At 35.8% G+C, this 144,179-nt stretch overlaps 4 protein-coding genes and 5 long non-coding RNA genes across 9 annotated transcripts; 6 read left to right on the top strand and 3 right to left on the bottom strand.

Moving 5' to 3' along the window:
• The first annotated feature begins 4,412 nt into the window (after positions 1-4,412).
• LOC141913856 (uncharacterized protein F54H12.2-like) lies at positions 4,413-5,225 on the top strand. The gene has a single exon (XM_074805021.1). It carries the CDS (start codon positions 4,413-4,415, stop codon positions 5,223-5,225), a length of 813 nt encoding a protein of 270 aa, XP_074661122.1.
• A 29,590-nt stretch (positions 5,226-34,815) lies between these two features.
• On the bottom strand, positions 34,816-35,275 carry LOC141913831 (uncharacterized). The gene is made up of 3 exons (XR_012620657.1): positions 35,257-35,275; positions 35,069-35,167; positions 34,816-34,992 (listed from the first exon to the last, which is right to left on the bottom strand). It is a non-coding gene; the product is annotated as an uncharacterized LOC141913831 (long non-coding RNA).
• A 5,892-nt stretch (positions 35,276-41,167) lies between these two features.
• LOC141914098 (uncharacterized) lies at positions 41,168-49,235 on the top strand. The gene is made up of 3 exons (XR_012620698.1): positions 41,168-41,190; positions 41,548-41,584; positions 49,095-49,235. It is a non-coding gene; the product is annotated as an uncharacterized LOC141914098 (long non-coding RNA).
• Positions 41,865-43,084, top strand: LOC141914133 (uncharacterized). Its single transcript, XR_012620729.1, has 3 exons — positions 41,865-42,186; positions 42,440-42,518; positions 42,619-43,084. It is a non-coding gene; the product is annotated as an uncharacterized LOC141914133 (long non-coding RNA).
• LOC141914097 (uncharacterized) lies at positions 43,541-47,555 on the bottom strand. The gene is made up of 4 exons (XR_012620697.1): positions 47,348-47,555; positions 46,925-47,032; positions 46,533-46,614; positions 43,541-46,399 (listed from the first exon to the last, which is right to left on the bottom strand). It is a non-coding gene; the product is annotated as an uncharacterized LOC141914097 (long non-coding RNA).
• Positions 49,236-53,344: 4,109 nt separating the features above from the next.
• Positions 53,345-54,751, top strand: LOC141913870 (uncharacterized). Its single transcript, XR_012620659.1, has 3 exons — positions 53,345-53,378; positions 54,265-54,341; positions 54,688-54,751. It is a non-coding gene; the product is annotated as an uncharacterized LOC141913870 (long non-coding RNA).
• Positions 54,752-74,705: 19,954 nt separating this feature from the next.
• On the bottom strand, positions 74,706-75,604 carry LOC141913855 (uncharacterized). Its single transcript, XM_074805019.1, has 4 exons — positions 75,466-75,604; positions 75,314-75,374; positions 74,826-75,168; positions 74,706-74,759 (listed from the first exon to the last, which is right to left on the bottom strand). The coding sequence occupies exons 1-4, from the start codon at positions 75,602-75,604 to the stop codon at positions 74,706-74,708; spliced, it is 597 nt and encodes a 198-aa protein (XP_074661120.1).
• A 1,652-nt stretch (positions 75,605-77,256) lies between these two features.
• LOC141913854 (uncharacterized) lies at positions 77,257-77,870 on the top strand. Its single transcript, XM_074805018.1, has 3 exons — positions 77,257-77,395; positions 77,487-77,547; positions 77,693-77,870. The coding sequence occupies exons 1-3, from the start codon at positions 77,257-77,259 to the stop codon at positions 77,868-77,870; spliced, it is 378 nt and encodes a 125-aa protein (XP_074661119.1).
• A 17,425-nt stretch (positions 77,871-95,295) lies between these two features.
• On the top strand, positions 95,296-132,157 carry LOC141913853 (uncharacterized). Its single transcript, XM_074805017.1, has 32 exons — positions 95,296-95,742; positions 104,214-104,369; positions 104,974-105,219; positions 105,684-105,923; positions 107,174-107,314; positions 109,416-109,522; positions 110,476-110,710; positions 116,581-116,687; positions 117,678-117,873; positions 118,191-118,281; positions 119,461-119,731; positions 120,352-120,491; positions 121,216-121,358; positions 121,893-122,131; positions 122,228-122,315; positions 122,814-123,049; positions 123,147-123,234; positions 123,732-123,970; positions 124,067-124,154; positions 124,486-124,565; positions 124,682-124,718; positions 125,116-125,222; positions 125,500-125,628; positions 125,993-126,144; positions 126,722-126,857; positions 127,262-127,429; positions 127,967-128,158; positions 128,450-128,584; positions 128,756-128,890; positions 129,094-129,230; positions 129,445-129,580; positions 130,155-132,157. The coding sequence occupies exons 1-32, from the start codon at positions 95,673-95,675 to the stop codon at positions 130,227-130,229; spliced, it is 4,740 nt and encodes a 1,579-aa protein (XP_074661118.1). The 5' UTR covers positions 95,296-95,672; the 3' UTR covers positions 130,230-132,157.
• The last annotated feature ends 12,022 nt before the right edge of the window (positions 132,158-144,179 follow it).

The following is a 144,179-nucleotide window of genomic DNA, read 5'->3' as shown; positions in this document are numbered from 1 at the left end:
GTCAAATTATTAAGACAGTATTTTTTTTATTTCTTAATTGGGTGTTTATTAGTAATAACCTTTAATCTAAACTTAACAAAAATGAAAGAATGAGGCAATAATGTACTTACAGTCTTTGCGTTGCTCCGTTGTATATAGTGAAATGTTGTAAATTTTTAGGGCAAAATAAATATTATCATACATGTATACACTATCTATGGCTTGGTTATTCTGATTTTGTATTTTCACTCCAGGCTAGTCTTTGGTCCTCTTGGATTGGTGAAACAGTAGATCCTGCTTACTGGGGGCATTTGTCCTATGAAATTGTTCCAGTTTGTGTTCAGCAAATCATGATCGAATGAATCGAAACATGCCGCAGTAAATTTTGGTCCCGTCAAAAATTGAGTAGGTAACCCGATTTCCTGGATGTGAATGCCGACACGTTCGTTGTACAGTCAAATTTGCATCAATCGGATAGTATATCCCTAATTATTCCGACTGAACCAGGTTTACACACATATTTTGGCCTAATTCTGGAATAAACTCATCCGGGTTGAGCAAGCTTTTGACTATCAAACGATGACGAAAGAAAAACAAAATAACAAGAAAAAGAATGCAGAAGAGTTACAATTTAAATGATAATTATACTCCACTTTATTCCACAAAAAAAGAAACATTTTCATACAAAATATGGTCTCGAACAATGAAACAGCATCAAGATCAGAGGTTAACACTGGGATACGGAAATTGAAATCTCTTTCTGAACAAGTCTTAATGTATTTCTGCAGCGAAAACCTCTTTACTCTTTAACAAAGTATCTGCAATTACATGACATACCTCGGGAATGGAATGAAATTGGGTCCTTGGCTATATTGCTGTAGCCAAATGGTTGCAACTGAAGGTTCAGGTCGGTAAGGTCATGTAACCGCAGACTTATTTTGTGAATTAACAATAGTAATCATACATTTTATGGGCCAAAAGTTGTAATTCATGCAGTCTGTATAGGGCCTAGCCGCCTATTACTCACTCATGCTCTTCATTTTATCAGCAAACTTTTTCTTTTTCCTGCCGTGGCCAAAGTTGAAACCTTTTTTGCGCTTATTATTTGATTCTTCCATCTAAAAATCAAAGAAAACCGTTTGAATTTCAGCCTTTTCTTATACAAAGAGAAATGAAAAGGCAATAAAAAATGATTGAATTTATTTTTCTTAAATTTACCTTCATCTCATCAAAATCGACGGGCATCTCATCAAAATCGACAGGCATTGTCAACAGATCAATGTTATAGAATCATCAGCTGAAAAATAATAGTCATTGACAAGCTTATATTCACTTGATATACAGAAAAGAACATATCAATTACGATAGGCCACGAGCGCTGAAATTTTTTTTCAGAATTGCAAACTTTTGAACTCTAAATTCGTCCTGCCTTCACTATTGAAGCAAAAATACCTCATAAATTGGGTATCACTGGACAGCTTATCCAATTTTTCAGAGAACTAAAGTCTTAGATTTTGAATAAAAGGCACATTAGGGTCAAAAATACGTACTTTGAAGAGCAAAAATCGGACAAAATTGATCTGTTGACTTCCGGGTTCTTTGAGCGCGCCGTACTCGGATTTGGTGGAAGTTACGCGAAATCGGCTCTTTAGTTCCCTAGATTTGAATGTTGTCTACAAGTTGAGACACGTTCGGTTCGAATCCCATAATTAATAGCTGAGCTACCGAAGTTTTCCGGACGCAGCTCCGGCCATATCTTTAAGCATTAGCGAGACGGCCCGGCCAATCAGCGCACGCCATCGATTTTAAGATATCGATTGTTCCAATTTCTAAAATTCGTATCTCGCCTACGGTCGTGAATCATCGATTCATTTTGGTAACGATAGACGTACTAAGTCGTTACGCATGCGCAGAACCGATTAAAAACAAGTTTCCATCATCGGTTATCGAAGGTTTTAAGAAGATTTTCAGAAAAAGGAAGCCGAAAATATTACAAAGTGACGCGGGTAAGGAGTTTACGGCTAGTGTAACGCAAAGCTATTTCAAAGATGTCGGAATTCATTTTTTCACGACTAACAACGAAACCAAGTGCGCTATAGTAGAGCGATTTATACGGACTTTAAAGTCAAAATTGTATAAAGTTTTTTCGCATCGAAATTCTTACAAATATCTGGATGTACTTCAAGACGTAATAACGTCGTACAACAAATCATACCATCGCAGTATTAAAACGCGACCTGCTGATGTCGACATGTTTTCGGAATATAAAGTGTTTAAAACCTTGTATGTACCCCGATGTAAAGAAAAGAAAAAAGCAGAAATTCAAATTCAAAATCGGCGATATCGTCCGTATCAGCGAAACAAAAGGAAAATTCCAAAAGGGCTATCTACCGTCCTATAGCACAGAATTGTTCAAGGTTGTAAAATGTATTGATCGCGTTCCACAAGTATATCGTATCGCTGATATAGATAATGAGGAAATAAAAGGTACGTTTTACGAATACGAATTGATTAAATTCAATAAAAGGATCGACCGTAGCTCAGTATTCAAGATTGATAAGATTCTAAAGGCTCGTGGTAAAGGAAGTCGAAAACAATACTTTGTGAGTTGGTACAACTATCCGGAGAAATTCAACAGCGCGAAATCTACAGGAATTATAAAAAAATCAATCGATATGAGCGACTTTTACATATACCTTCAAAGTGGCGCGAACGTTGACATTTATCCCGACAATACGCCGCACAGTTTCAAAGTAAAACTACGAGCACCCGTCTCACTCGATGGGAGATGGGAGTGCGCTTTGCAACAAGTCAATTTCGTATTTGATTTCTATAACGTTAGCACTGGTAAATTTAAATGCGTGACACCCAAAACTGGCGAAAAAGAACTAAGAATTCCAGAGGGTCGATATTCGAGCATTGAAAAATTAATCGCGGCGATTCAAGAAAAAATAGACGAGGTTTTTAAAGATAAGATTAAAATTACATTCAACGAAATAGAACAAAAAGTAAAGATGAGATTTTACGACAACTGCGCGTTGGTTTTTACCGAAGATATTGCATGGATTTTGGGGTTCAAAGAACATATACCGATCACGAACGCGTTACTGGATGTAAGGCAAGGGGACAAGGAGCCTGGACCCAAGTTGACCGTCAGAAGAGCTGATTTTGATTCGTACGAGTATATAGACGTGAGCGCCTCGCGCTGTGTCGATATCGAAACTGATTATCACAATTTAATGATTTATACCGACATAATAAAACATCAGATGGTCGGTGGTCAAAGCGCGAATTTGTTAAGAATGGTAGCTTTGAAATCTGGACATGTCGGAAAAATAGTCGGTATCGAATTTACTAAGGCTCAGTATTTTCCTGTACAGAAGAATAATTTTCAAACGATAGAAATCTTTATAAGGCGTGAATCCGGTAAAATACCTTATTTCCGTAGAGGGAAATTTAACTGCGTTTTACATTTCAAACGAAAACATCTACTGTTATAGTGAGGACTGTTTGCCAAATAGATCACGCCGCGTGTTGTAAATATTACTCGAGTCAAGGTGGATCAGGGATAGATATATACACCTCACACCCCGTACAGGGTGGCCGCGGACTAGGATCCGCGGTGAGTGGTTTGACTCGTAAGGCGATACCGTTTTTGAAGAATATCGCGTCCACAGTTACACCTTACGTAATAAAAACAGGCGTCAAGGTTTTCGGTGATTATTTAAGAGGACGGCCGTTAGGGGTCTCTATTAAAAACCGTGCATCGGAGACCGCGAGCGAAGCTCTGAATTCAACTTTCAACGTTAGAAAGGAACAGGTTTTAAAAGGCAAGAAACGGCGTCGCATCAGCCGCGGACGTTTAGTAGCACGTGGTAGGAGACACAACGATTCTTTAACAGAATCAGAAGCCTACTAGAAAAATTAACTCATTGGAAATGTCGCTGTTAGTGGACCCCGATTCGCCTTTGTGCGCGAGCAATGAACTGGATTTGTTTACAGTGCCTGGATCAGTGTTTAGCTACAAACACCGCGATTATGTCGCTTACGAATCATCAACTTCAATTAGCGACAACGGGCCGATAGTATTTAGAATTCCAAAAACTGATAAATACATAGATTTGAATTTAACTTATTTGAAATTGAAATTCCGAGTTGTAAGGGCCGACGGAAATAATCTCGATGAAGGAAACGCAATTTCTATGATCAACAGTTGCAACAGTTCTTTCAGCGACGTCCAAGTATCGTTTAACGATAAAATAGTAACGCACGACAATGGACTTTACCCGCTCAGGTGTGAAATTGAAAATTAAATAAATTATAGCCACGAAACGAAAAACTATTCTTGGTTAAACTGCGACATTTACGCAAAAGATGAAAGCGGAAAAAAATCTGATTTCGATGTGAAGAAGGAAGGTGTGAATAGCGGATTAATGAAACGACATGATTATGTGACAAACAGCAAGTTAGTGACCGCGTACACTAGATTACACGCCGACGTGTTTAGAAAGGACAAAGTGCTATTGAATAACGTTGATATACAAGTGAAACTACTCAGATCAAAAGATAGTTTTGTTTTGATGTCTGGTGACCAGCACGCGGACTATAGATTGAAAATAGAGAGCGCTCAGCTGCATGTCAGAACGTGTGAATTGGATAGTTCTATTTTAATGGCTCACGCTAATACTTTGGGAAAGAAAATGGCGAAATATTTCTTTACACGATCTGAAATGCATACGATTAATATCCCTAAAGGACATAGAACTATTACTAAAGATTCGTTGTTTTTAGGTGAAATTCCAAGAGCTATAATAGCTTGTTTTGTAGAAGACGAAGCAATGTCTGGTAATTATAGAAAATGCCCTTACAATTTTTTAGATTACAATTTAGCAGAAATGTCTGTTACGGTAAATAATGTTCACATCCAAAATAGCCCATTGGTTTTAGATTCCGAGGGGGATGGGGTGGAGGCATATTTCAACGCTTTACTTTCGAGAGGTATGTTATACAAAAACGAGAATTTCGGTATTAAAAGAGACGAATTTAAAGCGGGAAATTTCATGTGTATTTTCAATATATCTCCTGTATTGGGCGACGACCATTTGTCTCTTATTCAACGCGGATCGTTAAAAATTCAGTTACGATTTGATAAAGATTTACCGACCAATGTAAATTTAGTTTTACTCGCCGTGTTTGACGAAGTTTTGCAAGTCGCTGAAAACAGAGACATTACCATTGATTTTTAAAAATAATGTTATACACTAATCAGATTATAGAATTAATGAAACATGACGAATGTATAAAACCTCGATTTAAAGGTGTTTTTCCGTGTGATATGATGCCGACAGTAAATATTTTGAAACCTTATGGTTTTATTGTAAATACTGATAATTCGTATGAGCCTGGTACGCATTGGTTAAGCATATTTATAAACGGATCTAAAATCGGATTTTTCTTTGACTCTTTCGGCAAAGCACCGAATTTTTACGGTGAAATATTAACTGATTATATGCACGAAAATTGTAAGGAATGGTATTATAACTCTGTTCAATATCAAAATGTCATGTCTAGTACTTGTGGTTATTACGCGATGTTTGTACAAATATTATTATGTCACGGACTGGATATGAATGAAATTGAAAAGTATTTTTCGAATAATAGCAAGGAAAATGATGAGATTGTTACAGACTATATTGTAAATTATTTCAATTTGATATAATGGAATAAAACATATCATATACTTTAAAGAGTTTTTTTTACACTTACCCCGGACTTGATTGTAGCCTTGGTTGGATATGGTCTAAATGAAGCGTCTCGGTCGGAACTTGTTTTCTGCTCTCGGAAATATCGACGACAAAACGACTATCTATTTCGAGGACTAAATTTGAAGTGAAATTAACGGTATTCGTACCTAGTTAAATACTTACGTAGGATAGCTTCAAACTCAACGGTGGGGTAAGGGGAGGATTTCACGGCGATAGTATTATTATATAGATATTATATAATATTGGGGAAAAATATGGATTACGGTTGTCCCCTAGTGTTATTTGGTTGGTCACACATGGTACCCCCCACGAATACCGGGTTAATGATTCATGATATTAATTATAAACTTGGAAATAGAAATGAAAAATAATATTTTCATATAATGTTTTAAAGCAAAAGCAAAGCGAGGAGAGGCAAACGTAACCAGCTCTTTTTGGAATTTTAGGTTGGTCTTGAAAAAGACCGTTTTTTTTTTTTTTTCGTATACATCAGATACGCGTATATTAAAATATATACGCGTTCTGAATGTCATACATCGGAATTGACCGACATTGTTCCGATGGCAGTGGATCGCTGTCATCTCTTCGGCAGTATGGACATTCGTAATGTCGTATATTCTTTAAGCGTTTAATACACTTAACGTGGATCTGCTTTCCGCAGCACGTTGTCGGTGTATCCATACACACTTCCAAACACACACAGCACGTTAGGTCCAGAGTCGTGCTGCAAAATTCACATCGGTGGTGTTGTGAGTGATCGATTTTGTCGCAGCAATCATAACATATCGGCGTACGACAACACGGTATCTGATTGGTTGTGAAGTGGAGAGCACACCCTCTGCATACTTCATCATTCCTTAGGGCAGGAACCGAACCAGTACACCCATTGCGGAAAATGGGGTCTAGATGTTCTTCGAACCCAATGATTCGCATCATTGGTCACATAATCCTTGACTGGTTCCCTTGGTCCTCAGCCGCGTTGTCGAAGCAGGTATCGCAAATTATTTTATTGCAACATCTAGTTACAAACTCGTATGGGTTTACGCCATAGCGTAAAATCTCCATACAGGAGTGACATTTTATGTCGCCCCGCTCTGAACAAAATACCGGAACGGTATGAATTTCCACTTCTTCTTCATTTTTCCAAAATACTGGAGAATACGCCATTTTTCGTAGAGAGTGTTGAGTAAGAATTTCGTAGAGAGTGTCGAGTAAGAATGAATAATATCGTCAGGATGTATAAAAGTATTTATATAATGCAAGTCGAAAATATATGACTGAACATGAATATTATCATAGTAGAAAACATATAAACATATATAGTACAATACAAGTCGATAATTCAATACGATGTAAATAAACAATGGCATGTCACCGATGACACGTCAATAGTAAATATATCATTCTCTTTGAATCGAACACTAATGAATATCACAACGGGGAGTACTTTTAAACCCCCTCATATTTTGGTTACCATATGTCATCATAAACTTTACTAACTCGTAACTAACAACAATCAAATATCCTGACGTGATTGTGCTTGATTTGTTTCATAACATCATTTTAATACTTGCGAAAAGAACAAAAAAAAAAAATGGATTCCTTGATCACCGTAGAAAAGGCATTTTTCGAGTGCAGCGAAATTGAATTAAGCGAAATAATGATGATTAGTTTCGACTGTGAACCAGGTTATGGATAATGTCACGGTTATTGTAGAATGATCGTACATATTTCGGACTTAAAACTGACGAAATGCTGTAAGTAAGGTATTTGTTCGGTATGTTGGGAGATAACGGTGAACGTAACTCAAAGAATTTCAACTGCCCGATGGAAGATTGTTCAGCTATTCATAACTTGACGCGTAGGATCCGAACAACAATGTGTCGCCGCTGTAAAGATTGGAAGTCACCTGACGTTTATCAGTCCTGTATTGCCGGAACATTTTGTAGAAAATGCAAAGATGACCTCGAAACATCATCTGATTTACAGATGTGTTTTAAGTGTTTATCGCGTGTTTGCAACATTAAATTGTGCGCGATATGTATGGAACATTGCAAAACTGAGAGATATTGTGGATGCGTTATTCACGGTGTGTGTGCCAAGGCGTTCAGCAATAATCGTGAAAAATGTATAAAATGTAAAAAATAGAACGCTATTCCTATATTACATATATATATCTTGGTTTGAAATAAATAACATTGTTTGAAATATATAACTGTCGTTATTTGGTATTGTTTAATCTATTCGAACGCGGATTATCGCATGAGTAATCGGGTAACAGCTGGTGTGAGCATCCATCGAAATTTCAAAATCCGCCATCTTTGATCACGTGACCACAACCGCCATCTTGGATCGGGGCGCCATCTTTGATCACGTGACCGCAGTCGCCATCTTGGATCGGGGCGCCATTTTTGATCACGTGACCACAGCCGCCATCTTGGACGGACGCCATCTTGGATCACATGACAGCCGCCATCTTGGATTTAACCACAACCACAATTTAACCACGGGCCTATAGTAACCCACCATCACTACTTGTATGTATGTATGTATGTATGTATGTATGCCCACTTTGCTGCTTATCATGCACTTCATGCTGCGTTGCTTTTGATTCTTTGCGCAGCTTTTGAGCATATGTTGCTAGGCGCGTTTCCACCCGATCCAACATGTGGCGTCTAATACCCGATTCCTTGTGTCCACGCTGGAAATCAAAAGTTTCATCAATATGTAGCATGTTATGTCGGGTATGCCGGATTTCTTACTTGACGGTGTACATGGAAAGGGAAGTATACGGTGCACAAGGGAAGGGCTAGGGTGAAAAGTTTTCCAAGTAGATGGTGCACAAGGGAAGGGAAGTACGCGGTGCACAAGGGAAGGGCTAGGGTGAAAATTTTTCCAAGTAGATGGTGCACAAGGGAAGGGAAGTACGCGGTGCACAAGGGAAGGGAAGTACGCGGTGCACAAGGGAAGGGAAGTAGACGGTGCACAAGGGAAGGGAAGTAGACGGTGCACAAGGGAAGGGTTTAAGGTACAACATCCACCGAGTGGAGGGAGGTCCATGCATTTATACTCACGTCGCGAATGAACCTGATTAATCGATTCTTTATTGAATGTACATAGGACTTTAGCGACCCAGGCGTTTTGCCACTCTCTTTCTCCACCTCCAACCACTCGACTACGTTTGTAGGTGTTATCTTGCCATTACAAAAATCAAGCAAGTGTCGACTGTCGCGCACATACGCCTCCGACGTTTTCTCCTCTTCAGCCATTGGCCGAAGCCATGACATGAATTCCTCATCAAATTCTATCGGAAAAATAAGAATTAGGTCATCACGAACAAACACATGAGTTAAATATGTAGGACTTACCCTTCTTCATCATGGGATGGACTTTCTTCACTCTTTTAACTTCCTTTCTCTCCTCTTCCTACTCTTCATCACTTTCCCCAGTCACCTCCTCCACATCACTTTCATCCGCATTCTCTTCTTCACTGCTATCTCTGTCTTCGGGGCTGGTTTCTTCGACTTCAGAATCTGAACTTTTATCCGAATCACTGCTCTGATCTAAAGATAAAAATGAAAGACATGGTCATTCATTAACTATTTCATTCGCAAAGTCACTAGCACCTGATGTTACCTCGTGATAGGCATTTAGTGTGGCTTGATAGCCGTCTGAAGTAAAAACCACATTTACTACATTTAACCATTGATCTGCGCTTATTGTACGGGGCTAGCGTCTTGTATTGAGATTTTCCGATGTCTTCCTCCGTCCTGCGATTCCAATTTCTCGATCGCACGCGCCCCCACTTATGGACGACTCTTAGGTGTTGCGGCATATGAGTCTTCGGCCGCGAGCAAATTGGGCAATCCACGTACGTACAGACAATGCTAAGAATAAGAGACCTTGAAGTTTCGCGTAATTGTTGTGACCTTTAAGGAAATCAATATTATTCGGTGGCCGCGAACAAATCTATTGCGCGCGATCACGATCTTCAGCAAGACGTGGAGTCATCCTCGCTAGACACGATAGTTAAAATATCGGAGTGTATCATGAATTGGTTGCCTTTGAAACGATTCCAGTTGCTTTAATGGGTGTCATTTGTTAATGTAAGTAAAGAATTACGTTTGTGGCCGTTAATGGTGTATGTTTGCTGCATGTTGACCCAATAAATGTAAAAATACGACTGAATTTGTTTACTTACTTCCGGGTTCGCTGAAACCCGGAAATATTTCCACTTCAAATTCTTAACTCAGACCGCGGCCTATATTGAAGTAATTCTGTTAAGATGTCAACCCATAATGAAAAAAAGATTCGTATCAACAGTTAACCGCATTCACCTTCAGGCCTAGCTCATCGATGGGCCTATTTCATGTATTGAAGTGCAAACTGTCAGATAATTTGACCCGTCCCAGGCTAGTAAATTCCCTCAGTTATTTGTTTTTTCGGGGCAGTCGAAGCAGGGATGGGTTGTGACCACAATGAATTGTAGTAAGAGTTGTAATATTGTCAGGTAGGCCTAGAGAGTGGGCGATAATCTGATAATCTGTGGCAATCGACGCCGTGCGATTATAGTCAATCTAGGCCTAAAGCCTCCAGTACATTTCGTAAGCCCTATCATATTATATATTACAGGTTTTTTTAAGACAGCAAATGTTTTTCAAAGGGGACAGACAAAGCTATTCAAGTAAGTTTAATCGATCGAACATCTCTAGAGCAATACTAAGAATAAGCTTCGCGCACTCATCGTGACCTTTTAGGAAATCGATATTTTTTGGTATCGAAGAAGGGGTTGCGGTTAAAAGTGTTTCATTGCTTTCATCTGCCAACTGCATGTCACTTTTCGCTGATTTTCTCCTAGAGCCTGTTATATTGATTGAAAGAACATTCAACTCATTAGATAAAAACTTAAGGTACAACCCAGTAATTATTGTAAATAAAATTTATATGGTGCAGCTTGCACGAGTGTACCTTAAAAACTGTTAATGCAACTAACATTTTGTAATATTACAATTTAAAACATAAAGGTATCAGCATTTTTTGCTTTTAATTAATTATATATAAGGTAATACATGTATTTAGTTCGACGCAATTTGTCTATTGTGAAACAATGATTTCAATAAATTCTATGTCTACCACTTGCTGAAAATGGAATAGTTTTAAATTTGTTGGTATGTTGCATGCAGAGGAAATTAAATGATTAATTAGGCAAAAGAAAAATTAACCAGTCTGTCATCAGATAGAAATTGTTAGTGATAATTCGATATTTCACCATGTCAAATGCTACCACTTTTGGAACACTATTTTGACTAACAATTGTCCTGTAACAAACTTCAATTTCACTCAAGGACAGACTCAAGTTAGTTTGAAAATGAACTTTGAAATAGTCAAGAAACTCACCTTTATAATACAGCTGTCAGAACCACACTTCTTTTACAAAAACTTTATCCTGAGACTCATTTCCTTTCACTTATTGTAAATAATTTATACACAGGGTACCCATAATATACGATATGTTAGAGGAATATTTCGATCCAGATACATTCTTTATGAATAAAATTACCATCCTGCTATAAATTTGATCCAAGAACCCCAAGTAACCTTTCTTGAATTAGATGGCTAAGAAAGACAAACACAGTCATATATAATTTTTGAAAGGTTTTTATTGAAACAACAATATGAATTGAAAATGATGGATGTATAAAAGAAAAAAACAGTCAACATATGTAAAATTAGAGAATTGATCAACTTGAATTTTTATCAACTAGTCTTTAACAAACATTCAATGGACATTGTCAAAATAAACTTCACAGCAATTAACAAAATTGATCGGTAAATTGACTGTCTGCTATAACGAGCAGTATTCCTATTATTGCGAATTATATTTTTCACAAACTATTATATACCGGAGTTTGTTAGAACAACAGTTCCATTGAATTTACAATCTTTCAAATACAATTGACTTGATTTTTGGCATTATTTCACAAGGTTACCACCAATTGCGGAATTAAGAAATCATTGCCAATCTTTGCCATAAGTCATTTTAATTATCAGAGCAACTTTCCAAAATAATAATCAGGGTAGAGTCATAATGTAATGAACAATAGAAATAAATAATAAACATCTAATACAAAATGCTGCATAATCACTTACTATGAAGCTTAGCCATTTTTTCTTTAAATGATATCTTTTTCCTCGCTGTACCATAGTAGATCTTTCTTGCAGAACCCAACATGCTGGTAACCTTCCCAGCTACCCTGCCCCAGGGCTCGCGGTCTACTGCTTTCTGACCTACAAAAATCAATTAAACAATATATCAATGTATGTTCTAACTATAGGCCTAAAAATTTCTTTAAATCCATTGACTTACCCCTGTGTTCAACAATTACTGAATCCCTTCAATGATTACGACTAGGTTTGACAATTACAACTTCGTTAAACGATTACGACTCCATTCAGCGACTACGACTCCGTTCAACGATTACGACTCCGTTCAGCGACTACGACTCCGTTCAACGATTATGACTCCGTTCAGCGACTACGACTCCGTTCAACGATTACGACTCCGTTCAACGATTACGACTCCGTTCAGCGATTACGACTCCGTTCAGCGACTACGTTAAACGATTACGACTCCGTTCAGCGACTACGACTCCGTTCAACGATTATGACTCCGTTCAGCGACTGCGACTCTGTTCAGCGACTACGACTCCGTTCAACGATTACGACTCCGTTCAGCGACTATGACTCCGTTCAGCGACTACGTTAAACGATTACGACTCCGTTCAGCGACTACGACTCTGTTCAACGATTACGACTCCGTTCAGCGACTACGACTCGTTTAACGATTACGACTCCGTTCAACGATTACGACTCCGTTCAGCGACTCCGACTAGTTTAACGATTACGACTCCGTTCAGCGACTACGACTCTTTTAACGATTACGACTCCGTTCAACGATTACGACTCCGTTCAGCGACTACGACTCGTTTAATGATTACGACTCCGTTCAGCGACTACGACTCTTTTAACGATTACGACTCCGTTCAACGATTACGACTCCGTTCAGCGACTACGACTCGTTTAACGATTACGACTCCGTTCAGCAACTACGACTCGTTTAACGATTACGACTCGTTTAACAATTACGACTCCGTTTAACGATTGCGACTCCGTTAAACGATTATGACTCCATTCAGCGACTACGACTCCGTTCAACGATTACGCTTCCATTCAGCGACTACAACTCCATTTAACGATTGCGACTCCGTTAAACGATTACGACTCCATTCAGCGACTACGACACCGATCAACGATTACGCTTCCGTTCAGCGACTACGACTCCGTTCAATGATTACGCTTCCGTTCAGCGACTACGACTTGTCTAACGATTACGACTCCGTTCAGCAACTACGACTCGTTTAACGATTACGACTCGTTTAACAATTACGACTCCGTTTAACGATTGCGACTCCGTTAAACGATTATGACTCCATTCAGCGACTACGACTCCGTTCAACGATTACGCTTCCATTCAGCGACTACAACTCCATTTAACGATTGCGACTCCGTTAAACGATTACGACTCCATTCAGCGACTACGACACCGTTCAACGATTACGCTTCCGTTCAGCGACTACGACTCCGTTCAATGATTACGCTTCCGTTCAGCGACTACGACTCCGTTTAACGATTGCGACTCCGTTAAACGATTACGACTCCGAAACTTACTCCTGTGTTCAACGATTACTGAATCCCTTCATCGATTACGACTCTGCTCAATCCTTTATGACGAACCCGACTATGTTGAATGACAAATCTATTCCGACTATGACAAATACATCTACAATTACAAAAAATGTACCAATAGTTATTACCATTTGGAGGCCCGAGAGACCTCAAATGCAAAGGACCTAGGCCTATACATTAATCAAACTACATGTATTTGATTCGGTAATTTTACAAGGTCGAAAAGCCGTAAAAGGCTTATACTATATGAAATAGACAGACTTGATAAGCGCCAAGGCTCGAGAAACTATAGTAGACGTTAGAGGCCTATCACTCGCCCACCTAGACTGCAACAATTTCTAGTTTAGGCCTATATAAGTGTCATGTTTGCTGTCTATGAGAATGGGTTGTTTTGAAGTTGAAGACATATCACTATTAACACATAAAAGCTCCTGCGTTAAACATAACTCTGTCGAATAAAATTTAATTTTGCTTGATTTTGAATACCATCTTAATTTTCACTTCTTTTTTAACAAGGACACAATTTCACTTGAATAGAATGAAATCTAATTGATCTCAATCAACTGTTTAAAAAACTTAACAGTAGAAATAAGCAGTTTAGTGACTATGTGCAATGTAAAAAGACGAAACGTAAAACGATTATTATGGGCGCCAAAAAAAATTTTAATAATTGTGCAAATTTACAGACGAGTGTCACTTTTTTGACATTATACAATGACAGAGACCCATAAAATTACATAGTTATATAAACTACATACTAATATCTAGTTCGTCACATTTTGTTTTTTTAAGTTAGGCCTATTGTATGGATAGAAATCGCACATTTGTAGCGGAAAATGTCGAAAATTTTATTTCCGGGTTACGTAATTCAGGATTGACAAAAAACGAGAATGTTAATAGAAATTCCGAAAATTCTACGAACTAGTGGCGGATGTTTACTAAAAATCTTATCATATTAGGTTCGAATCCCACATTTACTGACGATGTATTCGGAGCACTCCCGAGTCACTCCAAGTCTGTATCTCACAGCATTAGCACAAAATGGCGCGAAGCTCAGTGCGCGATATCGATTAATACGATCAATAATTGAAGTTGGCAAGATTATCTAATATAATTTCAATTATCTAATATAATGTCTTTGAATGTAATTATATGATTTAGGTACATGTAGGACACAATTTACACTGGTACGATTTCCTGAAATAAATGACATTTTTTAGTATTTACGACGAATGTTCATATAATAAAATATATGTAATATAATATATATGTAAAATATATGTAATATAATTTCAGCATTTATGAATGTAATGATATGATCTAGACAATTTACACAATTTACACTTGTACGATTTTCTGGAATAAATGATATTTCCTTAGTATTTACAATGAATGTTCATCTAGTAATATCGAACGTTATATATATCATCTGTGAATGTAGTATGATTCAGGTAGTACACAATTGACATTTGTACGATTTTTCCCGATCTGTAGATTTTTAATTGGGCGCTTTTGATTCCTACGCATTCACAATGGAACCATCGGCAGCAAGAATCGCACTGAATCACGTTAGTTGTTTTTTTTGTTCCCAACGTGGTAAGATCCACGGACCACGCATACATCTTCTTTCTTATTTTTCGTTCCTTTTCGTCTTGTCGACTTGCTCCAATGTTCTTGCGAGGTCTTCTGCAATTGTTTTAAGAAATGTATTATGATGTACGTGTAACTATTTGATACAACCCTAGTAAACTATGTGCATGTACATTATTACGTTTAAATCTCATTGTCTTACCCATTGAAATACTCGATGAACGGCCTTGCAGCGATTCTTGTATGTCATCTACGTGTACATTGCAAATTGATTCTGGAAATGACAGTTCTTTCATCACGCATTATTTTTACTAAAGAAACTACTCGTATTGTTAATTAGGTACCTGATCTCTGCTCATTTGGTCTTGCCGACATAACCCGACGTGCCCGAAGCCGTGGTCAAAAGTTTACGGTGACTTCCATCGTGTCTGAAATGATAGCTATACAACCATATATACTCGTTCTTAAATTTTCAAAAGTCATTTTCAATATGAATCTTATGTTTTCTCTTACCGGCATTCGGCTCTACAATTGATTCTGCAATTACTTTCTTGGTAGACTCTGAAATGAAAAACTATTAGATATGATTCTCAGTTTTTGATTTCTTTATATTTAATCAACTTGATGGTTATTTCTTTTTTATTGAATTGTTAAGGTATTTTACCTGCGCTCGGTGCTTCAAATGACATTTGTTCAGGAGACACGGGTGTTTTACTTGCACCACTCGGTGCTTCAAATGACATTTGTTCAGGAGACTCTGAAATAATAATTATTCAATATAATTCTCTGTTTTTTTGGTCGTTACGTTAACAAATATTTTATATATTCATACATTTTGATAGTTCGGCATTTTCTAACCTGCTCTCTGTCTAGCCAATTCCATCGATTCCATCGTCTTCTTTGGATCTTGGACGTCCCGAAGTCGTGGCTCAGAATTTTCTGGAAAAAAAATATTTCTTCGTTTACGATTGAACGGTGATAGAATTTCCGCTCATTTCGAACAACATACATTCCAGCGAATAATCCGTCGACTAGTTTGGTTGGTATTTGAGAAAGCGGAATTACTGCCGACGATACATTACTTCCCCCGATTCTCGAATGTCGCCCACAACGTCCCCCATCTCCAAAACCCCATCCTTCAGTTTTTTCTCGCTTATCGTTATAGTCGATTGCCTTGCCCGCATTTCGGCGCTCAGTGCTCTTATTCCAACGGCAAGACAGCGCTCTTGTTTGCCGTTTAGTGAATGATGAGTGATAGCTATGATTCTATGAAGCTGAAAACGTCCGAAAGAATATACAATATGTGATGAATATACTGTGGTTTGAGTAATGTTGTCATTAGATTTAGACATAAATACACACAAGTTTACCTCGTGTTTGCTGAAATGTGCTGGGGCATCCGCTAAGGTGCTGAGTAAGGTGTTTTCATACCTAATGTCGACCCCAAACACCTGATGGGCTTGATAACCTCTTGGCACGACAGACTCACGTAGGAAAGATTCCAACCCTTCAGAGCAACACAAATCCGTAAGATTTAATTGTGTAAGAAACTAAAAAAAAATGTGACAAGCTTTTAAAGGTCATTCTGCTCACACATACAGATGCTTACGATTAGTTAAGAAGGCATAACTTACCAACTCTGTTAGGGCGAACAAGCAACCATAATTTTTTTGCAATTCTGGGGTCTTCGATGCCCGTAGCTTCGGCCCAGCGGCTGCACGTGCGTCTAATGTCACTGATATCAATTGACGATAGGCTCGGGATATTTTTTCCCGCATTTGACATGGCTGAATCTATGTCCACTGACGGGGTTTTCAACGAACCATTAGTCAACGGTAATACAGTCAACCTGCTTATTTCGCGGAGACTAGAATATAAAAGAAAATATAGCTGCAAAGCAGCGATAACGGGTTTCTGCCTTGCCGGGTTAGACACCGTACCAGGAAGGTTGCAAAAGATTTCACTGAAATCAGTTCATTACGTACCACTATCTGTGAAGAAGCGCCACCTAGGGGTTATCCTGTATCATGGGTCAGCCCATATCATGGATATGTTGACCCATGGCTCTTAAGTGCAAAGTAATGATGTACCAAGTTTAGGGAAAATAACTTGGTGATACAGTGTTCTACCATTCCCTCGTAGCAAAGTACCTGTGTATCAATTTTCATAGAAATTCCTCCATCCGATAAGTAGATATCAATGAAAATGCATTTCCAACAATTTGTAGGTGGCGCTACTGGAGCACCATATGAGTTACCTACTTAAACCATACACCAATACAAGTGTCTTGTAAAGGGCTACTAACCACACATTTCAACCTCGATTCTATGACCAACGGTTTAGGAGCAAAGATCGTTGTTTTCACAGTCCCCTGGTGGCAGTTGTATGAACTAATCATGCAGGTTGGCATATTACACACGTGTCTTTGTACTTATACTAAGTTTTGTAATAAACAGACCGCATTACATACGAAAAAATGGATGCCGAAATCGATTTTTCAAAATGTACGCCCCCTAGTGGTTAAAATAGGAACTAATCATGTGGGAGGTTCGTTGCATTTAGTAACCAGGTACATGTGTATCAATTCTTATAGAAATCCATTGATACCCTTAGTCGATATAGATGAAAATGTGTTTTCCAGCCTCTTATAGGTGGCGCTACTGGAGAACCATGTGAGTTACATAGTTATACCATACATCAATACAAGCGTCTTGTCAAGGGCTACTGATCACTCGCTGCAACCACAATTCTATCTCCACCGGTTAAGGAGCTAGGAGCAAAAATCGCTTTGAAAAATTTGGTGTCCCATTTTCGAGCCCGTAGAGCCCAAACGGTTAATCGCAGATAGGGCGTGCCACTGACTTTTTTAGCCTCCAGGCTGTCATGAACAACTTTCGTGCCCGGCCGAAGCTGAAAACTCAAAGACAAAAATTTTCTCACACAGTAACTTTTCCATGTCAGAATTTTCAAAAGTAAAACGCCCCCTGGTGGGTGAACGGGGTCCCCAATCAAAAAGCCATTAGACTTACCTCAAGGTACCTGTGTTCCGTACATCTAACGTAAGTTTCAAGTAAAACCGTTGAGCAATATTCTTGTTACTAGCCGAATTCGAAGTATCAAAGCCTATGATGCTCACTACTAGTGTTGCCAGCTCTCTAACTTGTATACGGCACAAACACAAACAAGGCTATTAAAAATTCCACAGTTGCGTTCAGTCGAGCAATGTCCTAATTCAACGATCGATTCGTAGGAGTAAGAGATAAAAATATCACTACTGCTTACGTGTTTACTACAGATTCAGAACAATACAGCTCTATCGATATAAGGACACAGACACAAACACACGTATTTAGGACGTGCTGTGGGAATGACACGTAGGCAATACACATACGTATATGGATACTGTTTGAATCGGGCTTAAATTTCGATGTTTAGAGGCTCACAGTGAGTAAACAGTGCAATTCTAATTAATATCATATACAGTATATGTCAATGCAGCGTAGTACTTGTGATACAGAATGGTTTCACCGACAGTGAAAGTAAATTGCAGTTGTTTATATCCTTTCAGTACGATCCAGTGTGAAAAAGAATATGATAATAATAATAATAATAATAATAATAATAATAATAATAATAATAATAATAATAATAATAAGTATAATAATAATAATAATAATAATAATAATAATAATAATATAATATAACTTATGACTATAGTGTCAATATGTGCTTTAAGGTCGTAATCAACATGTGACATTACTCAACATGTTTTCACGATAATTAGCTATAGTCAGTGCTCATTGATAATTAATCAATGTCTCTCAAACATGTAACTAGGTGTTTGTTTGTGAGTCCTGATGTCTACAACTTGTCTGACACCTAGTTCTCACATTATACTCATGATTCTGTATATAAAGACTATGTAAAGATATGATAATCATTCTCATTCCGGGATGCAATAAAGATTGTACATATAAGGTTTAACTGCCTTGTTGTTCCTAATGGATGGAATCCTGTACCGCTGGTGTAAATGCTAGTTCCCCAGTCAGCCTGCCGATACAACAACCAGCCGGTTACAGATGGCGGAGAACCGGGTTTACCTCCACAGATCGAAGGTTACACCTTTATAACGTGGATTTATCAAAATTCCCATGCAGTATCTGGAGATTGAAGTGAGCTGAAGGACATCATACGGATTGTATCGGCGACAGCGGTAAGGTAAGGAAGCCTTTATACTTTTAACAAAAACTATGTGGAAAAGGGAAAAAAAAATAATAATAATCACGCGAATTTCAATAGGGTTTTCTGTGAAGAAACAGAAAACCCTAATAACAAAAAGTGTAGTAGAAAAGAATATTCATTTCAAAGATTATATCAATTGTATATTCAATGAAGAAGTTAGAAAACATAAGATGAGATGTTTAAGATCTGAAGATCATGAAATGTTTATTGAAGAAATTGAAAAGATAAGTCTAAACCCATTTGATGATAAAAGATATATTTTAGATGATGTAATTCATACAGTTGCTTATGGATGTAATTTAGATGAATACTTAAAATTTAAAAGAGAAGAAACAAAAGAGAACGAGATAATGAAAAGAATTCTAACGTGTTAATCAAATTTTAATAAAAATGTGTTATTAAAATGGAGAGTAAACAAGCACACAGTGAGAACAACAAATTATTTCTAGATAGAATTAAAGATTTAACAAATGTAAAATCTGTAGATTATAAATTCAAAAAACAGAATTAACAATTCATAAGAAATATCTAATTACAAATATTGATACAGTTACTAATAACTATGGAGATAAATTAGTTATACACTTAGAATATGAAGGATTAAAAGGAAATACATATAAATTCAGAACATATTTACCGGATAGATTTCATAGATTATCAAGTGAAGATTTAGAAGAATTATGTTCTGGAGATTTCTATTTCGTATACAAAGGTAAGAATGAAAAGGGGCACCATGAAATAGATTTCGAATAAGAAAATATGTAAAATAAATGGTAGAATTAAAAGAATACAGAATATTTGTTGATTCTAGAAGACTTACAAATTATAAATCACATAATTTAATAGTTCAATTAGATAGAGAATTTAAGAATTGTGTTGATTTAAAATTAGTAAATATAAGTTTATGTAATTCTTTTTATAATGTATCGGATAAAAGTCTAGAACATTTAAATTTTTCAATCTTTTATAAAAAAGGAATAAATGGTTTTTTTATATTTAAAACCAGGATTATATAATTTAGATACATTAGCACAAGAAATTAATAGAAAAGCTCGAGCTAAATTAGGAAGTGATTCCGGATTTAGTATTAGAATTTTAAAAAGTGATAGTTCTAATAAAATAAAGATTAGGTTAGCTAATGTCGAACAATTTAAATTTACAGTAAGAAAACCTTTAGGTAAACTGTTAGGAATTAACCCAGATATTGTTACAGCATACGCAGAAGGTAGATCAAACTTAATACCTTTTACACATTTTTATATTTATTGCAATTTAATTGACCCAACAAAAACATTTGAAGCAACTAAAGATACAATTTGTAATTCTAGTATATTAAATATTTTACCATTAAAAAATGTTAAACAATTTGGAACGCAAATAAATTATAATTTAGCTGAATGTGATTTTAAACCTTGTATTCCACATTTCAATAATTTTAAATTAGAAATAAGAAATCACAATGGATATTTAATTGATTTGAATATCTTTCCTGTAATTTATGAATTAGTTATAAGATGTAGAGAGTAATTTTTTCACTATATAAATGAATATAACTGTTGGACCGAGTATATGTTTTGGGTTTGATTTTAAACGTGAGAAAGAAATGAAATTTAACATTAATGATGTAATTACACATATCAAAAATATTGCATTTTCTAATGAAACAACATTTGAGTATGAAACAACAATAGATAAAGAAACTTTAAATGTAGAAAAGATTACTAATTTAATTAGAGAATCTTTAAGATTTTATGAATTAGATGCAGATTTTATCATCGATGATATTAAAAAAATAATAATTGAAATATATACAAATGAAACTAGTAATGAAATAAATGTTGAATTAATCATAAATAAGATAACTAAATATTTTGATGATAGTAATTTTTTTGATAAATAAATGAGTGATAATAAGTGGATAATAACTGGATTATATAATGGAGCATTACTATCAGTTGGAACTGTTGGTTATTCAATGGTATTAAAAAAAAGTATTTAAAATGGGAAGTGTTAATGTTGATAGATTTGATATAAATGATATTTTAAAATTAACGTTAGCAGTTACTTTATCTAATTTAACTATTGATTATTTGGAAAAAGAAAAATATATTCCTCCCATATAAATGCATAATTTGTTTGCTAAATAAATGGCTTCTGCAATTATAACTATTATAGGATCAGCAATTGTTAACGCTTTAGCATTTACTGGTGGTGGTTATTTATTTAAACATATTGATAAAAATAGTTCATTAGGAGAACAAAGAAGACATAACTTAGCATTAGAGAAATATAATAAAGCTGCAGAAGAATATAGAGAAAAGAGACAAAACTATATGGATTACATCAATAAAGAATTATATGATCAGAAGATTTCACATAGAGATTTTCAATCAGTTGATGATGCAATGAGTTTATATAACGCGGTAACCAATAAAGAAAAATTACATCTATACAAACCTAAATTATCAGATTATTATACCCCAAGTAAAGAACAACAGAAATATGAAATAATTTGGATTTTAGGCGGAACTGTTATTGTTATATTTGTTGCTTATAAGTTTACTAATTAGTAATTTTTTTGCTAAATAAATGGATGATAAAGTTGATAATATTGATATTATTCCTCATGATATAAATAAAACTTAATTAAAAACATATTTAGAAAAACAAATATTAGAATTTGAAAGTGACTTAAAGATAAAAAAGAAAAAATATCTAAAATCTAAAATTATATATTATTTGATTATAAGTGGTTCGGTTACAATTAGTTCTGTAATAACATTTCTAGCAATTTTCAGTCCATTAACACCTTTAGCCATATCAATTGGTGTGTTAGGATTAAGTTCAAGTGTTTTAACTGGTATAAGTTCAAAATTAAATATAAAAAGTAATAAAGAAAAAATTAAAACTAATATAAAAGAAATTAATAAATTAAAGAACACACTAGATTATATAATAAGTTTAAATGTTCATATAACAGTTGAAGAACAAGATAAATTATTAAAAGAATTAATAAATTATTAATTTTTTTATTAAATAAATGGTAGATAGTTTTCCAAAAGCTTTCCAATATAATAAATCAATTAAATATAATATTCCAGCAATAGATTTTAATAAAGATATTACATATAGAAATGAAGTTTTAGATTCATTAACTAATTTAGAAATTTATGTTACTGAAACTAATAATTTTAATGCAAAGATGATAAATATATTTCATGTATATTTAATTAATTTTAAAAAATTGAAAGATGAAAAACAATGGTTATTAAAATCTAATATGAAGTATTGGCAGAACCAATTAAATTTTGCTGTTTATTGTGCAACAACAGGTTGTGGAATTAGTTGGAATGATCATTTGAATAATTCTAAATATAAATTAATGCAAAGTTTATTTAGATTTCATACATACTTTCAAATCAGAATAATATTAAATGAATTAGAGTGTGCTTTACCAGGATCTAGATATTTTAAAGAATTAGATAATAATATTAATTTATCTAAGTTTTATAAAATTTGCAATGAATTTAATATAGATATAAATAATTCTGATTTTAGAACAAAAATTGGAACAATAAGATCACTTCCTTGCCCTAAAAAGATTGCAGAATATTGTGCACTTCCCATACCATCTAATAGTTTTTATAATATCTATAGTAATAAATTAGGTTATGGTAAAATAGAAACTAAGGATTTAGAAACATTGAATCAGGTATACAAAGAATAAATCAATCTATTAGAACTTATTTGATATGTATTTTAGGTGCGCAAGTTGAAACAAGATCACCGTTAATTGGAAATTTGAATACATCATTCGATACACAAAAACAATTTAAATTTTATTTGAAGATTCCATACATAATGATAAAAATAGATCGATTCCAGAAAACATTGTAAGATATCAAAATTATTTAGATAAATCACATATTAGATTAAATTATTGTATAGGCCCTAATCTATTAATTATTTCTAATGACTTAGTATTAAAGATGGGAAATATAATTGGTTATAATAATCTAATTAAAACTGCAACAATAAATAATTCATTTGGATTGAATGATATAAATAAAAAGATTATCACTGCTCCAAAATTAATGGAAGGTGAAAAAAATAAAAAACATATTCAATCAACTGAAACTAAAACTAAAAATATTAAATTAAATAATGATTCTAAACCGGATTATAATACATCAGAAAATGTTAAAACTGATAATATTCAACTTGATATAATTAAAACTAATGATGATAATATATCCCATGAAAATGCTAAATTAGCTTTAACTTGTATAGGAATTGTAATCGGAGGAATATCATATTTTAAATTTTAATTTTTTTATTATGTAAATGGCAGAAGTCGGAGAAGATTTTCCATTGTAAAACGGGGGAAATAATGATGAAGGATATATTGATGATGATTATAATGATGCAGGTGCTAATCTTAATGAAACTAATATTGATAATGATGATGAATCAGCATATAATTCTAATTTAGCAGATAGTGGTTCTAAAGTCCCATCAACAGATGAATTTGATAGAAGAACTAGATCGAGAATACCTACTGAAAATGAAAATCCAGATTTAGTAAAACAAAATTTAGAAAATATTGAATTTATGTATGATTTTCAACGTGTATTTAAAGAATCTGGATATAATATAAATGATAGAGGCGCCAGATATTTAGTAAGAGAATTAAAATCATTAGATGGTGAATATTATTATCATTTGAAAGATGATTATTATATTGATATCTCTTATAAAAAACAAAACAAAATATTAGCAGAATCAACTTTGTTTAGGTTAGACCTATCTAGAATTAAAAGAATAAGAAATCGTTATGAAATAGAAGATGTAACACAAGAAGAAATTATTAAAAATGAAAGAGTATTTAAACAAAGAATTAATGAATTATTTGAAACAATCAAAGATAATCCAGAAACAGAAACAACTTCTGAACAGAATAAAACTTCCAAAACTAGTAAACTTAAATCAAATAAAGTTCCAATTGAAAAACTTTTACCGAATGGATTACTTGATGCAACAGATCAAGAATTAGAAGATTTAGATATATTTTCTGATAAAGCAATAAGAGAAATTTTTAGTATAAGACTTGCATCTGATAAAATTGCGCATGATAAAAGTATAAGAGATTTTAAAATTAGAACTTTAGAAAAAGAATTAACTGATAAAAATAAAGAAATAGAACAATTAAAGTCTGATTTAGATCATCAAGTAATTGATGAAATATATCAATTTTATCTAAGAGGTCCAGAGACACCACGCCAATGGTTTGAAATGCCCAACAGAAAATTCCGATATTCAACACACCTTGGTGAACATTTGAAATCATATAGAAAGCGATGACCTTAGAACTCACCACAATCATAGAACATGTCAATAGCTACAATTTTGTTAAAGCATACTTTTCCGAAATGTTTACGTTTCTCTCATATGCATTTCATCCCTGCTAAGTATAGGGCTATGGTATTCGGCCAGTTTAAAGCTGGAATCAATTTTCAACAGGGTAATCGACAGTGAATTGGGAAAAAGGAAATACGAGGTCTTTACACCCAGCGTGCAAGAATTGTGGACGACACGAGCAAAATGGACGACTAATCATTCTCGATGCGTTTAGTGAATTAGGAAGCGTTTACTATTTCCACAGCGAAATCTTCGGTTTATGGCGACATTTGGTCTATAGCGGCATTGGGGCCACCCGACGGTTGGCGAAAAGGCGAGATTTAGAAAGATATAGCAACTAGCAAATGAGCCAAAAGAGTACCATCCTTGGATCACAAAGTTGATGCTTTCTATATTTCAAAAGAAGTTTGTTGTTGCTTACATTTCAAAAAATCAGGATCGGCCACAATGTCACTGGGTAGGAAGAGTACACGAGGAGGAAGAAAATAATACAAGATCTTTGAACCTGGGACCCTGATAGTAGGTGCATCTATTCAAGGATCTAGCATTGAACAATGGTCACACATTGAACTTGACAAAACTTTTGAGTAGGACTTCTCATTGAATTGCAACCGAGCGATTGTTAGACGAATCGCTGTTCCGCTACAGAGATGAATGGTATACGGTAAATATTATCTTGGTTTTGATTATGAAAAAGTTACCAGTGCAAAGCTTATCACCCTAGAGTTCCTTTCTTGTCTGGATTTAAAGTACGTAAAGTGCTAGAAAAAATCAGTACAGGTAGATTACCTCGAGAATGGTGCCCTAGCCGTGGGGGCCGTCGGCGCATCACAGTTCGCACAGTTTGTTGCTTATGCTATGTTATGATTTAAGCACACGTGCCTAGCCGAAATTAGTTAGAACTGATTTAAAGATCGAAGAATTTTGGGGTTGTTAGAACTCCGGTTACGAAATTAGATAAATAGAATTAGATAAAAATTACTCCACGTGCTAAACCTATTGTACACAAAACACTGCTGACCCCCCACGATGACGTCACTTCTAATAGAGATGATCGTCAAATTAAGGTGGAGTTGCTATAGTTAACAGTGCACCGTATACGAAGTATGAATGCTGAATGGATATTTGGTATTTTTCTGGTAAACTCGATCAAATTCGTTAGGTTTTGTTTACTGAATGTTTTTCATCAAGCACTATAGTAAGTTGAAACGTGAATTCGAAAAAAAAATTAATTCGTATTTGTGTATGTGTGTGATGTGAGAGGATAATAAGCAATAAAAAAGAAGAAAACCATCGATTTGTTGAAGATGAATTTTGAGTCCGCGTAGTAATTTATGTAGCTGTAGGTATGTATGTAATTTACAGAATATCACAATGCACTGTATACATTGAATACCGGTTCTATGTGTTAAAATGTGAATAAATCCTTGAAATCAATAGTTATTTTTGACTGAATTTCTAAAGCGGATTTTCAGACAGAAATACTTACGAATTTCTCGGCCCCGTAAAATTATATTATGTAAACATTTACTACATATTTACATGCATGTGTGGCGAAAATTGTCAATATCTGGGGTGGGTTTGACCACAAAATGTCGGTCTTTGGTGAAATTATATTATGTATTTCGGAATGGCCTTTAGCTGTTCTTTTCTCATTGTTTCTTTTTAGATGTACGTATTCCGGGACGGGGCTGGGTGTTCTGCGGCGATGTTTCGGGATCTTTTCGGCTCAATTTCAATCTGACAGATTTTTGGCAGTCCTGTCAGATTCCAATTTCACGACCTGGGCAGGCCCCCGCGGTGTTGGCCACGCCACATCGCGGTGACATTAGCGATTTTTCGGCGCCTGTCCAGGCCATTCTTTTATCCTCCACCTACCTATTAGTGTGTGTTCTCCTTTTTATATTCGAGACCCAACTTCTTTGATTTTGGGCCGTTTTGGTTCCGTCTCGTCGCCGGAGAATTCTCCAGCCCTGCTCGTGTTTACGCTCGTTTTTACGACGCCGTTCGCTGGCGCCGCCTCACTTCCGTGTGAGCGTTTTCGCGGTGGTGCGGTTAACTCCGGTTTATTTTTAGTAAATATCTCCGTATCGGTCTTATAGTCGTCATTTTTCGCGTTAATCTTAAAATATTATAGAACTTAATTCGGACATTCTACAAAAATTGTGAAATTCGGGTTCTAAAATAATATAATTTTTTAAATAGTGAAATCATTTGAGAATTGGAGAAAATTATACTCTTACGTACGCTTACATCTGGGAAAAATTTCCCTGCTTGGGCATTTTGCATTAAGTGATGTGCATGAGCATCAACACACACCCAGACGATCCGAGTCTTCGGTGTTACTGCACAATATGGTTACCAGAAAAAACTTTCAGGAATTTTTAAAATAAAATTTCGCTCTGGATTACTAGTGTATTACGTGTATGATGTTATTAATTAGTTTTTTTAATGAATATCTGGCATCATTTTGATTATGTGGTTCTCATAAACTATTGTAACTAGTGCTATTTTAGAAAATTTGAGAATAAATTAGAAACCGCGTCAAAATACTTGTTCTATATGACATTTACTATGTATTGCCATTTTTAGCTATAGTAGGCGAACAGATTTCAGATAATGTATTTTCAACAGGCTTCCTATAAGTTTTAAGATGAAAGAATCAAAATAAGTAACACCAAGGACTGGCCGGTATCACCTAAGACATACTACACCGAGGACATCACAGAACCTAACCGTATAAGCATAGGAGTATTGATTTAATTTTGATAAAACGATAATGTATTTTTCTCAAAGATGATCATTTCCAACATTCACATCTAAATAGATAACATTTTTCCACATTAAAACAAATTATATAACATTTTTTACAAATTTTTGAAACATAAAAACACTGAAAAAAATTTATGAAACGAACGGTAACACCAAAGACATTTCACGAACCTAACCATGTACCATAAAAGGTGGATTCATTGAACAGATTAAACTTGAAACGATTTTACTTTTCAAACATTCACATCTTAATAAATAACAATTTTGAACATTGCAACAAATAAAAAGTTTTCACAAATTTTTAAAACATACTCCTCTACAAACACTAAAAAATTATACGAAGCGTACAGTAATTAATTTGAATTGAAACAATTACTCTAAATGACTGATCTTTTCCCAAATAGATTTTTCAAGTGAAAAAAACCTTCCCCTTGCATCTAAAACAGGTTCTCTAGTAAATATTATGACATCCCTATTGTCGTAATAAGTAATATCATCTATCGGCGGATTGTAGAATTTATTAACACCTTTTCGGTGCATACAGCGAACTTCACAGCCCCCATCTTCTTCATCTACAGAAACTATCTGACCAGGATACAAGTACCCATCAAAATGATATTGGACAACACACCATCTACCTACATCAGACTCCTTTATAATGACAATATTACTGCTGTTATCAGTTAGTTGAGCGCTTGATGTCTTTGGTTGCTCAGCCTTTCCGTCTTTCAGTAAAGATTCTGTATGGAGCCCAAAACATTGGCAAACTTTCTCAGAGGAACAAATACAGCTTATATCACGCACAGCTATCACTCCTTCCGACACTACATGTATCTCGTGTATCCTCATTGTTCCCGGTACAGGTTTCAAAGGGTTTTTTGTAAGTTCCTGCTCAAAAGTGGTGGCTTTTTTGTCAATATTCTTGCCATCAACGAAGAATAGCTTCACTGCAGACTTTCCTTCATTCAATAACCGGAACATTTTAAAAGCATCTTGAATATCATGTCCGCCTTTTACTAGCGCATCAGCTGATCTTTTAACGGCCGCTCCAATACCGTCGGCGGCCCCCTTTCCATGGCCAGATTCTAAGAAATGCCAACGAATCTGTTGAACCCCGTACTTTTTTGGCTCTGTTGTCATCAAAAAGAAATTCGCCTTCTGTCGATACTGAGTTGTCGGTCCGTCGCTAAATATTTCAAGATGTGAAATCTGTGGGTGATCTGCTTTCAGTTTTTCTAATACTGGCTTCAAATGGCACCAGATCGCAACAGGATCATGTTTTGTGTTGTCGGAAATTGTACAAAATGACATTCCAAGTTGGTTTTTCAGATAGACTACACCAGTGTGCAAAGACACCTGAGCGTGGGAGCCACCAAAATGTGCTGACTGTATTTCTGTAGCGTACTTGCAAACATAGTTTTCAGAAAAGTCACAATGAATTAATGCTTGATTTTCCTTCAGGTTTTCCCGCAGAGATTTGTATACAGCTAGTTGGTTAAATATATTAAAAATGTGCCGCTTAAATCTTTCCAAAAATGATTCAATTTCAACCATCAATTCCTCTTCAGTTGCCGATATCATTTCTTTCGCAACAATCTTCGATCCGTAATTATTCGTTTTAGACACTCATTTTTCATAAGTCACATTTTCTGTGGTTGGCATGCGCATTTTGGTGACGCTAAAATGGACACACCTTTTACATTCACCATATGCACAGGCCTTGCTCTTCTCATCACACACCAGATCCTTGTAAACACTGTGCAGATCTTTCTCGGGAATTATACCAATTTGATGCAGTTTCTCCACCATATAACGCATGTTTTCGTGAACTTTACATTGACACGTTTCTCTGTCTTTCTCGGTAGGAGGGAGCACCCAAAATGGCCGGAGCCTACAAAAGTAACTGTAAGATACGTAACCATGCTCCGAAACGAATTTTGCGTAGAGAATGCGCAGGGAATCATTGAGGATTCGACGTTGCTTTTTTAGTTTCTTGAGTGTTATCGTTTGCTTTTTCCCAGCAGTCATTCTGCTTACATCATCTCTTTCAAAATACCTTCTAATTGTTTCCCTAGTTTGCAATGCCTTTTCTGATTTCCGGCGCACATTATTTGGGCAGTTCTCAGTAGCTAACACTCTATTGCTTAACGAAAGTTCTTTTCGAAAAAGACTGAGAAGTTTGTATTTTCTTATGAATGTCAACGAATACTTTCTTTTGATAAGTTCTTTTTTACGATGTTCTTTATTGTTGCGTGAATCCTTCAGCACATAATACATCGTCAAACGCTTTTTCACTGCATTTCTGTCATTTTCTTTCAGCAACATTCTAGCTTTTGTTCTCGGCGTACTTGGGCCTGAAGGTCTGTTAAGTCGACTTAATTTCATTCGTAGGGCATTGCACTTTCGTTTTTGTTTCATTAATTGTTCAGTTAACTTTTCATTTTGACGTTTCATGTCTGTCAAAGCCTTTCGTCGACTTCTCAATCCTTGTTGGGATTGCCTGAAAATACAACGAAATTATGTTTTTATTGGTCTTAATGATGAATATGTTTGCTCAGTTAAAAAGTCGGCATGAAGGTCGTTCAAACATGAAGATCGGTACTGCTATTACGCATGATTTTATGCTGTGAAGTAGCTCTGGAAATATAGAGCAGATCATCTTGAAAATACTCTTAAAAGTCTCTGTCTCTATTTTTGTATCTAAAACGTTAGGTGAAATGTTGGTGCTATAAACTTACCTTGATGGCCCTGGAATTGGGTTATCAGGGGTACTTGGTGGAGTGAGGATTTCATTTCGACTTTTTAACTGAGTTCGATATTGACGTTTTGATCTTCTCCACTTCCTCCGAGTTTTCCTTGCCTCCCTTTCGCTTAAATGATCAATTGGCGTGTAGAGTTTATCTTCTTTGTATTTTCGTTTCCGATCATCCAACTATTGAGTTCGGCGCTGCGGATCAGCATTTCGTTTCTCCCTATAGCGCCGCATTTTTTCTTTTGCAGAGAGAGGCATGGCTCCCTTACAATAAAATCGGTATGCCTTGTGGAAAGTTACTGAAATATATAATAAGACTAATTAATTTCAAAAATATCTTTAACATTCTTTCATTGCTTATTAAAACACATTAGAAAAGGCCAGTAGAAAACAAGATCTATCTTTTGTGTCTTTGTTGTTACCTAGTGTCTTTGGTGTTACCAATATCAACCTGTATTTCGGTTACCCCAAAGACAGTCTACACCGAGGACAAAACCTACGAGAATGCACCTAATGCAGCACCGTATTAATGGAGGCGTGATGATTCTGAGAAAACCTTTATATAAATCAATCAATAATATGTACAAAGTTATTTTGTAAACTTAAAAATGAATTCTATAGAAGCTATATTGATAACACCAAAGACAGCATTAACTTTCACAGTTCTAAACCCGGACATTTATAAAGATTTTTGGAAAACATGAACTTACAGAAATTTCCACGTTGCCTTCTTTCTGTACGGGTTTAAGAAGCGCCATCTGTCCCGCCAAAACTTTATGGTTGAATGAATATATGCTTGCCACAGGTTGATTTTTTGAGGTGAGTAACCCCAAAGACATTTTATCTAGCACAATAAATTAAAGTAATTTTTTACAGGTAAGGAATGTCGATGTATCTTAAACAAATATATCTCCTTAAATAACACACCTAGGGACATATCACCATTAAGATTAGTGATTTTACTATGATTGAATTACAGCTAGGAAATCTGCGAATGAATAAACCACAATAATGCACACAGTAACTCCAAGGACATTTGGGGGGTAAATGGTCCCCTTATATTAAGCGGGTGGGTCATAAGGTCAAAAACAATTGCTAAATGTGTCAAACAGTCTCCCGTCAATAGTTATTTGGTTCAATGTCACCATTTGAACCAATCAGTATCTATCAATTGTGCATGCACATAAATTTCACATTTTTTGTAGAATGTCCCAATTCTATTTCTCGCGTATGAAGTCTTTATTTAGGGTTTTATCATTCGTCACGGTCGAATGATTTCGCGTGCTCTACTTTGTCCGCGGATCGTATCACTGCTCGTCACGCTTGACCAATCACCGCGTGCGTTGACCGCATTAAAACTATAAATTTGGCGCAATCGCGCTCATTGGCAACTTGGCTCTGGCAGAGCCACATTAGAAACTCTTCTTGCTGCCTCTTCGCCGTTTTACGAATCGGACGCTGTAAATCGTACAGATCATGTAAGAAGACAATTTTACTCTCTAATTAAGACACGGGCCTCCGGGTCGTCTGACCCCGGGATCGCTTCAGTGGTTTTTGACATCCCGCCCTCAGTGAGTCCCGAGTGCCGACGCACCCGGGGGTCGTGTAGTCGTCGGCCATGGGCTGCCGATAAACTCGTCACTTACAATCCTGTAAATATTGTAAATTCTCCGTCAGTTCATCGTCTGTTTAAATTCAATCCTCTGACGATGCCAACTTAACGCTCTCGTCGCTGTAATTAGTAATAGTAATAATAATAGTATGGTATATCTTCTGTGCTATTTCCGTAATTTTACTCCGAGATGTCGTTTCTGCTGACCATGAAAATCACCTGTATTCAGTAATTCCTTTTTTGAACGAACGCGCGGTCGTTTCATCTTCTTGACGTCGCCTCTGAATTTCGACTCTTTGAGTTCGCGTCACCGACATTTTGAATTTGGCGCGCAGTCGTTGATTAACGACAACGCTCGTCGTTAACTATTTGACGTTCCGTCGTGTAATTCTTATCGTTGATTGAAGACAACGCTCGTCGTTAACTATTTGACGCTCCGTCGTATAATTCTTATCGTTGATTGAAGACAACGCTCGTCGTTAACTATTTGACGCTCCGTCGTATAATTCTTATCGTTGATTGAAGACAACGCTCGTCGTTAACTATTTGACGCTCCGTCGTATAATTCCTATCGTTGATTAACGACCACGCTCGTCGTTAACTATTTGACGCTCCGTCGTATAATTCTTATCGTTGATTGAAGACAACGTTCGTCGTTGACTATTTGACGCTCCGTCGTATAATTCTTATCGTTGATTAACGACAACGCTCGTCGTTAACTACTTGACGCTTCGTCGTTAACATCTTAATCGTTGATTCGCTTCGACGCTCGTTTACTGAGACCTAAGTTATATTAGATACACACCGGAGTCCGCCGCGCCACCGCTTCTATTTGACGTTCGGTCGTCTCCTTTGTATGCTACCGTACATTGACTGTACCAAGGCTTTGCAAGCCACGAAGGGCACATTCTTTTTATATATCGAAATGTAAATAATCAAGGTGTTTTGCGTGTGGACATGATGTCCCCTTGGCATCAAGAACGATGAACTTTGTATTATAAGAAAATATATATATTTAATAATTCGTACTACATTCCAATCAAACTTCGAATCTTGCGTTTATTTGATTCGCCGGCACTGGAAGGAAGGACGAGGATTTCTGTTTGTTTTCCTGCTGCATCGAACCCATTTAGTTCTACGTGAGGATCGTTCCCCTATTGACCGTCGCTACGGACAACACTTATGCATACGACTAGTTTGACAGATCTGGCATGAGTCGCAATTAGCTCCTGAGATGACGGGGGACAGCTATGTGCGAGAGGGCACTTGGAATGGGGGTAGCCATATCCGCCGAGTAATCAACACTGCGAGTTTCGTCCGAGGAAAGCCCCTAAAGCGGATTACTCTGAGGAGAGCGGGTTGGGGGGTCTGTATTGGCCACACAGATTAAGGCTACGTGGAGTAGGGAGGCGACTGTTTGGAGGAGAGCGTACTGCTTAAGCGCCCTTTTTAGCGACATTTTTTAATAGAGGAACCGATTCTACATATTTTATATCATTTACTTTCCTGGGGAAGACAAGTCTCCTTGCCGTATTCACTACCCGAGTGCGGTCGACCCAGGCGGACCCGTGTAGCGAGCGCCCCGGCACAGCAGAGTGACTACGACTACGCTACCTATGGACAACAGCAGTCACTACCTGAATTACTTTTTTTTTTATGTTTACACTACAACCGCTACACATGGAACTGAGTGCAAATGTCTAAGAAATCTCTCTGCTTCGGCAAGACTGGTAACAACGACGTTATAGTATTTTGAAGTGTAAATATTGCAAAAAATGTTACATGTGAGTTCGTGTTTGTTTCATTTCGTGTATCCGCAGTTATTGGACTATCATTTCGTGTATCCGCAGTAACTGGACGTTGACTGTAATGATGTGTTATACATGATTCTTGAAAGTGACATAAGCAAAGAATATATTTACGTATTGACTTTTAACGTACCCGAGTTTATGCCTATATCGAACTTTATTCTTCCATACGGATCAATCGATGACACTTGCTCCGTTCTTTTCTCAAGTAAATGCTCCGCATCACAATTGATTCGAACGTTCCAGAAGTGAATAATGAGTCGCAGCACGAAAACGTGTTTTGCAGCACCCATCACGTCGAGAAAAAAATTTTCTTTTTTATCAGAGAATTAATCTGTTCTTGCGATTCGCTATTTAGCCAACCACGTAACTGGCGCACATGGTTCATCCGTCTCAAAATATCTTTCTCGACGCTGGTGTTAGTTTCGTGAAAACGATTGAAAATACGTAGGTATCCGTTGTACGAGTGATTGGATGGCCACCTGTATTATTTACATAATCATGGTTGACAACTGTTCATATTTCAAGTGTCTTAAATAGGGTATATCAATGTCTAGTTTCTTTGTTTTTGGCCGCTGTGATATTTTCCTCGGTTGGTTCTAACAGACGGCCTTCGTTAGGATGAAACATATTCGAAGTGCGTTGATTGCCGTGTTTTGCTACTATCCCAGCCAAGTCACTTATTACAACAGTCGGCTGGTGCTTCATGGAAAGTATCATGTGTACGTGATCTCTCGCCCCTTCTCCACCAAGTAACACCTTAATACCGTAGGCCACTCGATGTGGACATGTTACAGCAAGCCAACCACCTGACAATAAAAATAAAGTCATATTATTCGAACGAACTTTATATTTAAGTTCGGAGAAACAACGAACATTGTTCCTTACCTGATGCTCCTCATAGTTTAACTAACTTTTCATAGTACTATTGTTACCATAGACCTTGCTTTAAAGCATTTTAAGCATACCCGTTTTCGATCCGGTCTTTTTTATTCCGATGCTTCTGCATGCTTTCTGAATGTCTTGTACTGTAATAATAGCGCTTATTCCATCTTGCCATTGTAGGTAAGAATTATTTAGTCATAATCTAGGTCTGTTAACTCCTTACCACAGTGTCGTACATCAAATGTAATATCTGTTCGGTGGTTATCGTCAATTCATTGTCTTCATCATTGTTGTCGTCTTGGGACATGCAAACAGTTGTATTTTTTGTACTCTGTATTTACAGCGGTATCACCGCTTCTACTTTTACGATCCATGGCGCCCAGTTACTAAAGTTTGGGGCTACTATCTTGTTTGCCATGCAACCTTAAATATGTACAAACGATTGCTGTAGCCACTATTTGAGATAAATGTGGCTACCTTCTAATGTTGAAAATGCTACCTTTGCTTGATTGATTGATTATATCAGTTTCCACTTGCAATTAAAACGAATCAATATTTGCATCATCCGTGCAGTCGTCTGTTGGCTCTAATTCTGCAGCTGCAATAGAAAATAACGCGGATGAATGACGTCCGTTGGTAGAAACAAACATATTTGTCTGATCTGCTAAAACTTGATTTATGCCTTACCATTGAGCCTGTTGGTTGAGTTTTTATGTTCGATGTTTCCTCTATGATTGACACCAAACGACCTACTGCTGTATGATTCTGAAATTATAAGACATAAAATTTCATGAACAATAGAATTAACAAAGTCATATTTGAACTTTACAGTGAGGTTGATACTTACCATCAAACCAGCTCGTAACCACAGACATAAACGAGTCGACAACAACAAACTGCCGTCGAAGATATGAATTCCCTCATCGTGCTCCTGATATCAAAACCAATGACCTCATTGTCGACATTGCCGAACGTATACTTCAATATCTTAAAAAAACAGTGTCATTGAACATTATATGATTAGATAAGACAACATTTTAAATGCATGATTTTCGACTCAATTAAATAAATCCATTAAATAATCCAATCAAAATAACTTATGTGAATGGCAATAATATCGACAATTTCCCCGCGAAACGTAAATCTGTGTTCGTGCAGTTCACATCCACATTTATGGCAACGATTTTTGCGAAGTCTAATCTGCGTGATTTGGCTTGGGGATTGTACATGTCCCGGGATAACCGGGATTCGCTTGTAATTGCGTAAATAATGTGACAATTCGTCCAAAAGTTGACCCTGTGGCGGGTATGAATTGTCGATGGAATGGTCAGCGTCTTGGTGTCCAGATTATTGGATTTCACGTCGGTGAATGCCAGATTTGATTGCAATGAAAACCACTTTGCAATAGACTTGTGGATACAGCCTTTCCTGATGAGCATTTACAATTTAATTGTTATGCTTTCCGATCGAACGAAATGACACATCTACCATGCCGACTCCATGATCGTATTTCTCCGCAAAATATTGACATATGGATAAAGCGTTCACTTCTCATCCATACACTGATCAATGGAGCCTTTTTTGCAATGCCAACTGTGAACGCACTGGACAAGCATTTTTGCTATCTATTCCAATAATTTATCTATGTGCAAGTGACTCTAAACTGTCGTTTTTTAACTGTGTATTTACATATGGAAGGGCGTGAGTAGCACTTTTGACGTGTGGACTCTGGTATGCATTATTGCCACCTCGTGCAGACGCTTCTGATGCCGAGATGCACGTGTCGTTTTCGCAACTGAACATTGCAGGCGGCGATGCCCTTGCAATCACATGGATGGGGTATCCCGCTCCGTGCATAGAATTCGCGATCAAAAATATTCCCCGATTGGGGTCGACACCCGGGGTGGTGTCTGTTGGAATCAATAATTGCAGGTGAATGCTGTGCCATATGCTTCTTTATATTTTTTCTATACCTAATGGTAGCATTGCAATGTGTAAATTTCACATTGTCCCATTTAGGGTTCGGCATTTCATTGACGGATACGACTGTTTCTAAGCGCGGATTCGGTACTTCGTTGGATACGACTGCTGCAGAGCGTGGGTTCGGCATTTCATTGACGGATACGACTGTTTCTAAGCGCGGATTCGGTACTTCGTTGGATACGACTGCTGCAGAGCGCGGATTCGGTACTTCGTAGACGGATACGACTTCTGCAGAGCGCGGATTCGGTACTTCGTTGACGGATACGACTGCTGAAGAGCGCGGATTCGGTACTTCGTTGACGGATACGACTGCAGCAGAGCGCGGATTTGGTACTTCGTTGACGGATACGACTGTTTTATTACATACGACTAGATGTGTTTCGATATTTTCTCTCCGCGATATGATGGCCAAACACTCGGAGCAATGAAAATGGTCATGTCCACTTTGGTTTCGGCAACAAACATGATGGCATGCGAGTATAAGTATATCTAGCAAAAGCAAAAAAAACAGAAAAAGAATAAAAAGCAATAATAATACATCGCTTTCATCGTTGGTAGCCTTATATTCAAGAAATGCATAGTTCAGTTTACCTCTGTACAAAAACGCTGATTTTCTATGGCATAAGCTCCACGCCATCAGATTACTTGCCTTGTCCACACTGCAGAGGATATTACAAAAGAGCAAGTTTGTGGCGACACTGTGGAAAATGTCCGGCGAAACCAGTTAGCCATTCCAAAAAGAGAGTTCGAGTGCAGACGGAAGCTGCATCAATGTTACCTGGTTGTCAAGATGAGGCTTAGCTGAATTACTTGATACATTGCAGCATGATGATGTATCAATGGTTGCTAAAACAGATGTCCTGAAAAAAGATGTCGCAAAAAGGTCATTGTCCAAACACAATAGAAAAAAAAACAAGTTTTCTTCATTAAAAAAGCATATGAGGTTACTTGGTAGGCTTGTGCTTAAACTGCGAGAGATTTCAGATATTGTCCTGTACTGATGTTATACGGCCATGTAGCTTTGATGACATTGTAAGAGCAGTAAAGGAAAAGGCAGGATTTTGATCCACAACATGGTGTCTACAAGGTGCCATCTTTAGCTTAAGCAGTTGGTCATGCTCTTGGGAGAGGCACTAGTTATCAAGTTCATAAAAACTCATGAAGATGAATATGAATATGAATGTGAAAAACACCTGTGCAAAGAACTAACACATATCAGCGTTATCGGTAAGTGGGGTAGCCATGTGCCAGTTATTTTGACACAAACTGTGACGAAGTATAATGATATTTTGATTGATCTGCGGTCCGTGGTGAGAGTCTCCGACAGAAATCCATACATATTTGCACGCCCATATGGTGCATCATTGAATGAAATTCGTGGTGCTGATTGTTTGCGATTGTATGCACATGAATGCGGGGCTAAGAAGCCAGAGTTATTGACATCCACAAGATTGCGAAAACACATGGGTACTATGTCGCAGATTTTAAATTTGAAAAACCATGAATTGGATCTCCTGGCTCGGTATATGGGTCACGATATCAGGCGCGGATACAGGGGGTGGGTTCCTTGGGTTCGAACCCACCCCTTTTTGGACAAGTGCCCTTTTTAAAAACGCGCTGCTGAAAAATCCGGTGCTCGCACGTCGGCTATTTGCCGCCTCGCGTTGTCCGGTGTCTATGTCCGGGGCCGCGTTTCGGTACGCAACATGGCAACTCTCGCTAGCTGAAGTTATAAGAAATTTTTTTATTAACTTTCTCTGAATATGCCGCCAAAAGAAAGATATGGAAAACGAAAAAAGCAGGAAAATGTTGCGGCGGCGTCGAAAACTGCAAAAATTACAGATTTGTTCAGGTAAAGATAGTGATCAGATGGAAATTTTGACGTTAAAACACGACAGAATTCGTTCGTCGAACGAAGGCCATATTACTACTAGTAGGCCTACTGTCCGTCACACCTACTCTCCGTGCGACGTTTTGGTCCGTAATTTCATTAGTAAACCGTTTATCTACCTTTATTACACATCAAATTGTTAAGTGGGGACTTAGAAATTTAGAAATAAACACCAATTTTTACTAAAGGTGTTTTTGTTGTCATTTATGAGCGATAGTTTACTCAGCATACGCTCGTGTAATGCTGAAAAACTCCGCGGACGCTCGGAAACGTTACAGTGACGTCATCACCTGCTCGTTAGCATATCAAAATACAGTAGGTGGCGCCACGTAATGGGCCATAAATGCAGATTTTCAGCATCACGCGAGCGTATGCCAGGTAAACTATCGCTGACAGATAAAAATACAAACAAATCTATGACACTTCATCATTTATTTCTGAATGCAAATTCCTTACTGAACAAATTGATGCATAATTTTTAGAGATGAACCGATTATTCACGTAATTACGGACCAAAACGTCGCACGGAGAGCAGGTGTGACAGACAGTAGTCTGTAAGAACTTCGTCCACCCATCATAACTGATGTATTTGGCGGCACTAGAATGGATTATGATTCCGATGAGAATTTATCAGGGGCACATTATTTTCATAACAAGGTCATTCTCATTTCGAACGGGTGAATGTTCTTTATTTTGATGAGGGCACCTAATTTTTCCTGCGGATCCAAATTTCAGAAAAGGGCCCTGCACCATATGTACTGATATAGGGGCACATAATTTTAACCCATGTTTCCGAATCTATAAAAGGGCACTGAAAATGTGGTAGATGTGTGAAAATGTGGTATTACGATAATGCATAAGAGCCTATTATAAATTTCTTTATGTAGATCTGGTGTTGACGGCTGTCGAACCTGTTATTGTACATCCCGATGCAGAACCTGTAGAACATATTGATGCGGCATTGGAGGAACATGTACCTCGCATAGGGTCAATATGCTCATTGGCACACTGTCTATGATATTTGTTTTGATGCAAAAAGGGCACTTAAAATGCGATAAATATACTGATAGGGGCACATAGTTCTCACCCGCGTTTTCTTATCTTAAAACAGGGCACTGAAAATGTGCCAAAAGTGTTTTTACGTATTACGAATTTGCATAAGAGCCTATTATCAATTTCTTTATGTAGATCTGGTGTGACGGCTGTCGAACCTGTTATTGTACGTCCCGATGCGGAACCTGTAGAACATATTGATGCGGCATTGGAGGAACATGCACCTCTAGGGTAAATATGCTCATCGGCAGATACACCTTCCTGTGATATTTGCATTGATACAAAAAGGGCAGTTTCAATATGATAAGCATGCTGACAGGGGTACACAAGTATCATAATATTTTCATATTCTGTAGATCTGGTGCGGCAGTGGTTGTTGAATCTGACAACTTTTTAGACCACGATGAATCGTCAGAGGGACATGATGTCATCAATGAAGAAATGGAGGGTGATGAGAACAACAACTCAATCGGCCATATGATAGGTATAATTTACCTTAACATTCAGAATATTTGTCATAGCATGACATCAGCTATTCTATGCAAATCTAAAAAGTAACGCATGCAACCATTATTCAACATATGATTAAATAATACTAAATACCAATAATTTCCTTTTTAGATGAAGGTGCCAAAGATGTTGGAACCTTTGTAGAAAGATTTGAAGGACTACAAAAATGGATAACGTAGAGAAAGCTGCTTATTTGGACAATGATTTCATACCGGGAAACAACTACGAATTTAAACATCAATTGATCCACAAGCCGTCGAAACAACGATACATTACATTGAGATTCTAGAGAAGTTGGCTTTCTGATTATCCATGGTTAGTCTTTTCGCCAGCATTGCAGGGCGGTCTCTGCAAGTATTGCGTTATGTTTCCTCCTACTTTGATGTATGTATATGAGGTAATTGTTATTTCACTGCTTTTGTGGTAGTCATGGGGCGAGTACCTGGGAACTAAAACGTAGGAAGGGTGCTTTCTTCATGACTTCCTAGAGGCAGTGGTTTAATTGTTACCACTAAAATCTTGTTTGGTAAACCGTAATTGTTGACTCTGTAGGCCTAATGTCTAGATAATCTTGTATGTCATATTTACACAAACAAGTGAATTATCCAAATAGATTTATTCCATTCGTATCATATACGTATATAAGCATATATTAAGTTTTCTCTTGTTGTTCAATCGATTTGGGACCGTTCCATAGATGTAAGGCGTGAGTTATGCTTTGACTAATTTTAATTCGCAATTGTGAACTGGATGATGAGGCATTCTTCGTATTTTGTCAGATGATCATTTCTATTTTTGGGACAACAGGTTGCAGTAAGCTGGAATTTTCGTACCTGAAAAGAAAAATTCCGTGCAAGTATTTTTCTATAACATATTCGGGATTCGAACTCAATAGCACTGCAAACAGATTAACTAGCGACACTGGGTCGTCAAAATTTGAATTAAGATCAAAATTATTTGGGATTCGAACCTAATAGAAACTACAGCGACGCTGGAGCCATTCACATGTTATTGAAGTTCTGACATGTAGTGACGCCTGCGCACTCGACTGTTTTCTGGACTTAGAGAATTTTGATGGTAAGCGATTTTTTCTACCGGCCACAGTTAGGTTTCGCTCTGCGCATGTTCTGAATATACCGGAAGTAAACAAACCGTGACGTACGCGGAAGTAAAGTTCAGCACATGTAAGTCGCAATTGTAATTAATTCTTTTTCTCTCTTTCTTCTACATGAAATACGTGTGCCACAAATGATGTTTTTTCATGTCAAATGTATTTTGGACAAAAAGGAAGATCCAATACTCATCTGGTAGTCATCTCTTGACCGATGAGGGATTGCGGTCCTTGAAATTAAATTCCTATGTCATATATGTTACTACTAGTGAGTAAGTAGTGTGTTGTTTCGGAAGATCTTAAAACTTTTGTTTGTATTAATTAGTATCTCATACAGTTCTAGACAACATGTATGGTTACTGGATAATAAATCATCCCATGCGCATTTTTTCATTGAACTTCATATCAATATCTTTTGCTCTTTATTCAGGTGATAAACATGGCCCTAGCCCTTGAAGCTGAAAAAAGTATGTATGACTGTACGGCTATTGATTCTTATATAATAACTCCGATTGTCGCAGGAAACAAATCACGATACAAATATAGTCTATTCAAGAAAGTATGTAGTACTTTGCTACATCTGAGCATCTGATTTTAAAAAAGCTCAAGCACTGAAGAATATTAAGTAAGAAATCATTATGAAAACTGCGTTATTCTCTATCGATGTCAATGTATTATGTATAATTTCCAAACTATTTCTCATCTCAATGTAATGTCTTACTTGACTTACTGAGCCACAGCCCTTGGTAGACATGACATTGCACGACCGTAGGCGAGATACGAATTTTAGAAATTGGAACAATCGATATCTTAAAATCGATGGCGTGCGCTGATTGGCCGGGCCGTCTCGCTAATGCTTAAAGATATGGCCGGAGCTGCGTCCGGAAAACTTCGGTAGCTCAGCTATTAATTATGGGATTCGAACCGAACGTGTCTCAACTTGTAGACAACATTCAAATCTAGGGAACTAAAGAGCCGATTTCGCGTAACTTCCACCAAATCCGAGTACGGCGCGCTCAAAGAACCCGGAAGTCAACAGATCAATTTTGTCCGATTTTTGCTCTTCAAAGTACGTATTTTTGACCCTAATGTGCCTTTTATTCAAAATCTAAGACTTTAGTTCTCTGAAAAATTGGATAAGCTGTCCAGTGATACCCAATTTATGAGGTATTTTTGCTTCAATAGTGAAGGCAGGACGAATTTAGAGTTCAAAAATTTGCAATTCTGAAAAAAAATTTCAGCGCTCGTGGCCTATCGTAATTGATATGTTCTTTTCTGTATATCAAGTGAATATAAGCTTGTCAATGACTATTATTTTTCAGCTGATGATTCTATGACATTGATCTGTTGACAATGCCTGTCGATTTTGATGAGATGCCCGTCGATTTTGATGAGATGAAGGTAAATTTAAGAAAAATAAATTCAATCATTTTTTATTGCCTTTTCATTTCTCTTTGTATAAGAAAAGGCTGAAATTCAAACGGTTTTCTTTGATTTTTAGATGGAAGAATCAAATAATAAGCGGAAAAAAGGTTTCAACTTTGGCCACGGCAGGAAAAAGAAAAAGTTTGCTGATAAAATGAAGAGCATGAGTGAGTAATAGGCGGCTAGGCCCTATACAGACTGCATGAATTACAACTTTTGGCCCATAAAATGTATGATAACTATTGTTAATTCACAAAATAAGTCTGCGGTTACATGACCTTACCGACCTGAACCTTCAGTTGCAACCATTTGGCTACAGCAATATAGCCAAGGACCCAATTTCATTCCATTCCCGAGGTATGTCATGTAATTGCAGATACTTTGTTAAAGAGTAAAGAGGTTTTCGCTGCAGAAATACATTAAGACTTGTTCAGAAAGAGATTTCAATTTCCGTATCCCAGTGTTAACCTCTGATCTTGATGCTGTTTCATTGTTCGAGACCATATTTTGTATGAAAATGTTTCTTTTTTTGTGGAATAAAGTGGAGTATAATTATCATTTAAATTGTAACTCTTCTGCATTCTTTTTCTTGTTAGTTTGTTTTTCTTTCGTCATCGTTTGATAGTCAAAAGCTTGCTCAACCCGGATGAGTTTATTCCAGAATTAGGCCAAAATATGTGTGTAAACCTGGTTCAGTCGGAATAATTAGGGATATACTATCCGATTGGTGCAAATTTGACTGTACAACGAACGTGTCGGCATTCACATCCAGGAAATCGGGTTACCTACTCAATTTTTTGACGGGACCAAAATTTACTGCGGCATGTATTGATTCATTCGATCATGATTTGCTGAACACAAACTGGAACAATTTCATAGGACAAATGCCCCCAGTAAGCAGGATCTACTGTTTCACCAATCCAAGAGGACCAAAGACTAGCCTGGAGTGAAAATACAAAATCAGAATAACCAAGCCATAGATAGTGTATACATGTATGATAATATTTATTTTGCCCTAAAAATTTACAACATTTCACTATATACAACGGAGCAACGCAAAGACTGTAAGTACATTATTGCCTCATTCTTTCATTTTTGTTAAGTTTAGATTAAAGGTTATTACTAATAAACACCCAATTAAGAAATAAAAAAAATAATACTGTCTTAATAATTTGACAAACAGTACAACGTTTAATCATTCATAACATCCAAGATAAGTGCAAAAATCAATAAATATCAAACATTGAAATTTTGGAACAAAATTAAATATACAAACATTTAAGTAATGCTCGCTTTATAACCTGATTTGTTGATAGGATCGTGTATCGGTAGTCGTAACAGCGCTAAATCAGATGAGAGTACCAGCGAATCCCTCGAGCTAAGTGCAATATCATCAGCATCAACTACTATCAATCCCGTTGACTCAGATATTGCAGAACCAGAGTCATCTTATGAGATATCGTATCAGTCTAGTTCAACTCCTAAAAAACAGCCAGCGCCGCCATCCATTTCCCAAGAAAATGTAGATTTAAAGGAAAAAGTGCGTCAGCTGGAGCAGGAACTTCAAACTATCAAATGTATCCAACAGAACAAAAATACGCTGATCATCTGTGATGGAGACGAAGACAAAACAATTTTCAGAGCTCGAAATACATATAAATCGAAATCCCGAGACAACTACAACTATTTCATCAAATTAGATGAGCCGAAGATACAATCCTTAGATGCTGGTGAAAAAACTCTTGAGAAGCGAGCATCCCTGTTGAAACTTATAATCCAATTCATCTCCAAAGATAAAGACCAATCAATTGAAAATGCTGCCAAAACAATATCGTACTTATTAAGAAAAGACACATCCATTAAAGAAAAGGTTATTTCCCATATTCCCGATATGAAACCAGCGCGGATGCTCACTGCTCAAGAGTACCTTGAAATCAAAATGCATCTTCGACTGACAATGACCCAGTCTTTGGAACTAGGAAAACTTTTACGACTGTACAATATCAATATTTTGCCATCAGCTGACAAACTGCGCGAGGAAATTAACAGTCGATCTGAAGCTTTAAAAAACAATCTTGATGTAGGTCAAGCCGAAATGATTGTAAATTCGAGAACCTCGGAGAGAAAAACAACTGCGTACGCTAAAGTGAATAGTTTCCGTGTTCAGTTACTTGTAAAAATTAAACGTTTGTCTGAAAAAGGTCAACTGTTGTTTCCTGCAGAGGTTCATGGTGAAATATGGATTAAGATTGGGGCGGACAAGGGGGGAGGTAGTACGAAACTTGTATTTTCAATTATCAACTGTAAATTGTGCAATAGTACAGACTTTACAGAGATGATCGCGTATTTTGAAGCTGTAGATTCATATGAGAATATGGAGCAGGTTTTCTCACCAATATTTGATGAGATGAAGACTATCTCTAGTGTAGATATTGTAAATAGTGATGGAAAATATGTAGCCGTCGCGATCCGTTTTTTTCTATTTGGTGACCTTGCCTTTTTGTGCACATGTATGGGTCACCAGGGTTCAACGGCCAAATTTCCTTGTTTGTGGTGTCAAGTGAAGCTGGATGACCTAAGAAAGCACCACGGCTCACCACATTGTCCACAATCGGTGAAATTTGAATCTCGATCAGTTGCCCTCTATAAACAGAATGTAGCAAATCCAGGTGCTAATAATTTAAGTGTAGTGAAAGCTCAGATGTTTCACCTACAGGATATCGATCATTTAGTTCCTCCTGGACTTCATATCTCCCTGGGACTTGGCTTACTATTTTTCAACATGTTAGAAAAAAAATGTCAAGAATTTGACAACGAATCTTTGGGGGAACGTGATGAAACACTTTACAGAACCTGGCAAGAAATTTCAACAAAAACATCGGAAGTCCAAGAGGAACTAAATGATCTTTCAAGTCGTATTGATACGAAATGCAAATACTTACAGAAACTCACTACTGCTAATAGACGTGGTCGATGTGTTGTTTCGTGTACATCGAAAATTTGTCTAATAAGGACAATTGAGAATCCAAATCCGAATCGGTATATATATTGTATCAAATGTGACGCTCCGTACCATGAGCAGTGTATCGAAGATTGTCCAGATTTTCAGTGTGAACTATGCCTTACAGGAAAACAATTGTCGGCCAACAAAATCATCAGATGCATCACTGAAAATCTGGCCAACCTTAAATCCAGACAAGTTGAGTTAAAAAAGGAATTCCAAAAGAAATCAAGTGAGTTAAATGCTGTGTACAGTAAAGTTCAGGCCCAAATGGGACCTTTATGTAAGACATTAAATCAAGTCCTGATAGAAATCGGCGTTGATCGTCAAGCGTATCATAGCAATAGTTTTGTAGGGAATCATATTCACAAGTTGCTAAACAACGCGGAAAAATTATGCAAAGTGATTCCCGACGAATCGATTAGTTCCTTGTTCCAAGAGTTGTTCGAACGACTACGTTCGCTATATCGATTATACAGCGCATCTCGGTTTCTTTCTAAAGACGAGATATCCAATATGACAACACAATGCCACGATTTTGGCCGCTTTTTTACGTCTAAATTTCCCAATGTAAATATCACTCCGAAAATCCATATTCTAGTATACCATGTTCCCGAATTTGTAAATATGTGGGGAACACTTGGCTTGTTCAGCGAGCAAGCTCTTGAAAGCAAACACGCTAGTGTCAATCGAGATAATCGGACATTTTGCAGCATACGCGACAATGTTTTACGCTCCAAACTTCTCTTCCAAAACCAGGCCTTGTATGCGACGAAAACATTAGAGCAACCGGCGTCTGTTCCACGTAAATGCAGTTGCGGCGGTTTCTATAAGAAGTGTCTAGCCGATGGAAAATCTGTAAAGAAATGTAAATCGTGTCAGAAAATTGCCGAATGATTTTGATGTAACTTGAATTATCTGAGTAAATCACCTGTAACTCTATACATGTTAAAATTCGATAGCAATTGTGTAAATATTTTTCAAATTACCTTGAAATATGTGGTAAGCTTTTCTATAAATCTCTAATTGATTGAGTCGACATTACTGATCAGCAGGTAGCTATGTAAGATCCTGAAACGTGAATAGTGTACGGAAGTGAACAGACACAACTGTATGGAAATACGGTCAATGTCGTGATAATAAAGCTTTAAATTCTTTTCTCAAATTATGCACTATGCTCCAAATCATTCATTTCGAATCAGCATTTTAATAAGTATAGGTGGCAGGTATTACGATCCGTCCCTGATTATAATGAAATCATGGATCATCACCCCTTTCCAGCCTATCATATTCACCAGAAAGACCTAACTAGAAAGAGGACTATGAACCCCAGAATCTTACAACGATAGGCCAACAGCCCAGCATTCTAGACGGCACTTACTTGTAACGTTGATGCTAAACACAGTTATTGACAGTCTTATCATCCAAATTTGCTAGTCGTCAACGGACTTTTGCTCTATAATTCAATGAAGTAAGGATCATCAATCAACTGAAATGAAAGGATATAAATAAAATCATTATTAGTCTTGTGGAACTACCCCAGAAACTCTCCAGTCAGGAAACTAATGTTTAGGCCTATCAACTCTTTTTATTGTTTCTTATTCTTATCTTTTTTGAAGTCATAATAGACTACCACAGACAACCCAAACCACAGCCTAGACCCCTTGGCCAACTAATGATGCGGTTTGAGGTGGCTGTCGATTGATACTTTAATTTGAGGTCAAATTGATTGATTTGAATTGACGACGCACGTACTATTTCACATGGAATTTTTATCTTTTGAAGCCTAAATATCGAAACTTACCTCTCATCGTTGGCCATCGCTAGTTATTCATATTCTCTTATAGAATATATGACGTGAATTACTTAGTGAAACCATGTTGAAAGCTAATACTGCGCTAAGAACTTCGCGAAATTCACACAATTCTAATCAGCTGACTGCGATGTTTTTCTACCCGCGACCGGTTGACGACGCAGTGTCGTGTTGTTTATTTCCTTATACAAACATATTGTATTTCAATTATTTTATCATTTCGATGGAAAATATACGGCTAATTTATTAATTGAGAGACAAATAAATCAACTTAGGCGGGTATATTGCAAAAAACACGATTTTACGATAACGCTAACGTAAACGACTTGCCCTCAACAGGTGCTCCACAGGTGCGCGGATAGGTGCTTGCAGGTGCGCGGTTTAAGGTCAAGGTGAATTCGTTTTTCTATTACGCCTACGGTCGTGATTGATGATATTGAATGGTCCATAATCGAACTGCCTCACCAGAAACAACTTGATGGGCATAGTTGTGGCGTGCTGACTATTTTGGTAGGATTGATTTGTTTAATTTCAATATTATTGATTATTGTTTAACAAATTTCATTCAATTACATATGTGTATTCAACAGTATGCTGGCAGTGTTCTTCAAGGTACCGACACGACCCATATTTCAACAGATTTCAACTCTTTTTATAAAACTTAAGAATAGATCGTGTTTGGTTAGGTCGGAACATCGGGGTGCATTAATTATGTGGCTGGTGAAAGGATCACGCTGTTACTTTATGATACTCCCGAGTACTTTCTATAAAAAGAAAAACAGAAGTATGGGCAGACATTGTTGTTTTGCTTTATCCCGTATTGTAATAAAATTAGTATAACAGTTATAGAATGATTTAAAGAATGATAATTGATCATAATGAAGTTCCGAATCGGAAGTATTTTTAAAAATTCAAAAAAGAAACAATGTGCATTAACGTAATTTGAGACGAATACTAAAGTTTTGAAAATATATTTAATTTGAGTATCCTGGATGTTAATACGGGATATCGACAAATTCAAGTTCTTGAATTACTCGTTTGATGGCGCTAGTCAGAACCGGAAATTGGAACCTAAATTCGCCATGCTCTAGTTCATTTACAATGAAAATCTCTCGCCTACCGCTACGTAAGATAATATAAAACCTCACTGCAAAGGCTAGAAATCACTATAAATGTCCTAAAATTAAAAAAAAAAACATTTTTCCACGGCTAACAATGCAATGACTGGTTGCCAGGTATCACATGGTGGCAGCACTTGACGGCCCAATTTTAATTGTTGGTTCGAGTCCTGGTACTTTTCATATTTTTATTATGAATCTACGAGTGTAGTCCTTCTAAAATCAATTTTATTTCATAATATATTTTCATATTAAAATCAGTGTAGATTATATTTCATATAATAATCAGTGTAGCCTGCAATTAATTCACCTCAGAGTCTTGAACTCAACAACTAAATGATGACACCCGGCACCAGTCATTACTTGCATTAGCTGCTTCCAGCGTTATCGCTAAATTTGTGATTGTTGGTAGTTCTTTGACATTTCAAGTGATCTTTAGCGTTCGAAGTGAGGTTTTATCGAATTCATCACATTGTCGGGATATCATATTTAAAGGATTTAAATGCGTGCCGATGTATGATAAGTAAAATATCGCTAACTAAAACGTTGAAGCGATAGATTTTTATTGCAAATGAACTAGTACATAAGGTATTTCGGTTATATTTTGAATTCATTTCCAGGTTAAATTCAGCACCATTCTCGCGAGCCATTTTTGCGAGATTATCAACAACCCGGAAGTAAAATCCAAGTCAAATGTGGTTATTCGTGCTATTATCGGAGATTTCACAATGTCTGACTATTGTGTTGTGGTTGGTCACAATAGCAAAGGGGGACATAAGTTCCCTACCAAGAAAAACCTGTATAAGGAACGGTACTCGAAAAACGCCTAATGAAATACACCGAATCGGAAAACGCATAACGCCTAATTCCTAGAAAATGACCTAATTTCGTAATTGCACCATCTACTGGGACTCACAATCCAACTCATCAACGGAACAGTTTGAAAATACATGTGTTTTACGCTTCACGAAACGAGACTACTCTTGTAAACTACATTATGGGATGATGATAGAATGTCCGCCGTGCAAGCAATTAATTACATAACGCCATAGAAGTGTAAACTGAAACAGTTTACACTTCTATGATAATGCGAAAACAAACGCCGCGGTTATAAACCGGCTTTCTTGAATTTTGAAACCGGAATGCATAAATATGATACAACGCACACAGAGACTGATAAAATAGCCTTTCTCAAATTATCCTCCAAACTGTTCACAACCACGCTAATGTGAACCTACCGAACCAATGAGAGACTAAATAATGTCCAGCCCCTGAACTTCTTTGAACAAAAAATAATAAACTATATGTTCCATATAAAAAATATGATGTCTTTTATTATCATAATACTCTGTCTTAATATGAAATAATAACACAGATAAGCCTGTGTAACCAAAGACAGTAGAAACGAAGATGGAACAGGCGGGGCTCCACGCACTCCGACGTGAACTATGTAGCGTTGAGTACATAGTTCACGTAGGGATTTAGGTCAATTTCTTGGATGTTACTATGAATTAGGCGTTATGCGTTTTCCGATTCGGTGTTTTTCATTAGGCGTTTTTCGAATACCGGTATAAGGAATGGTGTGTAGCAATAAAAAGAGCCGATAATACTGACAAAAGAAAATTATGGTCGCCTGGTCAACGTAGCTTTGTTTGTCACAAGCACTTTAAACCAGCTGATCACAGAAAAACGGGACTTTTAGGTTAGTTTAAATTTGCATGAGAAATCAATATGCTGACAATCTACCACGAAGCTCTTTTATACGTGTTGCTCAAATTTCAATTTCAGAGGAAAGGAAAATCTTGAAACCAGACGCTGTTCCCTCAGTCGTTGCGTTCAAAGAAAAACTAAACCAGCACAAAAAAAGATCAACAGATAATAGGGGAAAACGTGCTGCAAAGCAAATGAAGGTTATGAAAGATAATCGTTATACTAGACATTTTTTTAATTCATGTGAATTAAAAAGAATGGTGATCAGATTTTATTCTTGGCAACATATTGCACGTCCAATACATCCAAATTCCGGCTGAATATATAGAAACTGTATGAAATAATTCAGCCTTTACCGATTGTTATGCATATGCATATCTTACTAGTTTTACATGTAGATGTGTCTCATTTTACTCTGTGTTAAGAATGGAATTTTATCCCTAGGAATATACGTTTTCAAGTCATTATCGTTTTAAGGGTGTAATTTTGTAGAAACGATCAAGTGAGACGTTTTTTTCGGTTGTTTTTTACGTCAGTAGCTTAATCGTACGTGGACCAATAGTTCTAGTACACATATTATTAGAATCACATTCACAAGTGCAGTAATTCCTTGAAATAATGTAACAGGCTTTTATGAAAGTGAATGTTTTTAAGTGAGTCAAGAGTAGGTATACAACATCTGAAATTGTATATTGTTTTACTGAAAATCAACGTTTGAGTATGAATAATAAAGATATGAATATTTCATGAATGCGCTCACCTCAATCGCTTCTTCCAACGTATTCAACTCTCCTTTTCTTCAGCCAGTACGGTCGACGAATGACACATTTGGTGCCTTATTTTATACATTTGGACTCATTGAAATAAGCTTATGATTGCACAGCTTAATATATATTGAAACTTCTACCGAAGTTTTGTTATGGTAAATCGATTCGTATCTGGCACTTCAAATCGTTCCACCTGCATCACTATGTACTCTCACAGAGCCGTGAATGAATTGTTTTTCCAATCGGTCCTCAGAATTGTTTTTCTTCACTCGTATCGCGTCATATTGATCGTCATCTGGTCATCACTGACAGTTGCATGAAAAACTATATAACGATATAGGAAGCTCTATGTAGATTATTCTCTCATGAATTTTGCACTTCAGATATATAATACACTATTTGTTTTTCTGTTCAGGATTATTAACTCGCTCGGTTTTAACGTCAGTGCATCAATCCTGAGTGGAAACGGGTGAAATATGAAACTTTTTCGTCTGATGTAATAACTGAATATTCGGGACCCAAAATGACATAGTTTAGTAAGGAACGCATTCAACCATGTTAAATTAAAGATCGGGCTTGATTCGGAGACATATTAGACTTACATAACTGCGGAACTGGATTCCCAGTCATCTTGAGTGCATATAGTGAAACTGGATTCCGATCCCGCTCTTTATCTTGGAACGGGATTCGGAGTAAAACCAATACATTAAAACTGTGGAAGTGGATCGCGAATCATTTTAAACAGTTAAACCGTGGGGTTGTATTTAGATTCGAGCCATATCGTGGAACTGGATCCCGATCAAAAATAACTGACAAACTCACCATGACAACTATGGAACTAGACCCAAATTCCAATTACACCAACCAGATGAACAACTTGATTCAGATTAAAATAACATTACGATAAGTGTGGAATCCAAATTGAAAAAAATTCATATATCCAATGAACTGGATTCATTTAATATTTTTGATCATTTCAATTATTGTGGATCTTTTTCAAATTAGTCGAATTGAAACTGAATCTTTAGAATCAATGTTCACGCTCAATTGTGAAAACCCTAGAAAATGTGTTCAGTTGCGAATGTCACATCAGACAACATAGATGTACTTTTCAACATGTAGGTTTAACTGCCAACCAACAGACATAACATAGGTAAACCAAAAACTGTGTTCTCTGCGAATTTCTCATCCTCGATAGTGTCAACGATTCAGTGAAATAGGTATTAGTCGTGACGACCTTCTCATTCACGATGGGTCATTTGATTCAATATGATAAGATCACGAGTTAATAGTAATGACTTGTTTATCATTCTCAATAACTTTTTCGCAACGATGATTTTGTTCAATTCAAATCATTTACTAAATGACGACCATCGCAATCTCGATGGATTTAAAGATTCAAGAAGACGGTTTGAGGATCTCTTGTGATGGTTTAAACTGTTTAATAAATTTAACTTAAATAACCATGAAAAATCTTAGTACTCCTAAAACAGCTGCTGAAGTTCGGAACATATGTTGTTTGACGTTGGTGATATACGATACCAATTTGAGTACGTTTGAGTGATGGAGATAAAGAGAATTGAAACCAATTGAAACATCGTCATTATTTCAATAGTTCGATCAAACATTATTTCTCTCTACATTAATTGCTATTGTTGTTCGCACCGTTGTAGACGTACACGCTGTTCATCAGGTTCGAATCCTTGCTGGGGGTTGGACTCTCTATACCAGGGAAACAGTTTAAGATGCTGCATGAAAAACGTTCTCCAATAAATCGAATTTTTGAAACTTTTTGGTAAATTTCTCCAAAAATATGAAACCCATGGCTCTCAACTTAACGCACCATAAAGAAAAATCAATTACGAAATATATTTTTGCTTATTCCGTTCAATTCGCCCATTAATAGTGAAATAACAGGCTACTGAAATTGCGTTTGAGTGTGCAAAAATAGCTTCGAGCGTAGTGTATTAAGCATACGAATGGTTATCGATCGGCCAGACCAGACATAGGCCTCGCTAGTGCGAGCCAAAAATTTATAAAGAATATATAATCAATATTATAGATGTTTTAGAATCACACCGGCATGATCTACGATAACCTATTATAGTCAGGATCATTAAGAAAACCCGTGATCGCTGTTTTGCTTTTATCATCATTATGAAATAATTATATTATTTGAAGCAAATGTCAATACTCGTAGACATCTGTAGACACATATATAAAAAGAGCGTTTCATATTCAACCACCTGTTGCGATTAGGATTCGAGTTACTGAAATTTCGAGACGAAAAGTCAACATCATGAATCGAAAAGCAAACATTGTAAACTGCGTTTTGACGTCGTGTGCTTCTATAAGTATTGAAAACTATACGGAATATTCACTATATTCAGAACTAGCAGCATCAGTGGTGAAGATCATCTAGATAAAGTAGGTACATCTGCAATAGAATATAGATCAATACATTTAGCATAAAGGTACGTACTTTGATGGGGTATTAATCAATCTTGGTACCGTACGCACTTTATGCACCAAACTCAAATGAAAATAGCCGATACCACTGGTGTTATCGCGGCTTTTAGTACCGGGTATATGAAATCAATAAACAGCAATACTTGCTTAATTCATATGTTGTGTCATTTCTTCATATCGGACTAAGTTCTATGTCTGCTTGTTATGAATATAATGGGGGGGGGGGGGTGTTCATGGGTGTCATGGTGCGTACCTAAGAGGGGGGTCAGAAAAACGAGATTTTAAGGTACGTAATTTGTAAACGCTACCCAAAACGTTTTACAAATTAAGCAGTTCTTGTTTGGCAAAAAACCTTTCGCTGGTTATTATATATCCGATATATTTCTGAGGTTTTCACGTGACTTCAAAATATTCTACCATTTCGGATCATTAACACTAAAGCCCGCCGCACACGGCATAACATTTGTTTCGGTCAAAACAGAAAACACGTTTTCCACAAAACGTTTTTCATGAAACATTTTGTCCGCAAACGATAAAACATCCAACGCACACGGGACGAAGAACCATTTCGACTTCGCAAAACTTTTTTTCGCTAATCAAGCGGTGCTTGTTTTGTGAAAAACGTTTTTCTGTTCTGTGTTTTGTGTTTTGACTCCCCGCACACGGCATAAGAAAAAAAAACACGAGAAAACGTTTTTTTTTCACGTGTTCAGCGGCCATTATGGCTTCTAAGCGATGTCTAAAGGCAACCTGGTTTCGAGGGATTTCAAATGATTTCGAGGGATTATGGGAAAGTGTACATCATACACAGTAAATTTATCAGTTTTTTAAATTCAAATTTTAGGTGATTTAAAATGTTTGCCTATTTGGTCACTCGTGTAGGTATTATCGTTGCGACTGTGGCATGTGGTCAGTCAGGCGGTGAGTTTCATAAAACTTAAGATTTTATAAGAAAAATTACCACCATTCAATAACTATATCGTAATTTTCGAACATTCGAACAAAACAAAGTCAGAAAAGTTTCATTGATTTCCACTATGAAAATTGTAATAGATTTAATTGAAAGAACGAGAGTTGGATTCTTACCAATTTTTATGTCCTTTCAATTTTTCGATGACCTTCAGTCCTCGCATAATGGGTGCCCTGAAAGGGGAGCGGTGGGTTGGGGTGTATTAGGTTGGGATCGTTACCTGCGGTGCGGGTTTTTATAAACCATCGATATTAACATAACACTATGCAGCGTCACCTATTTAAATGTCATTTTTAGATGTGTTCGGTTGCAATGAAAAAGGTGGACACTGTCATTCGTCTGCCGATTGCTGCAACCCAGCAGCGACATGTTTTGGAACGTGTGCATCCTAGGTTGAGAAATGAGGCTAATAGTTGGTGGCCAGTTTTTATAATCGGATATAGGTGGAAAATCCGATCATTGAACTGAACCAAAATCAGGTTACTGACTATAAAATGCTCGAATTGAATTTATATTTGTAACCCTGTCATCAAATCTCGTGTTATAATTAGCTTCAATAAAACTGCGAGTAAATAAATCAATGATCGGTTTGTTAGCTGTTCATGATTTTAAGGTGAATAGCTTCGTATTGATGAATACGAGATTCCCTCTCAATGGCGAGGAACAAACACATCGATCCTCAAATCAAGTTCCGCATATAACTCTAGACTCTGACTCTTCAACTTCATAAACCAATCCTAAAAAAATATCATGTTAGAAAAAAAATTGTAAAAGATCAGTATCAGGCTCTATCTATACTACTACTAACAACGATAACCATTTTTAATTTGACGATTTTTTTGAGAGGTTGGGGATGGGCAAGCTCCGAGAAAATAGCAAATGCCTTAGCGCTTATGCAATGTATCTTTATCTGGCGCTTATACTTCACAAGGCCGTGGTTATATTTTGGAGCAACACGTTGGGGAGCATCTCAAAATTTCGATAGTTATTTCAATTAGAATAACTCGCGGAAGGGAATGGGGGGGTTAGGCCTTCCGCGGATTCATCGCGACTGCCGAACAATCGATTTATTGCGGTGCAATAAAGATAACATTAAATTGAATTGCTGTTTCAAATATAAATATTACAAGCAGTAGATTTAACCGTCTCTTATATGCTGTTGGTATTTTGAAATATATTTGATTTTGTTTATACAGTCTATTAGAGTTTAATAGGTTTTCCGCTTGTAATTTTGCTTATTTATTTTTCAAGTAAAGTTGTGATCGAACACTCGTGAGAATGTCCTGTGGGTGGTATCTCATTAGAAAATCAATAGTTCCAACTTTGGCATGTGTCTAATCAAAGGGGGGGGGGGGGTGAAACCAATTAGACAGTTATTCTAATTGAGGAAACTATTGAGATGCTCCCTAACTTGCCGTCAAAACCGTATTCAGATTTCGAGTATTGAGTGATCTATTGTGTAGAATGCAGAGGTCAAGCATAACCATAAAGACTACCTTGCTAGAATCCATTCCAGACAAGGTGTCATTCGTTACTCTCGGTAGAGTTGTTTGAGTACTGTGGCTAGCACGATATGTAGATTGAAAAGGCTCGTGAAGATCATGTTTATCAAGGTGGTCAATGATTCTGGCAGGATATGAAAGGAATTTGGATATGAAAGGAATACTGAAACTGGTCGGTAATTTTTGAGTCCCTGATGATCAAGAGAAACCTTCTCTAAAATAGGATGCACTATCGCATGTTTCAACTGTACCGGATATAATTGATAAACCGACAACATTAACATTAATTAACCATGACCTCAAGCATTCCAGAAACGGATATTAAAGAGAAAAATAATGCTGCTGGTACAGGACTCGAGCTTATCCTTCTTCCGACTTCAAAGGTATCAGTTAACTCTATGTTTTTCAGAATCGGAGGAGTGTCTTTATCTAAGGGAGCATCTCAAAATTTCAATAGTTGCATCGATTCTCAGTGGGCACACGACGTATTTTCAACGTTTATCCTACGTTGAAGACCATGACGTCGAAATACCACGGTGAATTTACGTCGATGGTTTCGCTAGTTATAACCTGACGCCGCTAGTTTACTAGTTGATTTCCATGTCGTATCAAAATAGGCCGAATAAAAAATGACATCCCCTCTTTAAAACTCACAAAATCGTTTTGGCAATTGTTTTCAAAACATATGTGCTTCGATGGATCAATCTAATTAATGGGATTAGAACTCAACGGTATAAATATATATCTAAAAACACGACTGAGTTGTCGACGTTGTATTTACGTTGAAAACGACAACATACCATGGTGACTTTAGTCGATCGTTTTAGTTCTAGGACATAGCTTTTTCTAGTATGAATAACAATCGCCCCGATTGGGATGGCATTCGAACCTGCTGGCAAATATTGCGCACGTGTAGCAAAAATGTGACGACGCCGGTAGTCATTTATTTATTGGCAATTTGTGTAATAATGAAACCATCCACAAATCAATGCAATGCGCATGCGCGAATGCGCTGGACTTAGAAAATTCTAAGAGAGATCCACGAAAATTAGGATTCCAACGCGCAAGCCCAATGGTGCTAGCCTAACGTTTTCCCCCAGCCCTATCGCCGAAGCTGTCAAAATTTGCAACTGTCTAACTACTTATATCCTCATCTTGACCCTACCCTATTATAATATGTAACAGAACCTTACCCTAACCCTAAACCTAACCCTTACCCTTACCCTAACCCTCACCCGAGTCCCCTCTAGGTCTACTCAAGAACTCCGTCAACCCGACGTCGAGGCACCAAGAAATGCAGAACACCGATATGCCGTACGTGTCCCCTCAACCGAGAAACAACCGTTTGCCGCAGCCACAACAAAATGCACGCGATCCGCAGCACAATTAATTGCGCGACCCGTGAAATTATATACTGCATCGAATGCACCAAGTGCAACATGCTGTACGTCGGCCAAACCGGAATGTCTCTACGAGAACGCGTCACGGATCACGTCTCACGCATCAGAATTCGACTCCAGTCTCTGACCACTTCAACCAGGTCGACCACACCCGCGAACACTTTCGGGTGTACGGTCTCCAACACCTACCAGGCTCGACGAGACCGACCCGCGAAGCAGCCGAATAAGACTGGATACGACGACTCGACACGAACACGCCCCGAGGTATCAACGTCCCGTAGACCGCCTTATCACAAAAATTAATTCATACCGTTTTTTACAGGGATAACCCGCTGCCCGTGCACTAGTGGGGTCTCCAAACCTTCGGTTTGGTCCCCTAACCTCTATCTCTAAACCTACCCTCACCCTAACCCTAACTCTCTGCAGCTATGTTCTTAGCGCGGTTCGTCAAATGAACTTGCCAATAACCCTTGGTTAAATCGATTTTAGTCATACACTTAATTTACCAATCTGATCGAATAAGTAACGAGACGAGTAGCACTATATAGGTTAACTATTTATTTGACGCACGAGCTTTCGCTACTAATTGATAGAAACTTCATCAGGTGAATGAGTGATCGACAAGATCATCTATCCTGGGTATTGGATAACCATCTGTCTTGTCACTGAATCGACTTAACGAAAATCTGTCGCAAACCTCACCTTTCCATCTGGCTTAGGAATTAACAGACACGGAGAACTCCAGTCACTATCACTGGGTTCAGCTACACCGATTTCTACCATGGCCTCGATCTCCGTTTTCAGGATATCTCTCTTGATTCACTCGATATGGGGCCAGTTTAACTGGTGTATCATCACCCACATCCAGATCATGAGTTATCAAACTGGTTTCACCCGGTGGATCTGTGAACAAACGTCTAAATTCATTAATCATATAAATCAATTGTTTCTTTTGATTAGGTTCTAAATGCGATAAATTTTCATCCAATAACCTTAATTCACTCGAATTGTCAAAAGTAGGAGGAACCACCAAATTATTCAAATCCAGCACATTATGAAATGGTTCCCCAGTTAATAAAGAAACAACTTTTGGATTCCTAACATCACATCTTCTATAATTACATATGGTTTCATCATATTTACATCAGGAGTTGTTACTATATAATCAACATGATTAACCTTTTCCTTTACTACGTAGGGACCCTGATACTTAACACGTAAAGTTTAACTGACATCGGAAAGAGAACTAGAACTTTATCTCCTGGATAAAAAATTATACTCCTAGCTCTCATGTCATGCCACATTTTCATCTTACTTTGTGATTCAGTTAAGTGCTCACGAGCACACTTCCACGTATTACACATTTTATTACACCCTAAAATATTCTATAACTGTTATACTAATTTTTCATTTACTCATTACTAATACAGGATAAAGCAACAGAACGATGTCTCCCGATACTTCCGTTTCTTCCTTTTATAGAAAGTAGCCGGGAGTATCAAGAAGTAACAGCGAGATCCCTCCAGGAACCACATTATTAATACACTTCATTGTTCCAACCCGACCAAATACGGAATTATGAATGAGAATTTATATTTTCATTGGTTTATCTTCAGATTTTATAAATTTAACTTTATCAGATATACTAATTTTAGGATATTCTACGTCTGTAATTATTTTTATAATATTTTTCATATTTTCTAAATTTTCCTCTATCAATTAACCTTTATAAAATTTAAATTCAATAGCAGCTGGTCCAATATAAATTTAAAATGCTTCAGTAATTTCAATATCTTTTTTATCATCTAATGAATTAATATAATTTCTAACATCTTCCATGCATGGTCTTTTATTGTTTAATTTTTTTTTATTCTTTTAATCATGCTTTTTTTCTCATTAATATCTTTATCAAAATAATCTTCACCTAAAATATTATTATTAATATTTCTAATATGACTTTTAGATTTTAAATGTTGTTCATAATAATACCTTTTGTAACTGAATGATTGATTACATGTATCATATTTATTTATTTCTTTTTCATTCTTTAATTCATCTAATTTAGTTTGTAATATATCAATATTATATTCTAATTTCAATTTATTTTCTAAGTGAGATTTAGTATCATTAGGTCTTGCTTTTTGAGATTTATCTATATTGATTTTACATGTTGGACAGTAGTACTTCTTATTTGCTTCGATTTTAATGTCAAATTTTTTATTAAAATTGATTTTATATTATTCGAAATCTATATCATGGTGACCTTTTTCATTCTTACCTTTGTATATGAAATAGAAATCACCTGAATATAATTCTTCTAGATCTTCACGAGATAATCTATAGTGAATAATAGTGAATAACTAATTTATCTCCATATCTATTAGTAACTGTTTCAATATTTGTAATTAAATATTTCTTATTTAAAGTTAATTCGGTTAACTTTTTTAAATTCATAATCTACAGATCGTATATATGGGGGTTCGGATTAAAGGTTGAAAGGTTGAGTGAGTAAAAAATGAAAAATAAATTCGAGCGTGCGTGTATTTTTCATTCTTTAAGAGCTCGACCTTTCGACCTTTGATCTGAACCCCTATTTATACAATTACTTCTGTTTGTATACATCAAATCTAGTGCAGTTAAATAAGAAGTGCTCCTCATCCTCTATAGTGTTGTATTTTAGACATAAACGATTTTCAGCAGTTATTGATAGGTGCCGCCCTTTTTCGATCATGAGGTTATGGGAACTAGTTCTTAATTTGGCCATTGCTGACCTTTGGCAGAAGTCGTTAGTGACGAAGAGACATTTTTCTAATTTAAAGTCAGTTTTGTATTTGTTGTAAAATTGGTAACTACTATGTTTTGAATCTGATATTTCACATTTCCAATATTTTCTGAAGTTGGCTAGTAGGGAGAATTTGATTGATAGGGTAGCATTTACAATATTCCGGGATCCATTGTAGTAATAGGGGTAATGGGCTTCCAAGCCAAAGGTCGAACGGTCGAGCTCATTAAAAAACAAAACATTAAAAGTAATTTAAAACTATAATATATTTTCATAACCGTGTGTATTTTATATTATAACTAAATATTTATTCTAAGATATCAATAATTTAAAAAGCATATTGTATTAAATCAATTGGTCGCTCCACTTCGCTACCGCTCCGCTCCGCGACCAATTGATTTATTTACAATACACAAATTCATATAATCAAATATATTTTAATGATAATAATTATTCTATTATTCAACTGAAATACACACGGTTATGAAAATATATTATAGTTTTAAATTACTTTTAATGTTTTGTTTTTAATGAACTCGACCATTCAACCTTCGGTACTCGAAAAACGCCTAATGAAATACACCGAATCGGAAAACGCATAACGCCTAATTCCTAGAAAATGACCTAATTTCGTAATTGCACCATCTACTGAGACTCACAATCCAACTCATCAACGGAACAGTTTGAAAATACATGTGTTTTACGCTTCACGAAACGAGACTACTACTCTAATAAACTTCATTATAGGATGATGATAGAATGTCCGCCGTGCAAGCGATCAATCACATAACGCCATAGAAGTGTAAACTGAAACAGTTTACACTTCTATGATAACGCGAAAACAAACGCCGCGGTTATAAACCGGCTTTCTTGAATTTTGAAACCGGAATGCATAAATATGGTACAACCTTCGCTCGTAGGTACAACGCACACAGAGACTGATAAAATAGCCATTCTCAAAATTATCCTCCAAAAATGTTCACAACCACGCTAATCTTCCGAACCTACCGAACCAATGAGAGACTAAATAATGTCCAGCCCCTGAACTTCCTTGAACAAAAATAATAAACTATATGTTCCATAAAATGATGTCTTTTATTATCATAATACTCTGTCTTAATATGAAATAATAACACAGATAAGCCTGCGTAACCAAAGACAGTAGAAACGAAGATGGAACAGGCGGCGCTCCACGCACTCGACGTGAACTATGTAGCGTTGTGTACATAGTTCACGTAGGGATTTAGGTCAATTTCTTGGATGTTACTTGAATTAGGCGTTATGCGTTTTCCGATTCGGTGTTTTTCATTAGGCGTTTTTCGAATACCGATTCAACCTTTAACCTGAAAGCCCATTACCCCTATTACTCTTAAAATAATCATATACATGAATAACATTTAAATTGACGGATTATTCAATATAAAAGTATATATTTACAACATTATTTCAATATTCATATTTGTGTGAGTTAGATTTTTAAACATTAAAAGTGTTAGTAAAGTGTGATTGAAATAATACATGATATAAATCATTGAACTTCTAAAATCAATTTAGTAAAAAATATGTATAATAAATGGAATCAGAACAACCACAAACTATAAATATTACAAATAACACTGGTGTCATAAACATATACTACAAGAAGTGTTCTAAATGTGAATTAGATAAATTAGCTTTAACAGAATTTAGTAAGCGTAAGATTAGCAAAGATGGTTTTCAATATTGCTGTAAAACTTGCACTAAACTATATACCAAACAATGTCGAGAAGATAATAGAGAAGCTTATAATGATTATATGACAGAATATATGAGAGAAAGATATCAAACAGATCTTAATTTTAGATTAAAACAATGTTTAAGATCTAGATTAACACAATTATTCAACAAAGAAACACATTCAGAAACACTATCTAATTTATTGGATTGTTCAGATGAATTTCTCAAATCATGGATAATATATCAATTCGATGATAAAATGAATATAGATAATTATGGTGAATACTTTCATATTGATCACGTGTTGCCGATTTCTAAATTTGACATGAATGATGAATACAATAAAAAACTTATTTGGAATTGGAAGAATCTAAGACCTTTAGAAAAGAAGGAAAACATAATTAAATCTAATAAACTAGATTTACAGTTATATTTAGATCAACTGGATAAAGCAAAGACATTTGTGGAATTATGGAATAGTATTTCACAGAATCAACCGCATTCTGAGGTTTTAATCAGTGGTTAGAAAGCTGGCAATTCTATTTGAGCTTTGTATGTATATAATACATACCTCTTGTTTACTACTAAAACATATGTTGCCAATTATATCTTGTTTTCAATTCTAAAGAATTAATTAACTTCATCATAAAGAACATCTGTGCAGAAATAATTAGTTTGGTCGAACGTGCGCTACGTCGGCAGTTAGAAATCAACTTTCACATACATAGTACGTATTGGATATTCTCTCTCAAAACACAGTTAACAGTTCTAAATCTAAATGTAAGTACATATATTATGAAGTAGGGAAACCTTTAAACATATTTAAGTACAGTAATTCATTTTCACGACATCTTTTAGATTAAAATGGAACACAAAGATCAACCAGAAATTATAAGCCAACCAACGGATGAGGAACGATGCTACTGGATAGTGAAACTCAGGAATCAATAGAAATGGAGGATGAAACTCTCGTAATTGACGAACAAACTTCACAAAATTACAAGAACATTTGGACTATCATCAAGAAATGGTGAAAATTCTGAGTGATGTAATACATAATAAACAATTACCGCGCGAACTACAATTACCAAAATTACCAGCAACGCGACTCAAATTGCTGTTGGGGCTCAAAGAATCGAAAACTAAGAAAATGAGTGGAGAAGAGTTGAACGAGTTTTTAAAATCTAAATTAATCATTGACACAGAACATTTAAACTTTCCGGAAATACAAAGTGTAGAAGTTATTTCATTTGCTGAAATTACTGATATCTTAAAAAAAAGTTATAAAACCATATTAAATAGAAAAGCAAATCACCTATGGGACCACATCATTTTCGGGGGTTATCTAAATATAGGGTTTTCAATGTTTGATAAAGAAACTGAGGGGATTTCTTGGGGGCTGTGGGTTAAAAAGAACATAGATATCAGTGCCGGTTCTGAAAGAAAACTGAGAAGAGTAGGTAGATTAATAAAATATGAAAAAATCAAAATATTAGGATTAGCATTTAGTGAAGTAGTAAGACATTTACCAGAAATTGAAGAAACGATTGGAAACAATCCAGTAAATAAAGAATTCTGGACAAAATTATAAATTATAATACTGAAGGTCTTAGATATCAAAAATGTAATCTCGATTGTATATATCTGTTTTAATATTGTATTGTTTACTGTTAACTAAGTATTGCGCAATAACCGGTCCGATTGGACCGCATTTCTAATGTTCTCCATTGTTCTATTATCAATCGCTAAAATTTGTATAATAAATATATCTGTTTATGAAATAATATTTCCACCAGTCGTTTCTTTGAATTTATTTTCAGTTGAGGATTTGATATCGAGGATCCGAAATGACTTATCTGGACAGTTATAATTACTGCTCCTAATAGATAGACAATAGTAGTGAGATATCAAATAGAATTTAAATAAAATATAATAAAAAACAATAACTTCAACTAGCTAGTGAATTCTATTATATTTTTAATATTTTCTTTTCAAAAAGAGAATAATTTATATTTTGAATAGATTCAAATATAAATTCTTTAAATTCAAATAGCTAGTATCAGTAGTCAATACTAGAATTCTTTAACTTTAACTATCTAGTATCATTTTATAATACTTATAATATTTTTCTTATTAAATTTCTCTAATATAAATGTCAAAGAAATCGAGTAAGAATAGTATTGATATTGAAAAAACATTAGATGATTTGGGCATTAGTGATAATAAGGAGCCAGTTGTTTCTAATTCTATTCAAGTTAATAACAATATAGATTATTAATACTATTTATATTGTAAACACCATCTTGAACTATTGATTGCTAGCGGAAAGTGTAGAGAGTTTTTAACTAAGACTATTACTTTTCAAGAATTAGATGCTATGAAACCAGATAAAGTAATAAAATATTTTAAGATTTATGAAGAAGCAAGATTAGCTAGAATAAATGATTCTATTTCAGATGGTATTGTCAAATGTTATTCAAAATTATGTAACCAGTTAATACCAATTAATGATGAAAATGAATTATATAGTGATTTGAAAAATGACTACTTAGTTATGACTGAATTACAAAAATGGGTTGGATATGCTTCATTTCAATTAGGATCGGTTATGACATTAATTTCTACTGGCGTCATTACATTTTCGAACATCAAGCCTGTGGAATATAAATCAGGTAAGAACGAAACAGATGACGCTGTACTACAACCAAACGTCGAAACAGAAAATGAATCAGAACAAAAATTAACTAAAATAAATGAGTGATGGAGTTAAGAAGAAGCCTAGATCCGAGAAACAAATTAAATGGGCAAGAGAATTAGGTAAAAGATCTGCAGAATTAAAAAAAGCTAAGAAAAAGAAATTAACTGATATAAATGAATCACAGACTTTATCTGATATTGATAATAATCCATCTGATTCTTTTAATGCTGGAAGTAATTATAAATTATATATTACAATTGGATTAGTAACAGTTATTATATTATCCGGTGTAATATATAAATCAAAATTCAAATCTAATGATAAAGATGATTCCAATGATAATAAACCTATCATACCAGAAAATAAGTCAAATCATAAAGTCATTGAAACTAAATCTAAATTATTATTAATGGATTAAAAGAAGATGAAAAAAGAACAATATTTAAGAGATTTATATTATAACCCAGAAAGTGAAGTATCATATTCTAACGTTACTGAATTATGGAATAAAATTAAATCTAATAATGAAAATGGCGCCGTACGGCACCCACATGGTGATATAATATATAGTGAATTAAAATCATGGTTACGAAATCAACCAACATATCAAATACACAAGAAAATGGATAAAACTTATTTAACAAGAAAAGTTATGGTTTCATATATTGATCAACAATGGCAAGCAGATTTAATTGACATGAAGAACTTAGAGGAATACAACAAAGGATATTTCTGGATACTAAATGTTATAGACATATTCAGTAGATACGCATGGAGTATACCAATCAAAAGTAAAACTGGTATAGAAGTGACAAATGCTTTTAAATCTATATTTAAAGAAGCTATTCCAGATAAGATACAATTTGATGAAGGTAAGGAATTCTATAGCAAACATTTCAAAAAACTATTATCTGATAACGATGTAGATTATTTTTCAACACATTCAGATAAAAAAGCATCTATTATAGAAAGATTTAATAAAACATTGAAAACTAGAATGTGGAAATATTTTACTGCTAATGAAACATATAAATATATCGATGTGTTAGATGATTTAGTGAAAGGTTATAATAATTCTAAACATAGTTCTATAAATATGAAACCTATACAAGCTAGAAAAGAAGATAATTCGGAAATAGTTTGGAATAATTTATATGGCGCGTTGGTTACACATGATTTCGGAGAACCTAAATTTAAAATTGGACAACACGTAAGAATATCTAAATATAGAAAAACATTTTATAAAGGTTATACCCCAAATTTTACTGAAGAAATATTCAAGATTAAAAAGATAATATTAACTAAACCTTTTGTTTATAAATTAGAAGATCTACAAGATGAAGAAATATTAGGTTATTTCTATGAACAAGAATTATCATTTGTACCAAATCCAGATGAAATAGAATACAAAATAGAAAAAGTATTGAAAACATAAACTCTTAAAGGAAAAAAGTATTCTTTGGTGAAATATAAAGGTTAAGATGATAAATTTAATGAATGGATTTTATCTAGTAAAATTAAAAGAATAAATGAATAAAGATTTATTTATATTTGAACCGCATAATATGTTAGTTACTGGAGTAACAAACTGTAGTAAAACACATTTCATATTAGATTTGTTAGAAACTATTTATAAGAATCATTGTGATAATATAATATTATTCTGTCCTACTTATGAAATGAATAAAACATATAATAGAGATATAGTTAAGATAAAAAAGTTTATTATATTAGATCCTAAAACAGTAAAAGAAAATTTAGATAATTGTATAAAAATAGCAATTGATACTTATAAAGGATCAAATACATTATTCATTGTAGATGATTGCGCAAATTTACATGATTCAAAAGTTAGAGAAAGTGAGATATGTTATCTAGCTTTCTCTGGAAGACATTTTGGGATAACAACATGGGTTTTAAATCAAAAATATAATTCAATTGTTAAAGACTTTAGGGAGAATATAAGATTTCTAGTTTTATTCTACAATAAAGATAAAAAATCTATGCAGCAATCATTGGAAGAAAATCAAATTATACCTACTGAATTACATGATGAATATATGAATAAATTAAAGAATAATAAAGGTTCAAAATTATTACTGAGACTACAATTTCCCTATGAATATAAATTTATAAAATAACTATTTATATATCTATGTATTAGCTACCCTATTAGATACCCTAATACCTGATGCCCTATTAGATACCCTAATTGATACCCTATTAGATCCCTATTAGATACCTTAAATACTTAAAACCCCCTTTTTTAAAATAAATATTATTTATACAATTTTCAACCAATTTATTTTTATTTTTTCAACTAATATATGAATAAGTTTGAAAATAATAAAGGTTATTTATTATTACTGAGGTTTCAATATAAATTTAAAAAAGAAATATAATTTAAGGTATTTTCAAATAATATGAATTAGATATGTATTAGATATGTATTAGATACCTTAAATACCTTAAATACTTAAAACCCCCTTTTTTATTTACTATTATTTTATACAATTTTCAACCAATATTATTATTTCAGTTAAATATAATTAATATTTTAATCACTTTCACTATCAGACCCTAACAATCTATTCAAACTCTCTACCGAATCTTCTTCAAATTCTTCATTATTTTTATACTTATTCTTCACCTTCTTTACCGCATCATCAATAGTTGTTTCATTGGTATGCTTATTCATCCAATCAAATTTATCATTATGTTCTACTTTATGTTTCATAGAATCTTTATTAGTGTTTGCTCCTAATATTTCATTTACAGTGTTTGGTTTTAATATTTCATTAGCATCGGTTAGATCTAATTCATCTTTATTAGGTGTTGCTAATAATAAATCTTCATATATTTTTTCACCATTTACTTTTTGATTTGAAACAAACTTTGTAACATATCTAAATGGGTGTTCTATAAATTCTTTTAAACCAACACGTTCTATAACATTATTTATATGTACCCTTGTATTCATATGTTTATTCCAATTTGATGTAGCGTTTGAAAATTCACTTTTACAATATCCACAATAATTTCTATTTTCACTAACATTTAATATTATTTCATTATTAGATGTAGTAGGTATTACATTATTAGATGTAGTAGGTATTACATTATTAGATGTAGAAGGTATTACATTACTTAAATTATCAACAACACCACTTTTATTATTATCGATTTCTATTAGTTTAGTTTTATAAATTTTGAAAATAGAATCAAATATCAAAGCTATATTACAAGGTATTACATAATATAAATCATCATTATTTTCATGTGTATCGATGTATGGAATATGTTTATATACTTTACCTCCTTCCATTTATTACATATATTTTTATTAAAGTTAAAATTCTAATACATAACACTATTTAATTGAGAATTTATAATATTTAATTGCTCGTCAGATATAATATAAATGTACATTTTAAAATTTTTGATTCCTTTATTCTTTGTCATGAATAATTGTATTCCATCTTTAGTGTTTTGTATTTTTTTTCCAGAACCATGTAATGAATTATCCTCTGTTGTTCTAAAATCTAACCATAATGCATATTTATTACCGGTATAATAATCAATTTGATTAATGTTACAATTTTCAGATGATTTCACTTTTTCATTCATAAAATGTTTTCTAATTTCTGGCCATTGATCAATCATTCTCATTTCTTGACAAAATATTTTATTTGCTATTCCTTCGATAGTTATTTCCACTTTTGTTATTTCAGGATTATAATAATTATCAACATTTATTGCGCCATTAGTATATGTTGCAATGGTAAAAAATATTAATATACCTTTAATAGATCTTCTTGGGAAGATAATATTCTCATTAATTATTTCATCATTTGCATTAATAGTAACAGTTTTAAATTTATCAATATAATCATATAATAATGAAAATCCTTGATTGTATTGAGTTTGAATTATACTTGAAATATTTTCATCAGTTACTGTGTCATATTCTAAACATATATTCGATAATTTATAACTCATATCTTTATTAACGCTAGATATTACAATTTCATTTACAGGAGCAAATGTTATTTCGAATATAACGTCTTCTTGAATTGCGTATTTATATAAAGGTGCATTGTTATTTATCAATTCAAAGTCTAATGGAATTTTATATTTGCTTCCATATATACTTTTTATCAATTTTTCTACAGCATTAGTTAATATTGCATTATGTGCTTCTGATCTTAATTTATTTTGGTTTTCTGATTGGATGCCTTGAAATATCATATTTTTTCTATTTTCTTTAGTTAACCATAAATCTTTATAATGCATAAATAAATTATAATCATCTAATGAGAAAACTGTTTCTGGACCAATCTTTATAGTTAACTTTTTAATCAAATATCTTCCAACATTATCAACAACATAATTATTATTATTACCGGTAACTTTTATATCGGCTGATAAATAAATACTATTTGGAACATAAAAAGTATTTTGTGTTAATCTAGGAATTCTAACACATAAAGTTTCATCAGGATTAATATTAGAAGGGTTATGAGTAATTATATGATGTGATCTTTCTGCTTTAATAGCATTAGATATTCTATGATTCTTAGAAGGATTGATATAACTCCCACTCATTTATCTAACAAACAAATTAATTATTTATTTTTGATCATGTTTACTAACCCAAAAATAATAGCACTTACAACTGTAATTAAAAATAAATAATATGTTCAGCAGCAAAGTTAATAATGTTTCCTGCAGATTTCAATATAAAACCAACAATTGATGCAATAATTCCTGGCAATGCTGCTGCAGCAGATTTCTTTGATAGTTCCCATAAATATTTTGCTAATTTCTTTAAACCATTCTTAACTTTATCTTGTATATAATTATTATCTGGGGGTTTATCTGGTTTATTGGGAGTAGGAGTAGATTTCAAAGCATTTGATATAGCTAAACCCATTGTTGTAAATAACATAGTTACAGCTGTTAGAATTGAAAGAATTGTGATTCCTTCTAATATAAATAACAATCTTATTCTATCTTTCAATGATATTTTAGAATCTGGTTTTATCAACAAATCTTTAAAAATAACTTTTAATTTTTTAATACGATTAAGATCATATGATTTAAATAATGTATCTTTTTCTTTTTCCTGCAATTCTATGTTATATTCTAAATCATCTATTTCTTTTACTAAAGCTAACTTTCTGCTTTCATAATCAGCTTCCTCTATTACTTGATGATCTCTATTTAATTCTAATTGTTTTAATTCTTCATCTGCATTAGTTAATTCTTTTTCTAACATGGTTATTTTAGAAAATCTCATCTTAATATTAGCAATTTCATCAGATGATTCTTGCATACCTTTAATTTCTCTACGTGCTTGTTCAGGAAATTCTTTTAATTCTTCATCAGTTAAATCAAGTAATCCTTTTTCTAGTAAAGATTGCATTCGATTTATTCCAGTACTATTCATCTCTTCTTCTGAATCTCTTAATCTATCAATTTTTTATTCTAATGTTAATTGTAATTGACTTGAATCATTATCAATTTGTTGAATATCTCTTCTCGATGTTTCTGGATCAACATCAGTAGGATTTGGATTTGGATTTTCAAATGGTGAATATTTGTTTATATCATTATTAGGAATTGGTTCTTCTTCATTTATTCTATCGAGTGCATTCCATATAATTCTGAGAAATTCTCTACCGCCTTTTGAACCTTCAATTGTAGATCTTGCTCGCATTTCAGGTTCAAAAATATTTTCTTGACCCATTCTAGATAATTGAATTGTTACAATAATCCTATTTAAATCAAGATTATAATACCATGAATCATTTTTAAATTCTAAATTAATAATCAAAATGGGTCAACTTTTAAAATTTGTTCTACAACACCTTCTGAATCAATTTCATGTATTACAACTTTTGGTAATAATTCGTTAACAATTGTATCTGTTACTCTAGATTTCATTTTATATAATTCCCTAGGTTTATCAGGATAGTTTTCTTGTTGCTTTTCTAATAGTTTCATAAATTCTTTTCTTTCTCTTCTAGTTGAAATTCTACCACTTTCAGGATCTTTTAAATATTTTATTAATTTTTCACGTAATTCGGAATCATCATCTTCACCTAAATTAGTATTATATTCTATTTTATTATCATCACCGTCATTAAGACTTGTTTCATCAAAATCAGTTGGTTGTTCATCACTTATACCGGGAGCGTCACCAAAAGTATCAATTCCAATATCTTCTCCACCTTCTGCCATTTACATAATAAAAAAATTAAAATTTAAAATATAATATTCCTCCGATTACAATTCCTATACAAGTTAAAGCTAGTTTAGCATTTTCATGGGATTTATTATCATCATTTAGTTTAATTATTTCATGTTGAATATTATCAGTTTTTATATTTTCTGATGTATTGTAATCTTTTATTTTAGAATCATTATTTAATTTAATATTATTAGTTTTAGTTTCTGTTGATTGAATGTGTTTTTTATTTTTTTCACCTTCCATTAATTTTGGAGTAGTAATAATCTTTTTATTTATATCATTTAATCCAAATGAATTATTTATTGTTGCAGTTTTAATTAGATTATTATAACCAATTATATTTCCCATCTTTAATACTAAATCATTAGAAATAATTAATAGATTAGGTCCTATACAATAATTTAATCTAATATGTGATTTATCTAAATAATTTTGATATCTTACAATGTTTTCTGGAATCTATCTATTGTTATCATTATGCATTGAATCTTCAAATAATACTTGGAATTGTTTCTGCGCATCGAATGAAGTGTTATCATTTCCAATTATTGGTGATCTTGTTTCAACTTGCGCACCTAGAATACATATCAAATAAGTTCTAATATATTGATTTATTCTTTGTATACCAGCTTAAGTAAAACCTTCACTATTTTCTAAAATGAAATTAACCCAACCATTATTGTTTTGTTGTTGTATATTATTATAATATTTTGGTAATTCATTCCAATTTAGTGTTCTTATATCAGAATTTGTTATTATTTTTCCAAATTCTTTAGTATACAATATTCCTAATCCACCCATTGTTCCAAATTTTGCTCTAAAATCTTTATTTGAATTAATATTAAATTCATTACATATTTTATAAAACTTAGAAAAATTAATATTATTATTCAATTCTTTAAAATATTTTGAACCTGGTAAAGGACATTCTAATTCATCTAATATTAATTTTATTTGAAAATAAGTATGAAATCTAAAAAGTGATAACATCAATGGTAAACGTGGTTTGTTTAAATGATCATTCCAACTAATTCCACATCCTGTTGTTGCGCAATAAACAGCAAAATTTAAGTGGTTCTGCCAATACTTCATATTAGGTTTTAATAACCATTGTTATGCCTCATTTAAATTTTTGAAATTAATTGTATACACATGAAATATATTTTCCATCTTTACATGAAAATTATTACTTTCAGTAACATAAATATATAAATCAATTAATGAATTTAAAACTTTATTTCTGTATGTAATATCTTTATTAAAATCTATTGCTGGAATATTATATTTAATTGATTTATTATATTGGAAAGCTTTTGGAAAACTATCTACCATTTATATAATTAAAAAATTAATAATTTATTAATTCTTTTAATAATTTATCTTGTTCTTCAACTGTTATATGGCCATTTAAACTTATTATATAATCTAGTGTATTCTTTAATTTATTAATTTCTTTTATATTAGTTTTAATTTTTTCTTTATTACTTTTTATATTTAATTTTGAACTTATACTAGTTAAAACACTTGAACTTAATCCTAATACACCAATTGATATAGCTAAAGGTGTTAATGGACTGAATATTGCTAGAAATGTTATTACAGAACTAATTGTAACCGAACCACTTATAATCAAATAATATATAATTTTACTTTTTAAATATGTTTTCTTTTTTATCTTTAAGTCACTTTCAAATTCTAATATTTGTTTTTCAAAATATGTTTTTAATTTAGTTTTATTTATATCATGAGGAATAATATCAATATTATCAACTTTATCTTCCATTTATTTAGCAAAAAAAATTACTAATTAGTAAACTTATATGCTACAAATATAACAATAACAGTTCCACCTAAAATCCATATCATTTCATATTTCTGTTGTTCTTTACTTGGGGTATAATAATCTGATAATTTAGGTTTGTATAGATGTAATTTTTCTTTATTGGTTACCGCGTTATATAAACTCATTGCATCATCAACTGATTGAAAATCTCTATGTGAAATCTTCTGATCATATAATTCTTTGTTAATATAATCCATATAGTTTTGTCTTTTTTCTCTATATTCTTCTGCTGCTTTATTGTATTTCTCTAATGCTAAGTTATGTCTTTTTTGTTCTGTTAATGATCCATTTTTATCAATATGCTTAAATTATTAACCGCCACCAGTAAATGCTAAAGCGTTAACAATTGCTGATCCTATAATAGTTATAACTGCAGAAGCCATTTATTCAATAAAATAATTATGTATTTATATGGGAGGAATATATTTTTGTTTTTCTAAATAATCAATAGTTAAATTAGATAAAGTAACTGCTAATGTTAATTTTAAAATATCATTGATATCAAATCTATCAACATTAACACTTCCCATTTTGAATACTTTTTTTAATACCATTGAATAACCAACTGTTCCAAACTGATAGTAATGCTCCATTATATAATCCAGTTATTATCCACTTATTATCACTAATTCATTTATCAAAAGAATTACTATCATCAAAATATTTAGTTATCTTATTTATGATTAATTCAACATTTATTTCATTACTAGTTTCATTTGTATATATTTCAATTATTATTTTTTTAATATCATCGATGATAAAATCTTCATCTAATTCATAAAATCTTAAAGATTCTCTAATTAAATTAGTAATCTTTTCTACATTTAAAGTTTCTTTATTTATTGTTGTTTCATACTCAAATGTTGTTTCATTAGAAAAAGCAATATTTTTGATATGTGTAATTACATCATTAACGTTAAATTTCATTTCTTTCTCACGTTTAAAATCAAATCCAAAACATATACTCGGTCCAACAGTTATATTCATTTATATAGTGAAAAAAATTACTCTCTACATCTTATAACTAATTCATCAATTACAGGGAAATTATTCAAATCAATTAAATAACCATTATGATTTCTTATTTCTAATTTAAAATTATTAAATTTAGGAATGCAAGGTTTAAAATCACATTCAGCTAAATTATAATTTATTCGCGTTCCAAATTTTTTAACATTTTTTAATGGTAAAATATTTAATATACTAGAATTACAAATTCTATCTTTAGTTGCTTCGAATGTTTTTGTAGGATCAATTAAATGGCAATAAATATAAAAGTGCGTGTAAGGTATTAAGTTTGAATTACCATCTATGTTTCCTGTAACAATATCTGGTGCAATTCCTAGCAATTTAGCTATAGGTTTTTTACCATAAATGCATGTTGATCTTCATTACCTAATTTTATTCTTATTTTATCCAGGGAAGTGTGATGAGATGGAATACGGACGCTTTTAATTGCCGGATGTAGGCTATTCAATTCAGCCCGTACATCAAAGGTTACCGCAACAGCAGTAAGCTACGCTTATCGAGTGTGTGTTACCAGCTGAACACCAGTCAACATCAACTTTGATTCGGTCGCAGAACAACCCGCAATAGTTTTAGCCCGATAAATGTTCTGCGATCGATACTACGCATGCGCACTGCAGTTCATTGAACCACGTGGAAGTGGCTGTGTATACACATATTTTTCTTTAGAAAATCGGTTGAAATTCAACAATTTCTCGTAAAATTTGTCCAGAAAAAGTTTTGTATTTTTATTCTTCTATATCTCCGAAACCCGGAATCGCAACATTAAGTATTTATATTGTGATTAAAGTCTGTTTTTATGTGTTAAACATATGTTTTTGCCAGTTCGTTCCGATTCCGGGTTTAGCGTTATTTGGGCCTTGAAGATGTCAAATATTTCGGCCCAGACTCGCGCAGCTTTCGTTTCTGACGTCATGTTGCTATGTTACGACAAAAACATATACACGAAGTATGATCTTTAAAATGTGTATTTACTACATAATAATGTTACTTAATAACGCTTACATTAGGCCTACAAATTATTGTCCCCCATATAAACCAAGTTACCTAAATAGCATCAGCAATCTCATTTAATTAACCTTTTCTTGTTTTTAGTCATGGATCTTTGTCGATTGTGTGGAAAAAATGCGAAACCTCCGGATCGTCGGCCTATCGATAAAAAAATTTCAAAAGCCATGTGAAGGAGTTGTTCAACATTGATTTTGATGATGATACTGAACAGTACCCGATATATATCTGTAATATGTGTCGTGTCAAATTACAAAAATGGCGTAAGAACAAAAACGTTAAAAAAACTGTCCCTGTGACTATCACAACATGAAACTTTGCCCACATTTTATCCAAATCTTTCGCAGTGCTTATGTGAATGGCGGAACATAATGTATCTTGAATTTTTGTAAACCACTGGTTAATTCCAAGTCTGGACGGCGACGTATTTGTAGTCAAAATTTTATCGATCGATTTTCCATAATGTACTGCTGCCATTCCATTTGAACTGAATTTAAATACTCGATGGTTAATCACTTCAGTCATAGCCTTTTCCAAATATATAGTGTTCCTGCGAAAATAATAATAATGATTATTATTTTAACATGTACTTATCTGGATTTTTTATATTATGTTTATGTATTATTTTCTGTATTCGTTTATTATTTTATAACCTAAAAGGATTGTATTGATTATAAAAATAAATGTAAAAATACCTGTATGTGTGTTTTCTCGTGTTCAGATCGCAGTCTCTGGTCAGCTGAGCCTGAGAAGTACCTATATGAAATAGAAAAGGAAAGAATAAAGTGCCTGCAATTAGGTGGAAACTATTCCGATATTTCATTGATTCAAAAGGAATAACACTCACTAGAATCGGCCGAATTAGTTGATCCTGATCCAGAGGATTCCCGTAATATTTCCGTATCGATCTGAACCAATTCGTCACTATCAGAGAATAGATCGTCAAAATCGTCATCATTTATAATTTCGTTGACAACCGTTGCCATTTTAATACAGCGGAAAGAACCGATATCACGATTGATAAAACACTATATCCGTCTGAAGCGATGTAGAGAGAATCCCACAATGATAACGAAAAAGTCCAAAAATGTTAGTAGTTTATTCAACGTTTCGTCCATGTCCTAATAGTCATCTTCAGAAATAATGAATACTACAGAAATTATGAAAGATATATACAATCCAGAGACAAAGAGACTAATTCAAGTAATCAGAGATGATACTAACTAAAGGAAAATTAACGTAGAAACAGTTACACGCTAAAACAGATTAAAGAGAAGCAGTTAAGAGACAAACTAGGGGGCACTTAAATTTAAGACAATTGTGAATACAAGTTGATCGACTAAAATTGATGAGGGGAAATCAGGTGTTGAGTTTAACCAGTTTACAGAGGAATTTTTATATAAGTTTATTATGGGATGAAAAACCGATATTCGGAAACAACTGAATTATTACGGAGATTCCCGATCTCGCTGGTTATCGCTTATCGGTGCGTTACGTAACAAAGCGCTCGCCGACGAACCGTTATCGGCTTTAGGGCAATTACAACGCACATTCGACAAGAGCTGCACAATAGCGTCCGTATTCCATCTCATCACACTTCCCTGTTTTATCGGAGCTATCACTTTTAATCAGTTTTAATCCAAATCCAGCAGATGAACCCATTTTCAACCGAGCTCTTCTATTAATTTCCTGCGCTAATGTATCTAAATTATATAATCCTCGTTTTAAAATTAGATGAAACCATTTATCTACATTTCTATTATGAATTAAAACAGTATTATCTTCAATAGTTTTATCCGATATATTGTAAAAAGAATTACATAAATTTATATTTACTAATTTTAAATCTACACAATTCTTGAATTCTCTATCTAATTGAACTAGTAAATTATGAGATTTATAATTTGTAAGTTTTCTAGAATCAACAAATATTCTGTATTCTTTTAATTCTACCATTTATTTTACGTATTTTCTTATTCGAAATCTATTTCATGGTGCCCTTTTTCATTCTTACCTTTGTCAGGGAAGTGTGATGAGATGGAATACGGACGCTATTGTGCAGCTCTTGTCGAATGTGCGTTGTAATTGCCCTAAAGCCGATAACGGTTCGTCGGCGAGCGCTTTGTTACGTAACGCGCCGATAAGCGATAACCAGCGAGATCGGGAATCTCTGTAATAAATCAGTTGTTTCCGAATATCGGTTTTTCATCCCATAATAAACTTATATAAAAATTCCTCTGTAAACTGGTTAAACTCAACACCTGATTTCCCCTCATCAATTTTAGTCGATCAACTTGTATTCACAATTGTCTTAAATTTAAGTGCCCCCTAGTTTGTCTCTTAACTGCTTCTCTTTAATCTGTTTTAGCGTGTAACTGTTTCTAAGTTAATTTTCCTTTAGTTAGTATCATCTCTGATTACTTGAATTAGTCTCTTTGTCTCTGGATTGTATATATCTTTCATAATTTCTGTAGTATTCATTATTTCTGAAGATGACTATTAGGACATGGACGAAACGTTGAATAAACTACTAACATTTTTGGACTTTTTCGTTATCATTGTGGGATTCTCTCTACATCGCTTCAGACGGATATAGTGTTTTATCAATCGTGATATCGGTTCTTTCCGCTGTATTAAAATGGCAACGGTTGTCAACGAAATTATAAATGATGACGATTTTGACGATCTATTCTCTGATAGTGACGAATTGGTTCAGATCGATACGGAAATATTACGGGAATCCTCTGGATCAGGATCAACTAATTCGGCCGATTCTAGTGAGTGTTATTCCTTTTGAATCAATGAAATATCGGAATAGTTTCCACCTAATTGCAGGCACTTTATTCTTTCCTTTTCTATTTCATATAGGTACTTCTCAGGCTCAGCTGACCAGAGACTGCGATCTGAACACGAGAAAACACACATACAGGTATTTTTACATTTATTTTTATAATCAATACAATCCTTTTAGGTTATAAAATAATAAACGAATACAGAAAATAATACATAAACATAATATAAAAAATCCAGATAAGTACATGTTAAAATAATAATCATTATTATTATTTTCGCAGGAACACTATATATTTGGAAAAGGCTATGACTGAAGTGATTAACCATCGAGTATTTAAATTCAGTTCAAATGGAATGGCAGCAGTACATTATGGAAAATCGATCGATAAAATTTTGACTACAAATAAGTCGCCGTCCAACCTTGGAATTAACCAGTGGTTTACATGTCCATTGTTTTAATTTGATTGTAACAGGGACAGTTTTTTTAACGTTTTTGTTCTTACGCCATTTTTGTAATTTGACACGACACATATTACAGATATATATCTGGTACTGTTCAGTATCATCATCAAAATCAATGTTGAACAACTCCTTCACATGGCTTTTGAAATTATTTTTATCGATAGGACGACGATCCGGAGGTTTCGCATTTTTTCCACACAATCGACAAAGATCCATGACTAAAAACAAAAAAAGGTTAATTAAATGAGATTGCTGATGCTATTTAGGCAACTTGGTTTATATGGGGGACAATAATTTGTAGGCCTAATGTAAGCGTTATTAAGTAACATTATTATGTAGTAAATACACATTTTAAAGATCATACTTCGTGTATATGTTTGTGTCGTAACATAGCAACATGACGTCAGAAACGAAAGCTGCGCGAGTCTGGGCCGAAATATTTGACATCTTCAAGGCCCAAATAACGCTAAACCCGGAATCGGAACGAACTGGCAAAAACATATGTTTAACACATAAAAACAGACTTTAATCACAATATAAATACTTAATGTTCCGATACCGGGTTTCGGAGATATAGAAGAATAAAAATACATACCTTTTTGGACAAATTTTACGAGAAATTGTTGAATTTCAGCCGATTTTCTAAAGAAAAATATGTGTATACACAGCCACTTCCACGTTGTTCAATGAACTGCAGTGCGCATGCGTAGTATCGATCGCAGAACATTTATCGGGCTAAAACTATTGCGGGTTGTTCTGCGACCGAATCAAAGTTGATGTTGAATGGTGTTCAGCTGGTAACACACACTCGATAAGCGTAGCTTACTGCTGTTGCGGTAACCTTTGATGTACGGGCTGAATTGAATAGCCTACATCCGGCAATTAAAAGCGTCCGTATTCCATCTCATCACACTTCCCTGCCTTTGTATACGAAATATAAATCTCCAGAACATAATTCTTCTAAATCTTCACTTGATAATCTATGAAATCTATCTGGTAAATATGTACTGAATTTATGTGTATTCCCTTTTAATCCTTCATATTCTAAGTGTATAACTAATTTATCTCCATAGTTATTAGTAACTGTATCAATATTTGTAATTAGATATTTCTTATGAATAGTTAATTCTGTTAACTTCTTAAATTTATAATCTACTGATTTTACATTTGTAGTATCTTTTATTCTATCTAGAAATAATTTGTTGTTCTCACTGTGTGTTTGTTTACTCTCCATTTATAATACATATTTTTATTAAAATTTGATTAACACGTTAGAATTCTTTTCATTATCTCGTTCTCTTTTGTTTCTTCTCTTTTAAATTTTAAGTATTCATCTAAATTGCAACCATAAGCAACTGTATGAATTCCATCATCTAAAATATATCTTTTATCATCAAATGGGTTTAGACTTATCTTCTCTATTTCTTCAATAAACATTTCATGATCTTCAGATCTTAAACATCTCATCTTATGTTTTCTAACTTCTTCATTGAATATACAATTGATGTAATCTTTGAAATGAATATTCTTTTCTACTACACTTTTGGTTATTCCTTTTAACTTTTTAGCTTCATGTTCTTTAGTTTTATATGAATACATTTTAGATCTAATACCGATGAATTCAATCATTTCTTCACCACCTAATTCATCTTTGAATTTACAGGGAACTTTTTTATTATCATTGCTAAACAATTCATGATCTTAAGGATAATTACTAAAATCAAAATGATGTTTTAATGTTTTTAAATCATCAGTTATGTTATCAGTTTTTATCTTTAATATGTAAGAATCGGTATCAAAATATAAGATTTCTATATGTTTTTCTCCAAAAAGTGGTTGTAATACATTATAATAGAATTCATACATAAGTAATTTTGATAATTCTAAAACTGAAGCGCCAACATAGATTGGTTTATTAAATTTCATAGAAGTTCTTCTCATCTTAACTGCGGCTAAATTTTCATCAAATATTCTGTTGCCAATGAACTTAGGATATGTTTATAAATGTCTAATTCTTTTACCATTACTAACTAACTCAATATCATTTCTATTTCTAATATTATCACAAGTCTTACCATAGAATACATTATTCATTAACTTGAAGAAATCTTTCTCGAAATCAGTTTTAGCTTCAGTTCTCGGTTTGTTGTTAAAATCTATATATTTTTCTAACCATTTACATTGACTAAATGAAATATATCTATGTACCTTTTTTAGGATCATTCCTTGATTCAAATAAAACTTTAACATTCTATAATGTACTACATAATCATATTTATCTTCTTGAGTTACCATTAACTTTTCTGTATGAATATGATTTTCGGGTTTAATTCTTTTTTGGTAATTTGATAATTCTTCATGAGTTACAGTTTTATGTTCGGGACAGTAAGCTAGATTTCTAGATTTAAATTTTTTATCTTCAGGATATTCTAAATCTACAACAAAGAAGTAACCAGTATCCGAATCATCTGCAATATCTAGGATTCTTTTCTTCCAATCAAATTTATCATTATTTTCACGTTGTAAAACTTCACTTATTTCAAATACTCCATAAGGTTGTGGTTCCATCATTGCCCAACCATACAAATTATTTGCATCTATATATAATAACTTATATCCAGGGTTATCATTTACATTGAAATATCTATCACCTAATACACCTGAAACACCTCCTCTTATAGATTTTTCAAATAATAATTATTGATCTATATTTGTTAACAAATCCATTTTTATATCAGTAAATTTTAACCCACAGTCTCAAGTTAAACCTGGACTAGAATAAAAATGACATGGATCAATATCGAAATATTTTAGATTTACATCTCTAAACCTTTCGAATATATCGGTTAATAATAATACATCTGATTTTAAATATAAATCATAAATAATTGCCCATGATTTTCTATTTTGAAATGATTCCAAATATTCAATGTTCTATTATAGACTTCATCTTTAACATATTCATTTTTTAATTCAACATTTTATAATTAAATATCTTTTCACAATAATAACATTTATCTGCAAACTTTCTTCTTTATCTTCTTCTGTCATTATAATTTCTATATTCTTATTCAACTTTTCATTAAATCTTATTTCATATTCAATTAATAAGTCACAAAAATGATTGATAACATTTTCATTTCTGTAATTATAATATTCACTTTCAATTAGTTCTGGATAATCAGATTTTATATATAACCCGAAAGCAGCAGCTGATTGATGAATCTTTTTAATAGTATTTGTTTTTGGTGGTTCATCTGAAAAATCATTTTCATTAGAATTTAATTTCTTTCTCTTATAATATATTTCTTATCTATCTTGATCAGTTAGTTCTTTATTTAATGATTCAAATTCTCCATATATTACAAATGGTACTTTATTTTTGTAATCATATTTTTTGAATTCTAATGTTTTATCCTTTTCATTTGGTAAAACTAATTTACAATAATCATGATTTTCACATAATTGTTTATGATTTTATAATGAACTTTCATTACTGAATCTATGTAAACATTTTCTACAAAGATATATTTTATGGTGATCATTTTCTGATTTAAAAAATAAATCGATTTGTTTAATCCACATATAATGATTCTCATAATATAGTATATCTATAACATCATTTGAATCATAATCTTTTGATAGATATAAAGGTTCTAATGTATAATGTTTTATGTTGTTACCTTTTGTATTTGGCAATTTGATTAAATTAAATACATTTATCTTTATATCATTTATATCATCTCTTTCTATTTTTGGGATGTTTTTAATTATAACAGGATACTTATCCATCTTATAATTATTTTCAAATTGTTTATAATGAGTTAATCTAAAACTATGTTGTTTATAATCTTCAACTGGGTGTAAACAACTTATTATAGCCCATAGAAAACATTTATCATCTTCATTTTGTACATTTATAACAGCATTAGTTTTAAATGGTAGTTTAATATAACTCGATGCTTCAATATCTGGTTCTTTATAATATGATACATTATTTTCATCAATTGGTTTCGATTTAGTTAACTTATTATATTTTGTGTTATAAACATGTAAAGTCATAAATATTATTTTATCAAATATTAAACCAGATCCTTCAAAATATTTCTCTTCTATTTTAGTTTTTACTTCATTATAACATTTATCTAATTTATCATCTATATGTTGTTTAGATATAATATGTTGTGAATGAGAATTTATATTATATATTGGTTTATCTTCAGATTTTACGAATTTAACTTTTGATGAAATACTTATTTTAGGATATTCAACATCAGTTATTATTTTTATTATTTCTTTCATATTTTCTAAATGTTTTTTATTTTCTTCTAATGTTTTTCCTTTATGAAATTTAAACTCAATAGCTGCTGGAACAATATCACTTTTAAATGCTTCGGTTATCTCTATATCTTTTTTATTATCTAATGAATTAATATAATTTCTTACATCTTCCATATATGGTCTTTTATTGTTTAATTTATTTTTATGCTTTTAATTGTCTTCTGTTTCTTATCATTATCTTTATCAAAATAATCTTCACCTAAAATATCATTATTCTTATTTCTAATATGACTTTTAGATTTTAAATGTTCATTATAATATCTTTTATCACTGAATGATTGATTACGTGTATCACATTTGTATGTTTCTTTTTCATTCTTTAATTCATCTAATTTAGTTTCTAATATATCATCTTCATATTCTAATTTCAATTTATTCTCTAAATGTGTTTTAGTTTTATTGTGTCTTGCTTTTTGGGATTTATCTATATTGATATTACATGTTGGACAGTAGTACTTATTTGCTTCCATTTTAATATCAATTTTTTTTTTTTAAATTGATTTTAGAAGTTCAATGATTTATATCATGTATTATTTCAATCACACTTTACTAACACTTTTAATGTTTAAAAATCTAACTCACACAAATATGAATATTGAAATAATGTTGTAAATATATACTTTTATATTGAATAATCTGTCAATTTAAATGTTATTCATGTATATGATTATTTTAAGAGTAATAGGGGTAATGGGCTTTCAGGTTAAAGGTTGAACGGTCGAGTTCATTAAAAACAAATATTAAAAGTAATCTAAAACTATAATATATTTTCATAACCGTGTGTATTTCAGTTGAATAATAGAATAATAATTATTATTAAAATATATTTGATTATATGAATTTGTGTATTGTAAATAAATCAATTGGTCGCGGAGCGACCAATTGATTTAATACAATATGCTTTTTAAATTTAAATTATTGATATCTTAGAATAAATATTTAGTTATAATATAAAATGCACACGGTTATGAAAATATATTATCGTTTTAAATTACTTTTAATGTTTTGTTTTTTAATGAGCTCGACCGTTCGACCTTTGGCTTGAAAGCCCATTACCTATATTACTTATATGCTACCGTACATTGTCTGTACCAAGGCTTTGCAAGCCAAGAAGGGAACATTCTTTTTATATATCGAAATGTAAAGAATCAATGTATTTTGCGTGTGGACGTGATGTCCCCTCGGCATCAAGAACGATGAATTTTGTATTATAAGAAAATATATATATATTTAATAATTCGTACTACATTCCAATCAAACTTCGAATCTTGCGTTTATTTGATTCGCCGGCACTGGAAGGAAGGACGAGGATTTCTGTTGTTTTCCTGCTGCATCTCACCCATTTAGTTTTACGTGAGGATCATCCCCCTATTGACCGTCGCTACCGATAACACTTATGCATACGACTAGTTTGACAGATCTGGCATGAGTCGCAATTAGCTCCTGAGATGACGGGGGACAGCTATGTGCGAGAGGGCACTTGGAATGGGGGTAGCCATATCCGTCGAGTAATCAACACTGCGAGTTTCGTCCGAGGAAAGCCCCTAAAGCGGATTACTCCGAGGAGAGCGGGTTGGGGGGTCTGTATAAGCCACACAGATTAAGGCTACGTTGAGTAGGAAGGCGACTGTTTGGAGGAGAGCGTATTGCTTAAGCGCCCTTTTTAGCGACATTTTTCTTTAGAGGAACGAATTCTACATAGTTTATACAATTTACTTTCCTGGGGAAGACAAGAGTCTCCTTGCCGTATTCACTACCCGAGTGCGGTCGACCCAGGCGGACCCGTGTAGCGAGCGCCCCGGCACAGCAGAGTGACTACGACTACGCTACCTATGGACAACTGCAGTCACTACCTAAATTATTATTTTATATGTTTACACTACAACCGCTACATAGACAACATTTGATTCGCATTAATTTAGTGTCCATTACAAACTCACCACAACCTGGCGGGAGCGACAGGAGGGAATCGATTACGGTTGGGTGCAGAACTGTCGAATTTTGCATATTTTCTGGTCTAAATCGAAGTACAAAATCGGCGATCGGGGAACCAACTTCTTTCAATTTAGCCAAAATCGACCACCTTAATCTTATCAAATCATTTCACTGAATATCACCCATTTAATTATACTCTCCATTGTTTTTAATCTACAATAATCGTAATTTTCTTGTAAAAATATAACATTTGATATTTTCTTCAGGAATACTAATGATATTCCTAAAGGTTACTATAATCGTCGAAAAAAAAGTCGATTTCGATTCTCTCGTCTCTATGCGCGTGGGATTTTCGTTTACAATTATTTTAACACCTCGGTGTTTCAACCATTACCGTATATCAAAGATGAAGCGACTCACCGTGGGTTCGAATTTGCTATTTCCAATCCACGCGTGTCTGTAGTACCCATCTTCAAGCACTGTAGAATGAATGTACGACGCTTACGTCAGACAGTAAAAGTAATCATAAACAAGAAAATTAATTTTAGAAAATTATTTGACGCCTGCGAAAAAAATGTATAATTTCTGGGCTAAGCTAATGTGGAATTGCAAATTTGAAATCGAAGTTTTAAGAAATTTGGGGAATGATGAGATTTGGCGATTGGGTAGATGATACAGCGGGTCTTCGACTCTAGTAGTGGTTTAGATTTTTTTATTGAAAATTCTCAATAATTGATCGCGAACTTGCGACCGACTTCATTTACTCATGCCTCTAAGCTGGTCTGCAACTTCATTGCCTCCATGGTTGAAGAACGAGCTCTTCTGATGTCTGCTTCAACATGACTTCGAGCATATCGTGTGGCCTAGCCAGCCGGCCCGGGCCACGGGTTTGGCTGTCACTCGATATCCTAGAGTCTTGAGTCTGGGTGGGTTGAAGTAGACATTGTCATTTAAAATAACATGCTTATGTTGTTCTGTATGAATTACCCGTGTGTCATGTATGTTGTATTAATTTATTTTAAAACTTGTGTTTATTGAATTTGGGAATTTTATCCCGAGATTTCAATGTAATAAGGATCAATAAAGAATTGAATTGAATTGTCACCTAATACACATGCCATCAGAGGACGCGGAGCCGTATATGATAGCTATGCTATTATAAATTGATAATCTCACGAAACCTGCATACTCCTAATATCAAACATATTTTCTAAAACGTTTGAATATTGAAATTATATGTTTACACATTTTCATATTGACCGCTTGTAGCCGCTGATGAAATTCACGCCGGCCCTACACACATCGTAGATAGCTTCGTCATTCCACCGGCATGCCCACGTCAGGGTCTGACTTTTATATCAGACTTCCAAATCGTGTATACATCCGCCATTTAACCGAATAATCCGATTTACTTATCATTTCTATTTATGCCTGCCGCTTCTGATATAATCATACATCCTTTACTATTACAATACGTCTTCTAATGATATTCAATGCAATATAACATTTCGACGTTCAAATATAGGTCATTATATAATCACAGGAAGCCATTCTACATCTATGTCAATAATATTTTGCCAGATAGCTTGTTTGTGTACACATAGACCTGTGACGTTTTGCACATCGATTTACGGCTGTCGTTTGTAAAATGACGCTGAATGGTTAACATTGTTTAGGTTTCATAATGGTAACGTTTCATAAGGCGTCAAAAAAAACAAACAGTGAAAACATACCACACGCGTGTCTTTCTATACACTGGCCGGGAGAATTGTGTTTTAAGCACTCTAGGATGTATAAATATAAAAATATATGATCTTCGTTGCGCGCGTCAAGACCGGATCTTTCACCTACCGGGGCAGGTCGACTCTCGAATACGTCCGTTTGACTCGCACTCTTTTATCGATCACGTGGCCATCCGTACGGCTCTGGACTCTCCGTTCTGGCGAGGTTGTTTAGTCGCGGCGTGGAGCCGTGCGGTTGAGATGCACGTTTGGGGGGGGGGGGGTGTTCAATCGAAAATGAATTGAGTAAGCCCCCGGGTTAAAGTTAATACTAGACTACAAAACTCACGCCCGATGTTGCTTTTGCGAGTCAAGTGTTACATAGCATATGGTTTTTCAAATTGGCTTTAAATCTTTTTTACGAAGACTGGTGAAAGTAATATTAACCATAGGGACACTAGTGTTTTAGGTATTGAATGCCAAAGGTGAAGTACTTAATACTTAGTTCCTGAAAGATATATTTCCATAATTTCATATCGAAACACGTTTGACTAAAATAGTACTTACTTCTGGCAACATCTTTTTGCTCTTGGTTCTCAATTTTAGCCATTGAACTGTTGGGGCAAAGTTTGATCCTATCGAACGGACCGTAAACCGATGAAATCTTGAAGCATTTGTCGTTTCCTGCCGGTGACCAACCCGTCTCGCATTTACACTCTAAAAATGAAACAAACGGTGTTTGGGACGGAGCTGGATCTAGGGTACCTCCTGCGGATGAATTTGATTATTTAATACTCAAATAACCATTCCCCTTCCGAAAAAACTTAGTATTCTGTGCAAAATAATGTTGAAGTATTCGTATAAATAGTTTTGAGAACTTAGTCATTTCTAAGAAATCTATTTCAAGTATTTTTGGTTTTCAAATTCCCTGATATAGCATTTTTATTGCCACTTTACAATCAGTGTTCGTAGTGATGTCTTACCTATAGCCAAAGAGTCAGGTGACATTTATTTAACAGTTTAATATATTCGCTTTCTTATCAGAACTCCGTTCTTGGACGGACGGCGTAAAATGTAGCGACAATTTCAACAACTTCGTTTCCTTGTTGTATTAGGAATAATTTGGCTAAATAAATTTGGGCGTGACAGTGACAGCGCCGCTTCGCCGTTACTTACTAGCCCTCGATATCAGACATGACGACCTACAAGACGTCACCAACAGCAGCAGCGCGGCTCCCAGAGTTATGACGTAATGCATCTGAAAGAAATAGACAAATATTGTAAAATTCCTATCTAGTGACATTTAAATATAGTATTATTATATATTTGCATTTTATCTAATTGTAATTATCTACTTTTATCTAAATAATACTTGCATAATCGTCATAATCTTTGTATTACATATGTATTTGCATAAAGTTAGGGTGCTCGGATTCGTATACGTCACTTTTTGACTTCTCACGATCCCCTCTATTTTCATTAATGCTATATATTGTAAAAAGTTTCACGCGAAACTCTGTTAATTTTTCCGTTTCATAATGTAATTTTGAAAAGCAAAATGAATTCAACTCAATTCAAATAGCTATGTGCCTTACTTGAATGTAGCCCAAGACCAAAACAATAAGTAGTTAGAGAACTAAACTTAAACCCAGTGGTAATGCTTCATTTTCAGTGAAATTGGATATCGATGAAAATTGAAACGCGGTCGACTAATAACCCAACAGCGAAACCTGTCGGGACCTCAGTGCGACTTAATCCAAAAGTGGTCATCGTCACAAGTCTGGTCATAGATTGTTAGATCGACAATAGAACCAAGATGGTCTGAGTCCCATCTGGAATGTAAGCCCCTACTTTGCAATTGGACCCATGTTCATATGCATCACATCCGCTTGTTACTTTATAAAGCCAGTCAGTTCATCACAGTAATTGACTTTAGAGTCTTGCAATTAATCTTGCGTGGAATGTTCATTATTTCCATCGCATTCAATTGAATATTTCGCTGAGCATATGAAATAATATAATAATTCTATTTATCATGAAACGAATGATTATTTCGCCATCGAGATTTTCGAAAATCAATAACCGGGCGAGGGCTCCCATATTGTCACTCGCATCGTCGTGCGCGATGGTTACAGAATGTTAAGACGTAAATACCTTTTCAGCGATTGTCGCGGCTTTCTTATATTTCAGTTCGTCGTCGGAGTAATGCGTCTACAGCAAACAGCTCAAAGCGTAAACAATCGCCGAATTTATAAGAATCGATCTCGGAAGTGACGACGATAGCAGCTTTCGAGCGAGTAGGTACTAGCATAAGCCATCCGCCTCGCTAGTTCACTTAACGACGTTTGAGTTGTGAAAACAGTTTTGATCTTAAAATAGGGATTGTCCCCATTATTTATTTATTTGGCTGGTAAATTTTGTTTGATTTTTCGATTGAGTGTCCCTTACAGACCCACCACACCTGCCGGGAGCGAAACAGGGGGTTTGACTTTGAAATCGGAAATCGAAGTACAGATATAGATGTGTGATCGGCGGTCGAGTAAACAGAATATTTTAAAATCGAAGTACATAATTGGAAATTCGGTTCCGGTTCATCCAAACAATCTTCCATTCAGTCTGAACCGGCAAGCGACTGATTGGGATGAATTTTTCTGGCTGCCTAATTTAATACAATGAGATTCTGGAAATAGCTATATTACAAGATCATTTTGTCCATTTTTATATTTTTTTGGTCGTTTTCTACGTGTAAATAGTCCGATAGTTTAGTGTGGTTTTTTTCCTCGGGTAGATGTTGATGTAGAAGTCCTCTAAGTTGATGATCCCGCGTGTTGACTAGATAGGAAGAAAGGACATTTCGAAACGCAAATTTTCCAGATGAGAGTATGGCCCTGGGGTATCCGAAGTGTAGTTGTATGACATCGACGGTGCAGCTCCGATTAGGATGGGTTTCTCCGTCAAGGGGTGCGCAGTTGGTACTTCACATCTGGTGCTGAATTTGCCTAAAAGTATAAGTTTTACACTGGTAGCAGTTATGTGTTTCTAATATACAGTGAGTTAGGTCCGTGAATGTATCGCAATCAAACGGACAGTGCTATGCGTATTGATAGACCGTCAGTAAGAAAGCGGCACAGACACGTGAATATTGAATACATGTTTGTACACTTACATATATACAGTCTTGATCGGGTTTTATTTACATTGTCACGATTAGATTTTTGGTAGCTTTTAATGAGACTGATGTCAAGAGGCAACTTTCCAGTCACCATTGCGCGTAGATAGACTGAGCTTGCTATCCTAAGGTCACAAACGGAGGCAGCGTGAAAACAGTTTAGATGAGCGGCCGGCGATCGAGACATTGGAGCTGGTTAATATAGTCAAAGCTACTCGTCTCGCTTCATAACCAATTCACTGCGCGTTTCAGTTGTGAACACAGTTTAGATGAGCGGCCGGTGATCGAAGCTTTGGAGTTGGTTTATAAGTATTGTTATCATATATACTCGTATCGCTCGTAACCAATTCACTGCGCACTTGTAAGCGTGAAGATTTCTCGTCAACGTCGAAACGATCGGTTCAGTTGTTCTAGAGTTCAAGCCGAACGGCTGTTCAATTATACTGTACGATTCGAATAGAAACAGACACGTTTTCAGTATTTAACACGTATTCAGTATTTGGACGCAAGACGAAAAAACGATGAAATTGAAACTCTAGAACAACCAACGTATATTGAAATATCTTTTATGGAAAATATAATACTTAACAAAAGATAGGCGTCTATAGGATTAAAGAGGTGATTCGGACGGTGGGCGGACGTCTCGTTCGAACGCCTGTTTATTTGACATGTCTAATTTTTGATCTCGTTGATCGCGTTTTCTCCAGGGTCGGGTTTCGGGTTTCACGAACGGGAATTTAAGCTCCCCCACATTCCGGTGCATAATTAGCGACGGGGCTGGTCATTCTATGAATGATAGTTTCTTCATCGTATAGGACTAATTAATTTGGAATTAACTTCGGAGATAATTACGATTAATTCACTTTTCCCTAATAAGCGTTGGTGAAACAGATTTCATCATCGAATTCACTAACTAGAATATAGCACTTTCAATTCGAATTATCACCTAAACCGGGCCCAGGGCATTAATTAACCCAATTGGCTGTGGGAAAAACTACGTATCACAAGTAGATAAAAACCCACAATAAAAAGAAAAACTATCTGGTAGCTTAACGTTTCAACTCAATTCCATGAGCCATTTTCAAAAACAGTTTTTGAAAATGCCTCATAGAATTGAGTTGAAACGTTAAGCTACCAGATATTCTCTCTTTTTATTGTGGGTTTTTATCTACTATTGATATTGGACAGCCACTTGTCTATGGAAACCTACATATCACAAGTCACGCGTACATCTCGTAGCTTCATACATTCATATCGGAATGATGACGTAGTAGCAGCTGCTTGCAGTTTATAATAAGAAAGACATTTCCGAGGATTTCGCTTATTTCACAAAACATTCAATGAATGAAAGAAGATATTATGACTTGCTGAGTCATAGTGCAGGTCAACACTCGGGGCAACGCTCGCAGTCAGCGGACATGGTTGCGCGTTGTGTTTAGACGTCTCGATTGCCCTCGTCTCGACTGTTGGTCAAGGTTGCGGCTAGTACTTCAAGAGCAGACACCATGCTTACGCAATCATAACATTTACCTGTCCGCAATAGAGTCGAATCGAATAAGTAGCCAGCTTCATATTTGGAATCGGGAGCCGAACCAGTAGCCTGCTCCCGCTTCCCGGGTCCCGATTCGGCTACCGATTCAAAATGATTTTCAAATATGTTGACAATGCCTGTAATGAAGATATTTATTTCATTACACATTTCAATAGCCAACTTCATATCGCTGACAAAGGTATACCAATTAACTACCCCCAATTAAGCATTTTCAATTAGAATCATTACTTAAACCGGGCTCAGGGCAGTAACGCAATTGGCTGTGTGAAAAACTAGCAACATATAACAAATCATGCAGTACAATCTTCCTCGTATCAGACCGATGATGCTCACATCGCAGTATTCTCCACTATTACATTCCCCAGAATTGAGGCCATCCGCGTCTCTGTAGGCAGACAAAATGAAATTAGGTCACCGGCGTCTCAGTATTCAAGCACACTATACAAAATCCGAGCAACCGCTGACGCTTACATCGCGCAAATGTTTGTTTTGATCATCGCGCGCAAAATGGTTTTTAATCGGGAGCCGAACCGGGAACCGAGGAACCGGGAGCCAGCTTCACGGGGGTTGGTTTTCCTGGGCGTATTCTTTCACTTATGAGTACTGTTGGTCCAAAATGAAATCGATAAAAGAAGCAGCTTGAATAATATTTACTTCTTCATAACATTCGATATTGCATCCTTATATGTGTCACCACCTACTTTTAATCAGCTTAAACAACATACCAGTGTTACATGTTTCTCGGGGTCTCTTAATTCTGATTTGAGAAGCTGGAACTCCTCTATGTCCGATAATGCGTTGATATGAATGTCCGATTCATTATCTTCTCTATCAGCTAGGCACCTCCTCGCATCAGCTTGGATTTCAGTAAGCAAGTGTAGTACCTTGCGCTGAAACTCTGAGATCAAATTGAGCGCTAGCGTGTACTCTACATGAACGCTGGATGATAACCGTGATGCGTAGACACCGTTTGATGCTAAATATAAAACTGATCGAGGCAAACACTATAACTACTTCGACTTCTTTTGTGATGATATAAATAGCAGAACCGGATACCAACGTACATTCCATAGACGCGTCGCGTGGCAAGGGCCTTTGAATATTTGTTTTTCACGGGGACATTCATAGAGAATACGTTCGATTTATACGTAATAGCGCGTCGTCTGTGGCGGAGACACACGCTCGGGCCTGCGCTGTATGTGCCAATGTGAGCTGGTGAGGAGCGAGTGATCTCGCGTTGCAAGTTTTACAATCCGGCACCGTCTGCCAGGGGCTTCAAGTCCGTCTAGTGTTGAAACTACAATATGGATATCGTGTTGTTTATTGTCGGATTTATATTAATACTGATTGCTGAGAATTACGCGAAAGAATACACTAACAGACCCGGTAAGAAATTACATAGCCATACGAGAAGAGTGGATTGTGAACACCAATGTAAACAGTTGAAGAATTGCGTGTGAAACAATTTCAAACAATTTCTTGAAAATAATGAGAATCTAAAGCCAAGGTCGCGATTTCGTGAATGGAAACCTGTAACAATACATGAAATGAAAGCTTTTATTTCTATATGCTTCATAATGGGACTGGTAGAAAAGCATGAAATTGAACTATACTGGGATACTTACTGGACAACAGAAACACCTGGGTTCAAAAAAATAATGAGAAGAGATCGATTCACCTTGATTATGAGTTAACTTCACTTAGTCAACAATGAGAACAGAATACCACGTGGGGAACCAGGTCATGTGAGAGCCTTCAAAACAAAACCACTTATAGATCTACTTATACCTAAATTCAAGCAATTTTATGTGCCGTCATAACATAGCCCTAGATGAAATGACAATTGCTTTCAAAGGCGAAAGTACATTCAAGCAGTACAACCCAAATAAACCAGATGAATGGGGGTACAAGGCAATTGTTCTCTCAGATTCCAAGTCAGCATATATAGTAGATTGGATTCTTTACACAGGAAAATCCATGCTGCCGATGATCGAAATGATGTGGACACTGAAGATGAGAACAGCGCTAGAATTGTTTATAAACTTTGTGAGTATAACTATGATAAAGGCCACATTGTGTTCATGGACAATTTTTATACCAGTGTACCACTAGCTACATTGTTTAGTGATCGTCAAACCGGTATCTGTGTAACAATTCGTGTGTCACAAAAAGGATTACATTTGTCAATTAAACCGCATCACAACCCACTATCTAAAGGCGATGACCCAGTTTTCAGTCGTAATGGAATAATGTTAGTTGTCGCATGGCATGATACAAAAAGGGTACATGTCCTCACAAATGTATATACAAATAACTGTATGGATAAACAGATACGTGCACGTGGAACATAAACGGGTTTTCGGGACATCAAGAAGCCGAGTTGTATCAATGAGTATAACAAATACATGGGAGGCGTTGACGTCTCGGATCAGCGTACAAAAACCTACAGATTTCCACATAGATCTCGAAAGTGGTACCCGAGAATATTTCAATCCCTCTTATCAGTGTGCATGCTGAATACCTACATAATTAATACACAAGTTGCAACAAAACAATGGCAATGTCACTCTGCAGAGATTTCAGCGAATGGCGTCCGAATCACTACTGGAAGGATATATAAACGAAACCCCACTGTCTCGTGGCCGTCAACCAACTGGAGAAATGCCACAATAGAAACACACTTTCCAGGGAATGTTGAAAGCGGCAGGCCGAATTGTGTAGTTTGCTCAGATTCTACTCGACCCAGAGGCAGAAAACAATCGAAATATGAGTGTATTCAATGTTACGTAGCAATGTGTGCTGTACCTTGCTTTCAACGGTTCCACACCCTCAAGAATTATAAGTTATGCCACCTGGACATGTAAAAAGGTAGGAAAAGCCTTTTTTCTTTCTGTTTTCACCTTTAGAATTATGTTTTTTGAATGAGGTTACTTACCTTAAATCACAAACATAGCTCCTTTCAATATCTTTTCTCATAAACTTAATTAACGCATTTTACTGTTTGGTACGTCGCTGTGTTCAGCATTAAGGTATGTTTGACTTCGGTGATGAATAAATAATGAAATGAAAATATATTAGTTTTCTATGGAAGCCCTGAAACGACATTACGAATTACGTTTTACGAATTACGTCTTACGAGTTACGTTTTACGACTTGCATTTTGGGCAACGATTTACCACAACACTTCGAACAAGAGGTCAAGGTTGTGGTGCACTCTCCGTGTCGTGAATATTAAACTTTGGGTAGCAGGCAGAAGGCAGCACTTAAGTAGTGTGATCGGTTGTATTTTTTGCCGAATGCTTCAACTAATAACGATGATCGATGAGATTGCAGCCCAAACAAACGCTTTGCTTTCAAATATAAATATATATTTTCATTATTAAAAGCTAAGACTTGTTCTGATCATTTGTTACAATTGAACAATTGTATCCGCACCGATATGGAGTCCAATTCCTTTTTATCTCCATGAACCCCGAATAATGTCCAGTTTTGTATCGTCTAAATCATTGTGCCCTTGCCAAACAGGACAGTGCAGTGTTTGTAATTTATTAATAAAAGGAATCAGGGTGTATGCAGGCTGAATCTCTATACGTTTAATCATTTGAAATTATCATAAGTCACTTTTTGACTTCCTTGGTCTCATTATTACTTGTAATAAGAAATGCGTACGAAACTCCCTCAATATCACGGATATATACATGTTTATATTTCGAAATGCAAAATAAATTCAGTCAGATTCTTTCTGCAATCTTCAGTCATGATTCGACTTCATTGCAAAGCCCGTGTTTTTCCGAAAAAATTTTGAAGCAATAGCTAATAAGAAAATGGAAATCGTTTGGAAAACGTATTTCGTAAAACGTAATTCGTAATGTCGTTTCAGGGCTTCCATAGTTTTCTCAATTTTTTGCCTAATTTTTCGAAGGCGATTGTCGCTATTTGGTTCTTCACTTATTCCCGCAGTACGATCTCTACGAGATGATCGCCACTGCCAAGGTGAAACAGAAAATCGACCATTCGCGCGCGCGCCTTGCGCTAAACACAACCGGTGGCCGCGCGCGTTTCTATGAAAAAATTTTTACGATTGCATCATTGATAGATCTTCTGGTAAAACTCTCTTCTTCGGAAAAAAAGTTCTAAATTGTATCTGAAACATTCACAGTGCCATGAAATTACCTATTTTTCTCAAACGTTTCCTGAAAAAAGACGTATTTCTTTTAAACTATAGCCGTGTCAGAATTTTGCGGAAAATAATATGAACACAATCAGAAAATAGAAATCGTCACCTTTATTAACGATATGTAAATCTAATCGGTGTGGCAAAAGGGGATGAACTACAATTAAAATAAGTAGTGATAAAAGAAAATAAGTAAATCGCGCTTGTGGTTTAAGTGCAACAGAAATAATATGTTTAAATCTGTTCAACGATGCTGCGGCACGCTGAGGTACATGCCCCCATAATGGCGCCTGGTGAAACTGAAAACATCCCTAACTGCCGAAGATAATATTATGCGCTCTAATGCAGGAAGCAAAAAACTAGAATCGAATAGATTTACTGAACTAGATATTTAAAATATCTAGTTCAGTAAATCTATACACATATTCGCAACACAAGTTATGAAAGAGGAAGTTTATTCCGTTTTCGTTTGTTTGCTTTTTCTATGAAAGTTACCATTTTAGGACGATAGTGCGCGTCCAGCAGTGGTAGAGAACGACGTAATCAAATTGAATCAAATTGAACCGAACGAAATCGGCATTTCTGTTTGTTTTTACCTTTTTTACGCGTTAATTGGTTTGTTTTTAAACACGAATCGACAGGCTCTCGCGCACGGGTGCGACGGGAAACCTACCCCACACATACCCCACGGGGTACTTGTAAGTAGACATTCCGGAACATTGCGGAACACATTTAGCAACTTACTTCTTATTCTTATTTATGCAGAAGACTTATTTATTGCGAATTGGACAATAAACTCTCCAAGTTCATCGTTCTAAAACCGTATAGACCGTAGGAAGACAATTGTCTACGATTTGACTGGATCTAACATTTACCGACTTAGGAAGTGAACTCGTATTCGAATCCGATGGCCACCAAAGTCTTACTATTTCTAGCTTCGTTTCTAGTCGTATTTTTTGGTTCAACCCGCGTAAAAGGTACGTTCAGTTATAATACATAAAACTTGTGTTGTTCATTTTGTTTCTTTGATTTTTTTATGGGTTTCGTTAGATGAACCCATCAAAACTATTTTTAAGTAAAAGATGGTTTTAAGTGTCATCAATTGAACTCATTTTATGCCCTTACGTTAGCAATCGCCCGATTATCTGTGTTTAGTTTGCAACACTGATTGATGATTTTGATTTTTTATTTTGTTTATACTTAGTATTAAGCTAAGGCCTGAATTGCTTTACATTAAAAGATGCATCCTATCATAAAACAATTGAAAGCCACATTCAGTTGATGAACTTGATTTCAACAGTCACCGGCCGGCCTGGTTTAATATGTACTGCCCTGAAATTTGAAAAACTTATATATAGAAGCTTCTGATTTAGTTACTGTCCCGAATCGCAGTTTATGCTAAAGTTGTTTTATGTCACTGTCTCACGGGTTCAAAATTGTCAAGTCCAAAATGCCCATTCTTAATATTGCGTAACTGTCTATCTTCCGCTGGTGAATATTGTTTTCCTCTTCCACTTGGAACGCAGTCTCAAATGTTTTGTGACTTTCTCAAAATGTATCAAAAATTTAACTAATTTTTAGTTCATAAGTCCTCAAATATTCATAAATGAACAGTTAAAAATTGTTGAAACATGTCGACTCTGCTGTAAAATCAACCTATTAACAGTCCGGAATTTGGGATAATATTGGGCTTTAGAGAACATAATGCCCCCGAGGTCTTCACATTTACAGAAAAGATTACGTAAGTGATTCACGCGCAGCTCGCGATAGGCGCACAATAGAAATCTGAGCCGCGCGTTCTTTGAGTGTCACCAATTAAGAGGACCGCTATTGTGAAAATTGACTGCGGGAGGAATATTCCTCCCAATGTCAATCGATGGAAACTTGACCATGGGGTCCGATATTCAAAGAATTGACTTTGGGAGGAATATTCCTCCCAAGGTCAAACGAAGAGAATTTGACCTTCAGGTCTGATATTCAAAGTATCGACTTCGGGAGGAATGTTCCTCCGAATGTCGAACGAAGGAAACTGGACTGTTATTCGAAATATAGACTTTGGGATGAATGTTCTTCCAAACGACTAAACGCTAAAACCTGAGCTTTTAGAATGATAGGTGTATATATTAATTATATTGGTGTAATAATTGTTTTAATAAATAGTATACTATAGCGACGACACCAGACATATTTAGGCAATTTGAGTGATAATGTACACGGTATTTGAGGGTCTGCGACGAATGATTTATAGAAAGTTGAATAGCTGTAGTGCATTTTCTAATAATAAGGCTTATATAGTCTTCACATCGCAATCAGTTGTTGGAATGCATCTTCCTTTTTCTTTACTTGATCTTGAGTCTTTGACTAGTTAAATTTTTTCTTCATTGATTGACGCTGGGAGGTCTAGATCAAATTATACTGTTAATCAAATCAATTATTTTTCAACTGCAAATTCACACTTGATATTGATATTAACAATCAATATTACTTATTTCATTATATAGCGCACTGCTGCAAATTGTAATCAGTCTGCTTTGCATGAGTATAAAATTAACACAAGCTGAAAGAATCGAAATTTAAATACGTGGATGATAAAAATCAAGTTAAAAGGTGTAGGGACGGAGGGATCTGGCGAAAAAAAAACAGTAATGGGTGCAAAATGGACCCGTGCCTAATCGCCCGACCAAAAACGACGGACCAGACCTGAGTCAAATTAAGCGTGTTGATTTAAACTGGTTCTGGAAGTCAGTCACTTCGCTTGGTTTAAGTATGGACTCGTTTTAGATTCCATGGTTTAAGCATTGTTTAGTAACGAATGAATGGGTTTGAATTTGAATGTGAAATGAATTTGAACATGAAAATCTGCGCGCTCTTTGGTAAGCCATGCGTAAAATTTAAGTCGGACCTGATTCGAGCCAATTTAGCCCCGACAAATCGTCTCTAGCGATCACACGTGTATTTTTTTAGGCCAGGGCCATATTTGGGCCGGACCAACTGTTCACACGGGTGCCAATGGGCCCGAGCCTGTTTGGCCCGGGCCAAATTTGGCCCGACCAAAAACGTCGGACCAGGCCCGAGCACCAGACAAATGACTGCGTTTGAATTGCAACTAGCACCGTAAATGATCCACTTCGCTTTGTTTGAGCATTGTTTAGTATCGAGTGAATGGTTTGCGTGTGAACGCACTCTCTAATTACCAAATTTGGCCCGAGCCTGATCGGTGCTAATTTGGCCCGGGCCAAATCGTCTTCGTATGATCGCGGCTTATGTGGGTCATGATTGTTGAGAGAAATTTTTCCCTTTTTGTTTGCAAATTAGCCATTGTCCTAGTTTTAACTTCTGATTTGTACCCTGTATAGGGTTTATATTTCTGTTTGTACTCTTTCATAGAAATACGACGGATATCAAATGGAATCTTTGATTTAAGACACTGTAAACCGGTACACACTAATATGTCCATCCATCCGACCTACGAGCGATCATCTCATTAATGTGATAATTGCTCGTAAATCGGACAGCTACGTTTTACAACTAGAAATATATTAGATCAGATTCCTAATAATAAAATCATTACTATTAAGAATATGTTATTGATTATGGATAAATTCAAAAAGAATTGACAAAATATATTGCTTTGAATGGCCTTTAGATATTGGATAGGGCGATTTTGAATTATTTTTGGGGAATTTTATCGAGAAGCTCAAACTCCCTACGGCGATAAATTCTTTAAGGCAGATCTTTTCCGATTATGATCCCACCATATGAATTATTCACGAAACTATTATGTATAAACACCTCACAATTAACGTAATGAATCAGTGACGTCCTGTTGCACAAGCTATATTACACCATGATAAAAAGCCTATTATAGTCGAGTTGGATTTCTCGATGTATAAATGCAGGGAGGGTTGGGAGCTTTATGTTCAATAACATTAGGTTCAAATGTTTGCTCTATGGATTTCAAAATTAAAGAAAAATCTACGTTTAAACGTGATATCTGTTTCATTACTCGTGATATATCGGGGAATCTCTGCAATTAAATTGGACGATTTCAAAAATATTACAAAATGAGCAAATTGCGATTCTTAGTGATTTTTGCTAACAGTATTGATTCTAGCGTTACGCGGATTTGTGTGATATGTAATAAGTAACGTAGCGAATAATCAAAGTATCTACTGTAGCTAGATATGACAATTAAAAATCCCCCAGAATATCTCCTTCAAAATACCTTCATCCGTATAAAAAAGATCACCTGGTAAAGATTTCCTATGTAGAAATCTAAAAAATCTAAACCCTGGGTAAACATACCCTGGGTAAAAATCCCCCAAATATTCATACTTGGTGATTGTCAAGAACATGTCAAAGCACGATGTTTCTCGAATTTGCAATGAGACTGAAATATGTTTGAACTTTTAAATGAAATCTTTCGTTGCGATAAATTCTTACGGATAAAATAAATTGTAAGAATTAATAAGAGTAATAAACTTTTATTTGTAATATCTTAAGATTCGAACTGGAATATTATTGAATTTCAGCTGTGCGATGTCATGAATTATTAGAAATAACGTACTTTTGATATTAAATATTTTAGATTCAAGCTAGTGTAATATATTTGAAATGCGCGATGAACCCCTTTACTAAGCTGTGCAATAACTACATGTATATGCACTAATTTAGTATCAATGAAAGGTTAATTTGTAGTATGTTTTAATTTAAATAGCATAGTTTGTATGGGCATATTGATATCCTTACGGTGTTCGACAGTAAAATATGAATAAATTGGATATACGTATCAATAATACGAATTAATTGACCTTAAGATTGTATCTACTTATAATCCCTTCAAAGGGAGGGGATTACCTAATTTGAAGAATTGGGGATTTTTACTCGCTTACTTAGATGTTTTGAATTATTGACTTAGTTATTTTATTAAGTTTAAGTTAATCACTAGTAAGTTTATTCATTGACCACTTGCATGATAGTTCTTGATATATTCATTATATGCAATGAAATGAAATGTAAGTTCATCACATTTCTGAACTCATTAATACCGATTTTAATTGTTTTAAGCCCCATGAAAAATATGTGATGTCATTATATTGAAAGCTTTATGTTTTATTAACATTGGCAGTAGTTCTCATAAATTTTCCTTGGCCTTTTTTCCGTGGCCATTTTTTTCCTAGACAAATTACCTTGGCCATTTTTTCCTTGGCCATTCTTTCCTGGCCATTTTTCCTTGGCCATTTTTCCAACATTCTGGGGTTTTTTACAACTAACCCTTAGCAATGCATTGTAATGAACAATTTACTTTGTTTTGCTAAATTAACTACTTGTAATCAATTCACTATAGAACTGTGGTCGATCCTAACAAAGAGTCCGGCGTGCTATTCTAAACTTCAGTGGACAAAAATCTCTTTCTAAAAATTATATTGCTAAGATATTCTTAGTCTTCATCCTTCAGCATGAACTCTAGGCCTGGATATATTTCGGATTCATTAAATGGTATCATGTGTGTGTAGAACGTTTGGGCGAAGGTATTATCCCCCTGGATCACGCGTAAAACAAACAGAAAACATATTTCCATACATAGGTCATCGCATTATAGAAATTGAACTGTTGACAAGTTGTATTAAATCTCTATAGATGAAACACTTTTAAGGAAAATGCATTATGTTTGTTGTTTCTATATAACTACTATCGACTTGCGCCTCGGGCTCAGTCAACTCGCCATCTTCATGATTGAAATATTTGATTAGGCAATCCTATCAAAAGTGGCGTAAATTCATACAAGCGAATAATTTGTTGTTTCCAAAGGTTTTTGTTACCGGCTCGTCTACACGGTAATGGTCGAAATTCCCCGGTAAAAATCCCCTAAGAAGACCCATTAAAGAGCTTATGATTTGCTGCCGCTGGTATGTTTTCGTTTGTATTGCAAAATTAAGTCCAAAATAACTGGAATCGTTTTAAAGGATTTCTGTGAAAATTTTCAATTTTTCCCCACACGTCAACAAGTGCCTTTCAAATCAAGATCGATTCCTCATGCGTAAAAACGATTGAAGCAATTTTTGCAGTTTTATTTATTTATGATTTGATACGTCAAGATTTCAGTTAAAAGGGCAACATCATCGTTTATGTTAGCGAAGCTTGGTATACAAGCAAGCTGACAATAACAAGCCACTGAATTTTATCGGTTTAGGCTTTGTATAAAATCATGATAAACTATGTAAAACTATGAGGAATTTATTAAAAACTCGAATTTTCGGTTTTATCCTAAAAACCATTCTCAAGAGTGACTAAAATTATGACATTTCACAATATATATACCAGTAAGAACGACGCACACTATTGCACATGAAAACTAGGTAATATTAACAAATTATCGATAGCCTACTACGGTACACACAGTTGGCAGCTATATTTCTCGAATAATTTTTCCCTCTCACAGTATTACCCGACGTCACATAGTTGAGTCGGCTTTAATAAATTCCCATTCAAATTCCTGTGTCAATGGTAACCTTGGTTTCTCCCCTCATAATAAACTTTTGTGCCTATACATTTCCTCTCTGGTTAATATTACCTAGTTTTCATGTGCAATAGTGTGCGTCGTTCTTACTGGTATATATACTGTGAAATGTCATAGTTTTAGTCACTCTTGAGAATGGTTTTTAGGATAAAACCGAAAATTCGAGTTTTTAATAAATTCCTTATAGTTTTGATGTTTTAAATCTTTTTCGAACTTGTGATTGTGGGACTCATATTTTATTCGTCTCTCGCGATTTATTGCGTAGTTTTATCACGTTATTAGTAGCTTATCATGATTTTTACTGAATCGCTGAATTCATTTAGAATGAAAAGGTTTCTTCAATTTGTGTAATCTTTATTTTACCGAATAATTAAATCAATTTCATACATTATTCGAAGTGCGCGTCGTGATTGGTATTTATCGGGTTTTTCTCATTTTCATGCCATTTTTATGAATTCAACATCGCCCAAGTGTACTTTCGTGTGCTTTTCAGAACTGACATTTTCATTCTTAATTGCGTGCGCGCGTCTTCACAAACAACATTACGAAACCAGCTTTCAAGGCGGATTTCTGAATTGATCCAAAATGTCATAGCAGACAGACGAAATTAAAATAAGGCTAAATATGATACCTGAAGTAACTTTTATATTTTCTCGTCTTTATTGTCGGATTCTCGTTATAAAATCGTCTCAACACGGACATAGTATTTTATCAATGGTGTTTTTAAGTAACCAGGTCGGATCAATCATGCCGAAAATTAACCAAGTATGAAAAAATTCCTAGCGGCTAATCCGGCCTGCCGTGGGTAAATAAAACTGGATGTGAGTTCGTATTAATCATTTATCGTGAATGAAATTCGAGTGGAAATTCAACGGAGAGACGGTAAAGAAAATTCATTAATCTATTGATGTATAAGTTTTCCGTGGCGCATTCCATTTTAGGAAAAACTTTGGTTTACCACGCGTTCTCACGCTCAGGGCCACGGAAGGAGTTCAATGTTTAGCTGTACTTTCGACTGTTGGTCGGGCCATTTTACATGATATTAACACAGAACGCCGACGCCCACTCCATCTCAGCGACTATTCCCTTATAGTTCCATGATATTTGGTACCGGCAATATGGCCATATGTCACTTGAAAACATTAAGACCTTAAGACACCGTGCACATGACGTCACAGCTTGTTTCCTTGTCAGCATTGGAGTGTTGACAATCATAAGCTGCCTCTTTGATATCCGATATCCATATTCGGAAACTTCCATTTCTATATTTCAAAAAGAATTCCATACATTAATTGTTGAACAAAATCCTGCCTACCTGATGATCTTTCGATCCGATCGGTTCGTCTATCGGACTATGTTCAAGAAACACGACTTTTCGATTTCAAGTCTGTATGAATTCTCAATTTATTTAACCTAACAACTATATCATATTAACCAGTGCATGCAGACATTATAGCAAGGTGAACTAAACCGATTTGAACGATATTTTTCCATGCCTGCCGTTCAAAATTATTTTCAAATCATCAAAGTCCATTCGTAGGCAGGAAATATATTGTTAACAATCTAACAATGACTTAAAATCTTTCCACTTTTCAACACGAAAAAGTAGGACGTTTTAGAAATCCTTCAGTACAGTGTGGAATTGATATAGAAAACGACGGTTTATTCGGACAGTATAGTTTCACTGGTGGTATTATGACCAAATTGAGGTGTGCGTTCAAAAGATTGAGAGAAATATCTAAAAACAAAATGGATCGCAGACAAATTGAATAAATAGATTTAAGAATTAACGATTTTCGAAAATAGGACGGTCATCATATATCATCCAGATCCAGAAAACTTCCCATTTTATTGATCAACGCGGGCGGAAACCCGACACAAAAGGAAAATTGGCAAATGATCGAAACATTTGCTTTTGTTCGTCTGTTTTTTACGCTGATAATTTATTTCCGGTGTCATTTATGACGCAAACGTTGCTATAGAGATAGATCGGGAATTGAAATGCGATTTGAAAGCTTCTTTTGTTCAACCGGAAATATCCCCAGTTCATTCAATTTCTGAAAAAAGTATTTTTTTTTTCTCTGAAACAACCGAGTCCTGGTACCAGCAGGTTCGAATCTCCGAGAGAGGGAGTAACGAGGTAGTCTCGCGAAGCTATCAGGTTTGAATCCCTGCGAGGGAGGAATGTGACAGTCTCACGATGCCATCAGGTTCAAATCCGTGCGAGGGAGGAACGTGGCAGAGTCTCGCGATGCCATCAGGTTCAAATCCCTACAAAGAAGGAACTTCACTCGAACGATATACGATATAATCCGACAATACAAAAAAAAGAGTCCAAAAATCTTCCCATGAGCTAATATTTTATTCAGCGTTTTGACTTCATCCTAATCGTCAAGGAATTCTAAAGTCAAAAACAAAAATACGAAATACATACTTTACACAACGTACATTTGTACAGGGAGTGGTGTGGTATGACAAGAATGTCGCCCAGCTAACATATTCATATCATAATACGAAGCTCGTTTGTCAATATCACTTTTAGCCTCAATACTTCTATCAACGAGGTTCCATTGTAGAAAGTGTGGTGATCATGTCTAATGTATGGTGCTTGTATTTCACTTTTCAATTCGAATTATCTCGGGGTAGCACTGAACACATGTGAAGGGCGGATGATCAGTGTTTTAAAGTGTGCAGATAAAATGTCTAATGTAGTTCTTATTCAATTAAAAAAGTCTCGGGTGAAGCACTGAACACATGTAAAGTGTGGATGATCAGTTTTGAAAGTGAGCTGATAAAATATTTAACGTCTGCTTTTTGCAGTTCATTCAAAAGTCACTAAAACCCCGAACTATAGACTGGAAGACGAACAGTTTTTCAAGGTTTGTTGATAAAATGTCTCTCCGATATGTTTTATCTATTCTTTTCTAGCCACAACTTGTTACGGTAGTAGTTGTAACAACAGCAAGTGGGCGAAACACTGTAAACCCGGTCAGGCACCAGTAACGCAGACACCTGGGGTTGAACTAAAATGTCCAGTCGACGCCGAGTGTGATGCCGGATGGAACGGACCCGGATGTCAAATAGGTAAGTTAAGATCGAAACGATATAAATTACGTTTGCTGCCGGTTGCTAGTCCGAAGCCTCGAACCATCCCAATTCGGACATCAACACTCACACACCTGACGCGGTTCTCTCTAGCTGGAGTTCGAAACGCCGAGTCATTTTAATTCATCGATTAAATGAATTCTTAGTTTTGAAAACATTTTCAAATTGCAGGGATTTTTCATCATCATATCGCCTATAGTATCCATGTTTGAATGTACTGTCGATAAAATCCCTGGTTTGGTTCTGGTTGGGGGAAAGAGTCCGGAAAGTTTCATTCGACGTTTTGACTATATCCCAATTAGTCATCCTACGTGAGAAGATTACGGTATTTCCGCGTAAGGTTAATACGCGAGATATCGCCGAATAATTTCAGCATTCAGTGTTAGTTTTTTAAATATATGTGTTGTCGAAAAGCATAACAGTGGCTGAAAATAATTGAATTTGTGTAGTCACAGTGTAAAAAACATGATCGGATAATGCCATCGAAAGGATTTCGACGAAACAGAGAATTCGTTGTATATATGTATTCTAATGCCATGTACGACACACGTATGTGAAATGTTGTTCAATTGTTGTCTTCTAGGTAATGTAGCTCGCGACAAACAGGCAACGTCGTCTTCTGTTCTCCCTTATGGTGCTCTTTATGGTGCTGACAAATGCGTCGATGGGTTGATTAGCGACGGGGAAGAAGAGGAACTTTGCCACACTAAGAATGAAACTGACGCCTGGTTTCAAGTTGATCTTGGCGCGCAACACGTCGTGCTGGGTGTCGACCTGTATGATCGATCAGACGCTACTAACTGTGATAACAATCCAGATAATTCGTGGAGTAAGCTTTTTTCTTTTATCGTATTCGTGTTAGGATTTTGCGCATGAGAACATTCGACGTGATCTGGGTATTCCATTTTTGAGTTGAAATTTGAGTCGAAAGCTAATCTTACCTTTAACCTAACAACCCAGATCTATGGGTGAGGATCATGTGACAGCATTGAAAAGTAATTCCTCCTATCATTAAATAAAAGTACTGAAAATATATGTTTTCTTCTCGGCATCGATGTGGGCCAATTTGTGGCCATTTCGATGGCTTTTTCCAAACGTAACTTTACAGTGTGAACTCGCTTAAGTTGTCTATAGTTAGGCAATTTGCGACCTAAATTGTATATATATGCACTCCATTGATGAATTGGTGTAGGGTTTATACCTACTTCGAAGAATTGGCGATTTTTATACCTATGAAGGGAATTTTACCCGGGGGATTTTTACCTACATTCGTTTACATTAATGATATTTCAGAACGAAGATCTCGTAATCTTGAAGTACGTGTAGGTAACACTACTGCTAGTACGGACGCAGGTGTTCCCAGATCTAACGTGAAATGTGGATATCACGGTCCTGCTCTGTGCGGGGGACATGTTTTTAAACGTTGTAGTAAACCTCTAATCGGTAGATATGTTACAGTTCAACATCAGGGAATTGGAAAAGTGGAATATTTCGGTTTAGCCGAAGTTAAAGTGCACGGATACGTATATACAGGTAGGCCTTAATTAAATCTTTGATGAATTGGGCCGCTCCGAATGTTAAAATACCCCCATTCCCAGAATCACGAGAATGGTCCTTATCTATAGGTATCAAAGGCCAGTTGCTTAAAATTGGTTGTTAAACGTAAACTTGATACATCGAAACTAAAAGATGATTTACTTGAAAGAAGTTTTTAAAATTTCAAAATAATTGAATTGATGAATTTTAAAGTTATTTTCCCTTTTATCTAAATAATTCAGTTTTCTATTCCGAATTACTTTAAAAGTAGAATTCATTACATGGAGATTTTTCTAGAAAGTCTCGATGACGAAGATGTATAAGAAAATCTACGCTGGTAGATATTTTAATGGTTTTTTCGCAAAAAAAAATCATTTTTGGTTACTCTGATGATGGAGTTTAGTGAAAACTCTCGAAATTATCCGAATTTGTATGGTTGAATCATTAACTGTGGGATTTGCTCATTAACGAAAATATTTATTTGCAAAATGCCAGGCTATGGGTTATAGTTTAAAAACTGAATCAGTGTGGTCACTTATACCAGGAAATCAGGGGATAGTCAGGGAATTTTGTTTTAAAAAAAAATCGGGTAGATTTGTTGAGATTGCTAGATTGTGCTCGGAATCAAACAGTTTCCGTCTAGTGACTTACGTAGTTGACTGTGTTAATTGATTAGATTCTTAGCAGATCAAGTCATGGAAAACAACGTGTGCATGTCGCGGGAATATTCAGGGGAAAAGCTAGTCTAAAGTGGCAACCCCTAGAATATATACCAAAACCAAAACTAATGTAACTAGCTAGGCAACTTAATGACAATATCTGTGACAAAGATCCCTAGCTCATTCTCTGAGGATGGACTATAATGGCGCGAAGACACCTCGCCGAAATCCGACGATAATGTTGATAACCGTCACTACGCTCTATGACCGCCCTCTATTGTCCTCCGTAAATCTCTCCGTAAATTTACGGAAAATTATAACATCAACTCTCATTTATTTGTCTTATTGTTCTTTCTTTTTCCTTTCGCATTCTTACCGCGGTACTCGCGACGGCGGCCAAGCTACTTTCGCTTATTGCACAAAATTGTAAATTCATCATTCATTTGTTTTCTATACATCTCTGTACGTATCCGTAGACATGCCCTCCGTTAATACATTTGAACTTGGAACTTGAATTGTCACTGTGAAGTATGAATAACTTTTTTAGCAACTGACGTTTCGTCCTCATGTGATATTGTTATTTTGTAGCCAAATCGGATTGCAGCAAACCGGCATCGTTTGGTTGTATGCTCGAATGTCGCTGCGACGGTAATGCAATCTGCGACTATCTGAGCGGTACATGCTCAACTGGATGTTTGCCGAATTACATCGGGCACAGCTGCGAACAAGGTTAGTTTTATTACTCACTCCTTTTATGGAGGCCTAGTTGGAAACGAAATTCTATTATCAGAGTGTCAGGTTTTCCATTTTTTCTTCGTTAACAAGCTCCCTACAGCTCCCCTTGCTTCTGAAGGTGCTGGAAGCTCCTTTCGCTTGCTTGTTTGTCAATTTTGTAATTGTAGAGTAGACTATACGCTTCCTCGAAATTTGAAATCTTCTCCAATACAAAACTCCTTGAAGACTCCTCAAATCCAGGAATGACCGATCTGTAAGGATCAAATTTTCGACCTTCATTCGAAGAAGGAATGCTAACTGTAATAGTTATTGCGTGTCGGTATTTAGTTCAAGATTACTGCGTTATAGTGATAGTGATAGCTAGATATTTCTATCGCACCCTTATAACTGTGATAGAATGTTCAACAGCGATTTCCATCAAATCGGTATTATTACCAGGCACCCATTTATTTACGCATGGGTGGAAAGAAGCAATGAGGATGTCGCCAGCTCGTTTGTAGTATGACTCAAGCACGAGAATCGTTTCGTCTGCGAAAATAATGGCAGAAGTTGTAAGAAATTCCATCGGAGAGGTTTATAATGTAGCGCTGGCTTTTGTGCGTAATTGCTAACACGCGTTTCTCAGAAACTTTCGACCAGAGCTGGAAACATTGTTCCTGATTTTCCTAATTCGGTTTTTCAAGTTTGGCAGCCCTTTGCTATACCCGCGATGTCAGTGTTGCAGAGTTTCCTCGTCAAAAGAGTTATTTCATCAACGTATCATGGTACCGTGCGTGTTCGATTTGCTTCTTATTCCAGAATTCAAATGGACTTCGCCGTCGACTCCGACGACTATCAGCACCGAAAACAGTATCACTATAAACTGGCCGGCTTATTCCGGTTCCGTCGTCGATTCCGGACGCGGTAACATCACGGTGTACTACGATGTCTGGTACGTTGTAGGATGGAAGAAAGCTGATGGCAATTTACCCTGGGTTCACGTCGGCGTCACTAGTCAAACTCAAATACAGCTCACAGGTTTGACGCAGAATACCAACTACACCGTGGCCGTGTACCTCCACAAATATCAGGGTGATTCCATGGTGTCAAAATCGGATCTACTAGTGAAATTGGTATCGAATGCAAAAACCACGTGTGGAGGTAAGTTCCGGGATAACGGAAGGGAAATACGGAAACTTAAGCAATCGCTGATTCTACTTATGGCAGGCGAGAATCCGCCAGGTTCGCTGTTAGAGTAGGTTACTCGGTCTTGCGCGATCGATTTCTTCTACATTTCTATCAAAAAAACCGAATGGACTTTTCTCTCGATTAAATCAATCATTAATTAATTAAAACTGTACCGATCACTGAGTAGAAAGATTATTGTATATTCGGTGGGGCCTATGACGATATACGGATTCGGGAGCCTAGAAATGCAGTTTAAAATCAATTGGAAATGAACTAATTTTGACAACGCATGGTTTAGGATTTTAATAGGATTTTATTTACACTCCAACCATTTCTATGGTACATGGAGGGAGACTTATAGAAAGTATACAATATTTACAATCAACATTAAATATTAACTTGTCTTAATAAAATATCACAAAGTTATTAACAACATACACTATTTACAACCTAATTATTGGAGAGACAGAGTGCTCGTCACCCCATCTGGCGGGATAGGCGGTGCTGCAGCTCCCTATTATAATCGCCGAGTAGAAAATACGAATCCTTCATACGAGGCTCGCGTTCGCGGGGACTCGTCACACATTGATAGTAAATGGATAACCCCCAGTATATCCGCTTATATATCATACTGCGCTCGCGTTATGATATTTTGGTTCGCCGTGAGCCTCTGCAAATCCAGCGATCAAAATTAGATCGAAGGTGAATAAAAAATGATGAACCAATTTTCGACTAAACGTTTATCGTCTGTTTGTCAGACCATCCTGGAATTGGTGGCGGCGGTGTATGGCCGTTATCCTGAATAAAAAACTATCCGAAACTCGAAGGAACCTAAAATGTTATTGGCAGTTGTTGCACATTTCTTCGGAAATGCTGCACGGCTATATTATTGTCAATAATTTATTGTCAATTCTTTTGATCGAAATAGAGCCTACGAAAGGACCGACCCGTTTGAAGTTAGAATCCACTCGGCTTCAGGATGATAGTAGACCTTTGTCGCAGTACACCAAGGCCAAGGCTGAAATATCGTGGCATGTAAGTATCGATTTAGGGGCGGATCCAAGTGCGGACTTTGACAGAGCACAAAAAAATTAAAAGGGCATTATACTGAAAATGGGCAAGTTAAGTTCCCACGCAGCCAAAACTAGGGTCTGGAAAAACTTGAAATTCCAATGCATTTGCAGGGGGCGTTGGAAGTGCAAATTTAGTAAATGACGTTTTTTATGATACCATGTTTTTGACGAAATTGAGGTAAATTAGGCGTGTCAAAATGGGCAATTGGCCGGGCGGCAACAAAGAAGCTTCCAACGCGCTTGATTTTCATACATACAATTTCTAGAAACTCGAGGGACAATAACGAGAATTTAAGCTAAATCTTGCGCCGCGGACTGCTGTCTTATTAGTTGCCGGTGGAAAAAGTGCCCTGAAAAATATCGCCGCTGTATCATCAAGATGGCGCGAAGTTAAATGAGCAAAATTTGCTATTCGATAAGCTCGTTCGACTGGGCCTTCGATATTCGTCGAATTGGGTATCAGACGGTTAGTCTTCATTCAGATATCGTCTGTTATGGAGTTGACGACTATTTCAATTCGATAATTCACGGATAGATTTCGAGTCGTTGTCTTGTTGATAAGCCCAACGCCGTAAATGTACGCACTGAATCGCGAGAGACGAGTAAGATATAAATCCCACAATCACGAGATCGAAAAGGTTTTTAAAATATCGAAACTACTGTTAAAATTTATTATGAACCCGAATTTTTGGTTTTACACTCTTTCGGTTTCATTCCCCTTGAAATTGGTTTTTAGTGTAAAACCGAATATTCGCGTTTTTAATAATTTTGACAGTTTCGATATCGTGATTGTGGGGTTCATATTTTTGTTGATAAGCTTGTTCATCCTATCCTCATTCCTGCAATATCTATTTCCGAAGCGGATTGATGATGATTCGAGATGTGCGTATGTTAAATTTGAATTTCGCGTTATAGGGTTTGACGGCTGATGAATTACGGTGCAAAGCAGACAGCGCTTGGTATCAGGTCGAATACAAGAATAAACACGAAGAGATGTGGACGAAACTCAATGCCGGGACTGGTATCACATCAGCGACAATCACCGGGTTGACTCCTTATACTCGGTATATCATGAGAGTAGGAGTTAAGAATAAATCCGGTGTCACCTATAAGTACAGCGACGAAATTGAGATAACAACAGCTACCGGAGGTTCGTTCATTCAATTACTTAATATCGCTATTCCTCCAATTCTAATCGGCACGTTTTCAAAAACAAACCGGATCTTCCGCACTTCATGTGTGGCCGCGGAACTTCTGAACCCCATACCACTGAACACCGAACAGTAGACATCAGCGCACTTTCGAACGAAAAAGATCGTCCACACTTCACGTATGCTTCGATCGAGAGAGTTTTACCTGAAAATGAACAACAACAAATAAATTACGAACACCAGACATTGGATATTTTATCAGCGCATTTTCAAAAACTGATCGTCCACACTTCACACGTGTTCAGTGCTTCACCTGCACCATTTCTAATTGAAAATGAACTAGGAACATCAGACATTGGACATTTTATCAGCATATTTTCAAAAACTGGTGAAAATCCACACCCCAGAGCTACATGTACGTTAGATCGATCGATCGATGATTGCATTTCACACCGCTTACAATTTGATCAATGCATTCCAGCGAAAAAACAAATTCCCTGACGACTCCCAGCGCCCGCACGAATCAACCTACGCGCGCAGAAAAACGTATTCGATCGATGAAACCATTGTTACGGTTCCAACTTACGGAATTGATGAATCGAAAAAGGATTCTTCAGTTGTTTGGTTTCTTCAAATGTCATGAAGGAGGCCCCTTAAAACGTATGTAATATTCCGCCAAAACGTAGCGGGAGCTCCTCCTAACCCTTGCGGCATCATTAAATATTCCCACTTCCCGCTGTTGCAAACAAAAGCTGTTTTGTCTATAGAATCCGAATGCATAGGAATCTGAAAATATCCCGAATGTAAATCTAGAGTTGTAAATATTTTGCCTTTCCCTTTACCGATATTAGGTAATATTTCATTCAATGTAGGTCAGTAATAGGAAAAGTAGGCTTTCAGACCAGGAGGTCGAGAGGTCGAGCTCACTAAACCTCTCTCCCTCTAAAATGAAGCCTAAATTCCCTATTACTCTTAATAATTTCATATAAATGAACATCATTTATATGAATTTCATTTATCTTAAAATTATTTATATGTTAATTACAAAAGTGTGAGTAAAGTGTGAGAAATAATTCATATTTTAACAGATTTCGAATAAAAATATAAGTAAAATAAATGGATAATTAAAAGAATATAAAAGTGTGAGTAAAGTGTGAGTAAAATAATTTAGATGTTCAATGTTAAAAGTGTGAGTAAAGTGTGAGTAAAATAATTTAGATTTTCAATATTAAAAGTGCGAGTGAAATAACTCATTTCATACTAGAGTACGAGACATTCCTCATCACCACAAGTATTTTTTTCCTTATAAAAATGAAGAAAGAAGGAAAACCCAAATTTAAAATCGAAATCAATGAAACCAATAAATCATTTTCACAGTTTAACACAGTAAAAATTTTATTTCAGCAAAAAATTTAGTATATGGAAGACAATATAAAATTGATAATATTACTGTTATTAATCAGATATTATTAAATGAAACATATTCAATTACTGAACTAATAGATACTCTAGGTAATGGTGCCAAAAATCATAAAATATTTAATACAGTTTTAAATTATAAAGGTAATTTAGATGAAAACATAATAATTATTCTTAAATTTCCTTTTAATGAAAGAGAAAGTGAAATAATACTTTCAAAAAGTATCGATAGGATAGACTTAAGAATTGAAAAACGACAATTATATTATTGTAATTTTGATAATAAACAAATTATCTATAATGAAAATTCATCAAATATTGGAATTCAATGTGATTTAGAAAACAATAATTCTTTTAAAGATATTGCAATTCAATGTGATTTAGAAAACAATAATTCTTTTAAAGATATTGCAATTGAGTGTGATTTAGAAAATAGTAAATCTTTCAAAGATATTGCAATTCAATGAGATTTAGAAAATGAATTCAAAAGATTTAATCCTAATGAAAAAATTCATTGTTATTGCGTAAATATTCAAAATCACATAAATCAAAGCATTATCAAACAATTAAGCATAAAAACTGGTGTAAAGAGTAACAATTCTACCTTAAAAATAATTTAAATAGTCAAATAATTATTGAATTAAGTTTAATGATTTAAATATCTAATAGACTGTTAAAATGATAAATTGCCAGACTGTTAAATGTTAAATTGTTTGACGGTTAAAATAATAAATTGTTTGACTGTTGAAATGTTAAATTGTTAGACTGTTGAAGTGATAAATTGTTTGACAGTTGAAATGTTAAATTGTTAGACTGTCGAAATGATAAATTGTTTGACAGTTGAAATGGTAAATTGTTTGACTGTTAGAATGATAAATTGTTTGACTGTTGAAATGTTAAATTGTTTGACTGTTGAAGTGATCAATTGTTTGACAGTTGAAATGTTAAAATGTTTGACTGTTAGAATGATAAATTGTTTGCCTGTTGAAATGTTAAATTATTTGACTGTTGAAGTGATCAATTGTTTGACAGTTGAAATGTTAAATTGTTTGACTGTTAAAATGTTTAATTATTCATCTGTTAAAATGATAAATTGTTTGACTGTTGAAATGTTAAATTGTTTGACTGTTGAAGTGATAAATTGTTTGACAGTTGAAATGTTAAATTGTTTGACTGTTAAAATGTTTAATTATTCATCTGTTAAAATGATAAATTGTTTGACTGTTGAAATGTTAAATTGTTTGACTGTTTGGAGTGATAAATTGTTTGACAGTTGAAATGTTAAATTGTTAGACTGTTGAAGTGATAAATTGTTTGACAGTTGAAATGTTAAATTGTTTGACTGTTAAAATGTTTAATTGTTCGACTGTTAAAATGATAAATGGTTTGACTGTTGAAATGTTAAATTGTTAGACTGTTGAAATGATAAATTGTTTGACTGTTGAAATGTTAAATTGTTTGACTGTTTGGAGTGATAAATTGTTTGACAGTTGAAATGTTAAATTGTTAGACTGTTGAAGTGATAAATTGTTTGACAGTTGAAATGTTAAATTGTTTGACTGTTAAAATGTTTAATTGTTCGACTGTTAAAATGATAAATGGTTTGACTGTTGAAATGTTAAATTGTTTGACTGTTGAAGTGATAAATTGTTTGACAGTTGAAATGTTAAATTGTTCGACTGTTAAAATGATAAATTGTTTGACTGTTGAAATGTTAATTTGTTAGACTGTTGAAATGTTAAATTGTTTAACTGTAAATTTAATTTTTATTTGATTTAATCATTTAAAAGTTTAATATTTTAAAAATGATAATAAAATATTCAATTAAAAACTAGCAAATATATATTAATTTTCTAATTTCTTTCTTAAATAAATGGATGGTTTCATTCCAACTGGGAAAAGTGATTTGAAACATTATCTTGTAGCAGGTGGATTAATATTGGCTGCGCTTTATTTATACTATGAGAATATTAGTAAGGATTTGATGAATGAAAATATTAAATTGAGCAAGAAATTAAAGAAGTTAAATACTAAAAGTGGTAATAATCACAAGAAAGTTCTTGAATCAGATTAACTAGTGAATTAATCTTATAAAATCTTTTTCTAATTAAATGAGTGAAAATATATTAAATTTGTTAAATCTTATTTACAGAAATCAAGAGAAAATGAAATTAATTATGGTGATTTCAGGGTTAGTTTCGGTTTTCAGTTTATAGTTTGAAACAATTGTTTCATTTTTATGATGATTGTAAAATAAAATATATTGAATTGAAAAATAATATCAATTACATTTCAGATAGAATGAATAATATTAAAAGATGTGAAATTTGTAGTAAAAAATACAAGACAGAAAAAGGATTTAGAAATCATAAATTCAGTCATAAATTGGAATGATTAAATAACAAATTAAAGTAAATGAATTCAGTCATAAATTGGAATGATTAAATAACAAATTAAAGTTAAGAATTTAAAAAAAATCTCATTTATTATGTAAAATTGAAATAATTTGAACAACAACTAAAATTAAACTAAAATAGACAATTTTGTTAATTTAATGAATTTTTATTCAATTCTAGTTAAATTCTTGTTAAAGTTAGTTGCAACTATCTTCAACTAGAATTTAACTAGAACTAACTAAAAAATACACTAAATCAACTGTCTTGTTAATCTTTTTAAATTTTTAGTCAATTCTAGTTGAATTCTAGTTGAAGATAGTTACAACTAACTTTAATTAGAATTCAACTAGAATTGACTAAGAATACACTAAATCAACTGTCTTGTTAATCTTTTAAATTTTTAGTCAATTCTAGTTCAATTCCGGACTGAGACCTGTATTAGTTATATTGATATCTTTCAAAGTGATATTTTGAGTGTCATTTTCTAAACACTTTTCACCCACAGAGACTCTAGCTTGTCTAGTTCCAGGGTTCATTGCATTGATTGTTCACCTTCGTTGACTTCATCATATAATTCAAAGTTACAAAACCTAAAGAGGTGCCTTTATGCAATTTTATCGGGGCATTCGTAAAGTTATATAGTGTTAACGGTACTGACTTATTGCGTACTTCTACTATTGACTCATCGCTGTGAATACTATACCGCGATCCAAAAGATTGCGATCTGGTTCCAAAAGAACCTGATTACTATCAGAAAGATAATTCGAGAGTTTACCTCTTATTTCGTACTGAGATTTTGGTGGTACTATATATCATTAACTGCTCTCACTTTAGCTTGATGGCCTAAGCCCACTTGATTTTGTAATCTTATCGGGTGACCATTATCTATAGACATGCTTCCTGAACCGAAATCTAATACAACCTTTTTTTCATTCATGAAATCTAATCCTAATATCAAGGTTTGTTGTATAGGATTTGCCAAAAATACTGTTTGAGAAAAATGCACACAACCTATCTGAATAGGTATATCCACCGTTCCTTCTAAAGATATAGGGCTTCCATTTGCTGAATGCGCCACAGTTAATGATGCCTTTTTGATAGGTAGTTTATTAAGTAAGGGAGATGAGTGATAAACTCTACTGTCCATTACCGATATCATGACTCCGCTGTCAATCAAAACATTATGAGGAATGGTACCTATTTTCCCGTTAACAGTACTGGCTACAGATGCTAATATGATTGGATGGTTATCACTGTCATTACTGGAATAGGTATCGTCAGTAGCGTAGTCATAGGTCAATAACCGTTCCTGAAAAAAATTCGAAACCTCGCCTATCACGGCTTGAGACAAAGAATCTTCACACTCGACTTGTTGAAGGTCAATAACGGCTGCCTCGCATTTATTTTCAAACTCTAACCGAGGAGGAGCTAGAAGAACAGGCAAAAGTTCCAGCAGAAATATAAATCAAAAATTCCGAAATATCATTTAGGATTTCCTTTCCGGACCTTAACCATAAGTGATCACATTTCTTAAATTTAGTATCATTCGTTCTTTGATTTTCACACTTAATTCTCTGTAACTTATTTGCTGCCCACTTGCACATTTCAATAATTTCTTCACCAGGATCCCATAATTTAGATTCACGAGCTATTTTAGAAGTATTTTTAAACTGACTACTCGGTAGAGAGACCCTGTATTATGATCTCCTTCAATAGTTCACTTACCCGTATACCGATACATAAAAATTTTTCTTTTTTTCGATAACCAAACTCGAATAGATCTCTGTGAGCACGGGTCAAATTATTGCCTGTGAATTGCAACTGGTTCCAGAAGTGAATCACTTCGATCGTTTTTAGTATCGGGTCAGTGGTTTATGTGTGAACGCGCTCTCTAATCAGACACAGGCCAAATTTGACTCGGGGCCTGATCCCTGCCAAATTAGTTCCGTGTGATCGCGGCTATCATCATCACCGCTCGGGACATGAAGTCATTCGAAACTTGCTAGACGCATTTCTTCTGTTTCTTGATAACATCTGTACAACACACATTTCAGAACCCGGTCCGCCCGACGCCGTCAGCGCGTCCGACATAACCGAATCCGGCGCCGAGCTGACTTGGAAGCCACCGAAAAGTCCGAACGGGAAAATCTCCGGATATAAGGTATGGACGAACATGTTGGCCACTTACCTGGAAATCAATGAAAGTCGGGGCATTTTCTTGTCTTCAATAAAGTCAGAGAATCTTGTAAAAAAGAGCTAAGGATCAGGGAATTTTCTTTAGAAAAAGTCAGGGAAGTCTGTGGCTGCAAGGGCTTATAGTCAACAATAAACCGTTACTATTCGCATTTTGTGTATATGAGCCGCAGAGCGGGAAGCGAAACCCTGCCGTAGGCGTCGTTGAGATTGCGAGAAATATTCGCGATAGAATAAATGATATTGTATTAATTGTTATTCCACTCAACGTGATCGCCGTGTACTTGAAATATCCCTCGTCCTGGTAAGTGCTGTAACGATAATACATTCATTTATTTATTTATTGATTTCCTGAATAATTCACATTAATGAATACCAGATTCACCAGATGACAATATAGCTAATTGATTTATTTTGCACATACATTATATAAACGTAAACAGCAGGCCAACCAGCGAAAAGCAGAGTTGTAAAATCAGGCACACTAAAGGAAGATATAATTCCACGTTAAGTGGAAAATAAAGGAGTCTTAATAGATAGGTTTCTTTAATGAGTTGATGATCTATTTCAACATATTGACTATATCCTATATATATATATATATATATATATATATATATATATATATATATATATATATATATATATATATATATATATATATATATATATATATATATATATATATATATATATATATATATATATATATATGGTCATCGTCAGCTGTACTGAAGATCCTGTTGAATCCGGGTGATGACTTTCATAAGAATATAGTCGTGTAAATAAAACGTTGTGTAAATAAAGATAGATTATTAGCCCATGGAAACGTCTCAATCCCTTCTCTCTTTCTCAGTGTTGGATTTAACGTCATCTTAGCTGTTTTTCTCTTTTCTTTTGATTTCATTTTCCCCGTAACATCCTATGTCGATATATGGACGGTGAAAAATAAAAACAGTTGGCGTGTAAACCCGTGCAAACTTTACCGGGCAAAGCTTTAGCACGGGCAGTTGGAAAGCCGATCGAATTCGAACTAAAGGAAACGCGGAAAGAATTGACTGAACTCGAGTCTTTTACGCAGTACGCCTGTAACGTGACAGCTAAAACCGGCAAGGGGTATGGTAATTCGGCGCAGTGGAAATTCTGGACATCAGGTAGGCGTGATTGTCCTGGTTTTGTATCTTGCAATGCGGACTGTCCCTCTTATAAATATGATCATTTGACTTTGATTTGATTCGGTGTCCCTTACAAACCGTCTATTGTACGCCAGCCTAGAGCGAAACTAGGGACCCCTCAGGGCGGATCGCTTGAAACGAATTTTTTAGCGTAAGGGGATAAGTAGTGGAAAATAGTCACAGATACGCTTCTGTAAAAGAGAAATAAATAAAACGAAAAGCGATTTTAAATGTTTACAGAGAGGTTTATACAATTATATTATTCATTGATCGTTGATCGTGCGGTATCTCTGTAGGTCAACTCGACATTTCACCGCCCGAGGTAGTAAGAGTCACAAATTCAACCATCGACATCAAACTGACGCCCGTGACCAAAGGCAATGTCAGGTAACGACGACCATTTTGATGAAATACTCTTGAGCCCGCGTTGTAGAGATGGTAGAAAAATATTAAAAACGAAAAGTCCGAAATTTTTCTTCGAGCTTTTAGTTTATCTAAACTTTTCAACAATCTTGTATTTGTGAAGATGACTAAGGGTCTAGTCACAGGCACTCGCCGATGGGCTTGGGATACAGCTGCTGGGGTTTTTGATAGTGTATTTGTGTTTTCATTCATTATTCTGCAATAAATCCGAGAAAAAATGTCTTGGTACTGATTCGTTTAGAAAGATAATGGCCGCTGGCTCCACACACGGCGACCTCACAAAACACTGAACAAACTCCGTTTTTCAATCTAAAATCAAAACTTTTATTTTATATGACACTTACTAGTGATATGACAGTTATATATCCTATTATTCCATCAAATGGTGAGACACTATCAATTTGTGAAACGTCTTTAGTAATATAAAAGAAAAGGTAGTTGACGAAGCGTGAGCGTATAGGAAAAACTTTACAGGCGTTGAGACGGCAACACTAGGTCACACGGGCACCTGCTACAAGTATTCCCCTTCTATATTCAAATAAAGCGGGATTTCGTTACGACGTAACTCAGTGGTTGAACGACGTTCGGTGACCTAGTGTTGCCGTCTCAACGCCTGTAAAGTTTTTCCTATACGATCACGCTTCGTCAACTACCTTTTCTTTTATATTACTAAAGACGTTTCACAAATTGATAGTGTCTCACAGTCGGATGGAATAATAGGATATATAACTGTCATATCACTAGTAAGTGTCATATGAAATAAAAGTTTTGATTTTAGATTGAAAAACGAAGTTTGTTCAGTATTTTGTGAGGTCGCCGTGTGTGTGGAGCCAGCGGCCATTATCTTTCTAAACGAATCAGTACCAAGACATTTTTTCTCGGATTTATTGCAGAATAATGAATGAAAACACAAATACACTATCAAAAACCCCAGCAACTGTATCCCAAGCCCGTCGGCGAGTGCCGTGGTCTAGTCAAAGCGAGTAGATGTTACTAAGGGTCTTACTGTTGATTACTGATTAATTTGAACAGAAATATGAAAGATGTTCCTCAGGGTCTTACTGTTGATTACTGATTAATTTGAACAGAAATATGAAAGATGTTACTGAGGATATTACTTTTGAATTCTTGAATCGATTTCAGCGCGTACCACTTCGTGGTCGAGAAACAAGACGTCCCAATCGGCGGTCGCAAGAAGCGCGCTGCGGCGATCCGCGGCGAACGTCGATACGAGAACTACGAGGAAGCGCGCCGACTCGGACTGAAGGCGTACCTGGCGGCGGTCGTCGTCGAATTGCCGATTACGGCGTTTACGATCGGCGATGGTAAAAACTACAGCGGATTCTATAATGCGCCGCTACAGAAAGAGACGCCGTACGTCGTTATACTGGGCGTCGAAACTACCGTCGACGGGGTACGTATAGATCCGTATCCTTAAAGAGTGCGTTCAGTGGCAAATCAGCCGCAACGATAATGACAGCTAATTTGGATAGATGGCGCATTGGTGTAGACTGCTGATATCGCGATATAATACAAGTGTCGATTGAGATCGTATACCTCTAAGGGGTAGGGCCCCTCGCAAGGTAGGGGAGTCGGGCGCAACAACAGGCTAAGCTCAGCACGGGTACTATCGGACGTATTATGGATGTAAAAAAATCTGCAACAGTGCAGTATAACAAGTGTTTAATGAATTTATGTGTCATTAAGCAGCAAGATGAGTAATGCGAATACACTTTTAAGACCCCCGGTATATTGTAGCTTTATAAGGCTCATATCCTTATGCTTTGCCACTAATCCTAGACCAAGAATGAAATAAATCGAGTCTGAAAAGTTTCTTCGAGTTTGTAGTTCATTCAAAATTTCGATCATCTTCGGTGTCTCCAGTATTTTCTATGCAATATTCTTGAAGAAGACCATTAGGATATAGTCAAAACGTTGAATTCGCTTAGCCCATGGTATAGCTCAAGACTTTTGGAACATATATATATACATAACATTTTGGAATATACATTTTTTTTTCTCGTGATTTTGCAGAATGTCGACGTGACGTACACACGCATGCAAGGCGATCCGATCTACCCTCGCAATGATCAGAGCTCGGTCGTGTTGTTGGTAGTGATAGCGGCGGTGTTACTCGTCGTGTTGTGCGCCGTCGCTGTTTTCTTGCTCGTGAGGTAAGGTATACGATATTTCGCCCCTGTCCCGCTCCCAGAAACCGAGAATTGACGCCGGCGAACGATTGCGATTTAGGTTATTTCCGAGCTACGGCGATTTTCGATCGTCCAGGCTTCAGCGCTTAACCTGATGAGTCTTTGATTTAGAATGATTTCAGAAATCAACCAGTCATTAAACTTTTTATCAGCTCACTTTCGAAAACTGATCGTCCACACTTCGCATGTGTTCAGTACTTCACCTGAGACATTTTCAATTGAAAATGAACTTCAAACAGCAGACATTAAACACTTTACTTTCAAAAAATGATAGTCAGCAATTCACGCTGTGTTCAGTACGTCACCTAAGACTTTTGATTGGAATGATTGGAAATGAAATACAAACACCAGATATTAGACTTTTTATCAGCTCACTTTCAAAAAATTATCGTCCACATTTCACATTTTTCAGTGCACCTTCAAAAGATTTGTCGTCCACACTTCACATATTGTGTTCAGTACTTCACCTGAGACTTTTTATCAGTGCAATTTCCAAAACTTGACCATCAGCACGTCAGACTACAATCTGTATTGTAAACGGAAAAGTCTGCATCGATTGCATTAATTATACCGCTTTCAGTACAATCTTGTGAACTCGTTTCCCAGAAATAGAATCAAAACAGTCGAATCGTTACGATCTATTTATTGAACGGCACCGATGCATATTTTCACGTTTTTTTCATTGCAGGTACGAACAGCGTCTGGTACGCCTCACGAAGCGGTCGAACGAAACGGACGGACAGTCGGCGCCGATGCAGAACATACAAGGTCGACAACCCACCGCCCCCGCCGCCACCTCAGGGGGTCAACCCATCTATCAGAACGTCATAAGTGAGCATTCTGTTAATAGCTTTTTTTTCTGTGAAATTCGACGTTGTACCGGCACGGCTACTGCGGCAGGCGAGGAGGATACGCCCAGGGTGCGGAGCGGTCAACTGTTTCCGGATTTTCAGTTTTCTGATTCAATTGTTCCTAATTTTCAGTCTCGGAAAATCCTTATTTCTTGTTTTTGGTTCGACTTCATTTCCATAGCCATTCAAAAACATGCTAACAGCGAGCTCGGCCATGTTTCAATCTTCCATCCTCGAGCGCACATCCAGGTCTACCAACTTCCTTAGTGAACACCTCCTTATAATGAACACCATTTGCCCGGTCCCAAAATGTTACTATCTAAAATACATATATCAGTACCTCCTTAATAGTGTGCACCTCTCAATAGCAAACAGTGAACAATGTTTCAGGTACAGAAGGTTCATTTTACTTCCCTTTAGTGAACAGTGGTTATGTGCCAACGCGGCTAGTTAGTCTTGGCCTATTCAGCTCACTTATTCTGTTCAGGTTTATTTATATTTCAAACATTTGCAGCTGCCCCCGTGCCAGCAGTAGCAGAAGTCGCAGGAGCACCAGCTGTAGCAAAAGCTTCCACATCAGCAGCAGCAACAACATCGGCGAGAGCAGCAGCAAAAGCCACCACTTCAGGAGAAGAAGCTGAAGACGACTTGTACGAAACGGTCGTGTTGTCCGGCGTCTCCGTTCAAGACCTTCTCAAGCACACGCTGCATAAACTGGACGATAACATGAAGATTCTTAAAAACGAATTTGAGGTAGAGCGACCGGATCGCCCGCTTTAATCCGACGTTACGTAAATTACCATTCACAATCGGCGTATTTCGTATTTCTAATTCTCTATTCTTCGATAGAGCGTTCCGAAATGGAAAAAAGGCGCCAGCGAGGTGGCATCCAACAAAGAGAATATGAAGAAGAACAGATACCGTAACATCGTGCCCTGTAAGTGTCCTCTTCGGAGTTTTGCTTCTTTAATTTTATTCTAGACTTTTGCATTCATTTCGTTGCTTTTTTCCAATTCCTCCTAACTCTCGCGTGGGGTTTTCTTCTTTTTTCTCGGAAAATCCTTATTTCTTGTTTTTGGTTCGACTCCTTTTCCAAAGCCATTCAAAAACATGCTTACAGCGAGCTTGGCCATGTTTCAATCTTCCACCCTCGAGCGCACATCCAGGTCTGTCTACCAACTTCCTTAGTGAACACCTCCCTATAATGAACACTATTTGCCCGGTCCCAAAATGTTACTATCTAAGATACATAGATCAGTACCTCCCTAATAGTGTGCACCTCTCCATAGCGAACAGTGAACAATGTGTCAGGTACAGACGGTTCATTTTACTTCCCTTTAGTGAACAGTGGTTATGTACCAACGCGGCTAGTTAGTCTTGGCCTATTCAGCTCACTTATTCTGTTCAGGTTTATTGATATTTGAAACATTTGCAGCTGCCCCCGTAGCAGCAGTAACGAGAGCCACAGGAGCACCAGCTGTAGCAATAGCTTCCACATCAGTAGCAGCTGCAACAGCGGCCGCAGCAGCAAGAGCAACCACTTCAGGAGCAGAAGCTGAAGACGACTTGTACGAAACGGTCGTGTTGTCCGGCGTCTCCGTTCAAGACCTTCCCAAGCACACGCTGCATAAACTGGACGACCACATGAAGATTCTTGAAAACGAATTCGAGGTAGAGCGACCAGATCCTCCGCTTTAATCCGACGTTACGTAAATAACTATTTTCAATCGGCATTATTTCGTATCTCTTATTCTCAATTCTTCGATAGAGCGTTCCGAAATTGAAAGAAGGCGCCAGCGAGGTGGCATCCAACAAAGAGAATATGAAGAAGAACAGATACCGTAACATCGTGCCCTGTAAGTGTGCTCTTTGGAGTTTTGCTTCTTTAATTTTATTCTAGACTTTTGCATTCATTTCGTTGCTTTTTTCCAATTCCTCCTAACTCTCGCGTGGGGTTTTCTTCTTTTTTCTCGGAAAATCCTTATTTCTTGTTTTTGGTTCCACTGCTTTTCCATAGCCATTCAAAAACATGCTTACAGCGAGCTCGGCATGTTTCAATCTTCCATCCTCGAGCGCACATCGAGGTCTGTCTACCAACTTGCTTAGTGAACACATCCCTATAATTAACACCATTTGCCCGGTCCCAAAATGTTACTATCTAAGATACATAGATCAGTACCTCCCTAATAGTGTGCACCTCTCAATAGCAAACAGTGAACAATGTGTCAGGTACAGAAGGTTCATTTTACTTCCCTTTAGTGAACAGTGGTTATGTGCCAACGCGGCTAGTTAGTCTTGGCCTATTCAGCTCACTTATTTTGTTCAGGTTTATTGATATTTGAAACATTTACAGCTGCCCCCGTAGCAACAGTAGCGAGAGCCACAGGAGCACCAGCTGTAGCAATAGCTTCCACATCAGTAGCAGCAGCGACAGCGGCGGCAGCAGCAGCAAGAGCCACCACTTCAGGAGCAGAAGCTGAAGACGACTTGTACGAAACGGTCGTGTGGTCCGGCGTGTCTGTTCACGACCTTCTCAAGCATACGCTGCATAAACTGGACGATAACATGAAGATTCTTAAAAACGAATTCGAGGTAGAGCGACCAGATCCTCCGCTTTAATCCGACGTTACGTAAATTACCATTCACAATCGGCGTATTTCGTATCTCTTATTCTCAATTCTTCGATAGAGCGTTCCGAAATTGAAAGAAGGCGCCAGCGAGGTGGCATCCAACAAAGAGAATATGAAGAAGAACAGATACCGTAACATCGTGCCCTGTAAGTGTGCTCTTCGGAGTTTTGCTTCTTCAATTCTAATCTAGAATTTTGCATTAATTTCGTTGCTTTTTTACCAATTCTTCCTAACTCCCGCGTTAGGTTCTCTTCCTTTTTCTGACCTTACGGCTCCTTTGGCTGTGCGAAACTGTATTTTTCTGAGGCTTACTTTGACATTTCGAACTTAATCGCGGCATAGAATTACAGCGTTGTACTAAATGTTGTTATCATTGTCAATGCTTACTACGTTGATCTCATTTTTACCGCGCTCAGCTCTCCTCGCCCTGATTATCGTAATTTGTCGTTTCGACCATCTGTGTCTTTCATCTTCCAGATGATGCCTCTCGAGTCGTGCTGGAAGTGGAGCCGGGCGCTGATCCTTATAGCGACTATATCAACGCCAACTACATACAGGTAATTATGAGGTTAGGGGGTGCGATGAGGCGTAGGGACAGATATTATAGGGGGTTACCTAATAATTACAAGCGTATTTATTCAATACAAATACGTATTCGTTGTTGAACTTGCAGGGCTTTGTACTGGGAGATCGACACATCGCTTGTCAAGGTATTTATTTGCGTTCTTCATCGTTTTAGTAAAGCAATGGCGATCAGCTTTGTCTTGTTTTCAAAATGTAAAGACTTTTGAACCTTGCAGTTTTTTTAATAGTTTTTTCTATTGAAAATCTTCAATAAATGTGCGGAGTATATACGACCGATTGCCGGTGCAAGTGAATCTTGCTGGTATCAATGTACAGCCTGAACCTCGCAAACATCGGACATAAACGTTTTAATAACAAACTTCACGAGAAAAAAACGTGATCGTACTAGATAAACGAGTGTTCAGGATTTCACCTGAAATATATCGATCGAAATTGAATGATAATCACCGGATATTAGACACGATGCCCGAACGCGACGGACGGTCCGGGTCGTGGACTGATACTGTCATTATACGTTTTCAGCACCGTTGGAGTCGACTATCGAAGACCAATGGCGGATGGTGTGGCAGCTGAAATGTCCGTGTATCGTTATACTAACCGAACTCACCGAGGTCAACAAAGGAGGAAAGGTAGTTAACACGTATATTGCGGCGGATAATTTCTTCGATCGTGGTTTGTTCAAAAATGATGCGTTAATACTGGGTCCAAATGATAGCTACCTATTATATGCATTTATTAATGCATTTCTCATATTTAGGCTCATAAAGCGAGCTGAAATGTGACCCTATCGCCCTCTCTGGTCAAATCTATGAAATTTCCCCCGTTAAAAACCCCTTTCACCCTCGGAATGAAGGATCTCCGGAACATAAAATTCGTTGGAAACAATAGGGTGCTATTCGATTTCAGGTAAAATGTACGCCGTACTGGCCGACGGAAGCGCCGAAAACGTACGGGAATTTGACCGTGTCGATTCGCAAGGAAACGAAAATATACAGTGATCCGGTGGTTTACTGTCACTACCTGACGATATCGAAGGTATATAGATCTTTCGTGTTCTCTCAAATCTAAAAATCCTATACTTACCGCAAAGAAGGATCGTCCGCTCTGTTCGCGAAATTGTTTAGTCAAAATCACTCGGTTTCTTTTAAATAATAATTCGATCGTAAATGAAAAATATACCAATCGTTGAGTAGAAATAAATTCGTCGATGTAAATATTCATGGTCCTGCGATGATTTATGGATTCAAGAGTCTTAAAATCAAGTTTAAAGTTGATCGAAAATTATAAACTTTCCGACAATGTAAGGCTGCGTGCTTCTCTAGTGGGATGGTTCGTGTTGCAGTTGCCCAGTTCTAAAGATTCTAGTTTTTTCCTCATTATATAACCCGTTCCATTCCAGCCAAAGTGCGATAGCCACGATCTGGTAATATTCCAATACAAGGGTTGGCCCGATCACGGGGTGCCGTTCCCCGCTTCGGAGGTCGTCATTTTGCAACAGTTCATCAAGGAACGCATGGCTGGCATCCCCGGACCGGTAGTCGTCCACTGCAGGTAAATTTTCAAGCAATCCGCGCAACGCTTATGTGATATCGGTTTCACTTTTAACGTTTAAAATTGAATATGAACTACGATCACCAGACATTAGACATTTTATCAGCACACTTTCAAAAACTGATCGTCCGCACTTCACATGTGTTCAGTACTTCACCTGAGACATTTTTTAATTGAAAATGAACTACAAACAACTGACATTAGACATTTTATCAGCACACTTTCAACAACTGATCGTCCGCACTTCACATGTGTTCAGTACTTCACCTGAGACATTTTTTAATTGAAAATGAACTACAAACAACAGACATTAGACATTTTATCAGCACACTTTCAACAACTGATCGTCCACACTTCACATGTGTTCACCGCTTCACCTGAGACATTTTTAATTGAAAAATGAACTACAAACAACATACATTAGATATTTAATCAGCACACTTCAAAATTAAAAAACGATCATCCACATTTCACACGTATGATCAGAATTCGACGTGAAATATTGAAAATGATCACCACAGACATTAGGCATTTTATCAACGCATAAAGTGACATGTCGTTTTCTCTTTATTCCAAGCTCCGGATGTGGATGGACAGGCAGCTACTTGGCGGCCGAGTATTTGATGAACGAAATCGCTCGCTGCGGCAAAGCGAGCATTTTCTCCATATACAAACAGATGCGGGATAGCAGGCCGGAGATGATCCAAAATCTGGTAAGGAAAAAATCGGGGATTACTCAGGGAGTTTTACAAGTTTGACCAAACACCTAGTAAACTCTGGGAATTCGAATAGTGATACTGACCACGTGTTTCTTTATCAATACGTCATTCAATCAAATATGAATGGATTGTAACATTTTAAACCGGGTAATTTCTCTGATTCACTCAGGGGGAATTTTATGTAATCACATGGCAGGGAAAAAACCCAGGGCCCGGTTTTAGAGACTGGTATTATCTTTAACCCGGGGGTTAACTCAATTGAAAATGAATTAAGTTAGCCCCCGGGTTAAAGTTAGTACCAGTCTTTAAAACCGGCCCCAGGGGATTTTGGAACGGGTGGAAAGTGGCCAGCCTCATCTGCCGGTACTGACTCGTGGTTTCTTTCTTCTCGATTACAGAAACAGTACCTGCTCGTGCACCAGATTTTACTGGAGCAGCTTGTGTTGGGCGTATCGCGGCATCCGGTCGCCGGATTCGAACAGTCGTACCGCAGACTGCTCGATTCGACCGATATCGTCTCGTCGCGTTCGTTGGCGATCTACGACAAAATCGAGGAGCAATTCTTGGTACGTATACACAAAAAAACGAACACCGGGCTTTGTGAATACGTGTATCTTATCAGCGCATTTTCAAAAACTGATCGCCCTCACTTCACATGTGTTCAGTGCTTCATATGAGAGACATTTTCAATTGAAAATGAATTACAAAAAACCAGACATTAGACATTTTATCAGCACACTTTCAAAAACTGATAGTCCACACATTCTGTTCAATGTTTCACCCGAGACATTTCGAATTTAAAATGAACGATAAACACCAGACATTACACACTTTATCACACTCGAAAAAGTGATTGTCCACACTTCAAGTGTGTTCAGTGCTTCACCTGAGATATGTTCAAAAGAAAATGAACTACAAACACTAGATATTAGATATTTTATCTGCACAGTTTCAAAAAACTGATTGTCTACAGTCCGCATAAGTGAATGCCTGTCAAATAGGGCTCGATTGAGGCGTTCCTTAAAGCTGCGAACTACATATTTGAATATAACCGAAAATTTATTTGAATTCGAGAGACTGATCTTCACGGTGTTATTTTACAGGTTTACAAGGCGTCGACAGTCGTGCAAAGTAACGAATCGGTCGCGTACGCCAAGTCGGCGAATATAGTCACCAAATCGCGACACCCCGATATCATACCTGAAAAGCAACATTTAGTTCCGTTACCGTCGATGGACAAATTTGCCGCCGACCCGGTGAAAAACCCGACCTTCGTCAACGCGACCTTTATACACGTGAGTAGAAACATTCATTATCTATATATATACAAACAGGTGTCTCGACGAAAAAGTTCTCGGTGAACCTACTCTCCTCACAGCTGTAGCGGGAGAGCAGCTAGTAGAACAGATGCAATAGGTTCTCTGTGAACCACCTCTCCTCACAGCTGTAGCGGGAGTGCAGCGAGTAGAACAGGTGCAATAGGTTCTCTGTGAACCACCTCTCCTCACAGCTGTAGCGAGAAAGCAGTGAGTTGAAGACATTTTTCGTGGTAATAGACTCGTGTTGATAAAATCATTTGTTTACAGACTTCAACTCGAGACAACATGTTTATCGCCACTCAGACGCCGCTGCCGTCAACCGTCAACGAATTCTGGTGCACGGTTTTCGATCACGGATGCGAGATACTCGTCATGATGCACCAAGATGATCAAAATGACCGGGTTAGTACACACGAGACAAACTACAGTTGTTCAAAGGGTGGTTAACGATAACCGGTCGATAAGTACCGTAGTAACAACGGAATTCTAATTGTCACCATTTCAACTATGCACTCGTTGAACTCTAAACAACTTTTGAGCATCCGTTATAATATATTATATGTTTATATACAGACTTACTGCGACTACTGGCCGAACGACGCACCGACGACTTACGGATTGTTCACCGTCACGCCACGAGGAGGTGCGATCGTTGTCCCCAACTCCACAGTTGTCAGCCGGGAATTCGAGGTAGAAAAGAAAGGCGGCGTAAGTTCATTTTTTTCCATCGGCGGTGTTTTCTGCTAATTATCTTCAATGATAGTAATCGTTTTCCCTCAGAGAAAAGTACTCAAATGTTGCTAAGGGTGTTCAATGATACCCAAGGGCATATTTAATGGTATCCTTGCATTGTAAGGTGGTTTAAGGGACTCTTCTTTTTCAAGCTGGAAGTGTACGCATTGTTCTTGTAGGCGGCGAGATACGTTTGCCAATTCCAGTTCACGGAATGGGACGCCAATCAACTGCTTCCAAGTAAAGAGACGTTGTTTTCGCTCGTCGACATCGTCACCAACGAACGCAAAACGAGCCCGATTCTAGTACATTGCATGTAAGTATAACTTACTGAATCGTTGAAGTTATCGAGAATGAGAAGGTCGCCATTAGTAACTAATCATATTTTCACTGAATCGTTGAAGTTATCGAGAATGAGAAGATCGTCATTAGTAACCAATCATAATTTTACTGATTTGTTAAAGTCGATTAGAATGGGGTCTAGGCCGTTTTCAGTAACAAATCGTGATTTTGTTTTCGTGGTTTGATAGGGATGGCGCGACGCGGACTGGTTTGTTTTGCGGAGCCTACGATTTAGTGAGCAGAGCGGCCTCTGACGATACGATCGACATCTACAACGAACTGCAGTACATGAGGAGAACACGCGCTCAATTCATCCCCAACTGCGTGAGTATCTGTGATACTTTTGATTGGAGAGAATCTAATACCACAGTACACTGTCGTGACGCTTTCTCGATCGTTAATTTGAAAAAGCGGCCTCTTTGTCATATTAGGAGACACCGTCCTGATTGGTAAAATACTGATCACCTCAGGGTGGCCACTTACCGGGATATCACGGAGAAATCAGGGAAATATCTTTGCTTTAGAAAAATCAGGGGATTTCGTAAAAAAGCTTAAGATCAGGCAAAAGTCGGTTAGATTTGTTGTGATTGTTAGATCGCGCGTAAAATCAAACAGTTTCCGTCTATGTCTTACGCATATTTGACTGCGTTAATTGATCGGATTCTTAGCAGATTAAGTCCCGGAAAATAACGTGCATGTCAGGGAAAAGTCAGAAAAATAGCAAGTGAAACAAAATCAAAACACCCCGCTTCTACCTACGCGGTAGGAAACGCCATCCAGACGGGAAAGTTGTCTCCTAAACGCTTAAGGTGACGCACCATCCAGATTGGCGAAGTTGTTCCCAGCTCCCTGCGTATTGAGAGTCTTAAGTACTACGTACTTTTATCTTTTGTTTCAGGCTCAATTTCGAATTCTGCACGAAATTCTCGTCTTGTACTTCCGCGATTTCGACATCTACGCCAACTTCAGATAGAGGCTCGGTTTTGAAATGTATAACGCTTCTTCCACGTTGACTCGACTACGTGTTTTTTGCGCACGAAAACGAAGCGTATGCAGCAGGCGGCGACGTACTTATAAAGGAATGGTTTATTATAGGTTACATATAAATCCAGATTTCGAATCGAAAATCACGATAAAGCATTTTCGATTCCTTTTTTTCTGTTAACTGAAACGGTTTGTCTTGTATCGATTGAAATGATTGAAGGTATTTTGGTGATCTTTTGTTAAAAACGTATTTTGTTAATGTTGACGATTTTCTGGCTTTAATCGTTGAAACATTTTTGTACGATTTGTCATTCATCCATGACAATGTTTCGGGGGTTAATCATTACGATTTTTTGTGACTGAATCGGAATCACAGAGCGATTTTGTAATGATATCGACTTATTCAATCGTGTTAATCAATTGTGCAATATCAGATAATCGAGAATTTAGTAAATGTAAACAGATTATCTATTATACCGTCTACATTTCAAGATAATTGTTCTTCGCATAATTTTGTTAATTGAAACATGTTTTGTAAATCGTAGCGATTTTTTGTGGATACTCATCGCAATTATTTGAAGTCTAATCATAACATTGTTTAGGTCGATCATTACGGTTATTTGGTGGAAATCTTAACAATTTTGTATAAAAATCGACTGATTAAAGTCATGTTAATTAGTTGGGTAATAAGGTAACCGAGAACTAAACGAATGTCGAGAGATTATTCAGTTGGGTAATAAGGTAACCGAGAACTAAACGAATGTCGAGAGATTATTCAAGATGACTGTTCTATGCATAATTTTTGTTAATTGAAACATATTGTTTGTTACTAAATCAAAACGATTTTTGCATTTACTCTTTACGAATTTTGGTGTTGATCATAACGATTTTTTGGTGTTTAACTAACGGCTTTTTTGTCTCAATCGTCTCAATTTTTTCGGTAATAAGAATCATGACGATCTTGTTGTAAAAGTGACTGATTTATTCATTTGAATAATCGAGAATTTAGTGAATGTAGAGAAATTTCCTATCATGACGTTTACATTCCAAAGATAATTATTCTTTGCATATTTTTGTTAATTGTAACAGATTGTTTGTGAATCAGCATGATTTTAGCAATTACTCTTTACTATTTTTGGTGTTAATGATTTGTGATTATTTGGCGTTAATGATCCCGAATTTTTCGAGTTAATCTAAACTTTTGTCTTAACCATCGCAATTTTTTGGATTAGATCATGAGGTTTTTTTTATAAAAGTGACTGATTCATTCATTTTGATAATCGAGAATTGAGTAAATGTAGAAAGATTATCTATCATACCTTCTACATTTCAAGGTGATATAGTTTTTCGCATAATTTTAATCATAATCATAAATAATTTTTTGCGGACACTCATTACGATTTTTTGGGTTAATCATTAATATATTTGGGATTCGTTTTTACGAGTTTTGTGGGTAAATCGATTCACAAATTTTCTAAGAAAAAAAACCTTACTGATCTTTTACGTATCTGAAGCCAATATGTGTTTTTTAAAAATCAAATCTACTCCGTTGCTGCCCTAAAAACCATCCCTTAAGACATTCACCGATTCAGTATGAAATGATGTATTGGAAAGTGTGCTGATAGACTATCTAATGCCTGGTGTTTGAAATTGGTTTTCGATTAAGAACGTCTCAAGGGGAGAATGAACACGTTTGAAGTGTGGACGATCAATTTTTGAAAGTGTGCTGATAAAATGTCCAATGTCTGGTGTCAGATGTCTCAGCTAAAGCGCTGAATACATATGGAACGTGGACAATCAGTTTTTCTCCGGTAAAGTACCGAACACAAAACCGCAAATAGCAGGACGATGAAGTTCACGTATTATTAGAATGTCCTTCCAGGCGACAGATTGTGATAATAATTCATCCATATTCTAATTCAGAATAAAGAATATCTTTATATATAAATATATATTTGGTCATTGTCATTTCCTTTGGTTTTGGTGTAACTACGTTTGATAACGTCATAGGTGGATTCACATTATGGCAATTGCATTTTCCGGATGGGGCGAATCAATGCAGCAATTCCTTTCCGTTGCCATATATCGCTAGACCTTCTAAAATTTTCTTCAAAGGGCGACCACTCTTCTCGATACCGTTATGGTGATGATGTCATATAATTTACGCAGCGGCCATATTCAATGATTTTGATTTCATTGAAGCGTTGACTTAGAGCCGCATAAGCTATTGACCGGGTTACTGACCACGCCACATTACACCTCTATTCGTACGTACATTAAATATAGCGAGCGTACTGATGGTGGATATGTGTCTGGCATACGGGTTTCCCCACTACCAGTGAAACCTCATTACAAACATACTCGGATACAACGATTCATCGGATTTTTCCGCTGGGGATATATTTCTTCATTATCCATTCAATGTGGGGAATTCATTTTGGCCTTTATTGTCTTATGATTTCTATGTAAAGTTAGATACATTTCCAGTGTAGAGACCCTCCTAAAACCAATATCTGTTATGAAGCTAATAGGTATCTCTACCAGAAAATGTTAGTTATAAAAAGTTTGGACCTACGGGTGCAAGGTAGGACCCCCCAAAACCTGAGGTCAAGTTGAGGTCACGCAACCAAAAAAGTCTTTGTATTGCACTTTAGAAGCCAGAATCTTATACAAATAAAATAGTAAATAGCTATTTTCTTTCATAAATTTCAGAAATTTCAAAAAATCCTCAGGGTCTCAAAAAAGTGAAAATCACTCAATTTTCGCTGATTTCGTAATCACTTCTCAGTTGTTTGGTTTCGTTGGGTTTCCTCAATGTTGATCCTCTGAATCCTCTAGATATCTCATTTCCTTGATATAAAACGTGTCAGGGAGTCATCTGGGGGTCATCTTGACCCCCCCAGATGACCCAGGGTTTTCAGATAATTAGGCTCCTAAAAATGAAACTTATTCAAATGAAATTCAAAGAAATCGTTCAAATTTATTCAAGCATTAATTTGAGAGTTTATTTAGTGATAAGATTGCATTTTGCAAGTTTGTTTAGTTCAAAGATTGATATGTTCTAAGCGATAATTGAGCTGGGTATGGTATATGTCGAAACAAGGAATATGGTCCAAAACCGCTGATACAACACTCACATTCCTGGTTGCCGACGACAACCAGTACATACTGGCTGTGTGTGTAGAGTATATACAATCGCTTGTGAGCTCTCTATAGAGCATACTGGCTCTCTATAGAGCATACTGACTCAGTGTCAGCAGCCAGGCTTGACTACTTTGCCATCTATCGGGGGTAATAGGAACCGTCACTTGAGGCGTGACCACGACCTAGTCTCTTTGTTTAAGCTGTCACGTGAGGCGTGGCGACGCCAACTGAAGAGTTTTAACAAATATAGAATTTCGACCCAAGTAAGAAAATTTGATTAATTGCATACTGGATATAACGAACATATTTTCTGGTTCAGTAAACTTTGCTGTAACGAGGTTCCACTGTTGGTGGTAAGCTGTTCTCATCGGATGGACTTGGGTGAATCTGATCGTGAAAATTAAACCATAGAACTCGAGTTCATTGACTAAACCAAAACCACAGACAAGTTGCTGACTACAGGTTTCGTTACGTTTTAAGACAGTGTATAATTATCGAGGATATATTCGCCTTTAAACAGTGCACGGACGGTTCGAATTCCGAGAAAATCACTGTGTTTGATTGAGGAACGCGTGTTTTCGGAGGATAGAATTAGTGCAACAAGACAAATGGAACTTGGGAATGCATCTCAGTTGAAGATGGTTGTTGTGATACGACTTATAAATAAAGATGAGAAGTTAATTGTCAGAATTCCTTTTTAATGTATGCGGGTGCTGTAGTGGTTTATATTTGTTGTTTGACTTTTTCAATCTAACGTATATGTGTATATACATGTACCACTGCAATTATCATTAACACATAATGATAAATTGCTCACTTAGTAAACCGATTATTGAAACTGGAAACTCTGGATTTGAAACTGGATAAAATCCTATGTAAACCCGGTAATCCACATTCCGGACCTCTCAGAATCAGTATCGGTCATTACTGGGTTCGCAAGCCCGGGACCACCGTGTGCATCTTTTATTCAGCGCCTGGGCCACAGTCATCCTTGTATGGCGATGCAGTTTCAATCAGACGCAGCGGGTGGTTCGCGTTCGCTTTTTGTAACCGTATCTAACGAAAAAAGTCGACTAAGTATCGAATTTGAATTTAGCAAATTGTTATATATTGATGTAATCGGGGGAATTTACGGAATTAACGATATATCTATAGAATCGATGGTCAGGTCTAGTCATTATCTGTCATTATCTAATTCCTAAGTGGTATAGGACACAGGGGCTCGTATCAGAGTTGCAAATACTGTAAGAATAATCTGTTAATCAAATGCCTATAGTATATATGAAATAACTAATATATCATTTTATACATGTTATAGACATTTGATTCACATTATCGTTTTTAGATTAATCTACAACTCTGATACGAGCCGGTCTGGACATCATAAATTGACAAAAAAACGATTAAAATGCCAAAAATGTCAAATATCATAATAGTCAGGTTGAATCTATGAACTGATTGATTTTGGATTTTAGATTGTCGACAATAGATGATATAAAATAAATTATATAAAACCAAAGATCATTGAAGTTATTTTGGATTTGAATACAATCAGTATTTCATATTTGTTCTTTATTGCTGTTCTAAATTAGCACTTAAAAAGCGAAAACCAGACGAATTGTCTTCACGCTGTCCTAGGCGTCGGTGACGTCACCACTTGTTCAGTCGCGGCCGACGAATATGTTCGGGCGGACCGGATGGCTTAGTAGGTCGGCGACTAGTGTGTCACTGCTGTGGTCCAGGTTCGAGTCTCGGAGGAGGCGGGTCAGGATGTGAATTGATCTCCGGTAAGCGAGCGAGTCGAGAGTACTGTCCTCCCTGGAATGAGGTTACTAATGCGTGAGTCCTACGAAATATCTGGTGTGGGGTAAATTATGTTTAATTTAGTCGTTTCTGGCCAAATTATTTATTTATCCCACAATACCGGTCCAGGCTGCGGAGTAATTCCAACAGGGGCCTTCGACTTTTCTTACAATATTAGTTTGTTATTCTAAGTTGATTGGTGAGGGTTTGGGAAACTTTTTTTATTCTTGTTTTATTTCCTCAAAGAAATTGAAGAAAATCGCAGCAGGAATTCCGTAGATCTTTACACGTAGTTCGGTGATCAATCTCCGAGTTAATTTCTCAAGTGATGGAAAAACTATAGTATTTTTCTCTACACTCGGAGTAGATGTGTACGGTACGCGGCGATGTCTGGTGAACGTGTGTATAAAAAGACGACTATGCAATAGAGAATCACTCACTGGAGACCTGCCATACGCTCTACTACACAATAGTGCCGCGTGACTGCACAAAGCCTTAGACCATATTCTTAATTCCTGAAGCAAAATCCTTCAACATTAAGATTGAGTTTGCACCATTGTATAAAGGTATACGGAAATATAAAGTGAATCTCCACTAAAGATTATTGGATAGTTTAGATAACATTTTGGTACGAAATTTTAGGCTAAAATCGTAGCATTCGATATTTGATCTCTGTCTCGATGAATAGTCGAATCAAACTCGACGACCTGTTTGGCACGAATTGAATGGTTCTCGAGGATTGGTGTCACGTACTCGGGTCTGTCATAGGAATGCACGATCGAGCCTTCTGTCGGTGTTTATTTTATTCTTTTCGATTTATTATTATTTCCTCCATTTGTGGTGAAAAAATACATCCATTTTTGGAAATATTGGCCGTTTTAAGCGAATGCGCCAGCTGCTTGGCCAGCACTGCTGCTTTGCGCGAGCCACCCATTTCGCGCAGAGCCGACATCAACAACTTCCTTTTGTCGCTGACGCGAAACCTCTGCTTGTTCGGAAACATCTCCCACCGAATTGTGTAGTAGCACTTGCTCATGAGGGACGACGAGAGAATCTGCCCCTTCTCGTCGTGAATACGTATTTGCTGCTTGATTCTCCGACGGCCATCATGAACGGTCGAATGTTTTTCACGTAAGACCGTGTAATTTTAACAACACTAATTGTTCTAACTCGTCTTTCGGGGAAGCTCCAGCTACGATTAAATCCTGAGTTATGCAACAATGAGAGAACAAAGCTAGTAGTTTTCAGCACTAAACGTAGACAATTTTATTCTTTAGATTCTCAATCGAGTAGCTTGGGAATTTGCCTGCAAGATGGATCAGGCTTCAAGACTCGTCTCAAACTCAACTGCTGTTCATGGATTTACATTCTATTTATATAATACTATAAAAGTTGATAGACATGTTTGAGCACACAATTAATTACAAAACAAACTGTTATCACAGGTGTCGAATTGACAGATGTCTAACTGATTGTGTGAGTAATAATTAATTAATGGTAAATTAAAACAACAGCGCGATTAAAAGTATACATGTATATTATTTTGCTAAATCCTTCCTTACTATTGATACACCGGTCACAATCCTCTCTTTAATCGTTATCTATAAAATACTTGAGTAAGGCCCTGGCGAGAGAACGTGTCCGTGCACAAATCCGAATGAATAAATTGAAATACCGGATGATAATATTGAAGATAATATATTTTATTTACCTTGAACAAAGAATGATTTTCCTAATCCCTATTGTATATGAATCCCTATCGTTCCGAAGCTTCTCCTGTCCTGCTGTCGACACTCGTCTTACTAAGGTACAGATTCTCTCGATTGACTGCTCTCTCAAGATGCGGGTCCCTTTTATAGAAAGAATCGGCATTCTTAAAATACCGACTCTCCCACTCGACTTTTTGGCAAGGAGCAGCAACCTTACTGTCATAACTGTTTTGGTCATATAGAATTTGGCCTTAATGATTCGCTGATCTAAAATTATTTTCAAAACTGATTTGCTAAACTAACTTTTTCCTTCCAACCTTCCTGTCATGACGCGTTGTGATTTACTCACTCCTTGCTAGTCGTTGTTGAGAGAGCAGCTATTGTCTGTGAATTACCAACAAGCGCATACAGACAACAGAAAATTCAGACAGCTAGTTTTAACATTTAACACAAATTAATTTTTCTAAAACATTAGCGATTATTAACAATTTGTTCTTTAACAACATTTAGATTACTCAAATTAAATATCTTTTCAAAACTTTGTTTTCTTTTCTAATTACAGTACAAATTCATTGTTTCTTTTTTAATTATTATAATTAACTACGATTCGGAATACATTGTGATTGATTATCAATTCTTAAATTATTTGAAATACTTATACTAATTATTTTATCTACAATTTAACTAATTCTATTTTAATACAGGATAAGCAAAACAACCACATCTTCCTAAACTTCCGGTTTTTCCTTTTACGGAAAGTAGCCGGGAATATCATCAAGTATCAGCGTGATCCCTTCACGAGCCTCATTATAAATACACTCCATTGTTCCGACCCAACCAAATATGGTTCCACTATTTAAAAGTTTTATATAAAGATTTTCTGAATGTTTGCCAGATCTCACAGCAGAAGAACCGAGAAAGAACTGTTGTTTATAGACTGATTTATGGTTTGCGTTGGTAGATGAAAGCATCAAACAAGAACTTTCGTAATTCTTACTACTAGTACGTTCTTGTCTGACGGCTTTAACGTAACCCCAACGCATACGGAAACAACATTAAGAACATTTCTAAATACTACGAAACATTTTCAAATACTACGAAAATCTAGCTGTGGATCAACACTCCCTATCCAGTTTAAATTTCGTCCCGAAATTTTGAATTTAAACCAACTCGTGAATATCCCGCTGATACCTCTAGAACAAATCCTGAAAAAGAACATTAGTAAACAATTCATTATAACGAGTAACTATTTCTTAGAGTTCGACACTACAACGCATATTAAAGTTCATGATATAGTTTATCATAAAACCGCATTTAAAGTTCTGGATACCCAATCGGAAAAAAGTTCATTCGAGACCGCAGTCCCCGCACACTAAACAGTCGAAAGTTAAGCACAAAACAGTTCACAGTTTGAGTTTAGAATTGACCGCGAAGTGACGCAACAGCTACCAGACACAACAAGGTACGTCATGGACGGACGAATAACGTCATCCACCGCAGTTCCCGCAACTCATACCGCTAAATCGTTCAAGTAAAAGATGTGAACATTTACTACTTAGTTACGAACATGGAACTGAGTGCAAATGTCCAATAGGAAATCTCTCTGTTCCGGCAAGTCTGTTAACAGCGACGTTATTGAAGTTGGAAATATTGCAAAATGTTACATGCGAGTTCGTGCTTGTTTCGTGCGGATTACATAAACTATACGCGTATCCCTGGCCTAGAGGTAAAACTTGATGCAGTAGTACTCTGACGACATTATCGTTTCAATAGAAAACTTGGATATGACACAATTTATCGTAATTTGGTATGCACTAATAAGGACTATGCATAGCCAACCATTGAACAGCTTACAAATGTATCCAAAATATAAAATTTCTCAAAATCCCGTCTAAACTTGATTGGAAAATTTAAATAATCATCGAACAGTACCCGGTTATTACTTAATCTCCAAGTTTTATTGGTAAAAATCTTGGATGATATTTGACAAAAGAAACACGAATGCAGGGCCGTATCTAACATTATAATTTTTGAAAAAGGGGCTGTTCTATTGGATGATAACAAAAATGTTTGTAAAGAGGGCACTTTTCAAAAAATGCCGCTTGTCTCAGCTATTAACGGCCTGGGTACCACGCTGTGCACAGATGAGGGGTATAGCATGCGCGTTTTGTGCCTCCTAGATAGAAGAAAACAATTGAACGTAAACTAGTTTCAAAACCAATTTCAATAACGTAATAGGTTTGACTATCAATTACTTTTTCCTCTTCCGCTACCAGCGTCATCTCCATTGTAACCACCTTTACAATGTCCGTTGCTTTGACGAAATCGTCGTGAATCTGCAAAAATTACGGTACATCATTTCAATCTCGTAGACGCGCCCATGTAACGTCTCAAACAGTGACCAATTTGATTTAAGGGAAAACGTGGACACAGAATACAGCGATTCAAAATAGTTTTAGTAACTTGCGCGCAGCTTCTTCGGAGTACGCATCCGAAGCAACCACAAACATTACGAGAGCAAACATGAGGAGCTTTTTAGAAAACATATGAAAGTTAGAAAAACACCTTAACTCGATTTCGATGGTCTCGTTCAATGGTGAGTTGCGAAGGTTTTACGAATAACACTTTTTTCTTCGCTAAAAAAGAAGAACTCTGAAAGGTCATTGTACCACACGATTAGGGGCCTATAGAATTCAGAATTCCAAGAATTACGGTTATGAAATGGACACAACACAACAATACTATTGAAAACTGCGATAATAAAAACTTCGAAAAGGAACTGAATCCTCGCTTATTATCATTTCTTGTGTGTTGCATCTGATAGGGATAGGTTGACCATACCGTGGATATGGAGGGTTATAATGCTGAAACACACCAGCATAGGCGTGATCTGAGTGTATAATGAACGAGTTTGAACAAACAGATGATGATGAAGTTCGCAAAATCATCATGAGCGCTCCAAACAAATCGTGCGCACTTGATCCACTTCCGACTTGGTTATTCAAAAACGTTGTGGATTGTGTATTGCCAGCTGTGACTTACATTGTGAATTTGTCAATGGCTAGTGGATCTGTACCTGATTCCACGAAGGTAGCGATTGTAACACCAATTCTCAAGTAGTCATCTCTGGATCCTGAGTCTCTCCAGAACTATCGCCCAGTTAGTAATCTCTCATTTGTGTCTAAGGTTCTCGAGAGAGTTGTAGCCAGTCGACTGCGTGAGTACATGGATCGTAACCATCTTCACGATGTCTTGCAATCAGCCTATAAACCAAGCCATAGCACAGAGACAGCTTTGCTCAAGGTGCAAGATGACATTCGTACCCTCATCGATCAGGGTTCAATGTGATACTGATACTACTCGATCTTAGTGCGGCATTTGATACGGTAGATCACACTGTGTTACTCTCTCCCATCAAACATTACCTAGGCATCGATGGAAGTATACAATGGTTCAAGTCGTACCTCACCCACAGGACATTGAATGTTACTGTTAACGGCCACGCCTCTGATTCATACGAGTTAAAGTGTGGGGTACCACAAGGCTCAGTGTTGGGCCCCTTACTCTTTCTTATCTATGTGCTTCCTCTGGGTGAACTGATAAAATCATTTGATATTGATAGACACGGATTTGCAGATGACAACCAAGTGTACAAGGCAATTGAATCCGTTCATGATCAATCACGTGTAAATCAACAACTGTCAAATGTTGAGAAGTGTTTGGTCGCGGTGTATAAATGGTATACCGACAATTTCCTCAAAGCAAATGCTGGAAAGACTAAGGTATTTCTCTTAGGTACATCGCAGCGTCTCAGTATTACCGACATTGAACCTCTCATGGTCGCGGGTGTTTGTGTCCCTGTTTCAAAGTCGCCGATCTGCAATATCGGTGTTATGTTCGATCATGAAATGTCTTTGAGTGCACATGTGAAATCGGTTTTGAAAAGCGGATATTTTCACATTCGTAACATTGGATTAGCTAGAAAGAATCTGAATAGAAATGCTACCAAGGCACTTGTCCAAGCTCTTGTCTTGTCTAGGCTGGACTACTGTAATAGCCTTCTGGCTTGAATAACCAGTGACTTGTGTGGAAACTTACAGAAATTACAAAACTGTGCAGCACGATTAGTTTTGCGCACCCCAAAACGAGAGCATATAACTCCAGCGCACATGCAGTTACACTGGCTACCAGTAAAAGCAAGAATTGACTTCAAAACACTACTGTTAGTATTCAAAGCTCTTACCGGAATAGCACCGGCTTATATTGCTGATCTAATCACTGGCGAACACTTCGATCATCTTACCTATTCAAAATGTCAGGACCATCATTCAGCTCATCTACATTTGGCGGCAGAGCCTTCTCATCCCACGCACCTATTTTCTCGAATCAGTTCATCGACTCAAGAGAATATACAGTTCAAATCTCACATCAAAACAAAACTATTCAGCTAATACTATTCCCTGGAGCGCAATTGAACTTTGTTTTTTAACATGGAAAGCTGCGCTATACAAATCCATATTTATATCATTCTACGTCTTGATGGCCCGTTTTATCTTGCCTATAGAACATTTATTCTAGATCTGATTTTAACGTCTTTGAACTGAACCTAGCTCGTATCGAAATGAATCCGCTTTGGTGTCAGGAGTGAGCTGATTGTAAGGCGCCTGAATCAGGAAGGAGTCAACTGAATATAAGACGCTGATGTCGATGTTGATGTCGATGATGGAGAAAACAAAGACGACGACGGCGATGATGAATGATGATTTCGACTGAGCTGGGCAACATCAGTGCAAATTGATTTTACTTACTAGAATCATTGATTCACTCAAACACCATCTAACGTTTAATACTTATATCACTAAAACATTATAGAAAGGTCGAGTCACAGGGGTAACTAAGTAAATCACTGTAACCGAGTGGGTCACATCTCTGGTTTGAAAATTACAAAACGACGCTTTGACTTCCAAGACTTGTTACTCCGAATGCGTCCCCGGAGTCTGCTTAGGCATCCGAAAGAACGTTATCCCCAAACATATGTTTCCCATAGATTTTAATAAATAAAACCTTTATTACAAAATATTGTAAAGCCTTTTTTATTTCATCTGGCAATAACGTAAGTTGTGGCTTTGATACCTACAACACTGAGCCTGACAAGTGGGAAATTGACGTGTTCTGATATCATTATCAGTCAGGGCAGTTATTGCCTATTGCATAATCGACCCAGCAGATGTTACTAGAGACCAACTGAATTAAGTAAACGCAAATAAACTAACTCTGAAATATAGTATTTAAGAAATCTACTCGATAATTCGGTTGCATGTCAACGGCGTGCACTTCGAGATGTTTATAAAGGTCGATTGAGAATGTTTAATCGGTTAAACAGGACTTTATCTAGCTGTGGAATAGAAATTTACGAATTAAGTCGTCAATGACATTTGAAGGAAAAAATCTTAACAAATCCGTGAAAATGTTTTTCCGCTCTTCAATTCGTAAGCTATATTTTCTAGGTTATCAACCCGATGACTACGGACGTGTATAATTCAAGAATGAACTCGTGTCTTGTCCGGTCTGATTGATGTGTGTGTTCTCAATTTGTTCACTACCAAATTCCTAGTCACCAGCATCACTGTCAGCATCATATACGAGCTGCTGAACCGTTTCATCCAGCCAAATTGTTTTTTTCCTGGCTGTTGCCATCTTGGATTTTATGCAGATTGCAGCACCGGCTGATACTGATAGATATGCCCTTCTAGAAGAAGGGTTAAGTGATACTGTATCACATACGTTACGGGTATGCTAGCTTGCCAATTTGTACCGTATGACATACGGTAGTGGTATTGTAAGGGTTGAAATACGTTTTCATTTACCTCCTAAATGAATACTGTTTTTCCTCCGCCCTATACCATAGAAGTGGTTGGAGTGTAATGAATGTTCGTATTCGTATTAAAAGTATTGAGAGCAATCTGATCGCATAGTATTAAAACATGTGTGTAACTGAAGCTATTATATGTATATATTGTTATTGACTGCATGTTGTTTTTGTAGAACGAATTTTATCTTTTATACGATATATAATCTGTATCCTAAATGATCCATTTGTTGTTTGTAATGAAATTGAAGTTAAAGTCTAGACTTCGGTCTATCGAATATCTGGTAAAAAACTCGCTGAATGGCAAAAGTTAAAACACGATTGCATAACTATTTCTGCTAAAGTGGGCGTTTTAGTGAGCGTTTAACCTGGACCGTAAGCAACGTCACTAAGTTGCATTAATTTATATACAGCTATGTGAATACATTACAAGGCATTTTCAATTGCAATGACTGATTCGTTTCTTGTACCTTATTCGCTAGATGGCGCGAGTATACTATTGGTCCTCTTGGGCGCATCTGCTCATAATCAATGCAAGACGTCCAACACTATTGCGTAACTGTGTCTGTTGGCGAGCGGTAACCCCGACCTTGACCGACTAGTCAATTGAGACGTCTAAACATCATCTCTGCGCCAATGTCAGTGGTCTCACTGTTACCATGCAACCGTGGTAACTATTGGATTAGAATAGACTAGAACAAATTTATGTGCGCTCTCGTTTCCAGCCATTTTCGGTTTAGGGATGAGAAAAATGTTCTTTTATGTTTTCTATGGAATTTGATGGATAGGAAAATATTAAGTTTTATAGAATATTGAAGTGATTGTCATGTTTGACAATGGATTTACCCTGCATGAAGGGTGATTTATACGGCGGGCAGAAAGCGTCTGTTTATTTTATATCTTACAATTTCATAGGCTTGCAGATATTGATTTCTTGGTGAGGGGATTCGATAACTTTCGTTAGAAACTTTCTCTCTTGTTTAGGGCTCGATAACAATCGATGGTTTATTGATTAAATGGTTAAAGAGGCGAATAACATATGAAGAAGTCGATTCGGTGACGAGAAAAACGACCGAGCAATACACACGTTCTTAAACCAAGTTATGTTATTTATAGACGCAGCTTACTGACGTATAGTTACAGCTGACCGCTCTCGCGGTCGCATACGCAATCGTGTTTAGACGTCTGGATTGGCTCGCGCCATCACCTGGCGATTTGTTATCAAGGTCGAGTTCGTTTGTTTATCAGCAGAGTAGACATAGTTACGGCATAGTGTATACCAGCGCCACCTGGCGAATAAGTAGCCAGCTTCACATTTTGAATCGGGAGCCGAACCGGTAGCCGGCTACCGGTTCCCGGTTCGGCTCCCGATTCAAAACCATTTTGATACGCGAGCCGAATCAGTAGCCGGCTA

This window comes from Tubulanus polymorphus, chromosome 12 (assembly GCF_964204645.1).
Source record: "Tubulanus polymorphus chromosome 12, tnTubPoly1.2, whole genome shotgun sequence".
Lineage (NCBI taxonomy): Eukaryota > Metazoa > Nemertea > Palaeonemertea > Tubulaniformes > Tubulanidae > Tubulanus > Tubulanus polymorphus.
Note: the sequence above shows the minus strand (reverse complement) of the source record. Positions and strands in the feature narration are given on the sequence as shown.

What these genes read in the sequence shown, in the direction of transcription:
- LOC141913856 (XM_074805021.1), top strand. Translation starts at nt 4,413, where the DNA reads ATGAAACGACATGATTATGTGACAAACAGCAAGTTAGTGACCGCGTAC.
- LOC141913855 (XM_074805019.1), bottom strand. Translation starts at nt 75,604, where the DNA reads ATGGCAACGGTTGTCAACGAAATTATAAATGATGACGATTTTGACGAT. An exon ending in ACGAGAAAACACACATACAG is followed by an intron (nt 75,169 to 75,313) that starts GTATTTTTACAT and finishes TTATTTTCGCAG; the next exon opens with GAACACTATATATTTGGAAA. An exon ending in TATATATCGGGTACTGTTCA is followed by an intron (nt 74,760 to 74,825) that starts GTATCATCATCA and finishes TTTTATCGATAG; the next exon opens with GCCGACGATCCGGAGGTTTC.
- LOC141913854 (XM_074805018.1), top strand. Translation starts at nt 77,257, where the DNA reads ATGGCAACGGTTGTCAACGAAATTATAAATGATGACGATTTTGACGAT. An exon ending in AACTAATTCGGCCGATTCTA is followed by an intron (nt 77,396 to 77,486) that starts GTGAGTGTTATT and finishes TATTTCATATAG; the next exon opens with GTACTTCTCAGGCTCAGCTG. An exon ending in ACGAGAAAACACACATACAG is followed by an intron (nt 77,548 to 77,692) that starts GTATTTTTACAT and finishes TTATTTTCGCAG; the next exon opens with GAACACTATATATTTGGAAA.
- LOC141913853 (XM_074805017.1), top strand. Translation starts at nt 95,673, where the DNA reads ATGGCCACCAAAGTCTTACTATTTCTAGCTTCGTTTCTAGTCGTATTT. An exon ending in TGGTTCAACCCGCGTAAAAG is followed by an intron (nt 95,743 to 104,213) that starts GTACGTTCAGTT and finishes ATTCTTTTCTAG; the next exon opens with CCACAACTTGTTACGGTAGT. An exon ending in GTGGAAATTCTGGACATCAG is followed by an intron (nt 117,874 to 118,190) that starts GTAGGCGTGATT and finishes GTATCTCTGTAG; the next exon opens with GTCAACTCGACATTTCACCG.